Source organism: Ciconia boyciana, chromosome 5 (genome assembly GCF_034638445.1).
Source record: "Ciconia boyciana chromosome 5, ASM3463844v1, whole genome shotgun sequence".
Classification (NCBI taxonomy): Eukaryota; Metazoa; Chordata; class Aves; order Ciconiiformes; family Ciconiidae; genus Ciconia; species Ciconia boyciana.
The window spans coordinates 15,214,298-15,358,476 of NC_132938.1; the positions used below are offsets into that span (position 1 = coordinate 15,214,298).

General features: G+C 39.7%; 1 protein-coding gene across 1 annotated transcript; it reads right to left on the minus strand.

Moving 5' to 3' along the window:
- Positions 1-3,993: 3,993 nt before the first annotated feature.
- On the minus strand, positions 3,994-112,240 carry SLC2A9 (solute carrier family 2 member 9). Its single transcript, XM_072861840.1, has 12 exons — positions 112,106-112,240; positions 108,142-108,240; positions 100,616-100,776; positions 93,647-93,771; positions 92,138-92,283; positions 73,573-73,705; positions 64,292-64,479; positions 58,391-58,501; positions 47,010-47,111; positions 45,097-45,172; positions 25,249-25,376; positions 3,994-4,498 (listed from the first exon to the last, which is right to left on the minus strand). The coding sequence occupies exons 1-12, from the start codon at positions 112,199-112,201 to the stop codon at positions 4,241-4,243; spliced, it is 1,623 nt and encodes a 540-aa protein (XP_072717941.1). The 5' UTR covers positions 112,202-112,240; the 3' UTR covers positions 3,994-4,240.
- Positions 112,241-144,179: the final 31,939 nt, after the last annotated feature.

A 144,179-nucleotide genomic window follows, 5' to 3' on the forward strand; every position in this document is an offset into this window, starting at 1 on the left:
GAAATTCACCTTTTCACAGGGCTCGCTCCCAAATAATATCACTTGCTGAGAGAATTAAGTATGGACTCAACCCTGAGTTTTTTAACAGCTTGAATATTTGCATTAACAAACCTGCTTCATAGTTTGGGCCTATACAGTTCAGGTTTTTAGATTGTATCTGAACTTTATATTCTGGAGTCAGGCTGAAAGAAAAAGACCGCAGGCATCTCCTAAGAATGCTTTACTCAGATTTGTTCTTCCTGCTGTGTGAGGTGATGGGAGCTCTAATACTTTATATGGTAACTTCTGTATGAAAAAGCACATAAAAATAGTCAAAGGGAAGAAAGCAAATTTCAAAGAGTTGGTTTTGGTGTTTCTTTTTTCATTTTACTCTGAAGATGAAAATTGTCCCATATGGCTGAACTACTCACATCTTCCCCCACTAGAAAGCAGATCCTTGTGGAGTGAAAATTGGCTTCAGAACCTGAAGTATGAAATTTAATTTTTTAAACATATTTCAGATCTCAGGTTTTGCATATCTTTGTAGCAGAAATAGTCATTTGACTGAATTTCTCGTCAGAAAGTAGAGCTTTAGCAACTCAGTCATCCATTGCAAATTACAACTTTCTGAAAAAAGGCCTCACCAGATTCAACAATTCGTATACACAGTTATTTCTACTACTAGCCAGTTTTAATCATTTACCCCTCACTGATGTCTCTATTTTTATTTCTAAAGCCCAATATAAACATATGAAAGAATGAAGTGTGGAATCTGATTTGAGAATCAAAATGTAAATAATGCTCAAAAAAATATACAGTTTCAGAGATTATTTTCTTCCCCATAACTCCCAACTGCCCAACTGCAGAGTCCAAAATGACTTGAATCATCCAAATGTAGGACTGTACAGTCTTGTACTGGGACATACAAAAACCCAGGGAATCCTACAATGAAACTTGTACAGCTGTAGATATTCAGATTTACCCAGAACAAAACCTACATCACTTTAGTTTAATTCCAAAGGTTTATTTTGCTATCATTGTGCACAGACATAGTTGATCACATACATGTAACCCACCTGCGGTACTTGTACAAACACCATCTCACAGTACCTCATCCCAATGTCACAGACGGGAAAAGAGAACATGACACCACACAACACTCACTGACAAGCACATGGGCTGTAGACAATTTGATACATTCAACAAGCAAACCAAATGACAAATTGCTGACATTTTCCACTTTGTCCTCTCATTGCTGGAGAAGCTATAGCAGCGTAACAACGGAAAAAAACCACTATGGAACAACTTGAAGAACAACACAAAACTCTCGTTAGGGTCAGAGATGAGAAAGTTAATGCAGTACCAGTACATCTGAAGTTTCCTCAGAAACTTCCACAACCCAAGGCAGAGGACACTGCAGCTACCTTCCCTGGCCAGTGAGCAAAGCACCTGCACACATACACATCTGGAGACTGGAATTGCTTTTAACCCATACCATAGGCTGGAGCAAACTGCTGGTAAGACGTGCTACCACGGTGTACTCAGCATGTAGCAGCTCTCTTTACAGTTGCACAGAAAGTGTGTATCTGGAGTGTGCCTATCTCAGGTAGCGCAAGAGATGGGCAAATGGGGCTGCAGAAGAGAAAACATAACCCCCTGCTGTTAAATCTGTACAAGCCCCTGAGCTGTGATAGGAAATTCTATTGAACCATCTCTTTACCAACACATTCAGAGCTGGGCTCCAAATGCAACTGTAAGCAACTGTAAGACAATTTTATCTTGTTGCAGAAGTCCAATACAACTGCCGTATCAGGCCAACAGGATATTTTATTGAAGATATCCAATGGCAACATTATCAACACGTAATGCCTGTAAGGTACAGTAATGAAAAGCATTAAGTGCTAAATTCTCTTAATTCTAATAATAATAATGGTTTCCAATCCTGCCACCTTGACTCAAATCAGATCACATCATACCATGTTAGTAGCCCTAACTGCAATGTAAGGTAATTCTCAATCTGAATAAGAGGGTCTGAGCTTGCCAGTCTCGCACTGCAGGCAGAAGAGGAAGAATTTCTTCCTGAAATTGTCTGGAGGGGTGGCATTCAAGCTAATTTTTTACATAGCCATTCACTTAGCAAGCCTCATGTAACACATGGAATAGGCAACGAAAGCCACTGAAAGATGATATGTTCATTTGCTACATATTTAATTTTACAAGTGGTTATTAGAAAACATCTTTCTTCTCTTTTCTCCATAGTATTTGATTAGCTTCTCTATATGGTTATCAGTTGGTATAATCCTGATTCACTCTGTTTCTTAACAGTAGCACCAATATCATAAATCTGATTTTTCATTCTTAATTCTCTTGCTCATATATATTTTCATTTTCTTACTTGTTGCTGTACCTCTATCCCAGTAAAATAGCATAAATCCTGGCATAAAGGCTCAGATCAATTTTTTTTCTATTACCCAGTACTGAAATTGCCCTATTAGGTCAGCTTACAACGTGTGCTGTAAATACGCCACATATAAATAAATCACAGTATAAAACCATATACATCATTTAGTAGTAATAGCTGAACATTAGGATCTCTGATTTTGATTTACAGTATAATTTACAGTGTAAAACAAAACAATAAACAGCTTACCACTGGGGGAAATCTGAAAAAAACAAGTATTGGAAAGCAATTCTCCATTCTATATACATATGAATATACATATTCATATATTTCTGTATTTGCAATATATTCATATATATATATGAATATATATATTTTTTTTTCAAAATACCCCCAAATGTATGAACTTCTGGATTAGTAAATATAACTTGTGGAAGCAGCTGGCTCTACCTAAATGCTTCACTTGCTTCTTGTGCCTTACTCATAACTGAGAGCAGCTCTAAGACTTACTGACTTTTCAGATAAAACAGCTAACTATTTAATTTAAAAGTGCTTATTACTCCCTCAGCATCCAGGTACCTAGAAGGATCAAAAAACCCTATTATTAAAATTACAAACTGGAAAGATGATGTTCACCAAAAAAAAAAAAAAATCCCACATGGAAGGGAATGGATAACCTAACCCTTGACAGCCTGCTGAGTCTTTCTATCATGAAATTAAGCAGATTCTGAGGACAATTTTAAATAGCATTAAATAGCTTAGAAACTTATTAATGTGAACTAGGTCTGGAGCTTCAGAATCTAATGCCCAAATGAAAATTAGTGTTTAAATATGAAATAGGCACCCAAATTCCTTTGGAGATCTGAGTGTTAAGAAAAGTCATTTGTTGGGTCTCAGGGAAATTTTGGCTCCTAAGACTTGTTTTAAAAGGAACCTGAAAAGCAAAAAAACAATCAAAAAACCCCCAACCCTTGGAAAACTTGTTTAATTTTTTTTTTAATGCTATACCCTACATGTACCATCAGAGTTCTCTCACTTCACCATGAGGTTTAGTTTTCATATTAAAGCTTCTATAGCTATTCTTAAAAAATAAAATTAAATATACATCGCTCTCTCTCTCTCCCCCCGCAGAAATGCAGTGCCAGCAAACCCAGAAACTAGAGGCAACTCTATTACTAGTTGATCAGGATTTACAAGAGAGACAAGGAAACCCATCAGGACCTGGAGCTCCCCATTTGTGAGAGGCTGGGAGATGTTGAGACTAAGCAACTGAAAGTCAAAATAGCTGGTAAAGGAATGGGAGGTCGGGGGAGTGTCACGAGCCTTCTTTCAAGTCCTCAATTCTCACCTGCAACTTTAGTGACATATTGGGAAACGTGGAGAAATGCGAGCCAGTACCATTTCAGGTTCGCTTGATTCTTAGCAGGCCCCTGCTGGGATCTCTTCCCTTTTCCCTGCCTTCTCCTCTTCCTCCCCCTCCTCCTCCTCCCTGGCAACTGCACACACACCTCCCCGTGAGCACACAGGGGTGCTCAGCCAGCTGCTGAGCACAGCCCCTGCTCCCCACCACCACTTCGCTTCGCCGAGTCTATATTCCCCACCCCACTCACCACAGCACCTATTTCACAGGTGTTCAAGAAAATTCTGGCTTTTATGGATTTAGTCAGCTGCCGCTACTGCTGCCTCTCGTTTCCTCAACCATCACCCTAGCTGCTAACGAATTCACTCGTACTCACTTAAAACATTCAAGGGGGAAGCATTTCATGCTGTCACATAAAAAAATACAAGTTGTGCATTGCTATAAACATACTGAATGAAAAGAGCATGTTTTCCCCCGTCCCCCAAAAGAGCATCCTGGGTTTACACAATCCCTTTTTTGGTTTCCCCATTGTCCACCGAAGACGTAAAGTTTGATTCTTGTTCTGCACTCGATTTCCTGTCCCCTGGGTAGTGGTTCATTTCTTTCATTTCTAAAGATACTTTATTCCTTTTGGCAAATGCCTGGCTGATCTCATTAAATGTCTTATTTTTTGTTTCAGGCAGGACAAAAAACAGGTAGGTAGCTCCTGCGAAGCAGATGGCAGCAAACACGAGGAAGCAGTAGGTCTGTAAACCACCCTGCAAATAGAAAACAAAGGAGAAGGTCATTATAAAAGGGACAAAAAAGTCAGAAGAAAAGCAACATCAGGAATGGTTTGAAAGAAAAAATGGGTGGTATGGAGCAATTTTTAACCAAGTACAGTAAGTGCTGGCATTCATTGCAAGTCAGAGCGCTTCGAAGTTCATAAAAATGCATGAATCTTTAGTTCTTCCAACACTGCCTGTGGCCCATCGATGGAAAAGCAGGTTCCTGGCAGAGGCACGCAGATCTGCAATCTAGGCGATGCTGGGAGACACCAGACTGAGTTCAGGCACTGCGGGTGTGAGGAGAGCAGGTGGCAGCAGGGCTTCTGCTATGTGCATGGCTTAACTGAGCCTTGCGCTGCCGTGGTATTTCTGGAAATGAGGCTGATGTTTCTCCGGGTTGCTCTGCATACTGCCTTGCAATTTCTAGGTACAAAAAATGAGGCACGCTTTTGCAACGCCATGCACCTGTACACAACACATGGGAAACCTGTTATAGCCAGGGGCATCTGCATCACAGTAGTTACAAACTTTGTGATTTGCAAAATAAACAAGGAAAAAACCCAAACAAGAGACATTTGTATTATTGCTAAAGTTACGTGAGCTTACAGCGGGAAAACAATCCCTAAAATGCACTTCCTTCATGCTAGAGACTAGTCTAAGAATTAACTGAAAATTAAGTACAGGCCATATTTGAATGTTTTGGATTTTACTTCACTACAAAAGAAGACACAAAAAAGACAGAAAGAAGTTAATTTATAAACTGATTATAAAGGCTCAAACCAACTACTAGGAGTTGCACTTCACTGAAACATAAGTATTTCTTGCCTGGTGATTATTAGATCATTTAGTAGCTTTCAGTTATGTTTCAATAGTCCAGTTTTGAAAAACGTTTGGTAATTACAACATCGCCAGTTGTGCTTTGTTGAACTAGGAAGAGGTTTGGTATTGTGGCTCCAGTGAAACCTGCCAGCCTTTGAGGAAACCTCCCTTCCTCCTCTATTGATTTACCTCACTGTGTCCTGAAAACAAATGTCCAATGAACACATATTTTTGACTTGTTTTTATTAACAAGGCTGATTTAAACCAAAAGGGGTATCTCCGGCTCCAAAAATAAGGTGACCTTTCTGTGGTGCCTTGCGTGAGGTCATGAAGAGCGAATAAGAGGAGAGCTGGACCCCTCATACATCACCCCAGGTGTTGCAAGGCAGAGGTTACCCCAGGGAAAATCACTCAGGACGGAAGAAGCAGACATGGCTTCCTATACATATTTACAATTGCCATTAAAGGTATGTATCTGAAACAATTAAGACAGAGCTAGACAATGATGTAACCCTGACTTTCCACGTTTTTCTAATACACTCTCATTGTCGTTAGAATCATAGAATCATAGAAAGGTTTGGGTTGGAAGGGACCTTAAAGATCATCTAGTTCCAACCCCCGTGCCATGGGCAGGGACAACTTACACTAGACCAGGTTGCTCAAAGCCCCATCCAAACTGGCCTTGAACACTTCCAGGGAAGGGGCATCCACAGCTTCTCTGGGCAACCTGCTCCAGTGCCTCACCACCCTTATAGGGAAGAATTTCTTCCTTACAGCTAATCTAAATCTACCCTCTCTCAGTTTAAAGCCATTAACCCTTGTCCTATCACTACATGCCCTTGTAAAAAGTCCCTCTCCAGCTTTCTTGTAGGCCCCCTTCAGGTACTGGAAGGCTGCTAGAAGGTCTCTCCGGAGCCTCTTCTTCTCCAGGCTGAACAACCCCAACTCTCTCAGCCTGTCTTCGTAGGAGAGGTGCTCCAGCCCTCTGATCATCTTCATGGCCCTCCTCTGGACTCGCTTCAACAGGTCCATGTCCTTCTGATGTTGGGGGCCCCAGAGCTGAAGGCAGTACTCCAGGTGGGGGCTCACGAGAGCGGAGTAGAGAGGGAGAATCACCTCCCTCAACCTGCTGGCCATAGTTCTTTTGATGCAGCCCAGGATACACTTGGCTTTCTGGGCTGCAACTGCACGTTGCTGGGTCACGTTGAGCTTCTCATCAATCAACACCCCCAAGTCCTTCTCCTCAGGGCTGCTCTCAATCCATTCTCAACCCAGCCTGTATTTGTACTTGGGATTGCCCCGACCCATGTGCAGGACCTTGCACTTGGCCTTGTTGAACTTCATGAGGTTCGCATGGGCCCACCTCTCAAGCCTGTCAAGGTCCCTCTGGATGGCATCCCTTCCCTCCAGCACGTTGGCCGCACCACAGAGCTTGGTGTTGTCAGCAAACTTGCTGAGGGTGCACTCGATCCCAGTGTAGTTATACCAGTCCTACACTGCAGGCTGGTTAAGCTCCCTGCTTTGGGGGCTCAGGGTATACACAATTCCTAGGATTATTTTTATGTTTCTCTTGCTCCGTATACATCATATATGGCATGGAAGAAGAACATGAATTCACGTGCGGAACAAGAAAGAAAAAAAGAAAAAACCCTTTTCTGCAGCTGCTTTTTAATACCATGGCTAATTGCCAGCCTGCCTAGTCACAATGTTTTCTGTGGATAATTCATGACCTAGTTCAGCCCTTCAACTCTTGTCTGTAACAGGGAAAGCTGGAAAGTGCATCCTCTGATATTGACTATGGACTCTTGAGATCATCAATGCTTTTTTTGTTAAATCCTAGAAGCACGAACTCCTGAGCAACCTGACAATCACAAGCCAAAGAGCACGGATGATGAGGGGGGAAAATATTCTGGCATGGGAACAGATATGACTTTCAAGCTTATACAGAGGCAGAAGCAAATGGATTTAGTAGACAGGAAAAAATAACTTCACAGATAAATCATCCTGTCATGTTAAGAATTCAAATTTTCCATCTGGATCTTCTGCATTTGAAATTGTTGTTCAGCAGAATGGTATAGCTCCAAACTGGAATCATGTTTTTCCCTTTTTAAAATCTTCATTAAACTAAATCTTCTCCATGATGAAAATGAACCAGTAATGCCTAGTATGAATAAGCCTGGCAATCAGATGCCACAAGTTACCAGCATCTCTTGGTGGTGCAGCCACAACTTTGTCCCACCTTTCTTATTCCTGTTTATTTCTTTGCTGTCCATGATCTAAATTAGCGTTATCTTCTTTGATTCATGTCTCTTTAAACCTTTTCTAATTGAACTGAACACTCTCATGAGTGTGTATTTTATTTGCAATTATTTTACATAATGTATTTACATTTATTGGTAATAAACTTGCTCTCCTTAATTTCTGCAGATCCCTTTAGAAGTAGCCCCCAAGGACCTCCAACTGAAGTTCCACAGAGAATAAGCTAAAAATTAAATTTTACTATAAATCTTACAAATGGGATTGTGGGAAGACACCAAGATTTTGCACTCCTTGTGTTCAGCAGGATTAGCACAACAGAGCCCTGATTCCTGGACAGGAACACTGCAGGGCAATCACAAAATGCCCTTTTCTCAGCAGCTAGTCTTCAGACATAATATTTCCTTAAAGCTGGTTATTATTTTACACACAGAGGAAAGACTAACACACATATTCATAAACCTTTCGTAACTCATTCAGAGTTCAACTCATCTCACCCAAACCTGCATTTGGCAGAGAAGAATGTCACGTGTGAATTAAATTACTCGTTATAAGCACGAAACCTTCTACCTGCTCCGCACACTGATAAAGGATGTAGGACAGATGTACAGGATAAAGTGGAAGGAAAATGTTAAATCCTGAATCCTAACTCAACAGAAACCCTTGGTGGGACATTGGGGGGATACAGCTCAGCCTAGATGTTTAATTCATTTTTATCCATTTCTGATGTATTCTGAATTGCCTGGTGCTGGAGGAAAGATCTGAGGGGTGGAAGTATTAATAGATTGGCCACAACATATTTGATGTGCCCATCAAGGGATCCAGAAGCTAGGATAATGTGCTGGGAAAAGGGTAAATGCTGAGTTATTGAATGATGGCTACTACAGAAAAGGTACTGATAGACAGATCTGACAGGAAAATGGATCTGTGTCTTTGTTCCATGAAATTAGTATAGTTTCTCTTATTTATATTATATTATATTATGTATTATATTATGCCCATGAAGCCTGTATCTCTCATTTACTCTTTGACATCTGTAATCTCCAAATCCATAGTCTCTCTTTGTTGTTTTACTCCTTCCAACTTGCTAGAGACAAGACATCTCTAGAGACTTTGCAGCTGCCACTCTAGAACTAAAACCCCAGAGTTTTGCTTATCTTGGTCTGGGGTGGGAGTAAAACACTGAGGAAGAACTTCAGTTAAAGTCTTGGGTGGCAAAGCACAGATACTCTGCAACTCTGTGTATTTGGCCCAGCGGACATGGTCTCAAGGTCCTTTACTGACATGTGCATTCTCAATGATATGAGAATAATGACAACATATATGATAAAATTTGAAAAGGTAAATGTTTTTCTATACTTTGTAACATTATTTCACTAACTGCATGGGATAGAAGCCTCAGTGTTCAAAAACTGAATACTTTTATCCACCTGAAGAGTAGTTTGACTCTTAATAAAAAATACCATATCCAAACAGCTGGAGGCGAGGGTTAAAAGAGGAAGGGAAGGGCGGGGGAAGAAGCAAAAGCAAGCCAATTCTGAATGGAAATTCTAACTAAATACAGAATAAATTCAAGGAAAGTATGCGGTTTCTGTTACTTCTCAGGTATCCCACATAAGGACGGGTCACTCCCTTACACTCAGCTCCTAGAAGCAGCAGCATCAATGCTGGCCAGGCAGGAGGCACTGAGCCAGCCCCATCCATGCCCCCGCCACATCCACTCAATTCTCTTCAGACTGCCTGCACGTACTGCTCAGGTTCAGAACAAGCTGCCACCTTCACCAAGGTGTTTCTCCTCCTCCAACACCAGATAGGCTTGCCAGAGCTAGGAACACAGTTCTTTAGCAATACCTGAAGCCAGGCTTTTATGTACAAGGTTAGAAACCAAAAGGAAGACAGAACAAAGCGCTACAATAGTCCGTGCTTTGTAGCTGTTTTCCCCTCACATTTCTTCAGTATGCCCTCCTGCATGAACATCCAAGGTTCAAAGTTGCCCAAAGTTTCAGGTGGTTTCCTAAATAACAACGGCTCTGTCTCTTGATAGGCTCATAGATATTCGTTCAGAGGCAAGGTCAGATACACAGGTGAAGGTCCTTGAAAGCCCAGGCTTTCTGTGGGTTACTGAAGGTCACCTGCCCTCCCAGGTGCACAGGGGAGGGCAAGAGAACAGCAGACACACACACTGATGCAATCTCCCGAGGAAAGCACCTTGGATACCTACAGCCTGTTCCTAGTTATTCAGCAGGCTAATAAAACCTTTCCAAAGCAGGATTTACATTAGATTTTTCAAGACTGGTGAGGGCTATTTCTATATGGGATATTTAAAAGTTAAGCATAAACTTTTAAACTCATCACCTTCTATTTTCACACCAGCTTTCTAAGGAGGCTATTTAAAACACTGCATTTCTGAAAATGTCCTGCCAGCTGAGTCTTGAATTACTCATTTTTCTCTTCTCTTTTCTGCAGCCGATCAAGGCTCTGTATTTGTCAAAAAAAGGAAAACCAGGAAACAATTCACCTAAGACACGCATGCAACTACCACAAAAAAGAATCAAAGTCGAAGGACTCAGGCAATTCCCCCAGATCAGATCCCAGGTGTGTCAAGCAATCAAACCTGACTTTGAGGATGAGATGTAGCTGCATAAGCGAGGTGTATAAATAAGTAGGTGCAGCCCAGCCACATTTTCTTAAGCAAAGAGGTTAACAAACATATTCTCAGCTTGTGTAGGGCTGCTATACACATTAGACAGAATGTACAGGCATTTCCTCCACATCCCTTTAAATAAAATGGTAAAGAATACTTAATTTTTACCACTATGAACAGACTTAAAGTGCCCAGAATGAATGAGCAAGAGCTCATTTTTTCAAGGTAAAAAGGAAAATGAAACAAATAAAAAACCTGGCATTGAAATGGCCAGATTTCCGGTTTTGATTAAAAAAAAAATTATCAATTTGCCACTTCTAAAGACTGCTAGCTGAGAACAGTCTTCCTGATAATAGCTTACATGCTGTGAACATTGTAGTCTGGAAAAATATAAAAGTAGTTCAGTAGAACATCATCACGTGCTATTGAATGATGGCTGCTTACTGACTTAACTCATTCAGTAGCAAAGGTTAAATTCTAAGCAGGACTGTGACACTGAAAACAGGAAAATAGATATTCTAGGGAAGATGCAGCAAAATAAATGAGCAAATGAACAAATTCTGAATCAGATTTAGCAAGCTTAAGAAATTAATATTTTTAAAACAGAATTTTTGGCTCTTCCCAGCAAATGCCAAAATGTGATTCTAAACTCTCAACTTGCAATGTCACAGCCGCTTGGCACTGGCAACGGGTGCGTGCATTTGGAACTTGCCATGAAGATGAGAGTCATGAGATGAGGGTCAAACTGGATTTTGAAGTGATGAAGTCAAATTATAATGGTTAGATGTCTTACTAAAATGATCAGCAGCAAAACAGTTATTCAGGTAAACATTTCACTTTACTTTGCCTCAAATTACTATAACCCACTGAAAAAAATGGATGAGAGAATTTGTCTCCTCTACCTCTTGTCCTTCTTCAGTTTCAGACATAATTTAAGCTTCTGCTGAAGGTGCAAGACACAGAAGAAGAACAGAGCACTAAAATACAATGTATGAAACATATTCCCTAAGTAAAAAATAGAGACGTTTTCAGACATGAACTGCAATTTCAACCCCAACCCTCACACATTCACTACCTCCTCATAAAAAAGTTAACAGATCCTTGTATTTTATACTTGAAGTGGGTTGCTTCTAATTAAGAGCATTTTTTCTCATATCTAACCTTCTGATAGCCTACATTTCATTTTTTCATATTTGAGGGGAACTTTAGCCATTTCCCTTAATACAGGTGCACTGTAGTAAACATCAGATGTATTTGCAAAAGCTTAAAATAGCTTGGCTGAGGGAATCTATGTATAGGCTTCTGTGTACACCTTTGTTACTGAAATTCTTGTGCTGCATAAGAGAAAAACTCAAGCGGTATTATTACACAGTAAGGAAATAATAAGGAACCCAAAAGATAATCTTCCTGGATAAATGGATCTTGATGCATGAGAAGGAAAATCTCAAGTGTGAAAATAAGGAAAAAGCAGAACAGAAGTGCAGGAGAGCCTCCCGTAACAAGTATAATGACTCAGAAGTATTACTTCACAGGCAGAAATAAATTAGTTTCTGAAAGAGGGAAAATAAACACACATATAGGTCTTTGCATTGTACTAGTAAGCAATCTGAACTAAGGCTACAAGCCTTGTAGCACCTGTATCCCATGTGATACTGAGCTCCATCTGGATCACAGATCCAAGCATGTTATTTTTCAAGACACTTTAGTCTAAAAAGAAAAGAAAATCAAAGTTTACCCCATTTCTAGCTAGTGACAATTTGTACTTTACTTCTTTCAGATGCCTTCTACCCTAATGTAAGTAAAAAGCTTATATCAAGACACATGAAAATTCAAAGAGTACCGTCTCTGAGTTCCTCACTTAAAAACCCAGCTAGGAAAAGCACTTGCTACTTGGCGGACATGATGTCTACCCAGCTATTTATTGTCTCCTTTCCTGTCATCTCAGCACCTGCCTCTGCCTCTCAGCATCAGCATCTGCCAACCAAAGCACCAACCCTGGCCTCCTACGCCAGGGCACAAGAATTACACCTCCACCCACCAGCTCAGAAACTGGGCACAACCTGACTACGACGGGCTGCAATGAGCTGCACATCTACAGCTATGTCCTCATTTTATTGTCCTTATGCAGAAAGGTTAGGCAAACATCAGCGCTCAACGCCAAGCACTTCTCCATTGAAAAGGTGTTTCCCAGCCACAACTGCAGAGGATATAGGCAGCTCTTCATAATAAAAATTTTAAATTTATTTTTTGTCACACAGTATTTACTATATAATTTCTTTCATATCCTTCTCTGCTCATGCTCTTACACTGTTCATTGTTTTAATGTTCTGAGAACAAAGATATTAATAGGATTTTTTAGTTATTTTAAAGGTGTTCCTAACGTTTGCTATGGCTCAGAACAGGCTATCACCTTGTTGGCTGAACCCTCCTGTGAAGACACACACCGTTATGGGCGGGACATTGACGGGGTGTGACAGGACAGCCCCAAAACTTTCCATCAATTTCTCAGATATTACTGAAGCCTGCCCCAAATCTAGTGACTTGTTCATCCATCATAAAAAGCACATAATTTTCCATTGCCAGTGACACTGACAGGAATTACAGAGGTCATTTCTGTCAGTCACTTGGTTCCCCAGCAGCCTGAAGAGCCAGGCACCTATGTATAACTTAAGCTTTTTACGCAAGTCTTCATTAAGGTCTGAGTGTTCATCTCTGGAACCTATAGCACAATATATATCTGCTTTATCAACATGCCCCAATTTCCAATTACAGGGAAACAATGCAAAAAAATAGATGATGGAGGATAGATACAACTATTACGACTTTGCAAAATCAAGCTGGTTTTTTATAAGTGGACAAAACATTTAAACTGCACAGTGACATTTATTAGTCCCTGCAAAAATGAGATATTCTACGCTATTGCTCTGCCAGAGAGCTGCAAAATGTCTTGCAGTTTATTACTATTATTGCCTCAGTTTTGCTGCAAAAATGCTGCAAGAGAATGATGCCTTTGTATCCCATTTTGGGATAACACAAGTTTCTTGTGGCAGAAGTAAAAGACGGGAAAAATCCCTGCAGTCCTCAGGGACTGTATGTAGGCCTGGAAAGATGAAAAAGAGGTTCCTCCCATTTCTAAATGAGCCTCGTTTAAGTCCTTTCTTTTTCCGAGGAAACCATAGCAGCAATTCAGTTCTTTGTCATTTTGATAGGGAGCCACATCATTTTCTAGTACAACCATGTGGAGAGATTTGAAGACCTCCATCGATCACTTCCCCAGCACTTCTGAGGATTTCAAAACTCTCTCCTTGCTGTAGGCATGTAGTCCCACAGTGCCAAAGGTAAAAGTCAAACCCCAGCCAGGACTAAAATCAGCTTTCCACTTAGTTGTCCTGTAATCATAACTAGGTATTCCTCTGCGATCCCTGGTTATTGGAAACATCTGTATTAGGAGGAAAGCCCAAAGATGAGTTGTTCTGGAAAATTCCTGAGGGGATAGGGAGGGAACCAGAGGAGCAGTAAAGATGCAGCTGGTCTCTGCAGGGCAGAAAGGTGGAAAAGGAGGGCTCTGGGCAGCCAGTTTTGGTTGCTGAGATGGAGCAGCCAGGCAGAGGCTAAAGCACACTCATCAGACTGAAGGCCAGTTGAATGAGGATTGCACAGAGGCTAGCAAAGAAGGGTACAAAACAGAGGCAAACATAAGCTCAACCAGCTGCCATCACCATAATCCAGGGAGAGGGGGGATGCGTGTGCAGCAATGGGGCAAGCAGCAGGCAAAGGTAACACAAGAGATGTTACAGAACCAAGTATGAAACCCCAAGAATATTCATGGCGGATAAAAATGACTAATTTCCTGATTTCCTCTCTGGCTTACATCTGCTTCCAGTGTGTTACTGGGAAAGGAAATTGCATTATTCTACAATGTAGTTTAGTATATCCATGCTAAGATTCCAATTTCAGTAAAATACATAGCAATTTAAGTATTTCTTGAATATGCACTGAATATACACCGTGACTTTGACACCAAAAAAGAACTCTGCACAGTCTTCTAGAAAGAGAAACTGTTATAACAGAAAACTTCTGGAGAAATCTGCTATGTTGTCCTGCAGTATAATACTAATTTACCATGTGGTCATTAAGTGCCTCATAACAATCTAATGGAACAAACTGAAATATGAAATAATAATGCATCAGCACGTAATGAAAATAACATGTTATGAAATTAATTGCTAATTATTAATGCTTAGTAATTCTTTGTATTTACACAATACATTACAAAAATTAAACAGCACCTTTTTCTAGATAACACGTAATTTAAGGTCCTACGACACCATTGGATTACGGAAGTCTGTCCCTGCAAACTTACTGTTACTGAAGAGTAACAGCTTAACGCACGCCTATTCTATTGCACCAGAGGTTTTCAAGCCTTTTAGATTGTGCTTTTCTGCTGCTGTAAGTTTGTCGCCCCCTCTGCCTGCTTCAGCGCATTGCACCTATTTCCACATACACACACACTCTAATTTCTGATTGACCAACTGTCCCTGTTCTCCACGCTCTAGCACCTCCTCAGCATACCAATTTCTACCAGCTGTCACTCACTCTTTAAAATAGATTTTTGAACTGCAAGCTCCAGCAAAGTCAGGCAAGGCCTCAGATTTTGTTTCCAGCAACATGAAATAAAACAGAAAATCTAGGGAGGTGATGCCAAACAATATCCACAAGTAATGATTTTGAGTCTGGCGAACTGTCTGTATCCATTTGTGCATGTACACTTTTACAAGATTTGGGGTTTGTTCATCTGAGTGCTTTGGAAAGAGTTTCTGTTTATACATGTGCCTGTGAGAAAGAGAAAGCAGGAGGCTTATGGACAAGCAATCATATTTGTTTTATATGTTATTTAGCCATTCATTATTCTGTTTAAAAAGTTCTTCATTAAATCAAGGACTGGAATAAATATCCTGTGGGATGATGAACTCCTTATGGTTTGTGAGTGACTTACAGAAACTCCACTGCTTGAAATGCATTCACATGAACTCTTCAGCCAACAGTTAAAAATACATCAAAATCCCCAGTCTGTTTTGTTCAACAGAGGATTAAATAAACAAAAATTTGCAAGAAATAAAGTATCTGATGGCTGAATGGTAAAGTCAGTTAAATTTAAAACAGAAATAGATGAGATTTAGAATTCATCACTGAATACCCTATTGAGAAGTATGAAATCCACTGGAAACCTTCAGTGGTAACTGAGTACTGTACATAGAAAATACTAATGCAAGTAAGTGATATTTGATGGCTTGTACCTTAAACCAGACAAGAATATATAAGTTCCTCTGGTCATACTTGTGGTTTGTTTTTTTTTTTAATGAGTCACTACTGCCAAAGGGAAAATGATCTGTTTCCTCTCGTTACCCATAAAAGAAGGAATATATGAAATAGTAATAAGCTTACAGAAGGATGACTAATATAACCTTGAAGGCCTTCAGGTTAGAGATTCCTCAAATTTCCATGGATGCTTGATTCTTGCCCAAGTTGTTCTGAAATTCACAAGGTTTTCTCTTATGTGTCAGTTTCTGATCCTTTTGAAATGAAGAAAATAAGTGACCTTTTCTCCCTCCTCAGTTGTTCACCATTAGCGTTTCCTTTCTCAAATCTTTTCTCCAGATGGAATATTTTTAGATTTGCTTTCTCATACTCCAAGTTCATTGCAATTTTTGCTGTTTCTTCCTCTTAATTTTTCTGCAGTTTTCAAGATTATTTGGCCCAAAGCATCATTACAGTATTCCTACTATGCCATCACCATTTCCAAGGAGAGGAGTAATTGCAGTTGTCTTTTTTTTGGAGTTTGAATTCTTCTGCCACCACAACCTGCAGCAGCCCCTCTTGCAGTGACACTGATGTATCACAGTAACAAACAAACAAACAAAGGAGCCTTAAATCTCAGTTTAAAGGAGGCTTAAAGGAGCCTTAAAGGAGCCACATGCTGTGTGTACACTTAATGAGAGACACTTCCTGCTCTGAAGGCTTAAAAATGTCAATAAACTCATAGAAAACCAGGAACACAGATGCCAGCCAGCCCGTTCCCATTGCTAAGGCAGCCTCAGTTCTTGACAAACATCTGTCTGCCTGTCTTTTATAGATCTCCAGTAATGGACAAGCTACAGTTTCTCCACACATCATTAAACAGTTCCACTATTCTCATGATTAAAAGGTTTCCTAATATCTTTCTAGATGCAGTTATCTGAAAATATAACATGCATTCTCTCTGCTTCATCACCCTTCTTGCTGGTGAAATCACTGAACAGAACAGGTCTGGACCCAAGACAAATAGAGAATGGGGAAGCAAGTGCAAGTGGGTCTGGCATGCCTGGAAACTTTCTAACTGAGTTGGGTATCAAAGCACCTCCCTGCTAGAGCTGTTAGCTGAACTAACTCCTTCGTAATGCTCAGTTACTGCAGAGGACCTTGTGCTGGATCTCATTAAATGTGAACTTCACATTCACTGTAGCAATCAATAAAAGAATCAATTCATTCCAATGAAATTTGATAAAAAAGTTTTATTATTCTTCATAAGGGTTGCAGAAGCCTGAAAAGCAAGGCTCTGCTCATATCTGACAGGCAGCAAAAGCCACCTGGGATGGGGACACATGCAGCTGAGGAGCTAGAGCCTCTGATTGCTATAACTATTCAGCCCTGACCAAATGGGCAGGCTGCTGGACATGGTGCAGAGAGCAATAAAATAGCATCCCCTTTTTAAAAATACATACTCTAGTCTCTTAAGTGCTTTATTCTTTCTGTATAACTACAACTAAAAGGAGTATCCCACCACCACTGCCATCACCGGACTTTTTGAACGTGTGGTCTCATCTACAATTGAGTACTTTGTGCTCACTCTTGCAGATTAAAGCATGGTATCAGCATCAGGCAGCTCTGCCCTTGATTACATTAATAAGATTCCTAAGGACATACTACTGGACCAGTAAACACTACTACCTGTGAAGCTGGGTCCAAGTGCCCTGTTGAAAGTGAAACACACTGTTTCCAGATGAGCAGGGATGCAAATCTAAGTTTCTCACACTTCAAGACCCTCTTCTGACAAGAGGTTTAGCTGCAAATGCAACCCCAGTCTGGTTTGCAGTGTGGATAAGTAGGGAGAGATGAAGCATTGTTGCTGGAGATTGCACAGTGCTAATATAAAAAGGGAACTACAGGCACTAATATTGTTCCTAATGTATCCATATTTAGTAATCAAGCAGCTCTGTGCAGGAAAATAGCTTTGCATATTTTCCAGACTAACACCCTTCCCACTGAGAGTGATGAAGATGCTCTTAACTGACTTTGACCTTAAAGAATACTTATTCTCATGTCTACTATACCAACATTCACGCTTTCGTAGTATGGAGTCACTTTCCAGGAAAGAAAGTTAAGATTTGGTATCTGACAGGCTCTACATGTTGGAACAACAGTCAGCAAACTTAAACCACATAATTTATTATCTTGGGAAAAACAGAAGCCACATAACCACTGCTGTAATTAGTCTAATTTTAAAAGGTCTGCAAGTGCAAGTCTAGATTAAAAACACACATTGCTAGGAAGAAAGCACACAGAACACAAAGAAGAGACCTTCAAAATTCTCCTTTATGCTGCCTACAAACAGGTACGCTTTTGCTTCCCGCATAAAAAGCTCGCTTCTTTTTAAAATATCTTTGTGAATTCTAGTCAAAGACTAATTGATGTCATGTATTAAGCTTCTTAGCAACCTGGAGGGTTTATAAAATACCTACAATGTAATTATTGAAAAGAATGCTTCAGTCTAACCACGCAGATGAACATGTTACACATATTAAAATAGATGGAATTACTCAGTAAAACTTACACTTTTACCAAAACAACAACAAAATTTTAAAAATATGTATGTTCTTCTTCCTCCTAGAATTTCCATTGGCTAAAATAAATTATGGAACTAAGTACTAATTATTCTGCCGGTGCTATCCATTCTAGTCAGTGGATTTAACCTGAAAATCTGACATATTTAGGTTTGTTATCCTGAGCTGTGATTTAGTAATATAGTAGTATATCACCGCTAATGAGATTAGAACAGAGACAGAACAGAGGCATTTAAGGAGAAACGCCCCCGTGACAAGGAAGATCTCCATGTAAAGTATGTCTTGGTGAAGGTGGGCTTCCTGCTCCCCTAGTTGGGGACGGTGCTGGTTTTGCCCCGAGCATGAAAAGATCTTCACAATGGCTTACTCCTATAGGAAATAACAGTAGCATCATCGACACTTGTGTTCTCATCAAAACAGCATTAGTATTTTTCTCAAGAAGAAACTAAAGAAACTGGTTGCCTCACATTGATTTCTGCAGACCAATAATATCACTGATCTGTAAAGCGTAAAGTGAGAAACATCCCACATACACCTGCAGATCTGTGTATCAGGAAGAACCACTTGGTTGCTGCTTGGTTATACTGAAACATGGGAGAGCTTGAAGGGAAATTTCTCTATTTCACTATTACAAATGTTTTGCACTCTTTCTCACATGTGCACGAAGTTCACAAAATTCACATGATACAGGAACTTAAAATGGTCCTATTTTGATTTTGTCTTTCTTCTAAAGATGAAATCTATCTCCAACTGTACAATCTCCCTTTTCTCTCAAGATGAACAGATACCCTCTGTCCCATAGACTCTTCCTGATTTTCTAAATAAAGTTTCACAGAGGGAGAGTAGAACAGATGCACCTGTTAACATCCAGAAAGCATCCATTTATTAAGACAGGCTGAAGCATTTGTCATAATTTACCCTATAAAATACATTGATGAGCAGCAGGAAGTCTCATGGTCTTTTCCAGAATTTTTAGTGAGTTTTATTTCAACTCAGGATTGATAGTGAATAATATTCAATTTTTAAAACTGAGATTAAAACTATTCTCAGAAATGGACAAACTCTGGCTGCATATTAGCTACCATCAGTTTTGATTCCTGAGTCCTCTGAATTTAAAAGCTAACTAACACAGAAGTACCAAATCTTGGTGTTTTTTAAGAAACAACTGGACAAGCTCCTAAGAAACTTGGCCTGATCTCACAGCTGACCCTCTCTGAGGAAGGGGCTGGACCAGAGACCCCCTGGAGTCCCTTCCAGCTGGAATGATTCTATAATTACATCCACAATTGCCCAACACTTTCACTCCAAAAACTTTGTTGGTTTATGTCTGCTCATTTGAGGCATAAAATATTATTCCCATTCCCAAGGGATGATATGAATAAATGATGGAATGATTTGTTCTGGATAACTACAGAAGCTCATTCTCAATATGCTTTCTGCACACAAAAAAAAATAAAGTTAAGTACTCACAGGTGTGCATACTGGGCATAAACTCTTTTCAAGTACCAGCAAATACTTGAGGTCTGTTTTATGACACTGAATTTGCTCCAGGTGTTACAGCTAGCTCCGAATTTACTCAGAAAGAAACCACAAAGAGAATCTGTGTCTTACATTCCCAGAAGCTAAACCATTAGGAAACAGAAGTTACACTAGCAACACACGGAGAAAATGACTAATCCTCTGAGCTTGCCATGCCACATTCATACATTGAGATACTCTGTCGATATTGTAAAGCAACCAGAAGCCCATTTCCATCAATGCATACTATTTTAAAATGAGTAAGTGAATTTTATCAGTAGTGACAACATCTAGCACTTTTTCTCAAGAAGAAAGACAACAAATTGTCTATGAGGGAATTTCAAACCACATTCATGTTCCCACTGCAAGCTCAACTGTGACACAGCTTATGTGCCACATGAGGATTGCGTGCTTGGGTGATCCGTACACAAGATGTCCATGATGGAAATGCTTATTTTAGACCTCAAGAAACTGCATTATCTGGAGGTCTCAGGAGAATTGCTAGCATTTGGAAGACATTTTCTAAAATAATTTCATATATTAAGGAGTCATATTTTCAAAGACTGATTTGTTATGAACACATCAAAAAGAACAGTTGCGCTTTTATATGCCTTCTGAGCAGGAAAGTGCTTTAAAATGTTTTTCAGAGGATATTAGTCACAAAAGGAATAATGGATGATTTGTAACACTGCACATCAAAACTGCAATATAGGGCTGAAGCAAGAATCAATATTATTTATCACGATTGTGAGACAAGCCCTGCTGCTGCCCTGAATTATCTACAGCAACTGAATCATGACAAAGAGCAAACAAGGGAGAAAGATTTGGCGTTTGAGGGAGTTTAGCTGAGTTGGGTCTTCACCCAGCTAGCTATTTGTGAGATCCTGACCCCAGAGCATTTCTGCTGAAATTTCAGCAACACAGCTGAAAATCAGATAAATTTTGTAATTTAGTTTAAGAACTTACAGGAATCTATCTTTAAAGATTTTGACCAGATAGTGTGGTATCTAGTGTAGCAATTTCATTTATGTGGAAGAACACACTGCACAACTGCACATCTTTTTTACTTTTTTTTTTTTTTTAAATTTGAGTCACTTAAGTAAATTTTTTTAAAGGAAAAATGTTCATAAATCTTTTAGGAAAGTGAACAAATTACAGATGCACAAGGAAAAACACTATTATTTTCACCTCTACATACTGAAACAATGAAAAATGTAACAAACAACAGATAACAGACATGAATTGAACAACCAATGTTTTAGGTTCAGATCTTTCAAAGGCATATGAATGCACATCGATAGCTTTATGAATGCAAGCTGCCTTTAAATCAAATGCTGGAATTAAGTGTTTGCATAAGTCTCTAAGAATAAGGACACAACGTACCTATTTAGGTATGACAATATATTCAATATGCTTTTCATCAGCTCACACAAATTTTGAACCTTTCTAAATAGCTATTTTGGTTAGCTCACAAAAATTTGAGACTCAAATCCCATTACAATGCATTAAAATATAAAGTATAGTATATAATGTAAAGGCAAAATAAAAAGTGTTGAAGTTGTAGTTATTTCAGATAAAGCATTTTAATTCCTTCAGCCTTACACAAGCATTATTATAACTTCAAGCATTCTTCCCCAAGTGGCGAAATTACTTTTTTACTGTTACATGGTTGATTCAGTGCACATTGTCACATCCTGTGGCTCCATTCTGAAGAGAAGCTCCCTACGCTACCGCTCACAAGGTGTGAAGCCAGAGGTTGTTTATGGACTGCTATGATCTCCTGACATGCAAATGCCATACAAAAACATGAGATACGCAAGTCAGAAGAGAGGGCAGAGAGCTGAAGTGCTTTCTTACTTACTCCAAATACTCACTGATGGATATTTTGCAGGAATGAAAATTTGGAGATTTGGCATCCAAGTAACAGAGCATTAGGACCCAGTTCTAGCACCTGTGGGAGCACTGAAATGCTTTGAAAGGAGGGGCCAGCCATGTCTTTATGAACCGTTTCAGGCATCTCTGGTCTACCGGTTTATCAAAGCTGTCTTTGTCCCTTCACAGCTTGTTGTTCAGAAAAGCCTCATGCCTTCATTCTCAAGTAACGGCAATGGGAAAGCGATACTGTTGAGTGTCACTCAAGGTGACATGTTTGACATTTCACAAGGTCAAGCTCTATGTTAAACACAAGTCTGAAATGCCTTCAGACCTAAAACCAGATCTTTTATAATTCCTCTGTATGTTCTAAGATCCCATGCAATAAGGCTTCTGCAATTACTGTATTTTGCACTAAAAAAAAGATTTTAAAAAAGGCACATTTTTGACACCTACAATATCAGACACCTCTGAGCAATCACATAGTATCAAATGTACTTGTGAATTCAATATACTATCAGTTGTCATTTTAACCTCAGTTCTGATCCTTCGCACAAACAAATTTCTCAAATAGGCAGTGGTGAGGGCTGGAACAGTAGCCACATTTTAAGTTTTTTGTAATTTGTCAAAAATTGATTTGTATACTAGCTTTTCAATCTCATCCATACGTTTTAATGTATGACTCAAGCCAGTGTTTTATTTTATTACATGTATCTACAGATGGTTGAGGGGAGAAAATCTAGGCATTCAAACTAGTTAATTGGTGACATTTGGAGCACTAACTACTGGTTGATTTTTTGAATAACTCTAAAGTTAACATATTTGTTTCCCAGACATTTGGGATAATTTTGTAGAAGCACACCAATGATCAAAAAAGTATCTGTTGTCTCTCAAGCAATCAGATTAGTATTTAAATACACAGAAGGGATTATGCATTCATTCTGTGAAGGCATTTTAAAGATTTTTTTTCTGTTTTAGAATTACAAAAATGAGCTAAGGAGAGGATATTGCCTTTCTGTAAAGAAACAGGTGACTCACAAGCTAAATTTTGAGAATAAGGCTGACTGAAATAGGAAAAAAGTGAAAGTTAGGGACTGAGGAGACATCATAGTTTGATCTTGTGAAAAAGCTTTAAAAATCAAAGTCTGAGTAACACTGCTTTCATCTTTAGGTGCAAACTCTAAGCTCTTTCTCTTTATTACTTTTTAAAGAAGAGAAAACCAAAAACCTTGCAAGGTGAAAATATAATTTACCTTCATTAAAACTAAACTGGTAATTTCATAATCACAAAATGGGAAATTTTTATGACACAAAATGATAAATTCCCCAAGGCTACAGCAAACTTCATATAGATGCATACTAAATCACTCAAAAAGCTTTAATGTGCATATGAAAAGTTAGAGAAAGTAGTTTGCCTTTTTATTTGAATTTACTGAGGGCCTTTTTAAACAGTTGCCCCCAGGTGATCTGTCAGATGGGATTAGCAGGACAAGAAGGGAGAGCCCTGAGTTGCGTGAATTCAGATATGACTGACGGCCAGAGCTCAGGTAACTCCTCGGTTTTGTGCACGAGCCAGAAACCACTATTTTAGAGAAACTTGGTTATTCCTTAAATGTCTCTGGATAATTTAAAAACATAACAAATAAAAGTATTCTGATTATTCACCCCTAGATTTGAGACCTCATTCCCTGCCACCTGCCCGGCCGCCAAGGAGGCAGGCGGTGGGACAGCTAGTGCCTGGCCAGCCAGGTTGGAAGGCAATCCCCAACGCTGCTTAAACAGTCAGTCCCCATCTTCTTGGAGAAACAGCTATTAATCCACACAAAAGCACCTGCGTGCTGGATGAGCTTGTTGCTGCCTCCCGGACCATACTGATGCTGATGACTAAGGTTAGGTTTTCAAAAACACAAGGGTATTGTCTAATTCTTTCTCTGCTGTATTTGGTAGATGTTCTAACGACCTCAGTGAGAAAAGAATTATGTCTCTACCTGCTTTTGAAAATCTCACCTTAAATGTCTAAGCTGGCAAGTCCTTACTCTGTGCCATGAAACTGGTGAGAAACATTAATTGATTTCAGTAAGCATTAAAACAAGCTCTTAAGGCTTATAGATCTGAGCAGTCTAATTGAAGTTAATGTTAGTAGGAGTGCAGAGTTTGGAAGGGTGACAGCCTTTATACTATGTTGACTTTTGAAGGTGGTCCAAGTAATCAAAATGACTACAGACTTTTTCCTTTTACAAGAAATTTTAAATTAACTCTCAAACTTAGATCAAGGGTCAGATGTTATAAGACTTTCAAGTTCTCCCATAAAATATCTCATACAGATAATTTTAAACAGTACTACTTAGTAAAAGCAGTTTTACTTGTCAAATGAAAATTAATATATAGTCTTACAGTATGATGTAATTTTACAGTATATGCAAATACTGTTATACAGTATTGCATATGATAAAGTATCATATAATTTTCAGTTGTAAGAAGGCACAAACAATATTAACACCTCCTTGCCTGTTATTCAAATCTCTTACTCAGAGATGATTTGAAGGGTAATCCAAAATCTCTCTCCTGGTTGTGAGGACCTGCAAGTAGCCTGGAGGGCTTGCTCCCTTCTGTGCCCTTCCCCTGCCCCTATTATTTTCCTCTGTGCATTAAAAAAAAACAGTTAGGACTTCTTCATTTTGTGCTGTAGTTGTGAGCTTCATTCTTAAACTGTTATCAGTGGAGGACGGCTCTTTAGAGTTTGGACATGGTTGGTCAGGGGACTGATCAGCTGTCCTTCAGCTCCTGAGATGGAGAATCAGCTCCTGTGTGAGCTCCAGAGACTGTGGATGGTCCCTGGGAGAGCTTCATGGTCAGGAAAAACCTCAGTGTGGTTTTGAGCAAGAAGCTGCTTGAAGCCTCCTTTGCCAGACAACGACACATCAACAATGATGAAGCGTTCTTTGGAATCAGAGGGGAAAAATGCTGTTCTATGTTGAACTTTGAATTTTATTTTTTCTTTTTCTTTTTTAAATTTAAATTTTATCTTTTTAGAAAATAGACTTACCCTATTAGAATACAAACATCAGTTGTCAGACAGCTCTTGATGAAACTGGCCTCTGTCCTCCATACAACTAGTTCAGCCAAGGAAATAAAGCAATCCACTAAAAGCAAAACTTATGGGAGCCTGGGGAAGCTGGGACAGGAACAAATTCATCCATGCAGCAACTAGGCTGCAGCAAGAAGGAACCAGCTAATGAAGATAAAAGCCCGACAGAAGAGACTGAAAAAAAGAGACATGAAGCCAAGCTTAGACGGGGAGGGGAGAGGAGAGGAGGGGAGGGGAGAGGAGGGGAGAGGAGGGGAGAGGATCTATTCCTCAATGAGACCAATAAGGATTCTCAAAGCCCAGGGTAAACCAGAAGATGGGTAGCCTAAAGGCTGAAGAAAAAGGCAGTGACAATCACCATCAGTGACTGTGAACTCTTGACACAGCCATTAGACTGCATTGCTAAAGCACTCCTCTGGGGAATTTGCCATACAGGGTTGTCCACGGTTACAATAATTTTTCTTTTGCAGGACAATTTTCTCCAAGACATTCAAACAAGGAGATATGTAGGTAGCACAATTGAACTGTATCAAAAACATGGTGGGAATTTAATCCACTTAAATAAAAAGACATTAATTATTACCTGAAAATTACTATTCAAACATTGTATGCTACACTATACCAGCTATATCATAGTATATCAAATATCAAGGCTGCTGAGTACCTGAATGAAAGGGAAGAGCAGTCCGACTGCAAAGTTGGAGAGCCAGTTGACTGTCCCTGCTATCATGAATGCGGCCGGCCTCTGTGACTGCTGGAAAAACTCTCCGGTGAGGACAAACGGAATCCCACCTGAAACAGGGTCCAAAAAGTCAGTGGTTTTAGTAAACTTCCTCTGCCAAAAGCTGTTTCACTTACAGAGGTGAACGTGCTCTGTGCTGCACACCTCAGTGACTAGCACTGCTCTACAGCTCTCTGCTTAGGTGTACGCAGGGCTTCTGAGCCAGTAAAATGTGACTTGTCAAAATCATACTTCAGAGAAGTGACACCTTCCTCTTTCATGCCACCACATCTCCTGTTTCACATCCTTTCACTGATGGCAAGCAGGTAACAGAGCAGTGAATCCACACAACAGCTTCTCGATTACCATGTGACGAGCCATTTATTAAAAATAACAATGATTGTTTCTACTAAAATGCTTGAAATTCTGAAAATTCAGAAATACTCCAAAATAGTTTCAGGCCTTAACAGTTGGAAAGATGGCTTCAAAGAGATTAAACAGTGGTTTTTTTTATAATTATTACCCACTTTATTTCAGCAATAAAAAAGGCAAAACGTTTGCTTCTCTATGAGCATACTTTTCATTGATGCTTATTTAATACATTCCCTTACTAGATATACTGCTGGCACTTCTGGCAAGGTCTATTTCTCCCATCAGCCAAGGACTCTGACCTCCATAATAACAAGCTCAGTTGAATACCACATTTGTCACTCGTGTTTCCTTCCACTTAGGCAGTGGACTACTTTGTACAGCACTGGCATATTGCTGGCCTGACAATAACCCCCAGGGAATAGCTGTCTGGTAGCTGAAAGTCTCAATCTATGATCTTTGGCTTTCTTCATTCCAATAGGATATTTCAATAGAAATATTTCAATTTTTACAGAATAAAACATGGATTACATTTGCTGATTGGCTACATATTTCAGTTAATGTTGCACATTAGACATGCATCTACTTGCAGAATTATTTCAGCACAGTTTGGAGAACTGTAAACCTAGTAACATCAGTCAGGTCTTCAGTTCTCTGGTGCTACTACTTTCTACCTCTAGGTTCTCATGTCTGCCGGTATTATCTGCCTCACCACTTAGCTTTGTAGGTGAGACCCATGTACACACATACTATGTAAGCCCTTTCTCTGTTTTAAGCATTTTAACAAGTTGGTGTGAACAGTCAAAAGCATATTAATGGACACACTTCCTCTCAAAAACTTCTGTAACAATCCTGACTTCCAATATATATATAAATTAAGATAAATACACCACCAAAAACTTATCCATCTACTGGATCTTATTGCACGTTTTTGCTTGATCTATGTGTTTATCTTTTGTACTGCCCTTACTCTTGGACAGTTGTGAATACATCTGTAAATGCTTTATGGTGACACATTGTCAGGTAGCCCCTTGTGCTCAATGGCACTACACTTAAACACATGCACCAGAAGCTGTCCTACAAGTAGTATGAGATAGGAATTTGTAAACACATAACAGGACATGCAGATGACACATGGTATCAGATATTCCTCCATTCCAGATCTTTTAGATGCAGAGACTATGAATACATGCATAAAAGAAAGGCAACATGATGCACCAAACAGCTATATATGTTAGTAGGCATCACTCTCCATCATCAGCTAATGTGACTTTTTCTGAGAACATATCTACAATGGTAGCAAAGGCTTCAACTGAACTTTCTGTCCCAAAGGCTGCCAGTATAAATTACACCAAAAAAAGTACAGAGCAAATAAATTTATTTACTCCTACTTTATGCACAGGAAACTAAGATATGGAGAGTTTAGGCCATCCAAGCCCTAGTTTAGTGTCTTTCTACAAGCCATATGTAGTATCTGTATTCTGTGACTAAAAAAAGTGACCTCTCCCAATAGCACTTTGAACATGTAGAATAAGCAGCTGAACAGACATAACTTAGCGAAATTCAAGCAACACGTGGTCTATCAATCCTTGGTGGCTTCCACTACCTATTTTATCATACACTTAAGATTTGAACCCAAATCCCAAGATATGGCAGGCAAAACAACAATCACATCTATTCTGTCAGCATCTGTTTTAGGTCTCAAATGCCATGCGAGGCAGCGGTTTACCAGGGCACTTGCCCCTTGGAGAGAGGAACTGAAGGACTGGAAACACAGAAATCATGTAAGATGATTTATTTATGATCATTTATTCTGTCATGCCTTTGCTGTAGGACAATCTACAGAGGTGTTGCTGTTCTTGTCAGTATAATAAAAAATGCTGTTCGAGACCCATTTGGGAAAATACACATTATACAAGAGAGGAAAAAAGCCAGAGGCAAAAAAAAGACCAAAAAAAGTACAAAAGGACAGAAACATATCAGAAAGCATAAATGTTATGGAAATAAAAATGCATGGGCACTATCTTGGAAAAAGGTTCCTTGAAATTCAAATGTAATTTCTAGGTACGTATTAATCATCACTAAAACTTATTATTAGTCACACTTGCCACAAAAGCTCTTCAATCTAATTTGAAAAATAATAAAATAATCTAGTGATGGTAAAAATAGTATTTTGCAAAGTCTAAAAAAAATAAATTAGCAGCTGCTCTGAGTTCTTTCAAATGTTCTGTAGAGGAATGGGAAAGGTGGCACAGACAGACCTCCAGACTTTCTCGTAGCATAGACAAGCATCTCCATAGCATCACAGAACAGAGAAAGTCAGTTTCTGTAAAGGGATGACTTAAGACAAATTATACTGAAGACCAAGGAGCCTGAAAAGAGAAACCAAATGAAGCTAGGTCATTGCTGTGTATTGTTATATGCCTCTAAGAGCAGAGACTCGATCTTACTAGGATGCAGAGCAGGGGATGCAAATATCTACCAAAAGCCACACCACTGTGAAGAACACACTCCACAACTGAGTGAAGTGAAAAAGAAATTAGGGCAGCCTGAAGGAAAAATGTAAAGCCTTAAGACACAAACAGCGAAGACACCTGAGATCAGCTGAACTGATAGCTCCCTGAGTCCATCCCCAGCCATTTCATGGTGTCAGAGGTGTGTTCAAGGACTCCTTTTCTCCTGAAACTTAATTTATTTGAGAAAGAAATCCGGGTGCATGGGATTGAGGGAAGCTGTAGTATGCTTTGACTAGGTCAGTTTGGATCCAGGCTGCAGTGTGCCACTACTCAGTCTGCAGATGCAGGCTTGGTCCTCTCTCACTCTCTCTACAAAATCCCAGGATTTTCCACCTTACTTTTTGAGTAGTTGAGTCATGACAACAATATAGCATCTCACCAAACATTCCTTACAGAGTCAGTCTCATTGCAAGGTTCTCTACATAATCACTAGGATAGATGAGTCCATACTGGCCTGTGTTCAAATATAGATACTTGGAAACCACAGCCAGAAGTAATCAACCAAACCACTGTATTTTTTGAAACAGTCTTCTTGTCATGGGTTTTGCAACTTTAATATGTGTTTGAACGTGGGTGAGATCGTTTCACAAAAAAGCTAACCAACGTTCTTTCTCATGGGGGATGAACCTGGCATTAGCATTTCCCCTGGAAGGCTTTCCACACAATTTTCAGTGGAACAGCTTTATTTTAGCTCTGATCATAAAACCAAAAATGTATATTAGGATTTCCTGTAGGAGTTTTTCAGCAAGGTAGCTTCTGAAAATGAATTTAAAGAGGTAATGCATTGACCACAATAATTATAGTGATTCATTTCTAATACGTTGTTCTTTTCAGCATTGCAGTGAACATAATGGAAGAAGCTCTTAACATACTGCAGTGCCATTAAAGAAAGATTGTTATACCTGTTAGCATGCTACATCTATTGGAAATTACAAATTTCCTATTGCAGGGCTTGTATATCAATGGGCTGTTTAATGAAACTAGATTAAGTCCACGTGACACTATAAGACATGCAACAATACTTCTAATACCTCCGTAATTAGTCCAGTTACACTTAGAATCAACGTCATTTGCTGGTAAACATCCAGAATCTCAACCCAATAGTCCTTTATGCATGAACAGAAATAATATTCTTGGTATACATGCTACAGATGTTCAAATATGTATTTAAATTTGCACAAGTATCAATATGTTTTCATATGAAAAATTAAGTACACATATTTATTGTTTTGTTCAGTGAGCACTTACAAATAAACACTGCTTAGCGGACATTACTCAATTCAGTGCAAAAATCTGAATACAGAAAACACGAAAAAGGAAAGAAAATACCGAGATCCTAATTCTGTTTTTATCCAGTACCTAACTGGGAGTTGAAGTAATGGCTATATATATGATTTATGAAATGAAACTGTTAAAAGAATAAATGCCTAATACAAATCAGGGAGATTTATTACATTGGTAAATCACCTCTAAAGGCGATGGAAACTTTGTGCCCTAAGAACCAGTAAAGAGAAAGGAAGTCACTCCCTGAGCCAGCAGCTCATCTTTCAATACACACGCAAGACAAAACTCTGTGTGTTTAGGCAGTGGCTCCACGGCCAACCATGGGGTTTCCAGCCCCACCAGGAGAACCACCCATGGCCACACAGCCTAGTGTCCTCCTGCGCGACTCAGCACTCCAAGTTCTGCCTGTACAGGAGGGCGTCTGGGGCAAGAGCTCCCAGACTTTCCAACTCCAGGCTTTGAGAGAAGGAGTCTTCAAAGTGAGATGTTTTGAGAAAACAGGCAGGTACTTTGCAACAATGTTCTGGTTTGGAAAAAAAATGTCTGTGCAGCTCTAAACAAGATCAAGCAAAACAGCTTTTGACTGCAAGGCAAGGCATGCAGAGAAGACTGATATATCCTAATAAGGCTGGGAGATAAAGTACTATCTCAATGAAAGGCTTCAGTATTTGCAATTCAAGGGGCAAAAGATAACTCTAGAGGGCAGCTGTGGAAGAGAAGCAATGGAAGTGAGACGAAGATCCTGGAAGAAAACTGCTGGAAAAACAACCCAATATTCTTGAGTGAGAGAGCAAAAGGCTGTTAGTTTCTACCCAGAACTTAGCTATACACAAACAAACAAACAACCCCAATCAACCAACCAAAACCCCAAAAAATCCCCACCAAACCCCATGGGAAAATATACTGCAGAGTACTGCCAGTGAGGGATGCAACGCAACTACTGAGTTTCTTCTGTGGGTCTACAGATAGAAAAAGAATTTTGCAAAATACATATCTCAAGCTTTAAAGAGGTGTTCTGTAACCTGTCAGATTATTTTAACATGTACATCCTATTTGATAGAATAATACCCCACCAAATAACAACATTACATAGTCAGATATGACGGCTGTATTGCCCAGCTAATCCTGTTGAGAGAACTGGGAGCAGAACAGGTGACAGGGGTGTACTGAGTCACAGCTTCATGATACAGACTTTGCTATCTGTCTCCAGCTCTTCTCCACGGGAGAACTGTTGGTCTCATCTACCACAGAATTAAGTAAAACAGGCCCTTTGCTTGTATAAAACAGTATAGTTCATTAACCACATTAATTTGTACCATTTGAAGAGCATGGTCTTTTCTGCCCTAGATTAAAGGCCACTTGAATGAAGAACATTTAAAGCTAAGTCAGTCTATGGCAAACCAAAAGGGCAAACCATAACATCAAATTAGAAAACATAAATAATACAAAACCTGGCTAAACAATAATACAATAAATAGTACCTATAGTTATTAACAGTCTAGTTTTTAATACAATATTTTGTGGAAAGGGTTTTTGCATTGATTAACTGGCCTTTGGTTTAGCATCTATAAAACCTGTTACTCTAACAGCATATAGAAAGCCAGTTCTGGAGGTATTCTGAACTTTGTTGGTGCAAGGTAACCCACATCATTCAGGGTAAATAAATAAACTAAGCAATGGTGCAGAATAAAAATACTGATATACTCTGTCGTAACTTCATTAGTTAAAATGTTAATTCTCGGTTCTCGGGTAATTTACACTAAAATGGTTGACATCCAACAACAAGTTTATTAGCTAATGAGGAAAATATATAATATTCTTTCTACGTCCATTTAGATTAACTATTTCTAAAGCATATATTCCATGTAATTTTGTAAAGCAAAAGACATAAGAATACCCTTATCTGAACCACCTGATAATTTCTTCTTCAGCAAATTCTCCCCCTCTTGAATAATAATTAGTGCATTTTCCTATAATTTTTAGTTCCATAAGGCAGTGCTCTCAAGCAGAATTTTATGAGCAGTCATTTACTGACTGAATCATTTTTCTCTGAAAATTTGTTTAATGAAGGCAAAATACTTACTACGTAACTGATGAACCCCAATAATTTCAGTACTTTTAAGATATCATTCTTTACATGAGTTGTAATAATTCCTTTTAAATACAGCTGTTTCCTGGAAGCCTGAGTAATATCTTCAGTTTTTAATAGCTTTTCCTTTTTTGCCTTTTTTATTGTAATAGAAACCAGCAGTCCAGACACAGGCCATTCTGCCAACTACTGTACAAATCCAATACATCTTTTTTTGGGTGTTTTGGTAACACTTTCAATCTGGTGGGGTATTTTGTGATTTTTTGTTGTTGTTATTTGATTCTTTTTTTATGTTGGCCTTTTTTTTTGCTAAAACTGAACATCAACATTAAATATCTACTGTGGTACTTAGCAGTATTTCTTTTTCCTTCATCATTATAATTCTGCATAACTACTGGAGAATAAAATACAATTTAAAAATACACTCAACTTTTAACTACATGTAAATAGTCTTTTAAACATTTCTGCTATATTTTCAGACTCACTTTATCATATCAGAACCTTAATTGTAGCCTGACTTTCTGTTCTTCTATTTGAACGTGAAGAAAAAATTTCTTTACTGAGCTATGACTAAGTCTTTATGATATAATTAATAAGTATTCTCAGTAACAATGGTGATCAGACACTGATTAGCATCACTTCTGTTAATATTACATTATTAAAAACAATGATCTCAATGACGAGACCAATGATAAGAGAGTTTTTACTTTAAAAAAAGCACAGAAGTGTCCTTTACATTTTCATCTACTATGCAGATGGCAGTATCGTGGAAATACCTGAATTAAACACTCACAAGTGTGATCAGTCCTAAGTAAGTGAAATATTCATACAGTCACATCACTATGACAGGACTGAAAACAGAAAATAACCCAACCCCTAACTAGTCTAGGCTTATTACTTCTACAATAATCTACTCAAAAAAATATATAGTCATCAGACATGATTTCCCTGTCAGGAATTCAGGTTGACAGCCCATTAGCACAAAATGCTGCTGGTTGTGAACCTATGCAAGCTAAAACAGTCTTGAAAACTCAGCGTGGCATGTCAGGCTTTCCTCATGAAATATTTTAACAAACAAATTAATCATAGTAGCAGTGCACAATTATGTCATGGTACAGCTGCATTCATCCTGAAGGACCCCAAGAGAAAAATAGTAGACCAAATTTTCAGAAGGACCCCAAGAGTAAAAATAGTAGACTAAATTTTCAGAGAAGCTGGGACAAGAGTCTCTCCCTGTCCTCCTCCTCCTGTTTAAGTTGGTGTCACCTTGAATCACGTATATATGAGTATGTATTTTAGAATATTTTAGAATATGAGTACGTATTTTAGAATCTTTTAGAATAAAATAGAAATAGTATAAGAGTTATTAGCAGTTAAGAAGGGATCACAGTTAGAAATAGAAACTAGCGTACGAGAGTGTGAGAATTGTAGAATCTTCAAGGCAACAGATAATGCCTAAGTTAGATAAGAGGGTACGGGCACTGCATATTTTACTAACAAGCATATGTTTGTCCTAAAAGAATGTGAAGCTGTAACACTTCAAAGACCAATAACGGGAACATCCTCTTACTGGGAGAGCCGTAAAGATAAAGGGACACCACAACAACCATGAAAATGACAGGAATCACAGTAACTAGGGGAAAGGTAAAGGCAGCAGGGGGAGATCGTGACCACTGACCCAACTGGGGGATGAAAGGACTACCCCCCCAACTCCTAGTGAGCATGCGCAGTGAATTAAAATCACATTGTGGCTTTAAATCGAAGCGGAGAAAATATGGACCAGTGGAAGAAGAGGATGATTAGTTAGTCTGATGATTATGTATTAGATAGGCGTGGTGTGTTAACTTTCATGTATAAATACTGAAAAGAATTGCAATAGGTGTGCTTGATTTGTGGAAATATTCCACCTTGCACCCTGCGCAGAATAAAGCAATGTCTCCTCTCTAAACATACTCTGTGTGTTTCGGGAGTTATTTTCCAGCGGGGCAACAATGGAACGGACCACATCTTCACTGTTTATGATTTCTGGAAACTATTGAAGTCTTTAGGACATGGGGCCTCAAATGCCAGTGATTAAAGAATACGGCTGCTGTTCCAGGATGGTAGACAGGGTACGGAGAGCAGAAGATGCAAAACTAATGAATGTAAGACAATAAAAATATTGTATTTTCCCTACTGTGGCTGATAACCAAAATAGATATAGCAAATAGCAATATCTTTTTCCTACCAAACAGAAAGGAAAATGAAGAGAGCGCCAGAAGGTGCCCTTTGACTAGACGTACCAGCTTGAAGAAAGACAGTCTTGCTGCAATGAAAGATATAAACCTTCTCTCTGATGAAATTCAAAAAGAAGTCGCCAAAGTCATAACTGAGCGCTCCCAAAAAAGTGAAGTTTCCGGAGCAGGACAGATAACATTGGGAGGTTCAAAGGAAACAACTGCTTACTTGGTCAAACTGACACCATCAGACTACCCGTGTTCATGCAGTTGTCCTTCTGACCTATTTTTCCCCCTGAAAGTCTCCTACTGCTGTTTATTTAGCTTTCTACATAGTAGGCTGGCTATCAAGAAACACTGTCCAGACCCTAGAGCAACTTTCATTGCAACATAAAACTAGTAAACATTTGCATTTAAATGCTAGCCATGGAGCTTAGCCAAAAATAGATGAGATGAACTTAGAACTTTTCTTTGCTGTGCATTGTGCCTGGGCACAACAAAAATAGAATATTTTTATTGTCTTACATTCATTAGTTCCACATCTACTGTTCTATTTATTTATTAGTTTGCACTTTTGTAAATATAAATATTTTATACTAATTCACATGAGAAACAGTATAGTTTTTTACTAGGCTTTCTATATCCAGTCCCCATTAATCTGAATAATCTTACATAGCTTTTGAATAAGTCAATTTTTCACAGTTACATGAAGCTCTAAAACACATGGGTGCATTTTTCCAGCAGTAAATTTCTTAAGTGTTGGAGTTGTGAGCCATCAGCAAGTAATTAACGATCATTCAGGAAAACATGCTAGTTCAGGTAAGAGGAGTGCTCTCAAGTGTCAAAGCATTCACATTTTGAAAGCTTCAATTAAGATAATTTGCAAAATCTGTTGTTAAAGGGATAAAGTTCATAAGTTTTCCTGCTGCTAAGAACTCCATGTGTCATCTCCAGCAACTCCTTTATCCAACAGATATGGTTACCTTTAAAGTACTAGGTGTTCATTTTTCTTTAGAACTTCCACTAATTATAAAGAATTGAAATCACTTCTGTAACAGAACTGTTAAAAGCTACACATTTACTCTATGCTGCTCTTTAAAGAGAAAAGTATTCAAACAGAACATAAATCAGGTATTAATCCCAAAATATATGTTGAATGATGCTGTATTCAATAAATTCAAGGGGAATGTTATATCTCCCCCCCCCCCCCAATTCAATGAAGATGCAGCCAGATTGAAAGCAATTCTAGTTTTATTTCTTAACAGCCCCAAAACTCAGTTTGTTCACTGAAAGGCAACCAAAGTATAAATCCTCATGTGAAGCCTTTAAACTTCCCATCCTTTCATCTCCTTGACTTAATAGAAGCAGCTGAAAATACTCCTGCCCCCAAGTGCAGGCAGGAGCTTTTTCCATTGCTAGAGAAAACCAGAGAAGGAGAGGTAAATCAGATCTCCTGTTGCTGTGCTTCACAACCCACATAAATTAAAGCAATGGCATTAATAGGACAGGCCATGATGGCTGGCAGCTGGGAGGCTAAAATGCCAACCCTAAGGCTACTTGTGTTGGATGGATGGTAGTCTGCAGCAATGGAGTGGCACAGCAGGGAAGGGGATGGGGCCAGAGATCCCTCAGCAAGTCTTCAACTGAGACTGGTACATATTGCATAATAATTACATATCTCCAGGTTATTATGAGTTCCTGAACTGAATTGTGACTCAAGTTTGGAATATTTAACTGCTTTTAGTGCAGCATGTTTTAAATTTACTGTTGTGCCCACAAAAGTCTTACAACTATCAGCAAACCAAACCTTTTCTTAAATAACCAGGAAAACTAAAGGTTATTTCTGCACAACCCCCTTCTTATCTGATGCAGGAACTATTTGACGTTATCAAAGGACGCTTACGTGCTGGAAAGACTGTAAAGGCTTCTAGCTTACAGAATAAAAGACATTTTGAAAATTAACCTAAACTTTCAAATCTACCACTTTTTAATTAAATATATAGCAACACGGGTTTATTTGTTTCTTTTTAACATGATACACTTTTTTAGTACAAAGAGAAGTTGTTTTCCACTCAAGCAATCTCCAAACTCTTTCTCAAAGTACTAAAAGAATGCTTCTGTGGGAGGCCACAAGCATTAGAAATTCTTACATCCCACTCTAAGTGGAGAAGCTAACACAACATCACACAAAGCTTCTGTAAATGCCTATTTCAGGCAATAGTACTGATGCTGCCTTTCATTTCAGTACTTTTATGTCTACGTGTGTGCTATCACACCTTTGTGTTTCACATCCAAGAGAAGATTTTTTTCTTCCCTGGTGGCATTTCAGATTGAACAAACCTCGTGACTTTCAAAGTGACCCTTTTAACACAACTGCTCCACTGTCAATACAGCTGCACGTTGGCATTCAGAGTAAGAGCACAGGCTAATTTAAACTTTAAATATCAAAATATCTTTGATAGACCTCAGGGCACAGCAATTATTTCCTCCGAGTTTTCTTTTGTTTACTTCATAATGTCAATTTAACACATGCTGAATATATCATTATCATGTTTCTATTGTGTCTGTATTCAGCTGTGCTAGGGAAGACTTCACTCACACTCCATAAACCATGACAAGTATTATAAAACTCAGTTATAAGACAAGAATCTCCAAAAAGATATAAAAGGTAAGTGAAACATTTTTCTGAAATGGGCTGGTTTGTTAATGTTTCTTAGCTGTGCCTGAAAATGCAATCGTTATGAAAAGCAACAGTCGAAAAATGAAGATCTCGCTACCATAAAATTACTATTTTTTCAAATTCCATCAGAGACTGAATTTTATTGATTTCCCTTTTCTGTGATGAGAATGTGACTGGAAACATACCACTGATCTGAGTTTGTCATCCTTATGCATACTGAATAGGAACTTATTTTAGAAGTAGGAATTGAAGCAAAATCACACTGATTCACGTTTGATCCTATTGACACTAAATTCAACCTTACACAAACTCCAGTGAAGTCAGCAGGACTTCTGAAGGGAAGCGACACTCATCCACAGAAATACCTACAGGATTCAGGACCAGAATAACTACTTCTAAGTCGTTAAACGGCATAGGACAGTAAAGTCAAATGCCCTGAATCTACTATATAAGAACTAACTAGAGACTCCTGCTTTCTTCTCACCATAGCACCACTGATTTAAAAATAGCAGCTATTGATGTAAATTAAGTCAGGGGCTGCATGCTCTGCGTAATGACCAGCTAGAAGATCCTCTCTCAGAACATGCTCGTCTTCACAGACACATGGGCTTTTTGACAAATGGAAACAAAGAAAGACTTTATACAGAGGATCAAGCATCTCACATAGAGATAAAGGAAGAACACAGGACTTGGAAATAAAGGAACACAGGAGATAAAGGAACCACATCATCTGGTTCAAATCCAATCCTCAGCTGCTTCAGGCAGCATTTCATACAGTCCTTTTAGAAATTTGTAAAACTCCTGTGTTTAGTTTCTCCTTTTGCTGCTTCCATTGAGAAGCTGATACAGAACTCAGCTTCTCTAGTGCCCAGGAGTTTTCCTCCAATTTCTCTTCTAAATTTATTCATGGCTAGCTAGCACCTAGGTTTGGGTTTTTGTTGTGATTTTCTGCAGCAACGTTTGCCTTCAGCTTATTCTCTCTTCTCAGTGTTATTCTCCCATTTGCCCATGTATTTAGAAACAGAAATAATATTCTCATTCTTTTTTGTTAGACACTATAAAGTTATTCTGTATCTTTTCATATATTTTCTTCACCTTCACAGCAGCCCTTCTTTGCAGCCTTCCTGGCAAATTGCTGCATGAGCAGTTTTGTGCTCCAACATTCAGCTCTAAGTCTTCATCTCAAAAATGATGACATGACACATGACAACACAATAAGCATTTTTCACATTACAATACAGAGAGACAATGCATGACAATATGATGCATTAGGTCTCTAAGAAAATATGTAAAAATGTGCATATAGAGTGTTAATATAAAACAATCTTTCAAATGACGTAGATAAACTATAAACAGCTATGGAGAAGTTTTCCATGTGACACTTAGAGATATCATTCTTATATTCTCCCTTAGCTAACTGGCATTTTCAGACATCCTTAAATCCTCACCCTGTTCCTGAGTTTCTAAGTCTCTTTTTCTCTCCAACTGCCTGCAGTTATATATGTCCTATTACTAGAAACGGGTAAACTGTGAAAGATGAAGTGAGATTTCAAACAAATCACTAATCTCAAACTTGGAAGTGCTACCAAAATAATGCACTTCCTGCACAAAGATGGCTTGAGCTATGATAATCAAGCAATGGATATAAAAGCAACTCCTCAGATTTCTGGAACTTCCCCTAGTATTACTGCTTGTTGTAACAAAAGTTGATTTTTTTTTCCTTCCAGAGGACTCCAAGGAACTCCTGGGGCATGTTCCCTGGAAGAGGGAAGGTTACTGCATGCCTGCCTGGGCACACGTGTGACTGACCTCCCTCTCAGCTCGAGTGGTTGAAGGAAGGGCAGCACACTTGTGCTACACAAACACCTTTTACAGGTCTTACTACAATAGGGTCTTGGGTTATTCCTACTTATTCCCAATGGTAAAATAAGTCCAGTGCTCCAGTTCACTGTGTTTCCAGAGCCACAAAATATGCAAAGGTTTGATTCAAAAATGACAATACTTTTTCAATTTCTGAAAGAAGGTGATGAAGGAAGGATTACTTCAAAGCCAGGTATATTATTAAAACAATCCACCTCCTCCCACCCTTTCATTTAGTTAAAGACAGGCATCATACCTAACCTCCCCCACCATGGTTTCCTTTCCCATCTCTGCAGCATTGCCTCCTCCATTTATCAAAACTGGATAGAAGGCTGTTACACTTAAACAGAATATTCTTCTAAGGAAGAAGTATTGATAAATCTCTTCATACAAAGATATTGCATGGAAATGCTTTATGCCAAGCTTCCAAAGTTCTCAGGGTCTCACTGTATCTTTGTCATGCTTATTTCTATTGGGAAGGTTATCTGGAAGTCCATGCCAACATTGCTGTAATCCTCAATTAATCAGTTGATTGGTTTTTTTCCCCTCACATGTTCCACCATCTGGGGTGAATCTCGTGACACATGGCAGAAGAGCCATCCTCTGGTTCAGAGAATGAACATTTAATTGTTTTATACAAATTGGAACAGCATCAAAATCAAAGACTGAAAGGCCCTCATCCCAGGATACATGACAGCCTCCCTGGCAGGTGGGGTCACATCCCTGCAGGCAAATAAGGAAACTGTCCCTGGATTGGACGCAACTGATTCTGGGTCAGTTGGGGTTTTTTTTGTTGTTGTTGGTTTTTGTTTTGTTTTTCTTTTTTAAACTATTTGGCTGGTAGAGAAAAGGGGTCAATCTCCAGCAACTTTATAAAACTATCTCCAATCACCCAATGCACACACACGCATATAGATATTTTTCAATTCACCCAGCAAAATCAAAAATCTCTTGTTTGCACAGCAACTCTTGCAAAAGCACAATGGATGAACTGGGAATTCAAGTAAACAGATAAAAATAAGCAGAACCTACACTTTTTCTGTTTAAGTCAGATTTTAGTGTGGTTTGCCTGAAAGAGACATAGATTCTGCAAGCACAGTTCAACATGCTTCAGTGTCTACGAAGAGGCAGCCACACAGGTTTAACTGAGAAAGTAGGGATAACTGCTTTTAGCTTTTCCTTGTTCCTTAAATACTATCTAAGACAAGGTTAAAGGAGGAAGACATTTTGCATGTACTGAAGCCCGTCTATCACTACTCAAATTTCCAAGGAGCTGCACATTATTTACCCACTCAGTAAAGGCATTCCAAATCGATGCATTGCTCATGATGCCTAACCCAAACAGCACAAATGCTTTGTGGAGATACTGAAAATGTTCTCTTACTATTTTCCGTTGGTTTGTTTTCTCTATTGATTTTTTTTTTTTTTTTGCTTGTTGTCTCCTTAGGAGCCAGAACCAATCCCCTCAGTCCTTTCTATTTACTCTTTGCTGGATGACAATTCTTCAGTTGAAATGTATCATACATTTATTTCAGGTCAAATGTGTGACCAAGAAAAAGATTTCCATGAAGCTTCTACCTTTTTCTTGAAGTGAAAACTGTAAAATTATTCACCAACATGTTCCCATAATCAAAAGTAATATTTGAAAACAGTATGTTTCTTTGCAACCAAATACCTTCACTCGTGTATAATGAACCAAATGGGCACAATGAAGCAACTGTCTGGAACAGCATGGCTCCTTAATCTATAAAACAATAAGCGATTTTTGAAGGGTATTTTTCTTTCAGATCATAGATTGACTATCTTGAACATAAGGGTCCCTTTAATTTTTAGTAAGTGCATGAAAGTTTTCTGCTGTTTGTCTTTCGATAAAAATGATTAAGTACCAAATCACACGCATGCCTGAAGGTACCTGTTGTTAGCATTACTGTTTCAGTCCCTAGCAATATGCCTGAAAAACATCTGCAAGCTGAAAAGCCGAGCTCAGAAAAATGAAACAAATAAAAACACCCCACAGTTTATAGTAACAGCTGATCCTAGCTGTAAAGGAGCAGATGGGACTCATCCATATGCTATCAGGAAGTGGGAGACCACACAACATCTAAGCTATCAAGAAAGTATCAGATGTTCTAACAAGAGGGAAAATATTGTATTTTTAAGGCACTTTTATGGTCTAGAAAGTTATAGCAGTATTTTTATAAGCTCAATTCCTCACGTTATTTACTATTTTCAGATGGGATAATTCTTCCAAGTACCAATAGCTCAATGAACGTAAATTGAATTCATCCTAGATGAAGATCTGTATCTGCAGAACCATTACAAACCATGTGAGATTTACTCTGAAGAATGCTGAAATGCTCTCAATAACTACAGAAGGAATTAAATAAGATATTAAGCGTTAGTAATACCATGACAATAGTACCTTTTTAACCAATACAAACAAATGACACTCAGCCTTCTACAAAAGGCTAAAAACATTAAAAATCTGCAACTTAATAAAGAGTATGCATTGATTTTCTTGGGGAAAAACCCTTTTACTGACCAGAAAGGTGGGAAAGTTATTCCTAAACTTCTGCCTTGTCTTGTTAAACTACCAGACTGCTGCAAAAGAATACTAGATATTGAAGTGTGAAATTTTCCTGCTAAAGGGCTGTCATAAAATATCACTGAGAAGAAAGCAGTAAGAAATAGCCATTCAGTCTAGAAAAATCTGAGATGATAAGGTAAAAGCCTACAAGACCACAAGAAACTTGAAGAGGGAGGAAGGGGATCAATTGTTCCACTTCTTCCAATGCAAGACCTAAAGGGCATCACACAAAGCAGAACAAAGGATGTCTTCATGCACAGGAGAGGTGGTAGACATATAGATTTATTTGCTAAAGGATGCTAAAATTTTGCACAGTTTCAGGCAGAGAATGAACAAATTCATGGAAGACTATGAAAATCTTGGAAACTACGTCTCAGGAAGACCCTAAGCTGAAAAAAATGTGTACTGGTTCTGGAAAAGTGTCTCACCTGCTTGCCCTGCTCATACTTTTCTCTAGACACTCTCTAACAGCCACTGCATTGGAGATGTGTTCAAAAATGTGTTCTTTCCTACTTACTTCCTCTTGCTAAAACTCTAACATTAGTAGGAAATGAAAGATCAGGTTAATTTTCAGCAGTGACTTTCCCATTAAAAGCAATTATGTTTTTGTGTACCGTGATTCTCCACTGGCATTGCACAGTTCCCTGAGAAAAAACTTAGTTCCTTAGTATATGTATGATATATACATGTATATGCCATATCTGTCACATACAGGGTATCTTAGTATAACTGTCACAATATAGTTTTGAACAAAACAAAGCCAATTTTAAATCAGTCAGTAATTGCTAGCGAGTAGCACTTGCCCTATCTAGGAAGATTCAGAAATACAGATTTCCCACTGGACTACAGTGTTCCAAAATAAAAAAGCAGAAGTACAAACTATTCAATTTTGATCTTTGTGTAGTAATCAAGGACTCAAAATCCTTGGTAGCCTGCTTGACTGTCTATAAGCAAAAAGCTTTTCCTTATAGTCACTCTGCATCTTTCTTGTTTCAACATATGCCTTTTGTCTCTGAGGCGTTCCCAGGAGCCTGGCTCTGCCATCGCAACACCCTCCTCATAGGTACTGGGGCTGCTCTTAGGTGCCCCCAAAGCTGTCTCTTCTCCAGGCTGAACAAGTCCAGCTCACCCAGCCCCTTCTCACAGGGCTCCTGTCCCTGACTTGGTGACTCCCCAGTGGACTTGCCCCAGCTTATTGATGTCTTTCCTGTACTGGGAGTTGGGGGGTGGAAGTAAAACTTGACATGGTAATTGCACTCAAATATTGAAGTTGTGCCTTGTGATACAAAAAGCGGTGGAAGTCTCATTTTTTGGTAATACTTTATCTGTTCAGAAAAAAATATATATGCTCTCTTCTCATTCATACACTTTAAAACATGGCTAACAATGGAAGTTGCTTTCATATTCTGAAAGAGAACTGCTCCCAGCTAAGAGGTACCCAAGTAGTTTAGATCTCCTAAGCTCCACTAAATAGAACAGAAAAGTTTCAATGAAGATAAATCTGGCCCCATTGAAGTCAGCTAAAATATTGCTATTGATTTACACAGGAATCAGAATATGATTCTTTGCAACTTCTTCTCAACAGAAGTGTCAATTAACAAAATTTTCATAAAAAGCAAAGCAATGTTCAATGCTACTGAGATATTCCCACTATCGTCAGGTATTACAAATGTGTGAACATCCGCAGGAAAGGTGGAGAGGCCAACTAGGTAGCTACTGGTACAGTATTAATGTTCTTTGGCTTTAAAAGCAGTGAGCACAATGAGAAGCACAAAAGATTTAATTTTAAAGAACTTCCGTATAAAGCAAGTCAGTAATATCAAACAAAAGCTGTTTGTCTTGCATGTATCTGCAGACACTGCTCCAAAGAGAATGCAAAGTACAATAAAAAATCCTGAACAGCATCGATAAAAGGAAAGAAGCTAAGTGAAGAAAACCAGAATCCATTCTGAAGAATGGTGAGGTGAAGGAGAAATGTAGAGGGTTAATCTTAATATGCTGAAAATACAACATGTAAGAACATATTGATCTGCAAGTTCTAACAATCAGTAGAACACGTCTGTAATATGGAAAAAAATTACAATTTGTTTCAATGGAGTTTTTTATAAAAAACAAAGGTAGATGTATGCAAGCAGCTGTGCTTACTTAAATTGTTTGAGCTACTTGAACACTGGAAGGGAAGTTTTCAAGAAGTTTCAAGTCAACATTTGACTTTCCTTAGGTATTCAAAATGCCAGGAGCAGCTCTATTCCACAGAATTCTTCTTTTAAAAAAATATCTCAGTCTAAGAAACACATGTCTGCAATACTAGGGACTTAGCTGAACCTGAGATTTGTCCTTACGAAGGACAAAGAGATTGCAAGATTGTTTGCACTATTTGCCTTGCAAGAAGAGCTGGAGGTGAGGAAGAACAGTGTTCATAGGCCACCTACAGTCCAACATTAGGTGCATTAGTGACCCTAGTCAAGCCTGTTTGACTCCTTTTTTCCAGTCAGCTACCATATGCAAAGGAACAAGCACAGAGATTAGTAACAAACTATATCCCCAGAAGCAAAGGGAAAAGGAATATTTTGATCTTTCTCCCCATTTTCCTCTAAAGCAGCATAATTTTTCCTCAGCTTTTCCAAAAGATGATCCACAGCATTACAGCCATGTTTCATTAGTCACACGAAACATCAGCAACTCTTTCTTTCACGAAATAAACCACAATCAATTAATTAGATCACTTCAGGGATGAAGATGTATAAACAGTCGATTAATGTTTAATGTCAAACTCTTTATAAAGAAAAAGAGGCAATAAATGGTGCATGAAAAAACCTGAGAACTCAGGGGAACAGAATTCTTGCTTTCAGGTTTGCAGCAGAATACCTGTGCAAAAACTCCTAAAAAGCAGCTGATTTTTTCCACTTTTGTGGAGAACAGTTTGTAAGAGAATCTTTGAAAATTTAAGCACTGTTTTGACATCTTATTCTGTACGTGTACTGAATTTGTATTAAATTCCTCTTTATCCATCTGCAAATAATTTTTGTTAATATTTCATTATTTGATAACTGCAGGATCCGATTCTAATCGAGTATCTGAAGGCTAGAGCAACACCGTTTAGAGAAATACTACACTCAGGTAAGCATTTGCATGTTATGCAAATCTATTAAAATGCATTTTCCAAGGACATGATGCAATCAGAATCACAGGATAAATTAGGTTGGAAGGGACTTCTGGAGTTCAGCTTCTGGTCAAATCAGGGCCAGTCGTTCATGAACTTGTCCAGTTTTGAATAGCTCCAAGGATGGAGATTTAAAGGCCTCTTTGAGCAATGTCTTCCAGTACTTAACCACTCTCAGTGTAAAATCTTTCCTCTTCTATCCATTCAGAATTGCCCTTGTTGAGACTTGACTGTTGCTCTTGTCCTTTCATTCTACACTTCTGAGAAAGGTCTGTCTTTATTACTTTATACCTTAAACATGTTCTTTGTTAAAGCAAATAAAATACAAAAATTACAACCAGGGAATACTGGATTTTCTATAAAGTTGTATCCACCTCTAAGTAATCAAAACTGGGCTGGGGAAATAGATCTGATAAACTCATTACAACCTACAAAAACAGTTACCTGAGGGCATCAGATTTGAAACGTATGCAGTCAGTAAAGAACTGCCAGACAAGAAGCAGCTCCACCATCAGGACATCTACCTTTTCCAACATCTTCCTAAGGAGAGTACGTGTAAACCGTCTTGCACAGCAGTTCTCTGTCTTTGGAAAGGAAGAAAAGAAAGGAACCACACACAACCGTCCCCTTCCTCCACTAGTGTCCAATTTGCATCCTACTGGCATTGAACTGCTAACTCAAGCATTGATAAATAAAACACTCAGCTTCCAGTCTGAGTGTTTTTTGCAGGTTTACAAAATCATAGCAATCCTACAATAATAGCCAACATTTTAATTTGGTACTGATTGCAATTTAGGCACTAGTTCTCAATTATGCTGGCAGCTAAGTGGGAATGCATGTGTACGTGGGTTTTTATTGAGAATACTGCTATCACTTTGTGTTGCTATCACCTTTTACTGTCTTAGATCCCTTGTGGTCATCAGATAAGGGTAAAGTGAAGCTCCTACAAGCAATTTGTTAACATAGTGCCAATGCAAACATACCTGGGCTTTGATGTACAAAGAAACATGAAAAAATATAGACATACCTGGTCCAATGCAGAACGATGCAATGATTGCAAGGATGCAAAATATACTGAGGTAAGGAAGCCAATGCACGGTTTTCTGGGTAGATAAAAGACATTCATGGTAAGTATATTGTACGTACCAATATTAAAAAAATCACAGATAATAGATAGTGGTTTTCACGATTCTTTTTCTATTTCAGAATTTAGTCTAGGATTACTTTAGAAAATCACAGTACTTCTGTAGAACTTTATTAGATGACTTGTATTAAAGGTCTTGGTCTCTGTGGACTCCCTGTAGAGAAACACTAGACAAGCTCTTGCACCACAGAAGTCACAACTCTGGAAGTTTACAACTTCTTGTGCTAAAGTTCAGGCCATCCCGGAAAAGAGTTTTTCTTTCCATTAAACAGCTTCAGCGCCTCCATCCTCCTCACGTATTTCAGCCATGTTTAAAAAGGGGCAACTATGATGGCCCATAGAGCTTCAAAGTTCCCCAGTTAAAGGCTGTGCTGAAGTCTAGACACGACAGGCTGCCTTTCGGTAGGACAACTGTATCTGAACCTTAGCAAAGCACGTGAAAGCCACAATCCAGGGATATTAGCCATAATCTGATTTTGCAGACAAAGAGGGCCACATGTGCAAACAACAGGTACAGGGAAAAGAGAACAAACTGTAAATGGTTCTTTAATGGAATTGTAAATGGAATAATTTTGGAGTTCTCATTGGAACTCAGATCCAAGGTTTCTAAAGGCACTGAGAGAAGGTGCAAAACCAGAACAGATACAAATTCCCCTAAGATCAAGCCTATTTGTACCCTTGGTCCTTTGTTCGAAGCAATACCTGATCTCTCATACTTAACAGATTGACACACTTCTGAAAGGAACTAAAACTGGAAGGCACTCAAACTTCAGAGATTTACAATAGCTGAAGGTCCTCATAGATCAGACTGGGTTTTAAAAGATTTGGAAGAGAATTTTTTACTGTTTACTTGCAATAACATCTCTCTTCTGGAGAACTGCCTTATCATTGTCATGACAGGTATGTGAAGTAAAGCTTTATTGTGCTGTACATGCAGGTAAGTCAAATAAAACTGTGCAATGGTGTGGCATATACCTGCTAGTCAAACCGACTTACTGACTCTCTTCAACCAAGGAACAAGATTTGAAAGTCAAATGAATGGCAAGACACAGGAATCAACAACAGCAGAAAAACAACTTGATGAAAGACCACCCAAAACCATGCCATTGCAGACTGTCAGTTTTACTTCTCAAAAGCCTTCAGGAACAGAAAGAAACTGCATCATTATGAAAATGGAAGCTAAACAAGGAAAAATGGCTCAGGGTCAGTATTTAGATTAGTTTAATAATCCTCCTCCGATCATTTGAAATAGCTGGAGAACTCACTGCTAATAACATCTGAGAACTTAAGTGCAGATGTTCTGCAAAGGCTAAGTCTTGATATTTTCGATAAAACATCAGAAATGTAACTTGAAAGAAAGAGCAAACGTGGGAATTTTTCACTACAGGAAAAAAAAATCCAAGCCTAAGAATAAGAATGACATACAAAGTACAAAAGAAATCTCAAAAAGACTGCATTACAAACAAAGATAAAACTACGGACTATGGGTAAACTCTTTACCCAACGATGGGTAAAATTGTCTTCATAATAGTTCATGATATGCAGGAATCTTTGAATTAAGGAGACTGAATGTGACAAAGCCCCTTTGGCTTTTTAATGCAAAAGCTGCTATGGCTAACCATAGTCCATTGAAACCAACAGATTCACAAAGAAACAGAAGAGACCTTCAAATCCTTATGTCAAACTGATTAAAAGGACTGGCTTATGTAGGAATTCCGAGGCAAACAGGTATTGAGCACCTGGTGTTTAAAATAGGCAAAAGAGAGAGTAAAAATATGTAGTGACTGTAGTGTTACCTGTAAAGTCAGAGAGACGGTAAGTACTGCGAAGAAGACAACCATCAACCCAAAACCCCCAATGAGAAGAGGCCTGCGTCCCAGCCGTTCAATAACTAAGCCCTGGAAAACAAAAAGTGGCATTTGACTTTCTTGATAAAGCACTGAAAAACTCAGACCATGTAATATGTTCTCCTAGTAAATGTGAGCACCAAAAATAAAAGCATGAGCGTTGATTTTGTACTATTCATCAGCTATGATGTGTTTGTAATTGTGTTCACAATTATGTTTATATAATTCAACCTCTTTGCAAAAACAAGTCAGCATAGCATCCTTATTTAAAACCACTGAAAAAAGTGGGAAACCATCAAAACCAGTACTTGTTAATAGTCTTATGCCTGGATTTCCTCCTATAGAACAAATATGATAATATTGATAAGAAAGATGCGCAACTGTTACTGTTTAATACTGTTAGCATGGTAGATTTCAAAGTTACTACTACATTAAACTTCTTCCATAACAATTTAATAGTAAAATAAGGATCTTTTAGGGGAGAAATAACTCTACATTGGTTGAACTGCTTACAAATTTGCACCAAATGCCTATAATAATGTTCTTAAAATATGTAATTTTTAAATGTCAAACAGTTCAAACATTCTGACTATTTCTTAATTTCAACATCTCTCTGAATTTAAGCTTAAAATTTAAGCTTAAAAACTTTTTAACATAGGTTAAATACTTTTTTATTAATCTAAAATTTATTTTTAATTTCTTTTTTGTCCAAACACAGAAAAAACATTTAGTCATGATCTAGGATAGTTAATGTAATTGGAATAGCCAGATAAAACAAATCCATCCATCAGAAAACTTTGCTCAGACAAGGGATTGTAACTGATACTTGTGCACTCACATACATTTTGAATTTATATTTAACACCTGAAGATAAATCAACTTCATTAAAAGCAATCACAAAATCTGAATACTTATCTCCTAGAACAGAACACAATGAAGAGATTCTTGAAAAGCTGTAAGATGGAACTGTATTTTCTTTGCTAGTCTGACTCATTAAAATAAGCTAATATATATATTTTAGGTCATAAGATCTAATCTACTATTCCTGTTGATAATTACTGTAATTGCTAATTACAATTGGCTTTCTTATGAGAAGGATAAAACAATTTCATGAAGCCTGAAATGTATCGCTTCAAATAACCTGAAGTCAGCATCACACAACTGTTTACCACATCGTTATTTACTGGAGACTGAAATCCCCCTTTCACACCTCCCTCAACCAAAAGATAAAACGAGCCACTAAAATGAGATCTGGAGCAATACCCTTAATTCTGGGAGACGATGCACACCGTTCCACTGTAAGCATCTAGAAGAAATGTGTTAAAGGAAAGTACAAAGTCACCCAGGGAAGAAACGCCTTGCATGTCAAGCACTTCTCCCACAGCATCAGGTTCACCAGCAGATTTTAGCACAGGCTTCAAAACACACTAACCCTGCACCCTGCTGAGCTGAACTTCCACACCGGAGATGTACGCCGTGATGCTGCAGAACATGGAAAGCAGCTCTGGGGCGAGCTTTAGCTGTTTTTATTTCTTTAAATGAGGAAATATATTCATTTTGACAATTTCCACAGCTTCCATAATAGAATTTATTTCAGAGCCACGTTTAAAATAGACCTGCACTGATGTTATTAACATTTCACATTGTGCTCATGGGGTCCAAATGTTCCAAAACTGCAACTGCTGCACTGTCAAAACCTCTATAAGAGGCCAAGTATTTTCCACTATGATTAATGAATCCATCTTGCAAACACATGTGGCCACACATACACTTAACCAAGAGACATTTTTTATGGCTATGAGGGAGGAAAAGTTATCTGATGGGTCCGTAAGAAGATGGAGACTTCTGCAATAGATGCTTCACGTGTAATTTGATATGAATTACATGTTCAGCAATAGATGCTCTTCATGTAATTTGACATGCCAGGGAATTTCCCTTATTTTTCAATTTTTTCCCTATTTTTTCAATTCTAGATTGGTGGTTGTGATTAAACAAACTTGGTGTTACATCAGCTGGTGGGTTTTGTATAAAAATAGGGTAAGGGATGAATGTTTCTCTTAGAGGGAAGAAAGTTCATAGATGGCTCTCATACAGAGCAAAACATGGGAAAAAAAGTGCTAGATGGTTTCTGGTCATAAAGCTCAAAGAAAAGCAAACCCTGGTAAGGGAGGACAGTTTGGACTAAGTTCTCCAAAAAGGTGTCTGTATGCACTTGTGCCTACTTGCATTGAGAATAAGTAGTCTGGACATATTTGGGCAAATCTAGGTGGGCTGGTGAGGAACTCCCAGTTTTAACTGAGAGCAGCCAAGCACAGATACAGTTACAGCAGATCTGCAGGCTCCATATCCTTTTTACAGAAAAGAATAATAGTTTCTAATACATTTAAATTCTTTTTTATTCAGAGACAATTCAGGAAGAAATAAAGCAAATCCATATGCAGTCATTCTTTTCCCTGAGCTGATGCCAGGTTTCCCAAGCATTCATCATTGCTATTTATTTAATACAGTAGCAATGAGGAACTTGAATGCTTCAGCTTCTGGGCGCTCCCTGCAGTTTCTGCCCCAAAGAATTTACAGTTACAATTCTTGGTGACATTTCTTGTGATTTATGGAATGGACCAACTTTGTCCACTGGAAAAAATAAGCAGCCATTTTGTCCTTATTCACAGGGACGCTATGATGTACCAGAATTGCTGGGAATTGTGCAATCATTTCCAAAGTTGATATGAAGTTATCATATCACTGACAACACTAATAAATCTAGGAAATACAGACTCAGAAGGCTTCTCAATTAGACATGATTAACTTGCATAGTTATGGTGAGATAAATGCTTACTTCCATTTTAAAGCTAAGGACACCTCTAATTTGTTCAAATGCATGACCTACCTCTTGTATCACCAGCTCCAACCCAACAAAACACATCTGCTTATGGCACAGATTCAAACGAGGCACACCAGTCTCTGCTGCAATAGGGTACTACACAGAATCAAGCTCATGAAAGGCCAAGCACAACAATCAAAACCATGCTCCCTACCTGGTTATAAATTATAAAGCTGTGGTCTTGGGAAAGGCAGCATGTGTGCTTGGAAACACATGGGTCTGTGGCTTTGCTGGTCAGGAGGCAATGCAGAAGCATCCCAGGGCCCATTGGCAGATCAAAGTTGTTCAACTGGGAGCCAATCCACAACAGAAAAGCCTCTCAGGAGGCACCATCTTTCATCAAGACCAAAAGCGTTTTTTGAATTGTTTAAGCGCTTCAATAGCCAGTCCATCAAGCTGTTTAGGTCTACAGTATTTCGAACTAAAATGTGATTTATTTTTGAGGATTTCTTAAGAAAACTTATGACAATACATCAGTACCTCAAATTTCTCTGCTGAACTGTTTGTTTCCCTTTTCTTGATGGGAAAAAAAAGCTCAGATAAACTCTGAAGTTTCAGCAAACACTTGAAAAGAAAGTTCTAACATGTCTTCTAATGTAATGGCAAGTTTCCCTGGTGAAAAAAATGCTGGTTTTGAGGTTATAAACAGACAATTTCATTTTTAGTTATGATTATACAAATCCAAAACTTGTTAACTTGCAAAACCCGCTAAGATGCTTATAACTCATAAGAAGTGGAAGATGATTCACCAGTTTTCAAGTATTTATAGATCTGAATGCTCCACTGCTATGCGCTGGTAACTGTTACCTATTGAAGACCTGTAACAAGTCAAAATATACTATATGGTAGAGTAAATGAAATAACAAGAAATTGAGTATATGCTCAAGTACCGTCAAAAAAAGAATCTTATAACTGTTTTCTGTGATAGCACACTGAGTTATTTGCCAAATTGTGTGGGCTGATACTTATTTATGTGTGATCATAAACATTCATTTGTAAAAGCCTATACCCAGTCATGGTAATTAACACAGCTGAAATTACTGAAAATGTGTAAAAAAAAAAATTGCAACCAAAATTCTCCCAAGACAATCGTTTGGTGATAATAAGGCAACTGATATGCAAACTAAGTTAACAATTCACACAACTTACTTTTGTCTGGCAGGAAACACTTGTGAATAAAGTTAAAAAAGCAAATGTCAATCTTTTCACTTGAGTCAGCCACAGATACCCGGGCTGACATAACGAAAGCACAGTGCATTAAAAAAGGTCAGACAAGCTTCTCTGGATAAAATGAATGTGTAAGCGAGTTCTACAGCCCAAATGGGAGGTCACGGAATACTACTCCCTACTTATTTCCTGGCCCTAAATTATACTAAGAAAATCCTATTAGATTTTCTTGATGTCTCAGCTCTTTAAAGAAGTTTGATCTATATGCTAACGTCAACAGTAGCCACACTTTTTTCTCATATATTTTGGATATAGGTCTGAATAAGACTGTACGTCTAGACTCAGACTTAATGTGACAAGCTAACTGTGTTATTTCCATTTTAAATAGGACGATTAAAATGGATAATCATATTTATATTGCTGTCAGGTCTATTTATGACACATTATGTGTAGTATCTTGCATCTGGGAAAAGGAGAGGAACAGAAGACTGGACTGAGGGTTACAAATTGTTTTTTTGATTCATATTTTTATGTATATCCATTTACCTACTGTATGATTTATACAGTTGTAAAAGAAACAGGTTTTATTTAAATACCTAAATTGGAATTTAGATGCCTAGCACCAAGTTTGACCACATAAGCACAAGCTTTAAATAAATCTGTGCCTACCCTGGCTCTCACATCAGTTTGCCTGTATCTGTGTTAATTCCATGACACGATAAGATCCTACACATCTTCTGTAGTTACCAGGCTAGGGATTACTATCAGCAAAGGGTGGAACTGATTGCTAAGTTTCTAAGCTCAGTCTGAGCTATTCTGCAGTAAAGCATCCTTAATCAACTTCACTTGGCAGTGAAATTTTCCATTCACAAAAGAGGGTCTCCTCTTGCTTCAGTGCCTGATGGACCAGCATGACCAAGACATAGCCCATGCAGGGATTCCCTCTAGTTGGCTACTTTCACTTCAGCAGTGCCTGGGAACAGCCCTTAGGGCAGCACCAAAAAACCCCACTATCTTATTCCTATTATGTCCCTGTAGTAAATTGTAGATATTTTTGAAGCAAAGCTCCTTCTGTTGATGATTTATTTGTTAAAAGCATTAAGTTTTGTCTTGCGTCAGGTTCATGTTATAAAAGCTAGACTAGATCTTGATCTTGATCTGTCCCAGATTACCATGGTTGGTGCTTTATTTTCTAATGATGGTATTTGAATGCCCTGATGCAGATCATCTTGAATAGATTGGGGAAAAAAAAGCTACTCAAACCCAATTTTTTTTTTAATACTCAAAAGCAAGAGATACGTCTTTAAAACTTTCAATTTCTGAATGTATCCTGCAGAAGGATTTGTACTACATAAATGCAGTCTCTAACCCACTGTATCTTGGGTCTTAGGAGTGGTGTTGTAAGGTAGACCTTCATAAGGAGACTTTTTCTCCTGGAAGGCACTACATGGTTACTTCAACACGGGTAATCTTTGTCTATCCAAGAGTCCAAGTGTAATAAAATTATTAAGAAGGAATAATGTTTTTATCTAAAAACAATCCCATTGACCACTTGTGGATTAAGTTAGCATGTGTTAACAGTCACACTCTGCGATTCACCCTGCAGTGAAAATGTGCCCACATACACTCTGACCGTCGACAAATACCACGGTCTGGGAAGCTGCTCGGTCAGTATCTCTTTTTTGTACTGCTGATTCTTTCTGATTTAATTTTGCCCAATATAGTGACATAAATCAGTATTTTTCCACTTACAAATTTGCTCCATAAAGATTGCACACATTTACATTTGAGATCTGAAATGAGGATGAATTTGTGACTAGGGAGTAATTAGTGACTCCCGGCATCTAAAAGAATTCAGTATCTTATATTCCAAATGAATCACCGAGTATTTTTTGGGATTTCACTTATTAGACATACTTAGCATTGCTTTTGTAGGACTGAGCAAAGCATATGTAAATCATCTAAAAATTCATGCAACTGAAATTTTATATCGGCCAAACAAATTAGTGTGGTAGGCAATTTTGGAAGCCAACTGTTTGCTCATGTAGGCAACTATTTATGGCTTCTTAAAATGATAGATGATGAGCTGCATAAATATTTCTCTTGGATAAAATTAATGGTCTTTGGTGCCAGGTAACTTTTTCCCCAAAAAATATGCAGTAGCATATTGACTAAAGACTATCTTTTCACCTCACAATTTATTAGCTAAAATGAGGCTTTCATAATGATGATTAATGAAAATCCCAGAAATCTTGTGAGTTGATGGCAATGTCTGAGAGCACTGGATCTGGGCAGATGGAGCACCTATCTTCTGCTACTCAAGGAGAAGGAAGACGAGGTCTGGCTTTCACCCTCCCCCAAAACATTAGGATGAATTATTAACCGATCAAACAGTCTGACAGCAGCTAGAGGAGAGTAAGGTGATATGAACAGTCAAAAGAGATTTGCTCAGTGCAGATCGGTGCGATTTCTTTCACTGTTGGAGAGGAAGCTGAGTTGATAGATAGAAAATGAAAAACATGATAGATTTTGACTTCAGTAAGCCTTTTGACACAGTTCCACATGACATATTGTATTTGTGCATACGACTTTTTCATTCCCAAAGTGCAGTACTGGGTACCTTTCCTTGCTGAATTTCATCTTACCAATTTCAGGCCACATGTCTGATTTCTTATAATCTTCCATCGTTCTTGCAAATACTTTTCAGTTTATCCCTTTGGAGAGTTTGGATGACATAGTCGATTATAAAAGGCTCTTTGTTACCTCTCCCATATTATTAATGGATATTTTTATGATTAATTGACCCAGGGAAAACCACCACAGAATCTCACTTGATATTTCTTTGTATGACAGTGAAGTGTTGATTGCTACTTGCTAAGAATAGTTTTGCAGTTAGCTGAGCATCCACACTGTTATCATTTCATCCAGCCCACACCTACTGTATCTTGTATTCTCTAATCTCAACATGAGGGACTTTTTCATACAATATGTAGTTAAACTGTGAAATTCACTGCTTTGGGATTCTGTGGGTTGTAAAAACATACGAAAGTTGAAAAGTAACTAGATAAATTCAAAGAAAAAAATCTATCAAGGCTATTGAAGACCAAGTACCTTCTAATTCTGGTACTCCTTGAGCAACAGCTTGTCAGGGTGAGGAGAGCAAAAGGGGAAAATGCCATGTTTGCCCCATTCTTGCACTCTTCTCTACTTACAGTCTAGTGGGGATTATGGGTAGGTGAAGGCTGTTTCTGACCTAGTGCAAACTATGTCACATGGGACTGAATTAAGTGTCTTACTAAAAATCAGATTATAGCAAAAATTCCTAAGAACCCTCGAGCTGAAAGTATTTGTCACCCCATTTTTTCCACTTGCTACAACTGGCTGTCACTGCAACGTATTTCATTCTGTTCTGACCCCAGTGGAGCCACAGAGTTTCAATGGAGATATTTTGCATTACCCTTTGGATATCACGGAGGAAATGTTTAGGCATGAGGACACTTACTGAAGTGTCTGGAGTACCCTTGTTTTAAGATGTGCCATGCCCTAAGCAGGGAATCCCTTCTTGTGTGTTAGGATCTATTAACATTAAAAGACACAGAACAAGTTTAAGAGCCCTTTCTCATGACATCCCAAAGCACAATAACATCATCTCATCTAAGAAAGCTGGCTTCCTTGAATTCTGTGTGATACTGCAAAGGATTTCCTATATTCTTTTGTGGTCTACTACCAAATTATGTTTTAAATCATTCCAGGCTTTGCAAGGCTTGCCTCTGTCACAGGCTTTGGAAGGCACATTAGTAACACCTTGATGCATCACCTTATGGGAAATGCTTAAGGCATAATCTTCTCAATATAGTCATAGCTAGTCTCTTTGTGTGAACATTATATAAAGAACAAATGTGTTGCCACAGATGGCAAAATTGGATGTGGGATGCTTAATTTGAATAACATTCCCTTTTGTTCTGTGCTGGTTTCATGGAGGGGGGAGGAATCTTTTCACATACTTACTTCTGTCTCCCTTTCCATTCAGCCTGTTGCCTTGTCAAAGAAAGGCACTGGCAAATCGTTCTTTCTGTCCACTAAGAGTAAGACTACAATTAAATTAAATTAACCTCAATTAATAAAAATTACAAAAATGCCACAGTAACCAGTCTTACTAAAGAATAACTAAGTTTGTGGGGTCCCCTTACTGTAGAATTTAAAGAACAGACTTCTAATAAACACATATTTGCCAGGAAATTATTGAGGTATATTCCATCCTGCTTCAAAGCACAGCATCAGGTTAGATAACTTACTGCTGAGACACGTCTATGAGGAAGAAATCTATTCAGTATTTCATTCCAGAGATACCAAAATTCTTCAGAAGCAAAGTGAAATTAATGGGCTCTCTCATTAAAAAGTAGTTTGTCTAGCCAGTCCTCTAAACTGAATCTGTGTTCAGTACAATGGGTGGAGAAGTCTACAATTAACTGAAAAACATACATAACATTTATATCATCTCCCCAGGGAGAAGCCAGGGCACCAAGTATGCAATGGTATGCAATGCCTACAAAGTATGCAATGCCTACAACACAGGCATTTCATGAAGTAAACTAGGAAGTGATGGTGTAAGCAGGAGTTGCAGCCAAATTATATAAATGACAGGAAAATTATGATGCGCGTGTTTCTTTTTTCAATGTCTTGTTTATGTGGCTTTTGCTCGAGAGGAAGAAGGATGGAGCTGTAGGCAAAGCATGCTACTAGCAGTCATATCAAGTGATCTGAGGCAAGAGAGAGCTATAAAAAGGATGGAACATTGTTAGCCTTTCCTCAAGGACCACATCAACATTATTACTATTATGCTGCTGCTCCCAGGATACACATTAAAGGGAAACTTTCAAAGTTTGAATGATATTTTATCTCCTAAATATTACTTTGCTTCTCTGTGAAATATATTTATTTCAATCTTTTCCTTTAGCATTCATATGGGGCTCATCAATGGATGAACCTCAAGTATTCTTACTGAGGCAGAGAGTCTCACGACCACCTAACACATGCACAATGATCGGAGATGGTACAGGATTTCATTGTGGTCCTCTTCAATAGCTATTTCATTTACAAGGACAAAAACTCTACTTCTATTACTGATAAGAGAATCTACTGAAATCCTGGAATTTATTGTTAGTAAAATCTGGTTTCTGCTAGCATGCACAACATATTAAAAAATACCAGGAAAATTAAGTTCTCCCCTTGCTTTCTCCTGCTTCTTCCCTCTGAGTAGTACATAAGACATATGCACCCGACTTAATATTTAATGCTGCCAAATATATTTAAAAAAAAAAAAAAAGGGGCAAAAAGAGCAGCTGAGACATTGGGAGTGGGAGGAAATTCCCCATCCTTAGTTCTAGGCATGAAAAAAATTTAGAGGAAGCTACTTGTAGAAATGAGAGGCTGCAAAATCTTCAATTGAAAAACCAAATTCATGTTGTTGCTCCTTTAAACAGCAACAATGAAACATTTATGAAGATTATGGAAATAAAACTAAGGCTACAAAGCAGCACTTCTCTTCAACTGAAAGAGCAAATTTGAAGGGAGCAGAGATATCAATACATCCAATACTTCCAGGGGCACAGCAAGTAGCTTAAACAGAAGAAGTATTAAAAACACTCCTCGGGCATAAAAAAAGTTACCACACATATCAGGAACCAAAGCAGACACAGCCACCTCATTATCTATGAACAGTGTGCTCTGAATAAGCCCCACAAACTCATAGCACAGAAGGAACTGAAAAGATGACAGACCCTATTTATAGAATGGCTTTAATATCATGGAATCATCTCCATGTAATTTTCATCTGTTTCCACAAAAAAGAGGTGTATTCTTCACTTACATCACTGGCAGAATTATCATTATTATTTTTACATGTATCTTAAACAAAGAAGCATTTCTGCAGTATCACAAAGAAGAAATTGTAAGAGGTAGGGATTTCCATACTTCACTATTTCCACCTATTAAAAAGAATGTCCCTTTAATTAAAGACAAAAAATAAGATGGTTTACCCAAAAATAGATTTGTGGAAATTTACAAAGATCAGAAGAAGATCTTTGTGACCTTTGAGAGTCCTTATGTCCTAGACTATAACAAAATATACTTGATAGCTGGATTTAGTTTAGCATTTTATAGGTCATAAGCAGTTGCTCTGCCACTGGAAAGGATTTTTTTTGCCAAAACCATTCTTCTGACATTTAAAAATGCTTGTCTGGTGTGTCCAGTATTGTGCAAATAGAGTTGGTATAGAATATAGGAAGATAAGGAAAAATTCTAACAAAGAAGGAAGAGTATTTACTTGTTTGCAACTTTCCATTCCAAAGACCTCTCCCATTGTTTCTTATTTATTGCAGTGCAAACAGAAATGTATTTCCTTTAGCAATTAGTGGTGTATTCACCTACTAAAACTTTCAGGTTTAGTTAGCTCATTTAGTGTATATTTTTCTTCCTAGTCAACTTTTCCATTTTGAAATTGGAAAGAAAAAAATGTGCATGGATAATTTTTTCTATTAACAACTTCCTTTATGTTCAATGCACAGCAAAGGTACATGACCTACTCAGGAGCTCACGTGTTATGAAAGGATGCCTGCTTGCCCTCGGTGAATGACATAGCAGGATTTAACACAACATGGGACAACCTTATTCTAGCATGCTGGCCTGCTTTTCCAACAAGCTGGGTTACAAATATTTACTCCCATATTTTTAAATGGCTGAAGAATTTTCCTCGCTGTTCGTAAGCTGCTATAGAAAATGTGTCATTAAAACGTGCCCACTAAGACATATGGCTATTTCTGTGAGCCACACTGAACACACGTAGCTGTACTATGCCTGAGCTTTCTCCAGCAATACTGCCTGCTTCCCAGCAGGCACACAAGAAGACTCTGCGATGTGAATAAACTGCTACCAGGTAAAGTCGTTCTACCAGGTGAAATAATTTATGAGTTATCACTTAATATACTTCGGGCCTTGCTGTTCCTGCCTTCTTCCTCTTCACTCATACAAAGCACCTCAGGATATATCAACTTTTTATGCTCCTTTTATGCAACTAAAACTAGAGAGCATCTTCTTAAAAAAAAGTCCCAAGCCACAAAAGTGGTTTTAGGATTAAACCTAGAAATAATATTTTCAATTGCTCTATCAATCATTACACTTAATCCTCAATATACTATTGTGTTTATATTTTAACCTGTATAAGGAAATAAAATCAGTCATTTAAATATCAAGCATGTTAATGGATTTTTATAACCATACTTACAGAAAAAACAGCAGCCACAGTCTCAACAGCACCAGTACTTAGAGTAACATAGGGGATTGTTTCATGATTGATCCCAGCTTCACTAAAGATGTTGTTTGTGTAGTACCAAATCTGTATCAGAGAGAAGAAAACGAGTTATTAATCATTATGGCTTGAACTACAATATATCAGTATTCAGTTCAAGCATGTGATCTGCCAGAGGCCAGACTTGTTAAAACACTGAGCACTCCCGAATGACCGAAGGCTGGGCAGGACAACAAATGAAGGGAAGGTGCAAATTTCAGGTGGATGAGTCACAACACTGCTGTACTTCTGCTTGCAGACCCAGGCAGAATTACAAGCAGCTTTAACTCAATTTAGCTTAATTCACTTTAGGAGTAAATCAAAGAAACTCACTTTAAGCTTGAACAAGAGGATACAAATAGGTTTTGTGTGGCTGAGCCACGCTGCTTAAAAAGCAGGTTTGGGTGGCTTTACGGAATGCTTCAATGGCACGTAACAACAGAGGAGAGAACAGGAAAGAGATGCTGAGAGGCACTGCAGAAACTGCTCCTTTTTGGACAGAAGGTGTGAGATTTATCTCGCTTTAACCTCACTACAGTGTGGACATCTGCAGTCAAGCCATCACCCTAATCTCTCTTTATAATCAACAGAAAGAAAAGATACTTTCAGAGTGAGAGTTGCTTGGTGAAAAGTAAAAAGCTGCTTTTAGGTTGAAATGAATCATAGGCTAGAAGGAGCTGTCACTAATGGACAGAAACACAGGGAGCACAGGGCTACCAGCTTAGAGGAAGTCATTCATGTTTGGTCAGTAAAACCACATCCAGTGGTGACAATATCCAGACAGAGAATATATAGTGGTAATATGCCAAAATAACAAGTCTGGTATCAGAGTTCACATCACATTCACATCACAAATGAAGTCTGAAAAACATATAATATTTACGTTGGACTCAAGGTGACAGCAAAGAACTAGCCAAAGATTTTGGCTTGCCAAAAGCATGCAACAAGGAGAGACTGCCTTGGAGAGAGAAAAGATAACTGATTTACTAGAGAAGATGAAAAACAATTGAAACAACAGATTATCAGAAGAAAATAAAGTTCTAAACTACAGCTGACTACCTGTGACAACAAAACTGAAAGCCAGAGATAATGGTGGCACTAAATATAAAAGTAGCAGTGATATTTTTTCCCATATGCTGTCCATGTGACAAGCCCTAACAGGGCAAGAACTGCTAAAGAAAAGGCCTATCTGATGAATGGAAGTGTTTTGATCGTATGAGGAAAACCCTGCTGCCTGCCAGCGTATTATGCATGTGCTACATCTGTTCATCAAGCTACTAACTCGGGATCTTTGTAAAAAAAAAAAGTAATTCCAAATGGCCCACTAGCCCTTCAGCAAAGCTGCTTGTCCCAGACCAAAGAAGAAAATCCAACTCATCTTACATAAAAGTAAAATAAAATACGGAGGACTAAAAAGTCACCTGTATCACCTTAAAGATAAAGGGAAGCTGACTGAAGACTTTTATGCCTACTGCTGGCACACCAGCTCTCACCAGAATAGATGCAGTGACAATAAGTGATAGCAGCAAACTTCTCTATATGAAGTAATCTGCCTTCACGTAGGTGTTAACTGTGCATTTCATTGGCCTGCTGATACAGAGCACAGACTGAAGCAAAACCAAGGATCAGCTCCCAATTCCCTCTAAAATGTTTATGCCCACTGATAAATTTTTTGGGACTCAGTACTCTGACAACCTATTCACTTCCCATACCCCTATGCAGTATATAATGAAAACAAGGTAACACAAAACCATGATAAAAGTAATTTTTTTCTCCATACTGCAAGTTACAAGATTGAAAAATTCATGCAATGAAAGTTAGAAACCATGTAATTTAGGCATTCCATTCTTGATAACAGTTTTGCATAGCAGGTAGAGCTTCTAAAAATGATGGCAATATTGCAGGTATGCAGACCTTGAAAGAGAAGGAAGAGGCCAAAGAGTCACTTAATCAGACAACTCCTGAATGCAATTTGTCAAAATGTAGCCTCTAGAACGTAAGATGTTTTGCAAGTGGTTTTACAGAAGAGCATGACTGACCATTGATGGTAAGAGTGGTAGTAAAACAGCTAGCTTAAAAAACTGGCAGAGCAAAGACAGGATGAGGTTCATTGATTTATTAGTCTTTGTAGCAGCACAAAAATAAATTAGGGTAAAAATTAACAAGATGTACCCATTTCAAAACAATGAAAGTGAATGTTTTTCAGCCTGTGTATCATTAAACAGGGGAATACATTGCTCTAGGATATTACTGAGACAAACTTACTAAGCTAATGATGACTACTCTACTTTCACTTAAGTTATTTTTCTAACATGGTTTTTGTTAGCTAATGATTTCACTAGCTAACAAAATTAGCTAATGATTGGGCTAAAAGTTTTGGAATGAAAGAGCTGTGGAATATGGGGCAGAAGGTCCAAAAACCCAGAAACAACTGCTGTCCAGTCCAAATCACCACAGGGACATCTGACCTCCTACATCCATGATGGGTTGCTGTTGCTTCACAGGCTGAAGTAAAATTTTGCCACTTAGGTCAGTTAAACAGCTGCCATGAAAAACAGCTGTATCTCTGCAGTCCGATTTCTGTGAGTTTGGAGGTAACAATTTAGCATTACAGTTAGCTGCATGAAAGTTGCTTTCTTTGCTTATTGTAAGGTTTTACTCCTATAAGCTCTTACCTTAAAGTGGCATGTGTTATACATTATCAGTGGTGTTCCCAAACTTTCTCACACCATTGGCCCCTCTAGCATTGACTCAATTTTCCAGTCCTTTTATTTCTCATCCAGCTCCCTACATACATTTCTTCCTAAGAAACTCAACTCTTCAAAAGGAAAAGAAAGCAACAAAAAAAAGATGGGCAACAACACAGACATATACTGTGTTGCACACTGCATACTCATCCCTTCCTATGCTACCTGATGCCAGGTCTTCTCCACAGCAAATGTGAAGAGCACACTATGGTAGATCTTTTGCATACTGAAAACATGCATTGCTGCATGGACTCCCATCCCCAGCACGATTTCTTTCCATTTAAAATACAGCCCTCTACCTTAAGGCCAGACCCCACAGAAGTCTGGGGATCCCACTTTCGGAATTACTCTGTTAAAGCAATATGCAGTACAATGTATTTCTTGATATGAAAAAGGATGAAGTTCACCAATGAGAACTTCACTTTAGTTTTGTGTCTTCTTTAGGACTGAGATACAATGGTGGAAGATAAATAAATTTATTATGGATGATATGTATAATGGATAAACTTTATCAGATTAAAAGAGACTAATACAGATTCATTTATTTATGTCAATTTAGGTCAGACTGTCTGGTATTTCGTTATAATTGAATACATTAATATGGTCAGGGTTTCACCATGATTTCTGTTCCATGTGGAAACCAACAAATGTACTCTTTTTAAGCAAAACAAATTTTTATTGTAAAGTAAAAGCCTTAAAAGGAAGCAAGTGTTCTCAGATACCAGCAGGATGATTACAGAAGTCTGCCAGTTGGTAATTTCCCCAGAGAGTGACCTGAGACTCTCGCCTAAAAGAAGTCCAACTTTCCCATATGCCCTGCCCAGATGGTAGTTGTGGAAAAGACCAGACTGACTAACAGGGCACTATAGACAAAGCAAATGATGGGAGCTATGAGTTAGAAGGAAGCATTTGCAGCCAATTAAACCTTGCTGACGCTGGCTCATACTCAGCAGGTTATCTCAGATGCAGCCAGGCAAACCAAGACCTGGGTTCAGCAGTATCTGTCACCCCTGTACCTGCCCTCTAATCTCTGAGCTTCAGGCAACTTGAGCAAAATCAGCCAGGAAAGCCATGCAGAAGAGACAAGGAATTGAAACCTGTCTCTTAATCAACTGGTCCAACGATTTCTCTTGACCTCTCTTATTTGCTTGTTTTTCCTGGATGAACTATTTAAAACATTAATTTCAGAATGCAAATTTTGCGTGAATAGTTCTTTTTCATGTTTAGTGGCATTATATGGGAGGAGAAACAAAGTAATAACAAAAAAAAAGGTAAGGCTTAAAACAGCCAACTTGATACACAGGTTTCCTGACAAAAATAGTTTTTCTGAGACATATTTTCACAAAGTGGCCACCTAATGACACTTTAAAACAACTCTGGTATTCATTGTGGACTGGGCATGTCTCACTATCCCCCATGCCCCCACTCAAGCTATGAGAGTGTGGCTCTGTACTACCACGGAACACTGGACAATTTCTGTCATCTATTAAATATCCTCAAAGCCACAAAACTCTTCTCTTTCCCCTGAAAATTTAGCTGTGGCATTCTTTTTTTTCTTTTAGGCAATGTGCTTCATTATTTTAACAGCCTGTTTCTTACTATAGGCATCATTTTATTTCATTTATGTCTTGATAAATCTTAGAAAGACTGGATGATAAGATAATTTCAATTCTTTTCTTAAAAAAGTATCCACAATGAGGAATAAAATAGCCTGTCATTAGCACCGAAATCCTACAATTAGAAGAAAACACCACCTATACTAAATATTTTTGTAGTTCACAGTATGAAAAATTCTTCTAGCTCCCTCTTAGTATTTTGTTAAAAACTTTTAGATACCAGACTTCTAATTGCATTAACCTTTCAAATAGTCTCGGACAAATTACTTTGTATTAGGAGTTTTAAAGCTATAGAGATACCTGAGATAAGCCTGAACTAGTTGTCTTAGAGATCAGAAGCATTTACACTTATCACTGATTAGCCCTGGAGGAAAAAAACTAGCTGAAGTATGCTGTAATGCACAAAGCCACAGTGAGAGCTCCTTTCAGCAGCGATAATACTGCCTTTCATATATATAAGCAATTAATGCCTTTGAACTATGACAAAAACCCCTTTTGCTTTGAGGCACTTCATGAGAACATTTGTGTTGTGCAACGTAAAGCATCTCAGCCAGATGTCACGAGCTGCAGCAAGGAAAGTGCTGGTTGGATATAAAGAAAATGCTTTTCACAGTGTAAGTGGTGAAAACACCTGGCGCAGGTTGCCCAGGGAGGTTGTGGACTCTTCAGCCTTGGAGATATTTAAAACTCAACTGCACAAAGCCCTCAGCAGCCTGAGTCAACCCTGAAGTCAGCCCTGCTTTGGGCAGGGGGTTGGACCAGATGAGCTCCAAAGATCCCTTCCAATCTAAATTGTCCTGTGACCCTCTCCTAGCTGATGCAATAGGCTCAGACAGATGGAAAAGGAGACTTTGATATCCGTTAGCCTCAGACACATTAATGGTCAACAGGACTTCTTGCTATTGACTGTTTTGCATCTTTTTTCCTCTTTTGCTCCACTTTCCAAGAAAGGCATATTGAAGTGCAGCTTACTCTTCAAATTTTATGAAACAACAAAAATCAAACGTCCAGTGCAACCTCTTAAAATCACCTACAGGAACTTTTGCTGGCTTCTATAAATACAGAACTGAATTAATCCAAGCAGAAATGTCTACTGAAAAGACCAAGTTTACCTAACATGAACAAACATGGGGCATATCAGACCAGATCTTAACTGACCAGAAACAGGGAATCTGAGTATCAGAAGCAGAAGCTGCACACTCTTTCTTTGCTGACCTGTGCTACCTTTTCATGTATTCCTTCGAAGTTAACACAACATGGCTTCTCCCCCTTTTTTTGTTTAAAAAAAACCCCAAACAATACAGCTCTCCATGGACCTTCCCACATGCTGGCGTAACAAAATCATTACTAATAAGAAACAGCCAAAAATAGAAACTCATAGAGGTTGCCGAATGGTATAGCACGAACCTTGTATTAAAAAGAAAGAAAGAAAGGAGCACCCCAGGAGATGCCATGGTCTGAAGAAGGACACTTACAGCGTTTAGCCCACAGAGCTGGTAGCAGCCCATGGTGACGACCACGGTAATGACCTGCCATCGCACAGCACGGGTTCTCAGGAGCTGAAGTATCGACACTAACTTGGTGTTTCTTTGGACTCGAGACTCTTCCAAAACTTCTTCTACTTCATGAGACACGTCATCTTTCCCAAGGAAGGTCTGAAATGCTACAAAAAGAGGGCATGTATTTAGGCCAGACACTTGGCACTATGCGCATTTATAACAGACTCGTCTCACAGAAATGGAAATGTGTGACACAAACAGGAGACATCCATGGGCTACAACTTATAAATTGGAATATATATATATAAAAGTTATATTATAACTTATAAATTATTTGGCACCCTACCAGATCTCTCCCTATATTATTTCGTATATAATATAGCCTAAGGTCCAGTGCGGAATCAAAACCCTGTGTAATCTGAAAAAAGGGTTTAATAGCAAAGCAGTTCTGAACATTATTTGACTTGGCTACTTCTGCAGCCTAACAATATAGCAGACTTCATTGCTGGAGCTAGACTGGATAGAGAAGTAATAACATGTAAGAAAGTACGTAAGTCTGGTAAACCAAGAAAAGGCAGACATTTGAAAGGAACAGCTATCACTCTTCATCTTACCTCTTGTTTTCACTAGCATATAGACAAGAATTCACTTTGTCAAGATGATTAATATTAGAATTACCCCAGAGCAGTTCAAGACTTTCTATTTGTCAATGCTGGAGACACAGGAGTGAATTTACCCAGCAAATGTAAGCAAACAAACAACCTCGTCTCCCCAGAAAAACATACCATTTAGTATTATATTATTGCACATTGATGACTTACTGAGATATCCTTCCACTGTGAATAAGAAAAGCTTTCCATCTCACACCTCCTCCAAGAAGATACCTTCCATACCTCCTAATACAAACAGATACCTCCTAATGGAGGTGGTGTATCTCCACCAACCTTGTTTTACAGATACCGTATATGCTGCTGATACTTTCATCACGATCTTATGACCATACCCCAGGGGTTGGCTTTTTAAGACATGCTTAAAATGCTTATCACCGTGGAATGACTGCAGAGCAACAATTACATTACACATACCCATGCAACTAGGCTTTGCGACCCAGTAGGATGCTAACTCTAAAAACAATCTTTACACAGCAGGTCACTTAAAATTGTTATTTTTATTAAGTGAACAAATTAATTCAGTTCTCCTAAGAGCCAAATCCATTCTTCTCTTATCAACAGCTTTGCACAGTACTGTCTATAAATAAATGACCTTCATATTTTTCAGTAAGTATGCATTCTTTGGGATCACGGAAAGGACTTGAATGGTTAAGAAAGCGAGAGACACTGACTAGTCATGATTAAAACTCCTGGACTCCATTCAGGTTTTGAAGTTATAAAATTTAATGTTACCCAGTAGGTGAAAAGGCCAAGTAGTGGCATTTCAACGTTGTGAAGGATAGGTCACACAAACGAACTGGTGGCCTCCCCAGAGCATCCTTCTCTGTCTCTTTGGTGAATGTGCAACGCTGTGCACTCTGCCTGGCTCCTACTCTGGCAACACAGGGAACTAACTTGAGCTCTGGGCCAAGATTTTCAGATGCAGTTAGCACTTCTATTGCATTTTAATGGGCTCTATGTGAGTCTGCTTAACAAGAAGGATGATTTTTTTAAGGGATGAACAGTGACCACCTCTGGGTTTTGAGTCAATTCATAACATTCATTTATTCTGATATCCAGTTTCTCTCTTGGGAGAGGAGAGGTCAGGATTTTTAAATCCTTCAGAAACAGCATGAGATTTACCTTTTCACGTAGGCCTTACAATCAGAAATAGGTTAATACATTCAGACCTGAAGACCCAGAATTTAAGTTGCTGAGTTTTGTCCTTGTGCCACTGCCCACTTACTAAATGACGTGCTAAATGCTTGTTAAAATGAGTGTGATGTATTTAAAGGCTACGATAAGAAATGTAAAATTAGAACAATGTGTGCCTATGGTATGTTACAGTCATGTCTCACACTTAAATTACACTTTCCTCGGTATTACTAGAGCACTGATAAAGAAAAATTCAGATAAAGATGAGAACAACCAGACAATATATCACCGTACTCTTCTTTGAAAATATTCTCTCAGATTTTTAAGCATCTGTTTTATCACTGTGAATTAGGTCAGCGCACAATTTGCTTTATTTTTCCTGTCCTTAGAATCGTCGGCATTCCTGTAGGGCACACAAGTCAAAAATATAGGTGCAGTCAAGTAAAAAGAAAGCAATCTGTCTTTTCTGCACAAGGGAGCTTGCTATATTTCTAGAGGGACTGGGAAGTAAAAAACTGCAATTACCAAAACTACCAAGTGCAAGGCAAGAAAAATATAGACACCTGCTTTCTTCTTCTTCCCTCCCTGGTATTAGGAACAGAGATGTAAGTGCCACTAGGAAACTTTGACGGATACTTAAAATTACCAAAAAGTCAAGAAATGCTAAGAAAATACTATGTTATATAGGCATAGTTTTGAGTAGAAAACACTCAGTCTTCTTGGAAAAACACATTTTCCTGCTAGTCAACACATCTTTAATTTTCTTCCATTAACAGTTTTTCAGTACAGTAAGAATCACAATTTTATACCTAATTCATGTGGAAATAAATTCTGCATTAGCAGGGAGATGGGAAAACTCAAAGGTCTTTCAGTGTGTGATGTTCAATTCTATTCATTTTACATTTTAAACCCCTGCATTATTGGCACTGAGAAGCACAGCAGTCATTCCCTGCTGCAATGACTTATTTCCCTCTGTGACTGGCTGCTTCTATCTGTAGGGAAGTCTTATTTTCATGTCACGCTTAAAACCATCTAAGGATTTACAGTTCTAGCAACTTTTAGACCTTTTCCAGATTTCTTTTTAATTCCCTTGGATCAGAAGGTCCTAGATGCTTGTCTTTCAAAAGCTGGTAAACTGCCTTTATAAATAGCAAAAGAAGTGGATGGTTCCAGTCAAGGGGAAAGGAGATAGGAAACCCTTCCATTTACACCACCAGCTTTTATTCATCTCAGCTAAGTGAAGATGAAACATTTGAAAGTGGTTCAAAAGTCTGAACGAAATCAGGTCGGTACTATCTTTAAAACCAATCAGGCCTTTAAATTAACTGAAGATGGGCACTCAAGAACTCAACTATATGGGGAATTACTAATTCTTTTTCCACTGTAGTACTTCCACAACTGTGCAAACAAATCAGCTGTTACTGTAAAGACTGAATTAGCATGTAAACTGTAAGAAGACATTTAAAAGGATCAAAATGCTATTGTGTGGTGTACAGAATAGAGCCAGCCCCAGGCAAGAGGAGGCAGAAAAAGAGAGAAGCGGTCACAGGTAGCCATTTGGGCAATAGGGCTTATGCCTTTAAAAACAAAAAAAAAATAAGAAGCTGCATGAGTATTATTGTCATCTGTTTCTCACAGAGACACTCACTTTCACTTCACTGATGATTAAGTATACTAAACCCAGTGTCTTTAACACAAAGCTTTGTGTAAGCTCTGCTTGAACACCATGTTCTTTGGCCACTGTGGGAGACAGAATACTGGGCTGCATGGATGCAGTCAGGCACCTCCGATTAATGCTGGCTGCTGTTCTGAGTGGCAGTAGACATATGAGGTGCCTCGCTGTTTGCCTCAGCACTAGCAAAAAGTTCACCCAACTTCAATGCTTTTGAATTGGATATGTAGTAATTTCCCTGTAGTAACTTCATGTCATCACAAAAATATTTGGCAAAATTAAAAAAGTTATTTTCATATACCACTAATTTCATTAGAGTACTGAATAGCCAGAAGAATAATTTAGATGCACCTTGCTAGAAGAGATTTAAACAGCTATTTAAATCTAGCAATAGCTATTTAAATCTAGCAAAATATTAATTACTAGCATGTAGCATAGCAAAGTTTAAGAATAAATCTCAAATTTGCTATTCCAATTCAGTAAACATAACTGGAAGCAAAAGGCTTTAGGCTTTTCCCATGTGTCACCTCCTTCTCCTTCTAAGTAAAGGAACACACAGATCCTCTGTGAGTTATCATCCACTTTGGGATTACATCTTTACCTGCTCTTACGTCTGGTTTCACAGACCATCAAGACAAAATAGCCCTGTTCAGGTTCACTTGAAACTAGCCAAGATGTACAGGTAAAACAAAATATCCACATGCCACCCTAAAATAACACAAGAATTGGTAAACCAAGTTGTATCAAAGGTCCAGCGAACCAAGTATCCTTTGTAAAAGACAGGAGGTTTAAGAAAAGCTTAAAAACAAAAACAGACACACCATGATCACTCCAGCTTTTGGCAGTCAGCAACCATCTGAGATGGAGCCTCTACCATAAGCCAGGAAGTTTAGTAGTCATGGCTGTCTCTTCCTTTCCAATAAGCATAGCTTATAATGCTTAGAGACATACAAAAAGCACAGATAAGCAAAAATAAATCATATATGTCCTTGTTGTCAGTCCTAACAACTTCATTTAAATCACTGGATTTGCAACAATTTGCTCCTGCCGTAACTTTGGTTTTAATAACTCTCTGTCCATGTGGGCCCCATGAGGGGCTTTGTAAAAAATTAGCTACCTGCTCTTTTAAATCAAGAATAGCCTCGCTCTTTCATCACATCAAAAGGTATCGACTCTAATCCATCTTTCTAAGAATTTAAACCTACACTTCTCATTATACCTGGTATAATGCTTCTTTCATAACCATGGGAGTTTTAATGTATGACCGAACATACTAGATGAACAGATTTTGTACATCACAAACAGATGTTACTGTGACATTATATCTAAGTTATTTGACCCTTAAGACATAACAATATTCTTGTTCTCTGGCAAGCTGGGATGACATCTGAATTCCAGTACCAATTTACATGACATGCTACTGTAGCTGCATTGAAAATTCAGGTTTCCTACTTGTAACAGTATTCAAGAGAAACGCATCAACTCTCCAACTGAGAGTGTTTATAACCAATGTAGTTAGTCATAAAACTGTTCTGTTTTATCACATTGCTACTACTGTTTTTATTTATATTGCATCATGGCTACAGTCACAGATCAGGGCTCCACTTGGCATGCAACTAATAGACAACTAATGTCAAATTCCTGTCTTACCGTCCTAGAACTTGGATGGTAAACAGCCTGATATAATTACAGCAGCAGGTTTTCTTTTTCTTCCGGTTTCTATCCCTGTTACTCTTCACTCCCACTGCTCTCTAGCAACTGAATAACAATCTCCTTCCAAAGTCCTTCTCCTCAATCACTTGAATACCCATCTCCCCTCTGCTGTCTGGTGAGCATTATGAAGAAGGATCACACCAGCTAAATGCCAGGCATTTTTGCCCTTCTTTTCTTACCAAGAGAGAAGAATGTTAGTTATGGGACCTGGGAGGGGAGCTGGGATGGTTCTTCCCTCTCCCCATTACCAGACTTCTAGCTTTTGAGCAAATCAGGTTTATGGATTGTGCTGTTGGTCCAGTCCATTGTTCTCCCCGCACAACACATAAATCAGTTCTCCCACATTCAGCAGCGAGACAGGAATAGTTAGCTCCTGTTGGTCTCAGGAAGTCAGATACAGGATGATGACCTCCAGGAGGACAAGCAGAGCTCAGATGCTAGCATTGCTTTTGTCAGCAGACAACTGCAAGTCAGCCACGGTGTCTGAACGGCTGATCAGCCAGACACGGGCTCAGCCACCCACAGCGTGCACCGTTTGCACTGCTAGAAAGGGGAAAGCAGGGAACCAGGTAGATCCCTGTTAGTGGAGTTCAGGAGACATCACTCATCTGAGGCCTCACTACTCCTGTACTCACGGAGTAGCTTCTCTTGTGGTGGTGTGGTTTACGTTCGCACATGATGCCTGCCTGCTCTGACCTCATCCCTTCTCTTTTTTCGTCACTTACACAACACATTTTGGTCCTTCTCTCTCTTTCAGTCTCTTATTTGCCACTTAAAGGCATCATGCTCTTTTACACCTCTGCCAAAAAGAGAATGAGGCTGCTTGTATTCGGTAGTTATAGTCTGGTTATCTCCTGAGGACAGAATAAAAGGAGAGGATGAAAGCAGGAGCAGAACTTTGTGGAAACTCAATGACCTACATTATTCCACCGTATTTTTATTGCTTTAAAACAATTAGGAAGATTAACTTTGTCATCTCCATTTTAGAAGCTTTGACATACACGTACATTTTAGAGTATTTTATAAAGACTAATGTAGTCATCTGCCTTAAATACAGCAGGCCTTTTACAATAACAGTTTTTTATTTCTCCAACAAGATATAATCCACTGTGAAATGTATATTTGCATGAATAGCCTTGATGCATTAGGGGAAAGAAAAAGGATTTAGTCAGAAGAAGGACTTGCACATTTCTAATATTAATATGCAGATTTAACCTAAGACGCAAATAATTCAAAAGCATTACTGTAGTCATCATTAAAATGGAGAATACCACATTGTCATTATATGGCTTACACGCAGTAGGTTTTTTTAATAACCCACAAACTCCTCTGGTCTCCCTAACACTCAGGCTTTTTCTCCTCCATTTCTGCAGATAATGCTAACATCCAGATGATTTTTCTTGACTGTAGATTCACAGTTATTCACCCTCCTATTTTGTGAATTCCCCCCACTCATTTCCATTATTACACTGCATTATTCCAGATACCGAAGACTTGGCTCGTGCCTAGTTTGCATTTCTCCAAGTGCCCTGGGGTGGGGAGGAGGGCTCCAAACCCCCCCGCTGGGCCAACATCACAGGTGTCCTCTGCCCGGTCCTTGCATGAATCAGCCCAACTCCCTCCCCACCTACCCCCATGGTGAACAGAGATCCGAAGACATTCTCACTTGCAAACCTACAGTAGGAGAGGGGGGATTACAAAGGATGTGCAATGGTAGGAAAATTACTTGTGTTCTAACATGCTTCATAATAAGGCATGTAGACACTTTATAGCACAGAAGTATAAGATGATATGATCTATGCTGCCTTACAGGTGGATTTTATGGATTATGAACTCCAAAATTATGTTTAAGAATCATCCTTACCTATTTTGCAGCTGATATCCTACAGGCGGCCTTGCCTGTAAAACAAGGTGGCCAGTTCTGGAAGCATGGCTGCTTGATAGGCAAGGAATGGGAGGGAAATTCAGGGGGATGTATACACCTCACTGCCCTATGGTCCTTTGCAAATCTCTGTCTAGAATCATCAGTCCCTAGCTGTTTTGAAAGCTCTGTAGACTACACTCCAAATGAGTTTCACTCTGTACTACAACGTATCTCAGTATTAAATTTTTATTTTAGAATTAATCAGGTCCAAAAGCTTCTACGGATAAGCAGTTACTTTGACAAGTTTTTTATATCAGCGTCCTCTTTTTTTCCTCAGAGTGTCTAAATTTATAGTCTTTAAGGTGGCTCATGAAAGCCACTTTCTCGTAATCAGCAAGCCAGTTGCTAAAGATCATTTCCCTTCAACTACCAAATAAGGTGTGGGTAACTTTGCTCTCCTCATGTCTTCTACTCCAAAATCCACCTCCAATGCTTCTAAATTAGCTTTCAAATCATTTTCAGAACACATATGCTGAAAACATCCCAGACTGCAGTTGGTTTATTACCAGCAACAGTAAATGGTGTGAATTTCAAGGCAGGTGGTGTTATTTTACTGCCAATTTTTTACAATTTTTAAACTCTACCTACAAGAGGCCCAGCTTCACTGTCAGTGCTGAGGTTTCCAGGTATGGTGGCAGTATTTCCAATAGGTCCCTATAACAAGTGTGACATTATGGAGTAGCATTGCAGATGCAGACTCTTTGCCAGCCATAGCTCTGGAAATTTACAATTTACAATCCACATTTACAATTTTATCAGGTAGACATGAGCCAGTTTAAGCTTGGCACCCAAAGGTGTTTCTTCCCAGCCCAGCTGTGGTGCTGCAGAAGTTACTACCCAACAGCAAGCCCCAAGCTGCTCACCACTGAGTCCCTGCTGGGTGCTCTGACCAGGGCTGGCAGGCAAGCCCCTTCCTTTGTGGTCCCTGGAAAAGCTGTTCTCTGCCTCATCAAATCTCTCCTGACTCTGTAAAGCTACAGAACTCTCCCCAAAGCCTTGTTGCTTTTGCTCTCTCCTTCATTCTTTTTTTTCTTTCTTTTTTTTAAACGCTCTACTGTATCTTTAAATGTTTGAGGCTCCAACATTTACAAAATTCTTCGTTCAACACCAAACTGAGACAACATGGGAGTCCCTTCATTAGTGTGCCATTTCTATTTCAGAGTGCTCATCAGAACAAAAAAGGCCAGTTTTTCATTTGATAATAGAAGAAACAGAATAGAGTGAGTTGCATTAATTTCATGCTAAAAGATTATTAAATTTAAGTTTCAGGGGCTGATTTACACTCTGCAGGTAATTTTGCAAGCAACTGAAAATGTTAAGAGTTATATTCAAATCAAGTTTTTAGGAATAATTTTCAAAGCTCAGTTATGTTCTGCAAACATCTTGGTATTATAATCAGGCTCCTTCCTTCTTTGTACACTCCTATTTTTAATGCATCCCTATAATAAGGAAAAACCAATTTTCAATATTCTCTCAATCATAACGGGATGATATATTGGAACGTACAACTGACCATAGTAATTTTAGTGGGGCAGAGTATACAGCAGCTGTGATCACACAAGCAATTTTTTTAACATATAGAACCTAAAGAAAGAACAAAATATTCTGGTCTGTGTCTGTGAAACTGAAGCAAGCTATATGGAAGCACTGAAAATTTTCACTTAAATAGGTGTACGAGGTTTTTATTAGATCTACATAGGTTATTGAGTTACAGAAACACATGGTCAGACACAGCGACTACTGAACAAGACCCAGCCACAGAACTGGTGTTTCTGTAAGCCAAACTGCAAACACTGTAGATAAGAGAGAGTCATGAAGACTGAAATCATCTTTCATTCCTGAATGAACCCTACATATAGTGGCTGATGCACAACAGCAGGATGATTTGGTTAGGTTTGTATCACCATGCATAATGCTATGTAGGCTAGTTTGTCGGAGCATTTCATTTATTTAAAAAAAAAAAATCAAAGCAACAGTTATTTTTACACATACACACAGACAAACAAAAAAGGTGAGGGAAAAGAATTGCCATGAGAATCTCTCCTATTGGAATATTCTGCTTTTACTGTGATATGAGAAATACTGTCCAGCCTGCATCCCTACAAATAAACATCCTTTGTTGCAACCAAGTAACACGTCATACCTTTTTCTGCCTTGCTTGTGTTATGTTTTTCAAGTAGGAGGTAACGAGGACTTTCAGGAAGAAAAGGCAGAATCACGACTTGTATCAATGAAGGAACAATGATCGCTCCAAATAAGTAAGGCCACCGAGATTCCTGCAAATGGATGCAAACGTAAGTCAGTAATACTCTCCCATAGTGATACTAAGAAGAAAAATAGCTTTGATAGGAAATGTAACTTTTCATCATTCAGCATATTGTGTCAGTGAGCAGAGTGATTGATGTCTTCTGCCTGAGCTTAGTAAGCAGTTTAAACACTTCCCCCTCAGATCACCTTACTCAGGGGCCAAGGAAGACAGAATTCAAGCTATCAACTGCCTGAGCATGGAAAGAGAGAGGCAGGGAAGCTGGAAAACAGCAATACATAACATGTTTTTCCTTTCCATCAGCATCAACAACTATACATGTAAAAATATGATATATACTCAAATATATATTCTACAAGTCATCCCCACTCACAGTAGTATCACTCATTAGCTTTAAGAAACAATACAACCCTATTTTCACAGTTACATATACCTGCATGTTGTCTCTTCGTCTAATCTAATTGATCTAAAAAAAAAAAAAAAAAATATATATATGTGTATCTATTTGGCTCAGTCCTCTAATTGTCATAGTATGGGTAAAATCCTGACAACACTTCATCTAATCTGCAGTTTAGCAGAGTTTTGTGGTTCTCGGTGTAATGCAGGCAGTGACCGTTCAGCATTTCACAGCTGCTGGGAATGAACCAAGTTGGGCTGAGGTCTCACCACAAGCCTCTTCTACTTGGAAAAACACAACATTTGCCTTACAGGTACAACTAACACACAGTTGGGCAGTTTTAATTTCCATTCAGAAAAGAAGACATACACAGTTCAACACAAGTAGAGTGAAAGACAGCTATATAATTTAACAACAAACAAGATGCCTGGCTAACCTGAGGAAGGTTATCTTTATGAATGTTTTCTCTTGCAACCATTGATTCCACCTCTTAAGCTGCTTTCCGTGCTAATTTAAGTATAAAAAATGGGTTTCACCTATCCCCCTGCTCAAAATCATAGAATATCTCAAGTTGGAAGGGACCCATAAGGATCATGAAGTCCAACTCCCTGCTCCTTGCAGAACTACCTAAAACTAAACCATATGACTAAGAGCGTTGTCCAGATGCTCCTTGAACTCTGACAGGCTTGGTGCCATGACCACTTCCCTGGGGAGCCTGTTCCAGTGATTGACCAGTCAGAGAATCACAGGACCTTAAAGACAACCTTTGGTTCTATGGTAGTGTAACTAAGAACAATACATTATACTGTTTCCCACTCTGAATTAGCTAACCTAGTTCAGATGTTCAAATGAAACACTGACAGCCCTGTTCCCAAGTCCATGAAACAGTACTTTTTCTATTGCCTTGCAAGTAATCTGCTGGAAGTCTCCAGCAAGGACCTGAAACAGAGAGCCATCTGCAGCATCCCCACCAATGCAAAGCACTGCTGACCCCTCTCTGGCAAGTCCCCCCTACAGAAGGCAGGCAGTTTTAACCTGCCAGTGCCCCACCGCGGTGTAGGCAAAGAGCACAAGGTGCTGCACTATCCAACACTATTTATACGAATCTACTCAACTGCTAGCAGACTTCAGATACAACTTGACTTGGATAATTTTCTTTGAAATCAACTGAGACAAAGTTGTTAACATCCTCAAACACATTCATTATTTAAAACCAGCTACAGAGGGCGACCTGAGCAAAGCCCTTTCAGGAAAAGGCTGGGAAAGGCAGCAGAGAGCTCATCTAGCTCTCTGGGCTTACTCTCAAGACAGGATACTTTCAAGTAGCTGAAGGAGAAAGGTGCCAGCAGTATTATTTTTCTCCTGCAAAATGGCCCTTGATCTGTCCATGTTCTTAAGATGCCTTCTGTTCCAATTGACTGTTAAGATGAAATTTTTTAGTTGTTTTCTCCAAGTTCCGCGTTCATCTATTTAAATCAATGCTCTCTAATTTGAGACTTGGTTCTTAATTGAAAAGCCTGCCGAGACTGCAGTGGGCCTACTGTTCAGGCATCATGTCTAGCACATTTTCAAAAGCTTGGCTAGATCAAAAGCAGATTGCGCTGCACCCTGGCTGACTGAGCTCCAAGAGGCACCGGCGGTTTGGATCCCGTCCCTCCATCAGAATGAATCCATCCATTCAGAGCCCACATTTCTCCAAACAGAGCTGGATAAATTTTATTCCAATATCATTTTCCACAGTTAAATCAAAGGTCAAAAGCTCCCAAAATACTTCCTGTTGATAGTTTTTATTTTACATCCTCCCACTTCAGCAATGCAACTGCTAAAACACAACTTACTGCACAGTACGGGATGTAATCCAGGCCTCGAACCTGATTTGGGGCCTGAGATAACTTAATAACATAGAACATAGAATATGCAGAGTATCTCCTAATGAAACTTTTCACCTGCCCTTTAAGTGAGGTTTGGTTTTTTTAAATCTCCTGGGATAGGAAAACAACTTGAGAAAGGGGTTTTTTTTCAAAAAATTTAAAGCTCAAGGTTATCAGTCTTCCTTAGAGCCTCCATTACCATGAGGACTTAAAGATCCTATTTCTTCATTCTGAATTTTATTTTTGTTTAAATGCAGCTGAGTGGAGAACTTTACCTAACATAGGAGAACCATGAGTGGTTAACAATCTGTTTATATACAAATGAGCCTCAGTCTTATTTTGAAAATTAGAAAATTAAATTTAAGTTAAGACTTTAAGATCAGTTAATAAATCATATTTTTAAAGTTACCTGTTTGTAAAGACTAACTTAAGAAAACAGGCAGTACAACTGATCTGTTTTAGTCTACGTCTGCCTGGAATCAGACATTTCTTTCATACAAAGTTGTTTAAAAAATTTTTATTTAATCTCTATCATTATTTCCTATAATATAAATACACTTGCTATGTACCATGTAAAAAAGTTTATAGGGAGTTAGAACTTTTTACAATACTTCTAGATAAAGATCTTACTCTTGATCAGCACATCATATTTCCTGTAGGTTTCTTCCACAATGCCAAGGACACTTTTTAAAGGGAAAAAAAAAAAAAAACATCTCTCCTGCATATTGTTGTTGTTAACATTCTGCCAACCTATGGAGACTTACTCAGAACAAGCTTTCATCCCTTTTAAAGTCTCCCATAGTGTATGGTTTTTCAGTTGGTCACATTTCTCTCAAATAACTCTTCTGAAAGTGTTATTTTGAAAAAGCTGTGAACAAGACTGAACTTCTGAACTTACCCTTCGCAATAAATAACAGATCCTGACAGTATAATAAAAAGCCCTCTATTTTCACAACATAAGACACTGAGCTTCTTTTATTTCCTCTATGAAAGATTTCTGGTTTACTTTTTCTTATGCTAACTTTTAAAACCTTAAAGTAAAACAATCATAAATATGCTCTGACTTGCCATTGCTGGCATGAGTTGATCAGTAAGTCACTGAAGTCAATGGAAATGTCTCCATCCATTTCAAAAGTTTTTGGATGACACCTATTCAATGCTACAGAACACGCATTCTACTTGCTTTTATCTTAATTTACATTATTCACATTCAAATTCTTCATCCCACTACAGAAAAGAAATAGGAGGACTAAAATGAGTTTAAAAGGTCCATACCTTTGTTGGTCTGAAAGTATAAAATTGCAGAAAAAACAAGCTGAATAAGACCCTATAAAGAAAATTAAAAGAAGCAGGGAAAAGAGGGGTTCCCTAACCTTTTTAAGAAGGAATATGACAAGATACAAACTGGGACAATGCTCAGAAGCAATAATAAGGTAAAGGCAGAAGCCAGCATAGGCATGCCTTGGAAGACACATTAACATTTCACCTCAGTTGTCATCAGTAAGGAAAAGCACACAGGCACTACAGAGAGAAATGAAAACAACCACATCCCATTTTATCTCAGGAACAACTTTAAAGAGCATTAAAGATTTTAATTACAGGGGACCTGACTCATCACCTGCTCAGAATCGGTACAAATAGTATGTCAAGATGGTAAGACTTTAATTTTAAACTGTCATATTCTGGATATTTGCTTAGGCTGGAGCATGAAAACCGCAGCTTTGATCTGTTTACAAAAGACAGTTAAATAGTAGAGCGAGTTTAACAACCACACACTCATTCAACGGTTGATATAATAAAGTGCAAAGCTGCAGAAATACAAGGGGGGGCGGGGGGGGGAATGGATAAAGCACGACATGGATTTATCAACTGCAAGTTAGACAAGATTAAATTATACCAGAATACAGTAAAGCAAATGTTACCATGCCAGAGATTCATCAGCTAAAGTGCAGAAAATGAAACTTACTGTAACAATTAAAAGGTGGAAAAGAAACTGGCATGGGGAAAATGTCAACAGGCACTGCTGACAGCTGAACTATTGGTCCATATGAAGTTCAATGACCTATTTAAGCACTGGTTACGTTTAATATTTTCCCTAATTAGGAAGATTTTGGTAAAATTTGAAGACACTTTCAACACTGAAAAGGCTAAGAATATGCACATATATATAAAAAATTTAAAAGAGAGAACTGAATCATTGACAAGGTCATACAACAGAGGTGGGAAGAACTGCTGTACTGCCCTGTACGTGGGCACTCACTTTTTGAAAGATCTAGTAAGGCCAATTAAGTATTCCAGTACAAGATGTATGACATGATAAAAAAGACTGAGTAAGGAAATACACGACTGCCACAGGCTCTACTGTCTCTCTCTCTCAATAATTTTATTTATTTATTTAAAAAGCATAATCTGGACATGCATCCCACTCCCCATTCCCAACTGAGTATCAAGCACTACACCGCAGTCAGGCTCCTTGTTTGCTCTCTGCCCCGAGTTTGGTTTCCTCTGCTGTGGAGACCTCCATGTCCAGCTGAGCATCCCTGACCCTAACTGCCCCAGGGCCCGCTTCCCACATCCCTGTCTCCTGTCCGTTCTAGAGCCACGGGGAAATTACTGCACCCCAAACGCCCAGAGGACTCCAGCCCTGCTTTGCATCCCAGCCTAACAGCCACGCCGCCTCACAGAGCTATCGAGGGCTCATTTAGCTTTACTGCTTGAAACTGGCAGGAGATCGTATCAGAATAAATACTCACTCTTTCTCATTCAGTGCACAGGATGAACTGTGATCTCTCAGTGAGCAGATCTGTTTACCAGTCACTATTCCAAAGTCCTTCAAGTATTAATTCTGGAATTAATTCCTTGGGGAGGTGGGGTTATGATGGGTTTACTACAGCACTGAACACTTTACAAACAGCAATGATTTTTTTGTATAATATCTTTCCCATGTAAAATGATATATTTTTTTTATTTTACATGTGGGGAGCAAAGAGACAAAAGCCTCTTGCATCCAATGCAAGATACTCAACATGTCCAGGAACTAGTGATTTGGCAGTCTCTTCTTTTTCATGCTCCTGTAAGAAGCAGGAACACATTTAAAACTTTAGTTTAGCAAAATATAATCACACACAGAAAGACAAAAAGAATTACATCTAGCAGAATTTGTAGATGCCCTGAAGCATCTTGCCTTGCCTCCCGCTGCAGCCCCAGGAGTTTTCTGTGTCACATCTGCCAGTCCCACAGGGACATCTAAGGTACCCTAAGGCATCAAAATGATACTATATGCTTATGTTCAAGTAATTGAATCTTATCCTCTTTAATAGAAAGTTGGCGTGAAAACTTCATATCATATCAGAAATATTCTGTTTGCCACACCAAAAAAATCTCATTCCTGCTCCGAACAGACTGAATAGACTTACTCGCATGTGCAAAGCTGAGAAGCCTGCACAAGTCCAGTATTTCTCTGTTAATCTATTGCTGTGCCACATAAAACACTCCTAAAGGTAAAGGACAACCTCCCTGGCCTGGGGCCAAGGACCGGAAAGGCATAGAGATAGAACTAATTTCTTAGCATTAGAATTGTCTTTTCTTCCTTGAGTCAAGGGTATGGCACAGAGGTGATGAGCATGAGGCAGCTGAGAAATGAGTACATCTTCTGTACCTCCGGCTTCAGACCAGCTACTCACATAACGTGCAGGACAACTACCTTCCTCTTACCTTCCTCGTGCCACTCCAACCACCGCTCTACAACCTCCTCTGGCTGCAGAGGAGGGCACTAACCTCCCCGTCTAACAGTTGCATCCCTGCTGGATACAGTTTTCTCTTTGCATGACCATTCCTGTAACCCACTTCTGTCAAAATATGTTTTAATAACAGCGTTATGAATTGCTTACCTTCTCGTTTAAAACAGAGCCAACCCAGATAGTATGTGTATTTCAACTCTGTTCTGCACCCACATGGATATTTATTTTTATATGTCACTACTACAGATATAGCTCTGACAACACAATTACTGAAGTCTCAGTGTCCTCCCAGGTATTAAACAGTACAGAAAGTTACCAGATTTAAGGCTGTATGATCCTAAGCTAAAATTCACAGAAGTCAGCAGGAGGTTTTTGTTACTGAGTAAACCACCTTTGGATCAGGACTTAAAACAGCCTTGAAAGTGGTTGGTGTCCAAACCGCATGACCTTCTGTTCATTAAATTGCATGTTAGATCATGTTGTACATATTGAGAGGGAGAATTAAAGTGTCTGTTACAAGTTCCCAACATGCTTTTTGGTCCAACTTTTTACTGAAGTAACAGCTAGCTTTTTACTGAACACTCAAATGGCACAATTTGTCTTCACTGCTTATTAATTTCTGAGAAAAGCAAAAATTTGTGAGAAAAGCAATGGGAAATGGTGAGCTTTCAAAGGCGATTATTATATACTTGAGCTTCTTTAGAAAGAAATATTAGAGGCACGTTGGAGCTACGCAAAATTTCAGACAAACTTCCTTTCAGCAATGCATGTAGACTCAGGTTAACTTCTATAAATAATATAATATGAAATAGTAAATTAAAATAATAGTAAATTAATATAATTGAAGAGGATAAGATTCGGTTGCTGGAACATAAGCATATAGTATCATTTTGATGCCCTAGGGCACCTTAGATGTCCCTGTGGGACTGGCAGATGCGACACACACAACTCCAGAGACCTGCACGCCCCTGGGGCTGAGGCAGGAGGCGAAGCAAAATGCTTCAGGGCATCTAGAAATTATATTAGATGCAACTATTTTTTTGTGTGATTATATTTTGCCAAACTAAAGTTATAAAGGTTAGACTAAGGTATATCAAAGTTAAGGAAAAAAAAACCATAAAAAAACCCCAAAGCACATTTGTTGTTTTTAAAATAATTGAAACAGCTGAATATTTAATCTTGACACTTTTTTAATGGAGATATCTGTTTTAGATTTTAAAAAAATCACATTTTAATTTGACATTTACTTTAAATTAAAAAAATCCTTTAAAATACTAATCATGAGTATACCTCCTGATTTTTCTTTTTGCCAATGGTTTCAAAAGCAAAATAAGAAACACAAGTCTAGAAAATACACCCTACTACTCAATACAATGACTGCCTGCTACCCTATGATGCTTGACCAATTTACCACAGCATTAATATCCAATTTGTAAAGGACAAATTTACATATTAGGAAATGAATTTGCAGTAATGGGTGATTTTACAAAGGACAATGGAAATTAAAACTGAAATGTTAATCATCCAGAACTTTCTAAAAGGTTTGAACGGTGGTTATCTCCCCAGTGTGCAAAGCACACTGGGAAGGAAGTCACAGGTCAAATAATTTTAGATTTATTGCTTAATAACAGATTAGTAAATATTATCAGATACTCAAGCACTAAGGAGACAGGCAAATCTTCATCTAAAAGGTTTACTTGCTCATAAACTTCTGAAGCAGAGTCCAACTAACACAGAGTAAGATGAGGTTTGTAGACAGGATACTGTCTGTTACTAGGTCAACTACAATAAGTGAAAAAGTCAACCTTTTTTAAGTCTGACAAAGAAGCAAGAAGTCAAACCTTATATATATATATAACTAATATAAACAATTGCTCTAAGTTTAGTTACATGTGTTAACTGTGTTTCAGTGGCTCAAGAGAAAGCAGTATGACAAATTATAAGCAACTGCTCTCAACTTCCATGGTATTTTGAAGTCTTTACTTCAGACCTGTTGAAGGACTTCTTTCCATGAAAGCTTGTCTACTGCTTTTCCAACTGACCTAGTTAAACAGAGTATCGCTACATAGAAACCTTATCTTCTCAAGGTGGGCACTGTTTCAACTGTCTATGAGACACTAGTCCTCACTGATGATAAACTGTCATCCAAACATTAGATCCTCTGCCATTAAATCTGTTGTTCAGCAGTTAAGTCTAAAAATAAATAAGTATATATATATCCCCATAGTTCTCTTTCTTCTATAACCACGCTTCCACTTCTATATTCAGACAAATTCTCTCCTGCAGGATGCTCCCCTTCACAGATGCAAAACTGCAACATTTGAATATTACATATGGCCAATCAGCCATGTGTTGTTCCTAAAACTTCGGGAATAGAAGTCTCACAGCACAACTTTAATGGACTGAAACTCATTTGCAAATACGAAGACTCACAGCTGTTTTCCCATGCATTACTTAATGAGTTCTGTACAGAAGAGGGATGAATAAATATCTTCGTGTCTGTCTGGGGGAACCGATAAAACATTGATTTATTATCTCCAGTAAATACATAATCTCAGCTGGTCCACAGTAGATATAAACAAAATACCTCATTTAATGTCTCCATTACAAATATATCAACACCCACCACATCCCACCAACGGTGCTGGTGTAACAGAGCAGACCTTCTCTTCCCATGGGTACTACTGAACTATGAATACGCAACAACCCAGAGGATCCTGGCAGCGTTTCTGTACTCTTGTCAGCACCACCAAGGCTGTGCATCTCTAGCCTGGTGGGTGCAGAGCAGCTTCTCTTGGCCTCATCAACTATTAGGTGAGGTGACCACCAAGCCCCTGATCAGCAACTCACAGCTTGTAATTAAGTGCAAGTGCCTTGATAAATGACACAGAAATTGCTTCAGCAATAAGAAACTCCCTGCCCTATGTGTTACTGTGAAGAGATGAAGGAAAATTCCCATTGCTAGATAAAAAAGGAACCCAGTGCATACTTTAAAAAGTATTGACATCTTCAAAATCACTACCTAAAGCAATTCTTAATTGGCATGTCTGGTACCAGTTTGGAGGAAGTGCAGGCAGATTTCCATCCAGATACATGTAATCAATCCAGGCTCAGAAAGGCATACAAACACCTGCTGAAATCGGTGATTATCTGAATAAATGCTGAAAGGTTTTCTTGTTCTGGGTTTCTGTGTTTTTTCTTTTTTTGTTGTTGTTGGTGGTGGTGGTAGATTTTTTTAAAAGATTGTATTCAGAAGTTCCTTTCTTTGTAAGGGTGTTTTTCTGAGCTATTCTAAGCAGATACCATGCCACTATGGATTTGAGCAGCCATTTACAAGCACCAATGTATCTCCTGTGTCCTTAGCAGAAGTTTTAAAATACTCTTCTGGGAAGGCTCTAGCCTTTAAGTCAGAGTTTTGCATTTTACTACAAGAATATAAAGAAGCTTTGCTTCTGTGCTTTTAAGAAACACTGTACAAGCTCAGCAGTCCAGAGGAATGTCCAGGGTAACTTGGAGTCACCTTTTGCAAGTCTGTCTCAATGGCAGAGCGTTTACAGGAGTACTTGAAACCACCTCCTCAAACTCTTGCAGCAACTTGAGGTGACTCCTGGTCAAAAAAAAAAAAAAAAAAAATTGGGGACCAGAACTGATAAGCCGAATTCCTAGTTTATTTTTCCCATGTCCTACACTAATTTTTGCTCTTAAGTTCTTACTAAGAACTAGCAATTTATATACTACAATTGGCTCCACAAAGCAGCACGTTTCTAAGGATATAAACTGTCCACTGAAATTAACAGGACTACTCACATATTTGGGCATACAGTTTAGTTAAAGTCATTGAGCTCAGGTTTAAGAGCCTTAGGAAATCACTCTTCAAAAGTTCAACATGAATACACTGAGATCTTTGCACTGCAAATTGTTATATATAATTCTGTGTACAGTTAGTACTTCACAGAATCACAGAATAGTTGAGGTTGGAAAGGACCTCTGGAGGTCATCTGGTTCAACCTCCCTGCTGAAGCAGGGTCACCTAGAGCCGATTGCCCAGGACCGTGTCCAAATGGCTTTTGAGTATCTCCAAGGATGGAGACGTCACCACCTCTCTGGGCAACCTGTGCCAGTGCTTGGTCACCCTCACAGTAAAAAAAAAGTGTTTCCTGATGTTCAGAGGGAACCTCCTGTGTTTCAGTTTGTGTCCATTGCCTCTGGTCCTGAGCCTGGCTCTGTCTTCTTTGCACCCTGCCTTCAGGTCAATATACATTGTTAAGATCCCCCTGATAAGATTGTATATATCAATATACATTGATAAGATCCCCCTGAGCCGAGCCTTCTCCAGGCTGAACAGCCCCATCTCTCACTCTTTCCTCAGTGCTCCAGTCCCTTCACCATCTTAGCAGCCCCTCTCTGGACTCTCTCCAGTCTGTCCATGTCTCTCTAGTACTGGGGAGCCCAGAACTGGACACAGCACTGCAGGTGTGGCCTCACCAGTGCTGAGCAGAGGGGAAGGATCACCTCCCTGCTGGCAACACTCCTCCTAATGCAGCCCAGGATCCAAAAGGATCCTTTGCCACAAGGGCACGTTGCTGGCTCGTGTTCAACTTGGTGTCCACCAAGACCCTAGGTCCTTTTCTGTCAAGCTGCTTTCCAGCTGGGTGGCCCCCAGCATATATTGGTGCATAGGGTTGTTCCTCCCTAGATGCAGGACTTTGCACTTTTCCTTGTTGAACTTCATGAAGTTCCTGTCTGCGCATTTTTCCAGCCTGTCGAGGTCCTTCTGGGTGGCAGTATGACTCTCTGGCCTATCAGCTACATCTCCTAGTTTGGTGTCCTCTGAAAACTTGCTGAGGGTGCACTCTGCACCATCATCCGGGTCATTAAGGAAGATACTGAGCAGGATTGGACCCAGTATTGACTCCTGGGGTACCCCACTAGTTACTTGCCTCCAACTAGACTTTGTTTTACCTTGTTATATTTCTAGAATATAACTAGACAGAATGAAGGTGTTAGTTTTTCTATTCTACACAGCCAGATGTTTGAAATCATCACAAACAGGACACTTTGGGAATTAGAGTGATTCTGGAAAATGCTAAACTAGTGGACGCTTTAGTCCTACTCCAATGGAAGCTACAAACACCTTTTTATATTCTGTAAACAGCATGCATCCATGAGGCATAAACTGCTTTCATTTCCAAGATGCTTCACACAGTGGCAAGAGTTCACCTGCATAAGTTCTCCTCTGTCTCTTATTGCCACAAGAGCTCTCAGTTCTATAGTCTGAAATAAATTCTCACGCATATCTTTAAAGATAAATATCTTTAACTATAGTCACTATCATGGCTCAAGGGGAAGATAAACAAGGGGAAGAACAAAAGAGCTCACAGAAAAATATTAGGAAATTGGTTGATTCATACTTTGTGTTATCATGCTAATGTCTAAGATTCATTTCAAGACCATCTCCAACAGACCCTTTTGTCATTGGTGTCCACCTGCAGGCTGCAGGTCCCCAGAGCAATTCTGAATTGCTTTCTTTTCTCATCTCTAATTCACCGACAGTTTTTAAGGAATCCTTGAATATGAGTCAAGAGTCTTAGGAAGAAAGATCAGTTAAAAAAAAAGAAAAACAAGGAAAAAAACACACTAAAAATGAAATTTTGACAAGTAAAATCAAAGCTTAGTTTTCAGAACAGCCTTCAGCTATGCAGGCTGTACAACCACCTATTCTATCACTGTCTATTTTAGTGCAAGTGAAAAGAACTTGGTAAAGCAAAATGAAAATTTCCTATACAAACTTTCCTAAATACACAACTATCTATCACTTCAAATATGTCATTTTTAAGAGGTCTTGTAAAGAAATTTAGATTTTGACACAGCATCTACAGAAGTTCTTAGTTTGATTTTTAAAAAAAGAAAACAAAACCCAAACCCACAACTATTCCTTGGCAAGGCCCACTTGGATAAAGAAGAACTAACTTGAAAGGGACTCATCACAGAGATCTTTCCTTACTAGACATATAGTACAGTGTCTATGAAGTTCATTAGTCCTTTCACAAATTTAGCTCATTTTGCTGTAGAAATTGATATTTATATCAACGACAGAATTTCTTTGCTAAAATAATCAGTTGTGGGGGGAGGACAATTTGGCCAATATCACTATGTGTCACAGACTTACTTCCAGCTAACTCCTTTTTTAAAAAACAGATAATTTCTAGCCAGATATGCATTAAAGCTGCTCAAATTCTTCAAAAAAGTGGAATGTAAAACTGTAATTCAAGTTGTTTCAATGACAAAGACAACATCCAATTAATAAAGTTTGTAACCGTAACCGCTAACATGGCAGTTTTGTAACATGGCAAATTCCAACTATGTTTAAAAAAAGATCGAGGAAAATCCAGACAAAGACAGCATGTCATTTAAAGACAAATTCACACTCTTCCCTGGTGTACTTTGTTTTGCATTGCTTTAAGTGTTTACCCAGCATGGGGTTACCCCTAGGAGCTGTCAAGCCTTAACCCAGCCTTTTCTCCTCAAGAAGCCACTTCCCATCTCTGATCATTGCTGCTCCTTCCTGTACCTTATATTGCTCGATTACACTCTTTTTAAAGCAGGATGACCAAAACTACCTGCAACATTCAAGAGATGGACACATCAGGAATTTTACAGTTTTTCTGTCTGCTCTACATTTTTTTTTCTGGAAACGCCTACCGTAGGAATAGGGATTATTCAGAAAGTGTTACCCTAATAAGTCTTAGGATGCAAGCAAAGCAAGGTTTTTAGGACAACATACTATCCACTGTGAAACAGTGCAATATAGTTAGACAAGCTTGTGGGTGCATGACCTAGAAACACTTGAAGTGTATGAAATAGGGTTCCCGAACTAAAAAAAAAAAATTAAAAAAATCTATTTTTCCATTGGCCTACCTATGGCAAACAGCTGTTCTGGTCAGAGAAGCAGCCGGAGCCAGCCAGCCACTCGGGGCAACTCCAGGGGAAACAACTACAGCTCGGCAAAGCCTTACACATCACAGGAAAGGGGGCTCAAAGCAGAAGTCTGAGGAAAAGATGGCAACAGGCAACAATTCCAGTTTTATCTGTCCTGAATACATACACACGCTGTGAAACATTTTTTCCCCCCTTTCTCATATCCGTACACAGATGAAAGAGATACTGACGCTCAAAAAAAGGGTCATGAGGCTCATAAAAATACTCAAAAATGAGGCTCATAAAAAAAATTATGAACCTAGTAACTACAGCAAATGTATTAATAAACTAAATCCTCTATCATTTAAGGAAAGATTAAAGCCCACCTGCATTAAACAAGCTGAAGCAACAGAAGAGAAAGCCTGGTGGTCTACAACATTTAAAAGATGTTACCATCCTAAGGGAAACCTTTGGAGCAGGACATTACATGCAGGAGGAACAAGAGATATCTGAGGATACGTGGAATACGCCAGAATCAGGCCAGACAATATTCCCCCAAGACGGTAAGTGTAAATTTGAACTTTCAAAACTGAAGTTGACAGTGCACTGGCCTTTGCTTTGCAGGGAGCGATCTGTCAGAAAAATGGGCTGGCTGATTAAATTGCAGAATTACAGAAACAGAGAGAATGGAAATACCTGAAGGGCAGTGTTTGAAGAATTGACATGTCTGAAACAGTTACGCCTTATCTTAATATCTGTTTTTTCCTACAGTCAGATATATGGAAAGCTGCACAAGCTGCACATACAACCAAAAATGCCCCAAATTAAATAACCTTGTAGCCAGTAGCAATAATTCAGTGCCCACATTACAGCAGATAACATGATTGCACTCCTGTGGGCCAGCACTGAGTTGTCATCTACAGTTGCCATGGCTTCCTGAAGAATTAAGGGCTCTGGCTTATAGAACACTGAAACAAGATGCTAGCGCATGAAAACAAGCACACTTCTCTCAGCAGTCAGGGTGGTGGAGAGAAGCAAGTCACCGGCACGTAAAGTGGTTGTGCTCTGTAGTCTGACCACCAGCCAGCTCTACCATCGCGTAATTTCCCAGACCTCAGCGGAGACACAGTATATGTGGTTTCCCACAGGTTATGACTGACAAGAATCAGAACCTTGAATAAAAAGCATTGCTGGGATTTGTTGGATGGGAGAGAATTAAGACAGGGGAAAGAAAATAAGAATATCAAACCACAGCAGCAGAGGACCAGTGTCATGACTGCAGCTTTTCTCCTTTGGAATAATCACTCTTGGTGAGCATTGCTCACTAAAGGAACACCTTCAGACTTAAATACTCTAAAATTAGTACCTCTGGAGACAAATAAAATAAAAGAATATATATATTATATTCAGAATCTATACAGAATATAGATATATAAGAATATATATATAAGATATATATAAGATATATATAAGAATATATATCTATATATTCAGAATCCAAAAGAATGCCTGTATTTAAGTATTACAATCATTAGATTTTTTGCTCTTTTTTACTATAATTTAAAAATCGGATGTAGTAGTATTTGGCAAGTTCATGTCAATATGGTATGTCAGGAAAAAAAAAAGTAAATGCACTTCTAGAATATTCCAGCCAAAATATTTCCAGGAGAACCAGGAAATAAGTGAGTACTTCATATAATTCTATTTTTAAAAGTACTATTTCATCTGGGTTATCTGTATAATCTTGTTCTCTTGGGTTCAAATTTAAAACCAGAATTGGTACAGAGAAAGGCACCTAGGATGAGAAGGAGATTAAAGAGCTTGTTTTACTAGAGGAGATGAAGTCTAACCTGAAATGCAAAGATCACAAGTGATGGGGGGAAGAGAAAGGAAACACACTTCAGGGGGTGGTGGGGGAGGACGGGACAGAAAGAGAAAGGTATTAAGGGATAAATAACAGTTGAAGAAAAGAATAATGAGAATAAGCTGACAGAACTGGCATGAAAAGGTATCAGAAGGGAATGAGAAGATCCTCAACCATCAGCCCTTCCAGTAGAAAGCCTGGGAAGGCTGAAGGAATAGGAAATAGCCAACCAGCCTTAAGACAGTAACACAGCCAAAGCTGATCATTGCCCCCCAGCACCAAACTTGGGGCTGCCCACATGCCTCCTGCTTCACTTGGGCTGGTCTTTGTAAATAAAAGATTGCAAAAAAATCCCTTTGCGGCTGCTTAACCTACTTGACACAAAAAGCAGTAAGGACTTTCTGAATTGCCTCAAGTAATAAGTGCTTCAGAGCTATTTTTATCACACTTCCACATTTAAAGGAACACTGTTGCATTCGATAACAGAGGAAGTTATCAATTAGGTTGTTAATAAAAGCTTGTAAGGCTATGTCCCACAGCCTACATAAACACTTTTCTTTTCTGTGGAAAGACTTCTACAGAACCACTGAAGGCAACAACCTCATATAATCCAGATAAATGCATCAAGCTCCAATTTAGAAGTTAAATTTTCTGCTCAAGCTACTTCAGCTGGGAGTCTGTTCCAAACACCACTCTGCTGAATTTCAGCATGGAATTACTCACAGAACATTTATAAAAAGTTATTCTTGTAGCAATACTGTCATTGAGATTAAACCACTCTATTCCCTCTGTCGTTCTTGCATTAACATGGTGCAGTCAGTTCCTCTCCCTTCCCTCTATTTACTTGGGCACACAAGCAATGTTGCTGTCATCTCCTCTTACAAGACAAGACCTCAGCCAGGCTTGCAGCCCTCCCCATGTCCATTCCTGTTCCAAATAGTCTCTTCCAGCAAGATGCCCAACTAGGTCTTTGTACCTCCTTTCTTCAAAACTGTCACGGCTTAGATACTAAGGTTAATAACTTCTTAGATGCTTGCTCAAGTTACAGGTAATAGATACATGAAAGAGCTCAGGAGAAAATTGTTTTGAAACCATGACAGAAGACAAGCATTTGTAACTAGTATTATTTACAACTGATTCTGAAAGAAACAAGCAACCAACCAGAGAGCAACAAAAAACACTCTTGTGAGGTTTTACGCCATGATCATTAAAAAGCTGGACTTAAAAAAGGTGATTTTCCACATGCTGGTGCAAACAGGTGCGCAGAACAGTGATCATTGGTGACAAGCTCCTACTGATCACAGCTGTCCTGTCTATTTTCTTTAAACAATTTATGAATTTTACAAAGGTAGAATTACACCACAGAATGGTGTATTACAGCCTTGGCCTAAGTATAACACAATGACCTCAGGCTTCAGAGGAAAGCAAGAGTTTGCTTTACAGTTACAGCTAAAATCATTAGTAAGACACCATGAATGCATAGCTGTCTCCGCAATACAGTGGCTGTGGATCTGGAAACTGGCCTCACTTCAATGCAACAAAGATTTCTCCAACAGAAGAAAAGGGAGAAAAAAACCTAAATAATATGGGAAGGATTTGATAAGAAGCTTTTACATCATTAGTGAACAGAAGTCATGATGTGAATTCATGAGATGCTGACAACTAGAAAATACCCTGCAAATGTCTTCAACCTACTTTTTGAACTTGATTGAACAAAGTGACAGAAATTTGAGCAAGGTGTTTGCCAGGGAGGGGAGAGGGGAAAGCGTTGCAAGGACTAAAGAACTCAGAAGGAGGGGAAACCATGTTTGCTGCCTCCCAGCTTCAGCAGAAGTGAGCTGATCACATGTACCCTCTGCAGCCATGTCCTCTGGCAATGACTGCTGTTCCTGGTGCAGACCTCCCACTGACTTCAATGGGAACCACACGAAGCTAGGGAAGAAAATCCTGGCTTGACTGAAACCAACAGAAATTTTGATAAAGCCTTCAAAGAAGGATAAGACTGCACTAGGGAATCATATTTCAAACAGCCTGAGGTTCCCCCTCAGTGCTAAATTTTACTAATATATTAAAAGGAAAATACACCTACATAGCCAACTGGAAAATTCAAGCTGGCTCCAATAATTTTGCTGGAAATATACTAATTCACACCAGCCAAAACTTTTCTCTTTTTGCATGCTGATGTTGCCCATCTTGAAAAGAACTAATTCTACAGATAAAGCATATTTATTTCTTCTTACATAAATTAATGGCAAACTTTAATGGTTTAATATTAATTAAGTGCATACTAAAGCAGGTTGTAGAAGCAGAAACACAACCTCCATAATTTGGTAGTGACAACAATTGGGAGGGAGGGAAGGGGAGAAGAGAAATAAAAAGAGTAAGAGTGAGCTGAAACCAAGGAATAAGTATTTCCTACTCAAAATATCTCAAAGACGTCACAGGGAAATACGAATTTGCATGACACCTCACCTTTAAAAGTGTATGCATGTTTCAAGAAAAAAATCCCCAAACCAAAAAAACCCTACTACATAAGGGCTGACATATATTCTAAGCAGTCGAATGAGCCTCTTGACATTTAATACACTAATTTGTAACAGACTAGCTTTCAAAGCAAGAGAAGGGACATCTGTAGAAGCCACACAACAAAGGTCAGTGAAAGCCATTTTAAGCTTTTTCCTAAATTCTGTTGCTTTGGTGAGGGGGAGTAATCTGTCCTTCAATAAAGGGTAAATTGAATCAAACCATTTGCCTTCAGGAGAGCTGAACAGGACAAGTGAGCCCCAGGATAAAGGGACTGAATAAGAGAGCCAGTCAGACAAAAATAAAAGTGTCAGGGAGGATGGTATCGTGTATTTACAAAGGAGTTGAATTTGGATGGACACAGGAGGACAAGCTCTCCTCACTTTTCAACTGTTTACTACTTTTGCTGGCTGTCAGAAGGGATTCTTAATTCAGGTTTCATTGCGAGAAGATTGCTGCAGACGTTTCCTCCACACTGCCTTGAAGATTCATCTCTGGATGAAAAGTATTTCCAAGTGCCAGCCTGAATAAACCTTGACTTCATTTATTCAGAGTAATGACGACATCCAGTGGCCACCAAGTTAATCTCAGCCTACGACAGCAAGATAACCTCTTATATCAGAATGGAGAATCTCTTTCCATAAAGGTATATATTAACTCTGCTCTTCCACCTTCTAGTGTAAAAGCAGGAGTGCGTTACAAGGAACACTATAGCCATTGAGCAAGAGTCTTCCTATCCAGGTCCTCATACAAACTCTAACCAAGCCTTTTTCAGTTCTATCTCACATTGAAAAATTATAAATGAAAACCACAAAAACTCTTAAGCACTTCCATGGTACCCAAAGAAACTGGAAACCAGCAAAAATAAAGGTGCATCAAGAAGGGCGGTGGGGTGGGAAAACCTGCATATGCACACACACAAGCCGCTCTAGATGCTTGCCACGTCTACCAAACTCAGTCACATGTACACGCTTTTAAAAGACATGGAAGAAACCACTTTTCAAAGTGCTTCAAAACAAAAAACAATGTTTCTGTTTTCCACTTTTGTAAGGAACTTAGTCAAAATATGAAAATAAACACTTTAAGCATGCTTGTGTTCTTTCGCAGAAAACATCTGTTAAATACTTACTTGCCCAAATATTTCTGGCAGCCCCAAAACTTGACCAGTGAAAACACCAATACAGATGAAAATCGCTGTGACCTGACCCAATGAACCACGGATTTCCTTAGGAGATATTTCACTCAAATACATGGGAAGGGCACTCAGAGAAATGCCTACAAAGGAAGGAAAAAAGCATATATTAAGTCAAATCACCTTTTCATTATGCCAGGTACAAAACAAACATCTATTGAAAGGAGTCTGAGTGCTAATCTGCTCACAACAGTTGCATAAAAACGTGCAAAGAACACAATTATATCTATCCACAGATAATATGAGTTATCTTCTCTGCATGTCTAATTACTCTTGCAGCATTTAACAACTATGGCATTGATTATCTGTTACAGATCTACAGTGATATGTGTAGGCTGCTATTTGATGAGAAGTACCAATGGTTACTCAGACATGAGAATCACCAGGAGAATAGATTTTATGTTTTAAATTTGTTCATTCCAAAGCAAGCAAAATCACATTAGCACTGGTGCAGGTAACGCAAAAAAACCCCCAATGAATCAGACAGAGCAGACACTTTCAGGTGAAATATTTTTACTGCAAAGGGTATTAGCAGAAGCTCCTCTCAATACAGGCTTACAGCTGCAATGAACTCTTAATAGCAGGCATAAAATAAGGGCAAGAATGCTGCTCAAAGCCAGGAGAAAACAGATGCATGACCCTGGTTAGTACAGTGACAATTTTTACAAGGCTCCAGAAGTTCGGTTGTGTGGTGGTAATGTGAGACAAAAATTAGCAGTCAGCACCAAAACTATCCATGAACTTCACATTGCAAGCAATGGACACATCCACTTTCAAACTGTAGTCTGTGCTTACTAACAACATAGACAAAGCTTGCCAGGAAGGGGGCTTAGCAATGCAAAGGTCAAAGCATGTTCCATTGTTTAGAGTAAGGTAATTACACTGAGAGTGTAAAACCATCTTAATTCATCAAGTCTGTCTCCACGTTATTTCTCACCATCTACTGATCTGTGAAGTGGCTGAGAACCTCACTGCTAGCTGCAAGCCTATTCTGGTGCAGCAGTGCCGCCATGATTTACTTTTAAAGCAGGAAGACCATGTTGCTAGGAGCAAATGATGACATACCAAACCTTCCACTTAATCCTACTGGTATTAGCATGGGATCAAACAACTTCTAAACACAAAGCAGCAAGCAGCTTTAATAAATAGACTACACCCTCTTAGCCAAAGGATTTTTATGGCATGAAGACAGATACACTCCACCAGGACTGGAGGAGGAAACAGGGAGGAACAACCAGGGTGGACAGCAGTGGCTAGCACCCATTCCAGTGTCTTCTCGAAACATCAGATCCTCCAACCCTTATTCTGCTGGTTTGCCCCAGTGAAATCAGTGTGGCTAGTCCTCAAAATGCCTCTTTAATGTAAAGAAAGATCTAACTGGGGGAGAGGAGAAAGATTATGCATGGCGCCAGCACTTTGGATATGTCCAGCATGATTAAAGCTTACCTGCATCAACACCCATTATAATGCGGCCCAGTATGAGCATTTCAAATGACCCTGCCAACAAGGAGAGGGACATCAACAACGCAGCTGTCACTGCAAACACATTATTGAGGAGCAACGTACATTTCCTAAAAGGAAAAGATATTTTATGTAAATACCAGCATCACAACAGTTAAATCTAGTCATATTCAAAGCACACTAGGTTATCATTCTTAAATATCCATAAATAAAAACAAAAAGTGCCTAACAAACACTGTCTCATATGTTGTGTAGAGTTCCAAAACACAACACTATACCCAAAAGGATGCAGTTCCAAACCTATGCCACAGCTTTAAAATCAAACATAACATAGTTAACTAAAGAGCAGTACTTCAAAGGCATAGCAATTAGCCATCCTACACATCCTAAGAACCCAAGTGCCGTGCCTGAAACTCTGTATATTAATATAAATAAGCATACTCTGGATACATGTACGCATGTCGGAACCAGAGAATATACTTCAAATAGCAATAAGATTATATAACTATAGGCATTTTTATGCTACATAATAGTTTTTGCCATTTTGAGAACTTCCCAACACTGACATATTTATGTCATTATAATTAATCCTTAAACCCATGATATTAAAAACATACACTGAAGAAAATTACTTACTACTTGTAGAGTTAGAAAAAACACTTGGGCTCACAGGAGGGATAAAAATTAACCTCTTTCCAAAAATTGTTGAAATTAACCAAAATATTGATTCACATCTTTTTTTCCCCCCAATTTTTAAGTTATTTCATTCTATAGCAGTAAAATAAAATGTGAAAAAAAATATTTATTTCAAAGAAAAGAAATGTACTTTATGGAAAATTATTACTTTGTTGAAAAAAATACAAATAAAATAACGAAAATATGTTTTAAAAATTTCAAAACATCTCAATTTCTCCTTCACACTATACCAACAGCTGTATTTCTTACAGTTTTCATCTTACAGTCCTTTCTGCTCAAGTTTGAGGGACTCATTAATTCAACAGTGACTCGTAAGTCTCATAACTTCTGCAGAAGGAAATACTTTACAAAAGAAATGATATGTAGGATTTCATGGGCTTTTGACAGTCAGATTCAAACACTGACATCCAAGGTCTCGTTTCCTGAACACATGCAAGAAGAGTGGTTAAAGATATAAGATCAATAGCTCTGCTGCAATGATTCTCTATTGAAAGATGAAGTAGAAAACCCACCCAGAACTGAGACAATCACTGCTACCTTATACACACCTCTCCACAAATATGGATTTAAGTGGCTTTTTGCTAAATTACACCCTGTAGGTGAATGGCTGGAGAAGCCATTATCATCAGGTTTAGCCTTGTGAGAGACTGAAAAGTTTCTTACAGTTCCCAGGCAGACTCACAGCCAGGGCTGGGATATCTGCTGGAGATGTGGTGGCCTCTCCACAGCACATCACGAGACAGCTGCTTTGCATTGCTTATGATCTAACACAAGATAAAACACCACAATTTTCACAATTACATGGCAAGAGAATGATTGCACACTATGTTTTCCATCTGTGAGTCACCTCACTTAGTTATATGTGGTAAAGCAACGGACCTTTGTCTTTACCAGTCACATAATTAAGCACAGTCTTGTTCTGGCTCTAGAGGTGCAACTCAACACTGGAGCCTCCAATCCCACTCGGAACAACATATGAAGGAAACAACCAATTTGAAAACAAATTTACCTGGAGATAAATGTCACTGATGATGTAAATTATGAGGATTCTATTAACTTTGACAGTAAATGGCGCAGGCTGAAAATATACTGATTTTATTTGAAAACAGAAGTGGTATTAAATTTGTAAGTATTCTCAACAGATTTTCAATCTCTATATACTGTAATTTCCATGCAAAAGAAGAGCAATGACCAGAAAGGCTGTCTACCTTTTTCTTTTCCAAAGCAGGTAACAAACTGACCCAGAGGTCCTCATTCTTCTTGAGTTCAACACATAGGTACCAACTGGAAACCAGCTGAACCAGTTGTCCAACTTGTTACAACAGTCAACACATTTTTGATAGGAAATATTTTTAATACTTGTATTTCTAATTAGTTTTCCTGCTTTCTAGTGTTTTTTTGAGCATTGTTTGAATGAATAACATTGTCTGAAGATCAAACAATGAGATACAGCTCATTTAAAGTATACGTTTATACAACATAGCTGTCAAGCGTGATGACTTTACCATTTGAAACAAATTTTTCAAATGGATGTAATTTGAGAGGGCTAAAGTGATATAAATAATACCAGCAATGGAAACAAAATGTTCATTCAGGTCAAACAAGTGCTATACATTCACCTGAAGTAATTACTTTTTTCTTCTTTATTTTAACCTACAAAATATTTATCTTTTTAGAAGTTGGCCAGCCACCCCTTATTCTATGCAGCAAAGAACAGAAAAGCGCAGCCTAACTAACAAAGATAAAAACAAAGGATTTTGTCTTTGCTAGATTGGAAAAAAAAATGAAAACAAGAAAGTAATGCGCTGTTTAGAGTGTTACTATATAAAGCATGTACATTTTTGGTAACAACAACACTGTGCTGGGTGTCTGTGGCAGGGTTTTGGAAGTGAAGGGGCTGCAGTGGTGGCTTCTGTGAGGAGATGGAATGAGGGAATAACAAGGTCAGTGGAGGAGAAGGTGCTCCAGGACTGAGCAGGTACATCCCCAGAGGGACTGCGGCCCATGGAGGACCCACGCTGGAGCATAGGAGATGAGTGAGAAGGAAGGAGCAGCAGAGGAAAGTTGCTGTGCACTGACCCCGACACCCTGCACTGCCTGTTCCCTCACTGAAGGGACTGAGTGTGACCTGCCATGGTACCAAGGGGGAGGAGAGGAGCCTGGAGTGATGTTCAGCCTGGGAAAGTGGGAGGAAAGGTGTTTTAATGTTTGTCTTGTTTCCCAATACCTGATCAGTAATTAAATATTCATGCTAACTGGCAAGAAATTAAGTTAAATTCCCCAAGTGGAGCCTGTTTTGCCCGTGACAGTAATTGGTAAGTGTTTTCCCCTTCTTTAGTTTGACCCATGAGTCTTCTTGCTCCTGTTCCTATTTCTCCCCAGTCCCGCCGTCCCACTTCGGGGGTGAGGAGTGACGAGCAGCTGGGTGGGTGCTTGGCTGCCAGCTCGGGCCAGGCTACCACAAACATAAACAGTGGGAACAACTTCTCATCATAGCTCCTAAGAAAAAAATACAGCAAAACCCTCCAAAGTCCCCATGCTGTCTGAGTTTACTTCCAGTCAGGTCATACATTCAAAATTGCTACAATCATTAAAAAAAACTATGCTTTCCTGGTCACGCAGGCCAAAACTGTATTACCTTAGAAACAAGCATAGAAAAAAGAAACAAATCAAAAAATCCCAACAAATCACTGCTTGTACAGCTCTAATGTAAGTGATATAAAGATACTGCACTTAATAAACCACCACAGCAGACACCTTCCCTTGGGAAACTCCAACCAGTCTTGTCAGATAACTGTGCTCACCACACTTACAAAGTGTAAGTGTGCAAACTTCAACAGTAAGCCACCATAAGAAGAGACACACGCTGATGTGTTGGTCAGCCGAATAATTTCTCTCACATTCCAAATCACAAACTGATCAAGCAATTGTCCAAATGGTACATGAAAACTATTGAAGTATAAATATCATACCTAGTCCTTACATAGCACATTTCATTTTTCAGTCTTGCTGAAGGTTATAGAGCACATCAATATCCCTATTTCTGTAACTGGGTAAACAGAGGAATAGATAGCGAAGTGGACTCAACCTAAAGCTAACGTGCAAAACAGTGCCAGACCTGGGACAGGGAACCTGGACTCAAGTTCCAGTCCAGAGCCCCACAAGGTTCTGCTGCAGCTATTGCACTAAAAATACGAGACTAGCATTCATTTAGATATGAAGACTTTTGTTCCTTCCATTCAAGTAATTCAGAATTTTCTCCAGCCAAAAGAAATAAAGCATTGATGCATTCCAAAAGGAAGATGCTTTCAAAAACTTCCAATTGAGCACAAAGCATTTGTCACAAGCAGCTATATCCTAAGCCAAACAGTAAGTTTTGCAACTTAGTGCCAAAACTGGTTCTAAGACTGACTATCCATACTGTTGCAGGAATGTAACTTCCAATCCTGTACTCAATCTGAAGCAGTCCTAAGAGAAGAGCCATTTGCTCAGTAGAAATCGGTTTCTATAAGCATTCCAGCTGAGACAGACAGTTCACCCATCAGCGAGACACAAATAGAGCTAAGCCTTAAGGATTTTTTTCTGCCTTTTTCTTTTTTAGGTATTTTGGATATTGAAAACACTTGAGAATCTCTTCCTCAGAACTGTCCATGCCTTTTTGCAAAATCACATATGATTAATCTCTTGTGATTTCAAGGTTGTCATTTGCTCTCATTATATTGGATAGTTCCAGAGACCAGAACACAATCCTAGCGACTACATGCCCTCCATGGCTGCAATAACTTTAATTAAGGATATGAATTAATAGTTCTTTTGTCTAAAACTCGCAACTAGGAAAAAGATAGAATTAAAGTTGCATCAAAAATGTATTGTTGTCTCAAAATTCAGTAATAAGAAAGACTCTAGAAGCTCCACCCAGGAGCAAATATAATACCTTATACAAAAAGTACAGTAAGGAAACCAGGTGTTTAAATAACAAGCTGTGTGTTCTTAATCTAGGTGTTTAAATAAAAGCCAGTAACAGATTGAACACTGGATGACCATTTCAACTACAGTAGACGACTTCAGAATAAAGAAGTGGTAGAATTACTAAAATAATCCAGATAAATTCCCTTAATCACTTCATACTCAAAACGGTTCACTGTGCTAGAGGGAAGGCCTTGTCCCTCTCCTGCAAATGCCTCCCTAGCAGTGGCCTAAGCAATCCACTGACCATATCACTCTGGGTGTCCGGGATACACAACAGCAGCTGCTCTTTGGTAGAAGAAGAGAATTTAAATTATGAAGTGTCAAAGCCACATTTGAACATGGGACTTATGCTTATGTGGATGAAGGCTCTTTGAAAAAATTGCTCTACATCTCTCAAAGTAAGTAGGGCCTAGAAATCTGGTAATTTGGAAATTATGTTATGAACCTTACAGCAATATGATTCAAGAGTGCTCTTTTTAAAGTCATACATTATTTCTGACTAATGCTTTTGATCCCACTTAGTTCATTATTCGGTGTCAGTGTAAATGGAGCTCTGCTTCATCATACATACAACCCTCCAACCTACACTTGAACAATTTAAGAGCAAAGTATTTTATTGTTCTGTCAACATTTCATAATGTGCTCCTCAATTACCGTACCAATAAGTCAGTCTCATTTCCTAGACCAGACAAACACACTGCAGTGTGAACAGCAAACTCAAGAACCACACTGTGACAAGCAGCCTTTATCCAGTGTCCCTGAGAGACGCAATCCCTTCCCATCTCTAATCAAATACTCGTACACCGTATCTATGAGAGAGCTTTTTCACGGTTTAACAGGGATGAACAATAAACAGGGGCAGAGTCTGCAAGCTTTGAAGCTCTGCCCTGGAAATATGATCTGCTCCCATCAAAGTGGTATTCATATGACTGAGATCAGCCACCACTTTAACAAACCTGCATACAAAGCTGTTCTACTCTTCACCAAAAATTCAAGCCTTCTACAAACCCATTTTTTACTTCACTTTTTAATAAAGTAGAGTCAGTGGCAATTCTGGGAATTAATCAGTCCGAGTCAGGCATAGTTTCCTATATTTAAGACATGTGTAAAAGCCAAATTGATGATTTGGCAGAAGAAATTGCAAACCTAAAAAAAATAATGTGATTATGAAAAATATATAAGAATTGAAAATCAAATGATGAAGTGAAGGGACAGACTAAATTAATGAAGAATGGATAACAGATTTACTGTAAGCATGAAATGGAAGAACCTGAAAACATACTCTTTGAGGTGAAAAATGGGATGTCGAAGAGTTGGGAAAATGACAAACAGGCCTAGGAGAGTACAACTTAAAGTGATGGAAATAGTCAAAATGTAGAACAGAAAAGTAAGAACAGTGGAGGTGGATGATTATATTTAAGCCTCCATGATGACCTTCTCCAGTGATTTAATTGAGCAAAAATTATCAAATTATATAGAATTGACAACTAAGGAAAAGCCAAATGAGCAGTTAAGATGAAGGCTATAATGGCTTTTTTTTTCATGCCCTTCTAAATATAGGTAAATTACAAATTACTTTTAAAATTCTCTTTGGGAGACTGTATGAAACAAGAATTTGACAGAAATATCTAGTTAGTACCTTCAGCAAAAATGCAAACATACACCAGCACAAACATTCCTAAAATACTCATGTTCCCTATGGCCAAGACTTGGTCAAATACTGCATTGCATAGAGCAGGGAAGGCGTCCCCAAGCTTGGGGAAAGCCCAACACAAGCTTCACCCTAGTTTAGTTCTTTGAACTGTATTTTAAGTTGACACAAGGAAGAAATAAAAAAAGAGCAAATTTTTATTACTGTATGGCAACAAATGTCGAGTAGCAAATGAGACATGTTGATAGCTTTATGTACAGTACATAAAGTACAGTGTGTACAGTAAGATACTCAGCAGACTCTTGAAACAAGAATCTGCCAATCCTTTGTGAAATCTTTCCTATTTTATGGTATTTTCCTTTTGCACTCTTGACAATTCAACCTCCTTGACATTTCAACCCACTGCCCATTCAGAGGAAATGTCTTCTGTGACTCAAATGATGCACAGTAAGGCCAGGGAGAAAGGTACAATTTTACTCTTGGAAATTAGGAACTCTTAGAAATGAGCTTTCATAATTTGAAGATGTTTAAATTTGCATTCTGGTGAAGAGGGTTTTTAAAAACAATAAAAGTAAAGCCTCCTAGAGAGGCCAAGTGAGAAACTGCTTTAGAAACTAGAAGTTTTCCAATACACTTACCGTCCGAAGAACTTCACAATTGGGGTAACAATAATGGCACCCACAAGGCCACCAATGGCAAAAATAGAAACAGTTATAGACCAGAGGAGAGTCAGTGTGCTTTCATCCACTGAGAAGCCATATCTTCTTTCCCAAGTTTCATTGTAAAACTTCTTGATATACTGAAAGAAAATACATAATAATAATACATGTAAAAATCACACTTTAAGAACACAGCTGACAGAAACAGAACTAAAAAACAGTAGCTTGCTTGCAGGAATCACCCTTGCTCTTCTATGTCCCTCCTCCAAAAAATGGGGCCTCACTTTTAGATGCAACTGCAATACAGACTAACTGAAGCAGTCAAAGCATACATACATTTAACTACATGCCAGTCATAAACAAGGTGGGGAAAAAAACACAGGTAGACATGAATGTACAAGAGTCTTATAAAACAGAAACTCCTATTCAGCAAGGATGTTACCATTTAGGTTGTCAGCAGATTAACAACAGTTTGTTTTAGCCTTACTGTGTACGCATATATAAACATTTCAGCCCAAACTGGGGCTAAGGGCTCAGACACAGAATCACAGAATGGTTGAGGCTGGAAGGACATCTGCAGGCCATCTTGTCCAACCCCCCTGCTCAAGCAGGGCCACCCAGAGCCAGTTGCCCAGGACCGTGCCTGGAGGTTTTTGAATACCTCTAAGGAGGGAGACTCCACAAAGTCACACCACCCATTCTTGGCAAGGTCCTGCACAAGGTACTGCACGTCAGCTGAGCTCCACTCACGGCTCACGTACATACTCTTAACCTCAGGCAGGTGATGTACCACATCCTAGCCTAACAGGATGTCCTTTTGGACAAGCCAAGCAAAACTGCACTGCCTAGCATTTGCAACGACTTTTAAAAAAAGAACATGCATAAATGCTAACTACTGTTAGTCAATCAATTAGTTGAGACACTGATCATTAAGCAGACTCTTACATGAGGAGCAAGTAGTTTTACTGCTTTTTCATGGATCTATAGTACGAATAACTTGGAAATACAAAAGAGGGAGGGAGGGAGGCAGGCTCCAGTAGCTTGCAGAAGGGAAAATGTCTTAAAGAAGTTGGTGAGTTGGCAGAAATGCAAAGGTAATGAAGAGGAAGGGAGATGCAACCAATTCCTGCCAGACAGCAACATGACTGACATCAAGAGAAGAGTTTGGCTTGCCTTACAGGACAGAGCACCAAGTGCCATTTGTTGATAGGTTTGGGTGTGTGTGGGGGAGTTCACATGTAACTTAGGAAATTCCCTGGAAAAAGTTTAAAGATGCTTTAAAATTTATGTAAGTAGGAATTCTTTTGGTAAAAGCCTACACTGTGCTTACCATTAAATGACATTTATCATCTCTATTTTGTATTTCAGTACTAAAACATAGATCTCAGATTTGCTTAAAATTAAGTGCCTTTCACTAGACTATTTTTTCCAAAGGGCCAGTATTGTAACTCTATAGCCATTCTTTAGCATAACATTAGAAAAAAAAATAGAGTGAATTGAAAACAATTAGCATTCATGGATTGAGGGAAGAAGGGAGGCTGCGTCCACTTTTAAACTGTATTTATGACACTGCCGCATCTGGCAGCCATACAAAATCAAGGACCTACTAAGCCAAGCAACGAAAGATAACATTTTTCTCCCAAAGAATTTACAGCTAAGACAAATAACTGTTAGAGGAGGGAGGCAAGAGCTGACAGCTGTTGGTTTGATACTGATGGGGGAAAAGAAAAGCCCACAGTATCAGTCAAAAAGAGCTAGTTGTCTGACACTGTTAAAATTAATAATCTCAAATCACTTTCATAAGTATGTTATAGCTTCTCCCCTTCAAATTTACATATGCTGTTTTTCTGAATGAAGTTCAGGCTGCTAAACAAGGTAAGCAATTTCTTTTCAGTAATGAAAGATGTATCAAACATGAAATCAGACACTTAAGACCCTGATACGAATCTATCTGCCAGACAAGCTGGTTCTTTTAAGAAATGAGAATCTGAGACCTATCTTCTAACTCTTCAGCTATCCTCAGACCTACATTTTTTTCCCATGGCAGCTTAATTTCCTTAAGAGCCTTCCATAAGGGCCCTTCCAGGGTATGATTTGAAAGTCCAAGTGCCTCTTGAATCCCTGGAGAACTCAGAGGCCCGAGTCACGGTTCTCCTTTGCAAAAGCCATGCCAGCTCTTCCCCAAATTCTCACTTTTCTACTACAGTTTCTGCTAGCTTGTCAGGTACAAATAACTAATTCTTAGCATGTACATTCCAATTTTTCCCCCTAAAAACTACTTTTTTCTTAAAGTCACATTAACCCTCTCAGTCTCTCTGTTACTGAGGCTATTCAAAAAGAAGCTGAACTGTGATACGAAGCCTATATTTTGGGTTATTTTTTCAGTCTTGAACAAATGCTAAGGTATTTTGGCAACCTGACACAAAATTGTCACTAATTTTATTCCATATCTCTACTGACATTTCAGCTTCTCCAATACATCCCCTCTAAAGAAGGTTCCAGTGTGGGACATCCCCAGACTTTTCCAATCCAAAACATTAATTCAGGTTTCTCGTTATGTCCTTGTATCTTCTGAACACCCTTTTCAGCTTCATCTATCAGCCTTATATCCCCAAGCCCTCTGTCTGGACATTTTTTACACCTGCTAAAAGTACGCAAACCCCAGGACCAGCTCACTTTTTAGCCTTCTATGTGCCAGAGTTTATATTCTTTTTCTGCTTTCCTCACATGAGCACAACTGCAGGTTTCTGAAGGATGCCTTCTAACAACTTCCCTTCCCTGCTGTTCAATTACATCAAAGTTTATTCATCTTTCTAAAAGGTAAAGATGTCATAGCTCCAGTATGATGTTTTTACATAGTCTCTGTATTGCTTGCAGAGACATTGTCTATTTACTTCCTTTTTAGTCAAGCGTCCTTATTTTCATGCTGTTCCCATTTTGAAATCAAGCAAAGCTCTGATGCCACTGTGGTGTCTAATGCACTGGCGACGATTCAGTACCAGGCGGTCACTACTGCAGAAGGGCACAGCACGCTTGTGTAACGCTATCACCCATTCTGTGTCACTGCTCCCCAACAAGCTTTACAGTATCACAGAGTTTAATCTTGGCACTTTTCCCCAGTTTCTTCTCAGATTTCCTCCAGCACGTCATAGGTACTAAATTACCCTGGGGCAGGACTCAGCGGTATAAGCCTAACACCACGTTTGCCTTGCTCAAACTAGGAATTTCAAACTTTAGGTATTTCAGCCTTGGGCACATAGACTGTTTGATTTGAGGACTTTATTTAGTTTGAAACACTACCTCTCCACCTGCAAAGTACCTAAGAATGGTGGAGGCAGAACATACCACTTACTGTCTTCCTTCTAACAAGCTTCTCATAGGCCTCTTGTGCCCTGAATTAAAAGGAGGACAGGGATATTTCTCCCATCCTATATGTTTCTATACAAACAGACAGAAAAAACACACACACACAAAAAAGTCAATTTGGTGCTTGGACCATTTAGAAGAATCTCACAGTAAACTTTCAAATGAATCTGCCATTAAATCAAGTAATACATCTTATCTCTTTAACACCAATATTCAGATTATATTTAGATTCAGTTATCTTCTTGTTTAGTTGAAGTTCATTCCTCATAGTAATTAATAATAAGAGAAGACATTTTTAGAACACTATTAGCATTTCTTGCTAATGATAATGGCTAAAAATAGTATGCAAATTATTCTCCCCTTGTGTTATGACTAATTTTCTCAGCATAGCTTTTTTATTTACAAGGAGACATCAAATAACTGCAAATGTTCAAGAAAAGAAAGTACAAACTACAACACTCAATAGTAACAGATAAATGTGCTGGCATGTACATCACCTGTGTCTGGATTCCCACCGCCAATAAATGGGAAGCTAATAACACGTACAGGTTTTGAGGAGTTGCACATGAAAATGAAAATCCAAAGAACAAAACAAATCTGATCCAACAAATCCACTGGATGTGAATCCACTGAATTCTGTGGAAAGGCTCCTTTGGGATTTTAATCAGTTGTCTGAACATCACTAACGGCATAAACGTGTATACAAAAATTTTAGCCCCTAATCAAAGTCTACAAGGAATGGTAGCTGACTGATATCAGTATCTCGTATTCTGCTGCCTCAGTTCATTAAGGTAGTAGTGCTAGGGTGGGAAATACAAGGAATACATATATTTTATATCTTTATATGTATATATAAATATAAGGGATATATTTTAAATATAAAGGAAATATTTTCCTTGTCTCTTTAACTGTAAATAACTTACATAAAGGGAAGAGATGAGCTGGTCTTTAGAGAAGAAAAATGACCTTACCCATAGTTACAAGGGTCACTCCCACATAGTGACAACTATCCAACTGGTTGACACAGCAGGCTATACATTTTTGCAATACTCTCACTTTCCCCATATCAGCTCTAAAAGGAATGTAGAGCTGCAGCCGCCCGCAAGAAGGGGGCAAGGGCTGCACGGCAGTAAGTAGCAAAGACTTCACTTCCCGCACAGAGCACAAAGCGCATCATTGTTCTACAGACCTTGCCCACAACCAGTCCATGGAATGAATTGTAGAAATTCAGCTCAGAAAAAGACAGCTTCATCTTGTATTCAATTAAAGCATTTGTCTCCTTACTGCCGAATGCTTCCATGAGTTTTTAATAAATTCTGGTAACTCTTTGAACAAGCCCATGGAGACTTCTAATTCTGGGTTTCTTGTGTGGTCAAGCACTGTGTGCAGGGGGAAGCACACCTGCAATGGGCCACTGCTCTTTCCCACAGAAAAGTAGGGGACTGAGTGGGAAGTGATCTCTGCTCTGAGCAGAGCTGGTGCAGTTTATTCCCCCCTTGCAACAAAAAGGAAGTTGGACTGAATACCTTACGAGATGACCAGCAGTAAAGTTCACCGGTGAGAACTGTAGGGGTATTCCCCTGCAGTTTGACGAGCTGGCACAACTTTCAGCACCGAAAGTGAACATACACAAGAATTTACAAACAGTTCTTCAATGCTTCAGTCTTAAATGAACTTCCCTGCCCCCCAGCTCAGTCATCGTGCTGATGTGTTCAGTTCCAGGATCCTGGAAACATCCTGTGTTTTAGTCAACAGTCATTATCAAGCATTTTTTCAATACCTCTCAAAGCATCATATAGTCCTTCTCTAAAGCTGGAGGACTTCAGGCATCAAAAGGAACTGTACTGAACTAAACAGAGGCAGAAGACATCCAACATCCCGGAGAGATGCTCATACAATGCAGGCTGTAAGCTGCACGTCACCAGAACAAGTTATTTGTCCTAACAAGTTTATAAATGAAACTCAGCTTATGGCTTTTAGGAATTACTGCACTCCCCGTATAACCTCTTATAGGAGTGCTCTTTATCTACAGCTAGAAGCAGCTCCCCTTTGATTTTCCTCAGTCACCTTACATCAGTATTCCCAAAGGGTCACCTCGCAGCAAACTGATTTGGTGACATACAGGGGGAAAACAGATGAGGCAAAGGTTCCTTTTCTTGTGCTGCAAGAAGCACAGCTTTGGTATGGCTCACTCCTCTCCACCACGGCTACGGGAAGAGCCCAGATTCTTCCCTTAAACCTGGTCACTGCAGCTCTGGGAACAGGGACAGGAAGGTGGGCTGTCCTAGGCAAATGGATGACACAGATTAATCCTGGGGCTAGAGAGAGGACCAGAGGTCACACTGGTATTTTGCTCTTGAACTACACAGCTATGTATTCCTTGTCAGTAGGGTGTATAACAAAGACTGGTCCTTAGCCCAAGCTAATGTATGGCTTAACATGAATAAGAAGGACACGAAGTTCTCTAACACTGCAACACCACGCTGGAAAAGGGCAGACTTCATGCATACCTGTCAAGAGTATGACCAAAGCCATCAACATGGTGTCCAGCTTCAGTCCAAATGCAACAGTAAAGATTTCAAGCAAAAATGGACAGCCCTGGAAGCGCTACTAACCACAAGGCCTGGAATTTTGTCATGGTACAGTTGTACCTTCAACCTCCCCACCCGCACTCTGGTCACCACTATAAACTATCACATGGTTCAAACATAACCGTCTGAGTGTTGCCAAAGAGCACGCCCTATCATCCTTTCTTTCCTTTGCTCCTGCAGAAAGTTGCAGGTGGGCTCTGATTACCAGGATGGCTCATTTTTTAAATGGCGCTTAAAAGTTTAGAAATCTGATCATTCTCACTGCTCTGTTGACAGTATCGAGGCAGTGCAGGAAGTACGTCTACCATCAGGACAATTAATACCATTGCTCACAGAATTTCAGCTTCCTGCTGATTTCTTCCAAGCCATGTTTATCTTCTGATGACTGCAAGGTGAAGTGATGCTCCGACATGTCATGCTAGAATAAACATCCAATCTGTCTAACCCTGTCTTATTGGCACAAAAAGTACTTCAGGAACGTCAAGAAAATTCCCAGAAGTTACGAAGGGGGTAATTAAAACTTCCTACACAGTGAGTCTCTTCCTGGTCCTTTGGGTTGTCAGTTTACAAAATAAAACACACATATGAAACATAAATTTAAAAAAAATTCTTCTTTCATTATTTGCATAAATATTGCATCCATCTTTAATGTGACCAACCTGTTTAGGAGGAAACCTAGCCACACATTTTATAACAGATTTCCATAAAAGAAGGAGCTTAGCTTTGGAAAGGACCTATTTTGAAATGGAATTTCCACAGTTAGTTGCCAAAATTTACTAGCTATGTTTTTGAAATAGTGTTGCTTGTAACTCCACTGAATTGCTTACTGCTGTGCTTAACTGAATTAAGAGGATCTCTAGACAGCCAGAGTTAAAGCAAAATGTTCAGATTTCCATTTGATAACTGATATTTTAATGAAATCCCCCCAAATATTGTACACTGATTTCACAGTATTCTATTCATCAAATCTATTCCATATGTTGCAGCCAACAGATGGTCAACACAGCAGTTTTGAATTCAGAACCAAACAAGGCATCGCCACGAAACACAGAAGAAGAGGCCCATTATTTAAGAGGAAGCCAGAGGCACTTTTTATAATATCGGTGCTGTGGGAATGAAATGTGCAATCCTCCAGAACTGAACGATGTGAACAGAAGTTGCTGAACATGTGCACAGAGCTACCAAATACTCACTAGTCAGAAAGACAGACTATTAGAAACACCTTATCACGCAAAAGCATGCAAGAAGATTTAGTATTATTCTGGGCTTGGGGAAAATGAGAAACAAACCACGTGCACCCACTCACCTCAACAGCAGTGTTTTGTTTCCTGACAGGTACTGAATGAAACAGTATGGTTTCACCCATGAGGGTGAATTCCTCATGGGCAGCAGAAAGAAGCTTTCAGGCAAAGGAAAGTTACCATATGAGATTTAACCTCTTCTACTACATCAGGAGGATTATGAAACCAGGACGTTGAGGAGCGCACACTAGCTGGACAAGGCTGCCCTCTGCTGCTATACTCAATTCCAGTTTTGTCAGTCACTTACCACTGCAGGAGCGTTCACCACGGAGAGATTGTAACCATAAAGAAAAGATGACCCAAAAGCACCAATTAGAGAGGCTACAATAAGACTCCCAGACCAATTCTGAAAAACAAAGAAAAGATGCAGCTATTGTTAGCATACTTTAAATTAACGTACCTCAGATTTTAAACACTCCTTACGCTACCTTGCATAGCTCCTGCAGCCAGATCTCCTTGCTGCAGAACGGCCTGAAACACTTCCCCTTGCTGCAATCCGAGGAACAGTAAATTTGAAGTGACAGCATCTCAGTTAACATTTACCAAGGCACAAGTGAACATTTTAATTTCTTTCAACCTCACAGATTTTTGCTGCAAGCATCCCATCAGCGCCCATACCAAAAAGTAAAATGCTGGAGAAGCATATTCTCAGCAAAGGAAACTATTGGCAACATCCCACTAACACAACGAAGCAAGGAGTAGCGTGTATTTGATGCAACAGGTCTTTGGGTAGACCTGACTTAGGTGAAAGCCTGGGAGATGGTGTGTCCCCCACTCCCATGCATATAAAGATTAGGGAAACTGTGACCAAACAAATGAAAATGATGCCTACTAACTAGGTTTTGTAATCCACATGCAAGTCTCCAACAGTAATTTGCTGCCACACCCACACACACAATCCAGTGGAGATGCCATTTGCCCTTTATTCCCAGCGACACACCTGTACCTCTCCCTTTTCAGCTCTCCTTCCTCCATCCCCCTCATCCTGTTTTTAGCCCACCTCTGCTAACAGTTTCTTCTTCCACATCAGCTGTTGAATAAAAGGTAGGACTGCTTAGATACTGGAGTTTCAGTCAGTTGATTTGAGAGATTTTGCATTTCAGAGTCCTTTCCACCTTCCCCAGTATTCTTTTCTGCCACTCAGTTCTCCTGCTGCATTACAGAGAGTAGCAGAAGTGACCATTGCCATTCCCAAGACACGTTAACATTAGTGTTTTGCTGGTTGGTTGTGAACGTTGTTTTGTAGATCATGGAAGACAACTCACCCTTCTTGACCTCCAAGTATGTTAAAGTGGATGGCTTTCTAACATGTTTTGAATTTTAAAAAAAACAAACTCTGCTAAGAATCGAGAATTTCAGGCACAGCTCACTGTCATTTTATGTCCAGCCTCATCACTCATTGAAGCCTTGATCCTTTCAAAGGGAGAAAGACCTGCTCAAAGGAGGCTTAGTAAACTCAGCTTCAGTTATATCACTTATAGCAGACACAACAGGTTAATGAGTCAATACATTCTGTCAGCTGCACAAAGCTGTATGTTCGCTTTGGCAGATGAAGATTTGGAGCATGAACTAGCTTTGTGTAGCTAGCACATGGCATAGCAGCAGTGACAATGGACTGGAACGGGCTCCACCAGCCTCACAGGCACAGCAGGGCAAGTGAACGCACCATAGTTGTCCGCATGTGCCAGAGCTCACGTTCCACACTGTCGCTGTAGACTCTCTATGGTCTGTGAAGAAGGGATGAGATACTCGGGTACCAGGGCAGGGACCGCAGCATACAGCCCAGCACGCGTGGCATGTGCCACGTTCCATAGCTGCCACTCCTGAGGGCTCAAAACGTGCCCTGTGGGACAGCTGAGTGTTTTAACTTCTTCTGCATGGTGTGGGAACTTTTTAAGAGATTACACAGTTCATTAACCAGTCTGGTTTTGGTCAGGTGAGGAGGAAGTGTACAGGGGGGAAAAAGCTCCATGTAAGTAATATATCCCGTTGAGTTCATTACATAAGCCAAATACAATTTCTTATTATTAGACAGCTTCTTAAAATGAACCTGCCACACACACAAAGCTTTGCACCATTACTTTGGTAGCAAAAAGTAGAAATTTTGACACAAGGCTTTATTTAGCCGCTGGTGGTAACACCGCATATTAGGTGTCCATTATTCCTCTACTATGCACAAGCATTCCTACACTTAGGAGGAATGGCTGCTACTCTGAACTAATGAGGAGACTAATGAATGACACTGAGGAGAATTTTCCTGGAGGTCTACCAGGCTGCTCCCAAAGGGTTCACAAATGATAAGCGCGATTTCACAAATGCTATGCGGTAATCTTGATGCAATATTGCTAAAGGGCTCTGCTCCAACAATGCTAGACCATCAGAAAAATCCTGCAAAGGAAATGATTCAGATCATATAGCCTAGTGTATATTAAAAACTCCAGTGAATGCTTAAACCTTTCAGCACAGGCAAATTATATGCACATGAAGATAAGTGGAAGATAATGCAGGACAAATCACAGAAGCACTGCCAAATTAGAAAACCCCACATCCACTTTATTTTCAAGTGTTGCAAATAGCTAGGTTTAGAGCCTACTTCAATACCAAGAATTTTACAAGTATACAGCCTGCTGCAGAAAACCTCAGACTTACTCGATTCAGAGTTTTATGGTTTTTAGAACACGAACTTCAACTTCTCCATGACCTATCTCCTCACACACTATTTTAAATATTTGCTCAGGCTTCAGCAATGCCAGATAAAAGATGAAAGCACAATGAAGCAAGAACGCAAAAAAAAAAAAATCATGAAACTGTTGCTCAGAAAAATATTAACCCTGTGGCAACACTAACAAAAGGAAAGGAAAGAAAAAAAACCACCAAACCAATGTGTTTTACAGTGACCGGAAAACAAGGCGACCACGCCTCCCTCATAGGTGTTCCTTCACCGCCATCCGTGTGCTCATGCGTGGCTGCCGTCAGCGCAAGGGCAGGTAGGTGTGACTGTCACCACTGCAAGAAGTGTGCAGCCAGGAAAGCTGCACGTCGGTTCACAGCAAAGACCTCCAGGCACCTGAGAACTGCTTCCTTATGAGAGTCCCCTTTTTTGGTCTTATCACAGATCCCAGGGCACCGTGCTCTGGAAGATGCTTTTTCTCAACTCCTGTCCTTGTTCAGCATAGCATTTGTGTCGGCTACTATGAGCCTTAAATTGTCTTTTTTAAAATGCATGCCAGTTTGCACTTCAGTTTTCAAAACACAGTTTAGAATACCGTATTTTGGTTAGTTAGTTATAATCCCCTTCTCAGATTAAAACACACTCGTAAGCGTACACGAGGAAGTTTTAATACTCTTAAAGAGATACTGCTAAGACCTTCTACTGACACTGGGAACCTGGATTTTGGAGCACCTTACCCGATGCCCTTAACGAGATCCGGTTTTAGGAAAGCATCAAGTACCCAGGCAATCCTGACCGCGGGGAACGGCCGCGCCCCGCCAAGCACCGCCGCGGGCCGGGAGGCTCCCGCCAGGTGCGCCGGTGGCACGGCGGGCCTTCAGCTTGCTCTGCCCCTCGGGGCTGCGGGAGAAGAAGGGAAAGCTCCAGCCCCCGCTCCCCGGGCTCGCCCCTGCCCTGAGCACTGGCCGGTGCGGGTGGTCTCGGGAAGAAGCGGCGCAGCCGCACGCGCCCTCGCCTCGCTCTGTCCCGCCGCCCCCGCCGCGGGGTGGCTGCTGGCCCCGTGCGGGCGCACGCCGGCTGCCGGCGCTGCCCTCCGCCCGTCCTCTGGGTCCCGGCTCGGCGGCCGCGGTATTTTTAGCTCTGCCCCCGCGCCTGCCCGCCGCCGGCCTCTCCTGCACCGGCACCAACAACTTTCCGAGCGGGGAAGGGTTCGGCGCCGCCGCCGTGCAACCTGAGCTCTGCCTCGCTCTCGGGGGAGCAGCGGGCAGTTACTCCGGCGCCCACAGCCACCGTGCAGCAGCCGGGCTTCTCCTGCCTCGCCACCACGCTGGGAAAGGACTGAAGTCACCCCCTCTCCGGTTAATCGTCCCCGCGGCGCGGGCAGCGCAGGCCGGGCTCCCCGCCCGCCTTGCCTGCCTACGCCGCCGGGCTCGCTCCCGCCCCGCTGCCCGCTCCGCCGAGGACCCACCGCTAAACGGCGACGGTCATTTCCAAAACAAAAAACCCTCGGGGAGACGCCGCGCTGCTCCGCGCTACTTACGCTCCTGCCTGCGCGGCGGCGGCCGCCCCCCCGTCCCCACGCCACCAGCGTGGCCGCCTCGGGCCCCGCCGCACGGTCCATGCTGCTGCCGCACATCTCCGGCGGGCAGCGCGCGGGGCGCAGCGGGGGCGCGGCCGCGGGAGGCGGCGGCGGGGGCCGCGCCTGGCGCTCGGGGGTGCCCGGGCGGGCGGCGGCGGTGCCGGCGGCCCTGGCCCCCTGCTGCAGCGCCGGCCGCGGGAGGACATGGCTCCCGGGACGGGAGAGCGGCAGTGGCGGGCGCACGCCGCCCGGGGGCTGCAGGCAGCGCTCGGGGGATGGCACACCCCGCGCTCATTTATCTGCGTGCTTCTGCACAGCTCCAGCAAGTGTGCGTGCCCGGCGCCGTGCGTGTGGTTTCCCGGCAGGCCTCTTCCCTCAGCAGGGATTTACCCAGCAGCGCAGGCAGGGCAGAGAAGTGTCACGACCCCCACCTGTAAATAGTTCATCGCGGCCCCCCGCCGAGTGGTACAGGGGCTGGGGACCACGGCTTGCAGGGGGTGCCCGTGCCGCGGGTGCCGTCTGGAAACCTAGAGTCTGGACGCTAGAGTAAGGAGGGGAAGAGTTTTCCCGTGTTGCCGAGCCTGGGAAGTGAAGATACCACAAGCCTTGTAGCCAATTAAGATGTTAACCACACGGTGTATGGATGTTTCCACAGCTGTAGGAGGTTTAGATCTGACACGCCACAGTACTGCTGTGTAACAGATGGTGATTAGACGTGCTTTCAGCTACTACTTTTGAAGGTACCTATTTGCAAGCATGGGGATTTTGAACTGCTGAGAGTTAAATTACACCTTCTAGTTGGCAATGGATGAGTATTAAGTGCATCTGGGAGCTATTCCTAGATGACTGCAGTTAATATTGGTGTAAATCTGTGCTGTTTCCACTTCTGACATGCTACATACCTCACGGCTAGCTTAGAGCTCTCAAAGACACAATAAGTTATGCCATAAAGCACTGCAAGTTTGAAAGCAGCTTATGATGCAGCAACTTTGCACCTTGCTTTGAAGTGTCTTTGGCTCAGATCAAGTTGAGCAGCATTTGAATAGAAAGCCAGATGCTACTCATTAACATGTAAAATTATTGTACATATTGAGAAACGTCAGCATAGCTAGATGATCTGAACATCATTTATAATCTTTTTGAAAGCAGTAAAAAAGTCAAGTTAGGAGAATCAAGCTTCTAAAATACATGGAGTCTATTTGAGATGAATCAGACACCTGTGTTTGATTTAGTTTCATTTTAAATAGCACAGTGCAAGTAGTTCAGTTCATATTCAAATACGAATAATATGGCTGCATGTGATGTACATAATTTCTCACCTTAACACACTCACATTTTTTTGACCTTTTACAATTGCCGTTAGTAAGTTACAGAAACTAAACACATGCTACTCTCTACACCCCTCATATTTTCATCCTGGCAGCTTCCCCTTGCTCAAATCTCCATGTTCCCATGGAAAGAAGCATCAGTTTGCTCTTCTCTTACATGTCAGAGTGGAAGGGGAAAAAGGGGAAGAATACACATCTTTGCGGATTCTTGTAGAAGGTGTCAAGAGACAAAAATCAAAGCTTTTTTCCACAGAATACATCCTCCCAAAATCTCCTTTTGAAGGCACAGAAACTCTCCTCCAAAATGTTACCACTGTCCTCAGTTACAGAGTCCCTCCCATAAAAGTGAGGCTTTAACCTATCCTAAAGTCATGTAATTCCAGAATGGTTTGCCTAAACAGTTTTTTGGCTAGTTCAAAACCAGACATACATATAAAGAGAAACACAGAAAAAATTAGTGGCCTGTGATGCAGATGCCCAGTAAACCCATTAGCAGTCCAGGTACGAAAGGCAGAAAGGAAACAGCAGCATTCCTTTGTTTAGGACAGTAAGCCCATGCCTGCAAGTATTCATATAGGTTCCAAATAGTTATTTTCTGCCTCCTGTCCCCAAATAGCAAACAAATGTGTTAACAGAAGATCTGGGGAATTCACTTACCATTTTTTTCTTCACCGCCTTATTTTCTTTCATCTCACCGTTGCTTTGCTGTTTGTTCTCCATTCTGTTACCTTGTTAGGTAAAAGGTGAGGAAGAAAAGAGGGAAAGTTGTGGTACTGTTCAGCTGAGGCATTGTTTTGTTTAATAAAATCATACATCTGACCCAGGAAGTACTTGAAAAAGTGTATAAGAAGCCTAGCTACTCCCTTCAAAAGTCAGACCCTCGTTCAGGAAGGCACAGTAGCACCAAACTGCATGCAGTTAAAAGCAACCAAAAATCCATGTTAACTATGTTTAAGAAGTTTACTAATGCTCTTTGGAGCAGCAATAGTAGTTCTTATAACAACTAAAGCATGAAGAGGAAAAAAGCTATGGTATCAGGCCCTTCAGTGAACGTGCTGTCTCTGTTAGAATAGGAACATCAGACCACTGCAACTACACAAGGAGTTTAGTTAGTCAGGTGGAACTACATTACTATGGCTGGGTTTCAGCCAGGACATTTGGATTAATTGGTGGTGTGATTCTAATGATTGTTAGACCTTATATTAGCTGGGGCATTGCCTGAACGTGTTTGCAAAGGAGGGGTCCATTTATTTACTGCTCTGTCAAGAAAATACTTGCCTGAACAGAACCATATATGCTTTAATAGTGTTAAAGGACATTTTAATCATCATTTGTTAGGAAACTAAACTGATTTCTGGGGTTTCGGAGGCGGTGGGTTATCTGTTATTTACACTGTGCTTTATTGTATGATCTGGGGCAGTCTATCAGTCTGTTCAGTTCATTTGGAATATGGATTACTGGGTTCTTCTATCTCAACATCTTGAGATGACAGCACATTTCAAGATCTTTGCTTGCTTGGACATTATGGTAATGATAGATTCAGTCTTGAATACAAGTTGTCTTGTAGACAAGACAAAAGGCTGGGACAAGGTGCTTCAAGATTGTCCAACTTGAGAACTTTGGTTCCCTATGCATTGTACTGGAAATAGGTAGGTGCTTCAGAAGACCTTTTTTTTTTGATTCAACACTAAAACTCTAGTAAAACTCTAGATGGAAGAGAAAAGTTTTGAATCTTACTCCTATCCTGTAGCTTGTGTGCTTTAGAGCTACTGCTGCTACCTTTTTGCACTGAACTCAGAGCCGAAATTCTCTGTGGCTGACCACTTGTGCCTCTCAGTAAAGGAGCCATCCTTGCAAAACTTAAGCTGAGGACTTCCCTGTGCTTCCAGCTGGATGCTTCAGTTACTAGTCTATGGCATGTACTTCAATGAACATGCTCCTCTCCCTGTACTGTAAATCACACATACACACTTACACAAAAGAAATCCACCATTGATTAATGAAAGATTGATTAATTAGAACATCCAATGTGAAGAACACATTTCAAGTTTCTATGTCCCCCCGACCAGGAACAATTTTTCTATTAGATCCTGATAAGTGACATAACTGTCTGGTGACATAACTGTCTGTCTAGGTGTTCTGGAACTCTATTAAGAACTGAAGGGATTATTTTCTTCTCAAGTATTTTTGTTAAGCTAGATCTATTCTGGTGCAAGTGAGACTGTACAAGTCAATGCTTCTTATACTGTTTGTGGAAAATGTCAAACAGTCCCAATATTAAAATAGCATTGCTGGAGTCAGGTGTGGCATGACTTTAATTTGGCACAAAGCATTCCTATGGTACTGAACCATTTAGTAAGAGTTAATCTCAAATACTGTAGACACCCCAGCTTCCAGAAATACCTGTTCTCTTAAGTAATCACTTGACAGTGTTATGTCTCTTTTTATCCATATGTGTATTTTTATCTATTTTTATCTATCTATTTTTATGTGTATGTCTCTTTTTATCTGTATCTGTAGAATCAGTCCTAAAGAGTCTTTACAAGATGATGAATTATTGTATCTGGATTTCAGTATTTCATACAAGTCACAATCTGATCTCTTCTACTGAGAAGGGGAAAGATTGAATTTCTATTTCAAAATGAATGTGGGTTTTTTATATAAATTGGGGGAAAAATTAAAGCTATTTTCCATAGAAATCTATTAACCAGGAGAGGAAGACAGAGATTTCAGAGTTAATGACGGCTTATATAGAAACTGAGTACTTGACTAGCACAGGAAATAATTTGTTTACAAATTTCACAAAATTGGTTTATACCAAGATAAATCTATTCCTCCCTCCCCAAGTCAAACACTTGAGAGCATTGCCAAATTTGAGAAGTTGCTCCAAAGTATCAAGTCCAGCTTCTAGGCGCTACTCACCACTTATCCAAAGTGTTCTTCACTTCCAGTGATTTCTGAAGTTCAGTGCAGTTCAGAAGCAGCCCTCTTCAGGATTGCTACAGCAGCCGTCTTCTCTGAAGTAGGGACAGTTAAAACACTGAATTACATTCAGAGACAGCTTTAACTCTTTTATACCTTTTCAGAAGTAATAAATAATTAACAGTAAAAACAAAGGATAGTATGACGCTTCAGCTGGAATTCATGCAATAAATCTTTACTAACCAACAGAAAACAAACTGCCTTGTGTGGCTGCAATACCATACAAGAGGTCTTTGTTTCAGTTGCCATACAACATGAAAAAGCTTTGCTTCCCACATTTGAACCAATAGACATTTGAAATGCAAGTGCCTAAGGCTAGGACTCGCATTCATATACTCTTACCCGATTATAAGTGAGTGACCAGGTGGAGGAACACCCACAGCATTCCATGTGCTGCAAATGGCTTTTAACAGTGATGTGTTGGGCCAGTACTTGTGCACGTGAGACAGCGTGTGGTACTTGTCAGGAGTCACCCCTTTGCAAGGTTTTGAAAGGCTGGGACAAGACATACTGTACAGCAACAACACCCACAGTAGTTCATAAAAAGATTTACCTTGTCTGCTGTTATGGCTTTGTGCCATAGAGAGGAACTCCATATCAGTGTTAGTTTAAATACTAAATAAAACATGGGTCAGGATAAGTGTGTAGCAGTTCTGACTTTGCTTTTGCTATCAGTTCCTTACATCCCAAAGCTAAGCAGAGATAAGAATGCTCTTTGGTGTGAAAAGGTGCTCTCTGTTTTGACTTTTCCCTGCTGGTACGTGTATTGCTTTCTCTGAAAATCCAATGTTAAATTAGGCTCATCAGCATTTCCTCAAGGACCTTAACAGATAATTTAATTGGATTGTCTGTAAGCTTGCAGATGCTAAGCTATCCAAAATGCATTAGGTAGAGAGGCAGCTGTACAGACATGAGTTGGCTGAAACTGTAAATTCTGGCTGGGATTTGAAGTAATCTTGTTCTTTTAGGGAAGGTGGCATTCTTGAGCATGTGGTGCTTGATTTGTATTTCAGGTTATGATTGTTCTGGCAGCTCCTACGGATCACTTTTGACCTTGTTATATAAAGCTTAGTGAAGTTCTCAAAAGATATTACCATCAAATTTGCTTCAGCTAAATGTAAGCATCTTTCTACGGTTACAAGATGCTAATCAATGAAAACACCACTTTGGGGGGACAGAAAAGAAGTTCTGCATAAGATCCCCTAGCGTATTTTATCTAAAGGTGTCTTAAACTTGGCACCCAATATCTTACAATTAACAGGAAAAAAGTGAAGTCTTGTACCTTAGCCCTTTGTAACACAGGTGTTAGAGTGGTTTGAAGGAAACAGGAGATTGTCTCCTCACTCTCTGGAGTGAGAGTGAGGGATTGGACAGGTGAGGTTCAAACATATCTTGTATCTTAGATGCAAGTGACAGATGATACCTTCTAGAACTATATACATTTAATTTACATTTTACATAATCTACATTTTAACTGAAATCTTCACAACTTTTAAATTAAGCCAAAGTGATTAGGTTTGTGACATCTAAAAGCAAGATGCACTACTTCTTAGTAGCATCCGTCATTTGTGGAAAGGACTTGTTGCTCAGCATGTCCCATGATTAGCATAAGAACAGGAAAATAAGCAAGACAAGGCTATAAAGCTGGCACTGCTACATTATAAAACCAGTTATATGTGGTTATGTAAGCTTTGGGAAGACATGCCTGTTAAAAAAGCATGAATTCAATGATTATTGAAGAGAAGGCCACTCCATGCTAGAACTAATCCTTTCAGACTAAACAAAGCTACCTCTTTGATCCAAGTTTTCCCAAGTTTTAGATACAAGTTTATAAATTTGGCCTGTATCAACTTGAGCAAGAATACAAAGAAACCATCTCAAGGGAAGCTTACACAGTTATGACCAAGAAAGAGGACAAACAAGAATTGCTTTGTTAGATACCATGCAAGAAAGAAGCAAAGATTTTTTTAATTGAAATTTAAACACAACAGAAAAAAATAGAGAGAATCTTTACAAGCAAGCCTAAGTGGAAAGCTCACCAACTGAATATTCAGACAGAAGTCTGTGAAATTTTAATTTCAAGATTAATTTTTTCATTGTTAGGAAGTTAGAAACAGAAATGCTGGTGTACATGTGATAACCAGAGAGTATACAGTGTCTGTAACTATATGTGTGAATGCTCATTCACACACGAAGATGTAGCTGGTTTCTATGCAGGTAGGTCCCTTTGGAAATTCAGTCTCAAATTGGTAAGCCAAACCGATGCTTTTAGTTCTATAAAAACGCCCTGATATGGCAACGCAGTAGTATACAGTTCAGTTTTAAACCTAATTCCATAGGAAAATTAAGCATGTACATAAATACTTTGCTAGTGAAAGTGAGAACATCTAGCTTCTTTCTTAGTCAAACCCCCAAAACTGGAATTTGGACTCTTTCATGGCTGCATGTCCTTGATGGAAATGTATCGTGTTCCTGCACTGCTAAAATCATAGTTTTGAGAGAAAAGCCAGAACACTGACCATTTTTATTTACGAGTCTTTTCAGCTTAAAAATGTCAAAGCTCCCAATACATAGGTGTCAGTACAAGCAGATGTAACAGATCGGAGGGAAAAAGTGGAACAAGAATATTGAATATTTGAAAATAGTTTTTACTGATTATTACATAGCAGTGCCTTGGATCAGCTACAGCAGAGTATTTCCCAGTTCTTTGGAAGAAAAAGTGGTTAATAATTACCCTTTGTTGTGTTGGCTGTTAGTGTTGTTTTAACCATTTTCTCTCATTTACACATGCAAGTCTGGTATGTCATCATTTAGGAAAAATCTTACAAGCCATGAGTTTAATGTTATCATTACGTTACGGTTATTTCCAACATTACCTTCCATGTAGATTAAAGCTAGTTAAATCTTTGCCAAGTTATTTCCAGTGAAGTCAGCCTAGCATCCACCTGCCATTTAGTAAATGTTGAATTAAATATTGACAAGTAAAAGCTTTTATGTTGTAAGGTCATGCCCTGAGTTAAGACCAGAGCTGCTCCTGGGTACAGATTCTTTCCAGGTGGAAAGGAAACACACTCAGAGTAACTCTTGTTATAAAGAAGGATTATGCCCCCAAATGGAGCCCTTCTAGGGTGGTAATTTTGGGCTCAGTCCCAAAGAAGGCAAAGTACCCAGCATCTAAGGGGTTTTTTGGTTGAACATTGGAGAATACTTTCAAAATTCCCAAGACCAGTATGTTTGAGCAGCTTCTGTTGCCTTTATTAATGCTGTAAGCAAGGAAACAACTTCTCACCAGGGTACTAGGGGCTTGAGCCTTCCTCCTCTTTTAGTGTAGTAGCAAAACCTGCTTCCAGCAGGCAGATATACCCTGACAGATGAATTATTTACACATCTTTTCCTAAAGTCTCATTATAGACATCAAGAACAGGCAGGAAAATTCTACAGAAATTGTTTTTCCAGTCAGCGGTCCTATTACACTTAGGAATTGTTTCCTACTACTCTTAAAATCTTCAGAGGAGAACCAATGATCTTTTTGAAAGACCACTTAAAGTGCTAACACATCAGGCTCTAACACAAGGCCCCTTCAGGTGAAGCTCCATGCTCTGACTCACAGTATCATCCTTGACAATATAATGACTCCTTCTAGCCTTAGACATCACTCTTGACCTCTGTGGAGGGGGAAATGAAACAAAATGCCTTTGCATGCATTACACTCTCAGCCAGTCGCTAGCTTGCTCAAAACTTGAGTTGCAGAGCTTGAGCTCCAGCCCCTTGGGAGCAGCGAGTACTGCTCGAGCCCAGAGTCCACGCATTCCTTACAATGCTGAATGTGCCTAAAAAGGAGGCAGAGCAAGCCCAGAGTAGAAATATATACTCATGTTGCTTTCTTGTGAAAGTTGGTCCTGGAAATCAAGCTAGGAAAATAAACTTTGCCAAAATTTGCCCTATCCAACCTGCCCAGTTATTTTAAATAGCCCCAATCCCAGTTTCGCTTCAAGCTGCCAGACCCTTTTAGGTTGTCTAGCTGTAGTTTTAGGTCTGATATCTCATTTTTCTTCATCTAGGGACTAAAAATAATGCAGAGATATTTGTGTAACAAATTATTCTCTCCATTATATTCTCTCCGCAGATTCATGAAACCTGGCAAGCAGCAGGCCACAATTTATTCTCTTGAAGGCTAAGAGATATTACCAAAGTATTCCCCTCTAAAAGTAGGGAAAGATAATGTAATATAAGAATTGGCTTTAAAGTGTCACTACCTTAATTTGTGTAATTAAAGCTTCATATGTAAATATGGTAAAATGCTGCATGTTGTGAACATAGGTGTTTTTCTCCCACTTTGAGGAACTGGAGAATGAAAGAAAAAACTGTGAGATAGATAGAGCCTCCCGCCTCTCCCAAGCTTTAGCTGTGATTTCCAGGTGCATTTAAATGTCTTTTGTTGTAGTTTTAAAAACATTACAAAAAATGTTTCGTCACACTCAGTAAGTTTCAATTACAGGAGCATAAAGATGTGAAACTCCCTTACATTTCCAGGGCTTATGAAATACTGGAAAGGCTGATGGCTGAAGTGCCTGCTTTGCATTTCAAAAGCTATTGGGGTCAAAGTCGGTTAGTTATTACCATTTTCAGCAGTTCTTGGTGTCAGGGGCCCGAGCACATCCAGGGCTCAAGGCCAGCCTTAGAGGATGGGTGCAGGCACCCAGCCATGAGGAGAGCCTCTTTGAACAGCAGGGACTCCCCTCCACCTTCACTCTGGAGAGCATGGTAAGGGGACGTTCTTGGCTGTTGTCCTCAGTCCAGGTTAAGCTGATCTGGACCTGTACCCTGACCAGCAGTCCTGACTTTGCAGCTCAAACTCAGACCTGCCGCATCACTGTGGACCTGCCTGTTGATCACAGGGCTGTGCCTGACCCTGGGTGCTGGGGTCACAGGTCTGACCCTGACTTGCTGACTTTGGTTCTCATCTGAGCCTCAGACCTGCCTCATCACCAGGGGTTTGTCTGCAGATCAGAGCTCTTGGCTAAACCTGGCCACTGCCACCAGGTGACTGGCAGTCAAACAAAGAAATAGTCAACAAAAATAGTATCTAACATACACAGAAGGCACCATTATATAGTAAATTCAGATGTCATGTTGTCCTGGTTTCGGCTGGGATAGAGTTGATTTCCTTCCTAGTGGCTGGTGTAGTGCTGTGTTTTGGGTTTTAGTATGAGAATAATATTGATAACACGCTGATGTTTTGGCTGTTGCTAAGCGGTATTTACACTGGTCAAGGACTTTTTTCAGCTCCCCATGCTCTGCCAGGTGCCCAAGAAGCTGGGAGGGGGCACAGCCAGGATTGTTGATCCAAACTGACCAAAGAGCTATTCCATACCATATGGCGTCATGCTCAGTATATAAAGCTGGGGAAGCAGAAGGAAGGGGGGGACATTTGGAGTGATGGCGTTTGTCTTCCCAAGTAACCGTTACGCGTGATGGAGCCCTGCTTTCCTGGAGATGGCTGAACACCTGCCTGCCCATGGGAAGGAGTGAATGAATTCCTTGCTTCGCTTTGCTTGCGCGCGCGGCTTTTGCTTTCCCTATTAAACTGTCTTTATCTCAACCCACGAGTGTTCTCACTTTTACTCTTCTGATTCTCTTCCCCATCCCACCGCGGGGGGGGGCGCGGAGTGAGCGAGCGGCTGCGTGGTGCTTAGTTGCCGTCTGGGGCTAAACCACGACACATGTGGAGCTACAGACCAATAAAAAAGAACAAAGGACTGGAGGTACAGATGCCTTGTAATAACCCGCCCCCCACCAGGGCAAAACCATCAACCTTAGGACCTGGAGGAGCAGGGGATGGGTAAGCATGATGCTAGGGAGAGGAGCAGCAGCTGAGGAGTGTGTGTATAACGCTTCTGACTCCACTGTTATTCTCTCTTCCTCTGTAATAAATAGATCTGGATTAATAACGAGACTCTTAAAATTCCAATTATAACAACAATAAACTCACAGTTAATAATAAATTCTTAGTAGATCTAAGGTGTCCTTCCTCTTTGCCCATAAACAATATCTTGAGTGTAACAGTGTTTCTGTTCCATGTTTTTCTGCTCTGGAAACCAGAGTCATTTGAACTGTGATCTCTAGAAAGGGAGGTGGATGACACTACAAGAGTTTAGTATAGTACCTTTATTTGTCATAAGCAGGACCCTTTCAGCTGGTTTAACACTAGTAACAGCAAAAGGAATTCTCCGTAAAAAAAGAAGGATTGTGTTCGTTTCAGTTGCAGTCAAATTGTAAAACAATTTTTCTGCAATATGCTTGATTTTCAGTCTTTGCTCAAGATTATAAGTAATACTTATTTAGGTGGTCTAGTCATTTATAGAAATGATTATTTAAGCAGAAGAGTGTATTCCAAGAAGACATTAGAAATGAAATTAATTTCACTGTGATTTCAAGTGAATAAGGTATCTTTGTATGCAGTTTATGGAATAAACGGGCATTGACAGAAATGCATTATTTTGGATCCAAACTTTTCCTATGGAGAGGAAGAATAACTTGTGACAGGTGAACTTACATTGCTCCTCTTCACACAAGGTTTGCTACATTTAAAGCCCATTTCCACAGGGAGCTAAGCATGTCTCCTGCAGTGGGACTGAAGGTTAAGGATGACTTTTTCAGGAATAACCACTCACCAGTTCAAATCTTCTACACCATATTATGAAATAGCTCCATAAAACTTATTTCCTGTGCTCTCCCTGTGGTGTTGATTGTCATGTAGTGGACGGAACACAACTTTGTAATTAAGGGCAGGGAGGAAGAGTGACCTACCCAGGGACTCTTGAAGTGTTTCACACTGCAGTGTTGCAGGCACTGATTACTGATTACTGATGAAGAACGCACCCTGAGCCTTCAGAGAAGATGCCTAAACTCTACAGGAAGGTATCATGCAATTGGTGAATGGCTCTTAGCAAGAGAGCTCTTCCAGTGAGAAGATAGCCTACCCTGTAACTGCATAAACTTCCAGACAGATGCATGCATAGCTTCTCAGGTTACACAAAAGCACCAAGTTATAAATCTGCATAACACCCTATGTGTGCTGGTTTTGGCTGGAGTAGAGTTAATTTTCTTCACAGTAGCTAGTATGGGGCTGTGTTTTGGATTTGTGCTGGAAACAGTGTTGATAATACAGGGATGTTTTCGTTACTGCTGAGCAGTGCTTACACAGAGTCAAGGCCTTTTCTGCTCCTCACCCCACCCCACCAGCGAGGAGGCCGGGGGAGCACAAGAAGCTGGGAGGGGACACGGCTGGGACAGCTGACCCCAACTGCCCAAAGGGCTATTCCATACTGTATGGCGTCATGCTCAGCCTATAAAGCTGGGGGAAGAAGAAGGAAAGGGGGGACGTTCGGAGTGATGGCGTTTGTCTTCCCAAGTAACCGTTACGTGTGATGGAGCCCTGCTTTCCTGGAGATGGCTGAACACCTGCCTGCCCATGGGAAGCAGTGAATGAATTCCTTGTTTTGCTTTGCTTGCATGTGCAGCTTTTGCTTTCCCTATTAAACTGCCTTTATCTCAACCCAGGAGTTTTCTCACTTTTACCCTTCTGATTCTCTCCCCCATCCCACCAGGGGGGAGTGAGCGAGCGGCTGGGTGGGGCTTAGTTGCCAGCTGGGGTTAAACCACAACAGTCCTTTTTGGTGCCCAGTGTGGGGCTCGAAGGGTTGAGATAATGACAGATCTGACCACAGCACGTTTAAACAAATTTGTTATAAGCATTCATTATTAGGTGAATAGTCGCTGGTCGCAATGTTGACTTATTTGCTCTCAGAGCTGTGTTATGTAGCACTTTACTTGCTGTATATGTTCCCTGTTGTGCTGTTTATCATCTCTGGGGGCTGGATTAAGGTTATCCTTTTGCTGTGCTGGGTAACACTGGCTTATGATATAATAAAATTACTGGTCGTGAGACTAATCTGGTATTTGTACTCAGCATTGCCATCAATTCTGTACTACAGGAACCATCTCTCAGAAACTATTAATAATTACAGTCTTTACCTTTTCTCCTCAGAGAGCCAATTTATGGGGGAGCTGGCGGGGGTGGGACACGGCCGCTGCTCAGGAACTGGCTGGGCATCAGTCAGTGGGTGCTGAGCAATTGCATTGTGCATCACTTGTTTTGTGTGTTCTTTTATCATTATTATTTTTTCCCTTCCTTTTCCTTAAATTCTCTTTATCTCAACCCACGAGTTTTACCTTTTTTCCCAATTCTCTCCCCCATCCCATTGGGGGGAGTGAGCGAACGGCTGTGTGGTGTTTAGCTGCCTGCTGGGTTAAACCACGACACTATGATAGCCCAATATCCTCTGTTTGGGTTCCTATGACAGCTACCATATAAGGTTTCTTTCCACCTTTTCCGCTTTACTCATGCTCAAGCATTTCCCGTTGTGGCAAACTTTTGGTCTGTTGAGTCTTAAGTACTGGCTTTTAAGCTCAGTTGGAGTTGACCTCTTCCCGCTCTTGCTGGTGAAGGTCTGCAAGTTGAGCAAGCTACTGTAATTTTATGGTGTAAGCTAGTATATGAAAGGAAGAACACTGATACGATATCAGGCAAGTCATTAACAGTAAGTTTGTCACTAGATTATCAGAAGAACCTAGGACATTTCATGAGACTCAAATTTTATTGCTCATTATGCCAAGAGGATGTAATAGTGACTGAATTATATCCAAGTGCATGACTCATGCCATGTATTTCAGAAAAATCCTGGAACAACACTATGTTACTGCATTCCACTTTGCCGTTGGTTCAAGGGGCATTACTTTCATGTTAAGACCTATGTTGTTAATTAGTAAAACATTAACGTGAGAACAGAAACAGGAATCTATAGGTAGTACACACTAAGCCATCAGGAAGAACGTACAAAGTCATGAGCTTATTCCCCAAGTGAGTATTGAAATAATTGGTAATTGCATAGCAGAGTTTTGGGTATAGATCCCCTTACTTTCCCATTATGGTTGTAGTGAAAAATCAAGGTTTTAAGTACTTTGCGTGACACGATCTGCAAAAGGTAATTGACTGTTTCAGACCAGTACAGGATGCAAGAACATGCTATCTAAGCACACAAGCAAGTTATGCAAGCACTAAAACACCATACTAAATTGGGTATTGGTCATACTGCTGACTTTAGCTACTTCTGCATAAAATTAATTCCATCAAACGTTAGAGTAATGCACAATACCACCATTATCTGGGAATTGTATTGCTCAACCTATCATTGAGTTATTTTGAAAAGGAGGGCAGATGTGAGGAGAGTGTTTGTGTAACAGTGTACTGAGGACAGTCAAATCTAAAGCTGATTGCAGAGCTGTAGAAAGTCACTTTGTGTTTTAAGTGACAGATAAAATTAATTGCTCATACACACATATTAATCAATGTAGAAAAAAACCTTAATACATATACAGTAATGGACTCACAGGTAGCTATTTTAATTTGGGAAGATGTAGAAAGAATCGTGGATAGTCCTAGGAAGCTGTCAGTTCAGTTCTCTGAGGCAGACAAAACAGGCAAAGCATGAAAATAAATCTTAATAAAAGAGTCCTTCTGTTGCTACTGATCCAGACTGCAGCCAGCAGTACATTCTGTTATGGACCTCCCTTCTCACAAAAGATGCAGAGAAGGACAGAAATGATGAATGCTACTGTGTGAGACTGAGACTAAGGACTCCTTAGCTTAGGAAGGAGATATGCCCTTTCCCTCAAGTTGTCCTTTCCTTGCAGAACCTTTGCAAGGTACAGATAACTACACTAACAGTCTCACTTTAATAAAACTAGCCAGCGCTCTATTTGGTCCAGCCCTGTAGTCATGTCTTATAATGGCTAGTAGTGGATATTCAAGGATGTAATAAGAGACAAAGCAAGTATAGGAAAAGCCTTCCCCAGTTCACCTGCCCAGCTTCTGGTTATTGGTTTCTTAGGAACTTCCTAACTAGAGTATGTATTTGGATCCACTTTCCATGCTCCTGTTTCACTTCTCCACTTTATTTATATTTTTTGTTCCAAGATCCTAACAGCAATGAGTTCCACAGGACCGATACATGAGATATTGTCAATTTTAGCTTCTTTTCTGATGACTTCTCTGGAAGCTCCCTAATTCTTGTGTTGTGAGACTTATTGGCCATACCCTACCTAAGCTAAGTTGTGCTGGTTTATATGCACATTTGTGCATCAACTGTTTGGTTCCCTGGGCACACTCCTGTTGTGCCACATTAAGCAATTACACCTTACAGGCTGTATCTAAATTAGTCATTAAAACAGTTCTCATTTTCCTAAACTTTACAAGACATCCAGTTCACATGCTCCAAGGCTTCTCTGCCTCACAAGCCAGAACACGTCTTTGTTTACCGCAATTCAAACAAAAACACTACTGTGGTTGCACCATAATATTCCCAATGTGCCCAAGGAATCTCTCCTCATCTAAAGCTATAACAGGCAGCCTCAGCCTTAGGTTTCTCCCCTACCAACAGTGGTTTAGTATGTTTATTTTAAAGAGGAAGTGCTCTGCACAGGAAATGTCTGTTTTGGTACAATTCTACACTTTTCCCGAGGAGCTGCAGTACTGCCAGGAACTGGTGCAAGAGATTGCACTGGTGCTCAGAGCAGAGGCAAAACAGAGGTGAAGCCAGACCCTCCAGTTCAGAGAGAAGCAGGGTGCCACAGCCAGCACTGCTTGCTGGGGAAGCCAGCAAAGGGGAGTTATCACCAAAATGGAGCACTGCAGCCTATGAAGCAGCCTGTTGCTAGTATAGTCCTACAATTTAAACACCTTCTCTTAGAGCAAGAGGCTGAGAGTGGGAAGGAAAGAGCAGAGAAGTCAATCACATCCTGAGGAAGACTGGACTACTATCAGACTATTCTCAGTTATTAGTTTGCCTTTGGGGCAATATTTAATTCATTTCTTTTTTCCTCACTTTTTCTCCATCCTCTCAAGCTTCCTGCAATAAAGTTCTTTGTTCAGTTGTTTCCTTCCATTTCAGAATGGGTTTAATTAAAGTTCTCTCCCCTTCACTCCCATTATGCTGTTTCTACTTCAGTTTTGATACAGCAGATCTTTAGTGTCTCTCGGGGAGAGGGGTCTGACAGCTCCTGGCTACCTGTTCCTAAAGACCTGGAAAATGAAATATTGTAATTATATAAAACTGTATAGCTTCTTGCCTGTTTTTTGTGGCTGAGGAATACAACCCATCAGAGTGTTAAATATCACAAGTGTCTGTCATGTCTTCTCCCTTTTCCTCCCCAGCCCAACCCCTCTCTGAGAGGACTGCATGCACATTAAGCTTTGAGTGGTTTTTGTTCACTGACATTGCACAACAAAGGTTTGTGCACATCAGATGTGTAGGGTGTGCTCCTGACCCCCACAAGCTGCTGCGATCCCATTACTCTCAAGTCTCACTGTAGAGGTGCACAGGGCAAACAGGCCTATTGACAAACTCATTAACTGTTTTCCTTTTATTTATTTTATAAAATAGAGTGGATTCTCAATTAGCGAGCCAGGCAGGTAACTGTAGCAGCAGAAACAGACATGTCTTAGAGGAACTTCTGAGAGCTTTTAGCACTATATATATAGTAAAATACTTCTCTGGTCTTATGCACATTTTCTGTTTTTCTCCTCCCCACCCCCCTGACAATTAAATTCTGAACATGAAACTTGCAAGTCTGATATACAACAATAAGAGCTCTGCTCAATAGATGGTTAAGTCTAAAACTGCTCATTGATCTTCCATAACACATCACGTATCAACTGGTGAGATGAAGACAACATATGAATCCTTTCCCTGAAAGAATCTTCTGCATGGCATTTAAGCTTCAGACTAAGCAGTGTAAAAAGCATAACATGATGTTTTGAAGAAACACTGAGAGCAAATATCCACCCTGTAGTTTAATAACCGATTATCAACAAATGGTATGACATTTAAATAGAACCAAATACTCTTATCAGCTGCACCAGAACAAGCTGATAATCTGGAAGCAAACATGATAATAATGCCACTGCAGTCAGTTTTTCCAACTTTGTACTCAAGATCTTAACAGATGTAGAGAGAAGAGCCAGGATGGAAGAGGGAAACACCATGAATTTGTCTAAACTGAAACTCATTATGATGTTTCACTGGTTAGTACAGACTCTGTTTGCTATTCCCTCTTCTTTCCTAACAGAGAACAGATCAATTCTCAAGCAGTTAATAACAGCTGGAAACTTGCCTGATTGTTTCATTTGGCTGCAAGAGCATAACCCAGGGAAGCAGGAACAGCTAAAAACTAACTTGTGTAATTACTGTTGCAAGAGAGGCATGCAGCTTCTAGCCAGCCTGTAAGAAACAGCTATCTAATGTACCAGAATATGCTACACAAACTTTTAATGTAGCCACTGTTACTCCTGTATGAATTCTTACAGTCTCAAAGGAAGCAAAATGATGACATAGCGTATGGACATAACCTCTCTCACTACAGTACCTGCCATCATAACTGCATTAGGTGGGCACATAAGCCATACAATATAGACATAAATGCTATTTCCATGGAATACCCTGCCTATATGTAACTCCTTGAAATAGTTCAGTGCTGGTGTCCACTCTAGTTTGATGCGCTCTCAACAATCCTCAAGGCAGGAAGGAAGTGTAAATGCTATATTCTGCAGATCTGAGAGACTTTGCACTTCTCTTGAAACAGACATTTGGACAATTTTGGTGATTTCTTCCATTCAGTCTCCTGTGGCTGTTTTTTCTTACTATAGTTTCCCATTCCACTCCCCACAGCATTCGACCAAGGCACAAAATTCATTCCTGAAGCTCCTGAACCTGCTGTCCCCATCTTGCTTTTCCTCATATTTCTGCAAGACCAGAACATGATGTTATCCAAGGCTGAGTTCTGCCCCATGGCTCCCACATCCTTGTGCCTTGGTTTGTCACTTAATCGTTTTGATTAATATTTGTTTCCCTCTAGGTGCAAAGCACTACCGCAGCATCCTGCTGTCTGCAATTATCCCGGCCTCAATTTTGCTTGAAACCCTAGCTTTAACTCTTCAACTCCTTTCTCTGTGCATAAGTAATTTAGACCTAATTCTAGTTGGAATGAATACATAATGTGCTGTTCCTCATCTCTTTCTGGGAGATTACCCTATGCTCACACTTCACCCCAAAATCCACAAGAACAGATACTAATGCCAAAGACTGTTTACCACACCAGACCCTATGGCATTCAGACCTCATTAAGTGACCTTTGTCCTGACCTACATTGGTTGATTAAAGCCTTGTATCCTTTGTGGGATACGATATACCAAGGACAAGATAATCTCTCAAATCAGGGGTTAGATTGCAGCACATTTACATGCACATCTTTGCTGTGACTCATGCCTGTACATACAGTTCCACAGAAGCCACAGCCCTCTCTGGCCAAATCAAGACTTGTTTGTGTTACACAAGTCTGACTGACCATAGATTTTCGAGGCAGCAGATTATATATGATGTTATTCCTTAGATCAATGCTTCTCTGTTGTGGTGGGCTGTATATGAAAGGGAGTATGGAGAAGACTCCGACTGCATTTGGACACTGACCATCCAAACCTATCCCAATTCACCATCACCTCTAAGCTGAAGTGATCTTAGCTACTGATACAAATTGTTGTTCTATCCAGGTTGCCAAGGAAATGCTTGGAGATCAAAGCAAGGGAGCTTGCAGATATGCGTAGTGAAAGAGATAATGTGATGGCTTCAAATAACTACAGAGATTGAGAACAAGGCCTCACAACTTTTGTTCACATGCTGCTTAACTTCTTTTTTCCAAAACCCAAGGAGGGAGGAATCTGGCTGTGACTTTCTTTTAACCTGCCCTCTTCCCTACATGTTCTTTCATGTTTGCAGGGATTGCCTTGAAATACTGACAGCTTGGCAAACAAAACATTTTTTTAACTATAGTTGCTCCTCCTCAAGGTTACTGTTAGGTGCTTCTGCATGAAATGGGTCCACTCGGTTTCTGTAGCAGCGTAGGGTGACTCCAAACCCTTTGTAAGACTGTGAGAGTTGATACCACTCTCTTCAAAGTGATCTGGCAATACACACTCTGTGTTATGATCTCATTCTATCTGCTTCACTTGCTCAAGAGCTCCAATAAGTTATTTTTTAATCCTATTGAAAAACAGCTTGCAAGCCAAAAAATTTGTAGTGGAATAACTTCCTATTATAGAACCTTTTCATCTGGAAATCCAGGTATCATCCAATATTACCTATTTGTTCTTCCTTTTAAACTTAAATTAAAAATTAAAATCAGAGTTGTTGTATGGCCACAAAAAACTTTGCCACTTTGTAAACTAAGTGGTGTACTTTATTACTACACTTGCAGTAATAAAGTAATGGAACAGTAATAAACATTATAGCAAGCTGATTTGACAACTCCCTAGTTAAACAAATCTCTACTATTTTTCCTTCTACCCATTGTCTGTGATGTCTGTTCATAACATTTCTTCCTAGTAAAAGTCTAGGATCAGTCAAAAGCTTCATTGCCCCGTCCACTACAACACCAGGGTTAGGAATGAGGAACAACTTCTGGCTGCTAAGACAAAGCCATGAGAGCACCATGTCCCTCGGTAGGGTTCCTCTGTTTCAGTGCAGTGGGGAAGAGAAAGAAAACCCCTTGCTCCATTACTTGTCCATTTTCTTTTTTCTCATTCATGGACCAGTTTTGTCCAATTCAAAAGACAGAAATAGATATAAACTCTTTTTAAGCAGTTTGGATTATAGCCTAGCACCAGAAATAAGGAGTTCATTTCTATTTCTTACCTGCCCCTGTTTTTACTATGAAGGAGGACTGAAGAATAATCTTCAGTGATTTGCTGTACATTTTTAGAACCTATAATTTGATGTTTTGTTACTATAACATGAGACTCACTGGGAAACATACACCCCTGAGGTACAGAGAGATAACCAGGTGGTTAGGGTCTGGCATTGGATGAGGGAGACCACCTCATGCTTCAGCACAGTTCTATTCGGGAGGTTTTGTTTTGGGGAAAAAAAAAACCAACAAAAACAAACCACACAGATTACCAGAACTGAGAAGCATATTATTCTGTCTGCCACCTTCTTCCTCCTCTTCTGCCCTTGCCCTCTCACCACTGTGGCTGAGCAACACAGAGAAAATCTCATCCTCAGAGTGAGGACCAAAACTCTTTCTCAGTGTGAGGAGGAAAGGAAGGGATGAATGGGGTATACGAGGATGACAAGACTAGAACAGGGGCTTATAGGGAGGGATCTAATACTGTCTGGAGTAGGAGCCTGGGAGGTGTGAGGTCTTCTTGCTTAAGGAGCAAGCAGGGCTGCGTGCAGAAGCTAGCATCAGCTGGCTCTCTGCCAGTGGTACTGAGCGAGTCAAGGCCAACCATTGCAGATATCTGAGACTATTGGAAATATTTGGATTTTATACACATTTTGACTCATCCTCTTGTATTACAGTTAAATACATTCACTAGAATAGTCTACCAATACAAGAGGGAAGTGCTTACTCCCAAACTATGGTTGTCGGCCAGCCTAACTTCCAGCTTTGCAGCCTTAGAGCTTTGCAATTTATGACTTAGTGCAAGTGGATTTTTTTAGCTATTCCAAATAAAGTATTTTGGGGATCGAGCCATTATGTGGCACTCCAAAACACTGGGGACAACAGATGAGACCATTTCTGAAAAAATAGACAGAAACAAAGTTAATAGTAAACCAGTAAACAAGCCTACACCCTCCACCTCTGGTTTTGTCAGTTATTGCCTCCTGCCTCCGAGGACAGATGCCCCAAAAAAGAACTTGCAGAAAGAAGGTATTTTATAGGTCTTGGGGTATTGTTCCTCTTAAAAATCTTGAAGCAAAAATTTACTCCAAATCAATTAACACCAAAGGTTATTAAAAAGAGATGTTTTTTCTGATCTACTTGACAGACTTCAGGCAGTCTGTGATCTTTGCTTGCCTTTTACACTGTGTGCCTAAGCAAAGGGTGCTTTCTGTGATTTGCTTTCTTCTGTCTTAGGACTCAATGAATGAATAAAAATGAATAAATAGTAAATGGATAATGAATTAAAAAAGATACAAGATCAGAACCTCAACTTAAGCCTTCAGTACTTTTCAGTGTTTTTCAGGAGAACAGCTTAATATACAATAACATCTTTCCTCCATGAATTGCCTCACCATAAGTAACACATGTAATACAGAATTAGGCCCCTTGACTAAGGAATGTATTTATTTCATTAAGAGGGATATGGTGCAAAGATTTCCCAACCCCACTTTCCTGCCTTCCAGTTAAGAAAGTGTCCTTCACAGTTTTAGAAATGTATTTAGACCTAAACTAGACCCCATAAGAACAAGTGGAGAAATTCCCATTAACTCACACAAATATTTGATCAGCCCTTTTATGAACATACATAAGTCTATGGGAACCTGATGAGATGCATCCCAGAGTCCTGAGGGAATTGGCTGATGTAGCTGCCAAGCCACTCTGCATGATATTTGAAAAGTCATGGCAGTCAGGTGAAGTCCCTGGTGACTGGAAAAAGGGAAACATTGCAGCCATTTTTAAAAAGGGTAGAAAGGAGGACCCTGGGAACTACCAACCTGTCAGCCTCACCTCTGTGCCTGGGAAGATCATGGAACAGATCCTCCTAGAAGCTATGCTAAAGCACATGGAGGACAGGGAGGTGATTCGATACAGCCAGCATGGCTTCACCAAAGGCAAGTCCTGCCTGACCAGCCTAATGGCCTTCTATGATGGAGTGACTACATCAGTGGACAGGGGGAGAGCTACGGATGTTGTCTACCTGGACTTCTGTAAGGCCTTTGACATGGTCCCCCACAGCATCCTTCTCTCTAAATTGGACGGATATGGATTTGCTGGGTGGACTGTTCGGTGGATGAGAAATTGGTTGGATGGTCACATTCAGAAGGTAGTGGTCAATGGCTCAATGTCCAGATGGAGTTCGGTGACAAGTGGCGTCCCTCAGGGGTCCATATTGGGACCAGTACTGTTTAATATCTTCATCAGTGACATAGACAGTGGGATTGAGTGCACACTCAGCAAGTTTGCAAATGACACCAAGCTGAGTGGTGTGGTTGACACGTCTGAGCGACAGGATGCCATCCAGAGGGACCTGGACAAGCTCAAGAAGTGGGCCTGTGTGACCCTCATGAGGGTCAACAAGGCCAAGTGCAGGGTCCTGCACCTGGGTTGGGGCAACCCCCAGTATCAATACAGGTGAGGGGATGAAGGGATTGAGAGCAGCCCTGCAGAGGAGGACTTGGGGGTACTGGTGGATGAAAAGCTGGACACGAGCTGACAATGTGTGCTCGCAGCCCAGAAGGCCAACCGTATTCTGGGCTGCAACAAAAAAAGCGTGGCCAGCAGGTCAAGGGAGGTGATTCTGCCCCTCTACTCTGCTCTGGTGAGATCCCACCTGGAGTACTGCGTCCAGCTCTGGAGCCCTCAGCACAGGAAAGACATGGACCTGTTGGAGCAGGTCCAGAGGGCCACAAAAATGATCAGAGGGGTGGAACACCTCTCCTATGAAGACAGGCTGAGAGAGGTGGGGTTGTTCAGCCTGGAGAAGAGAAGGCTCCAGAGAGACCTTATTGTGACCTTTCAGTACTTAAAGGGGGCTTTTAAGAAAGATGGGGACAAACTTTTTAGCAGGGCCTGTTGTGGTAGGACAAGGGGTAATAGTTTTAAACCAAAAGAGGGTAAATTCAGACTAGACATAAGGAAGAAATTTTTTACAATGAGTGTGGTGAAACACAGGAACAGGTTGCCCAGAGAGGTGGTAGATGCCCCATCCCTGGAAACATTCAAGCTCAGGTTGGACAGGCTCTGAGCAACCTGATCTAGTTGAAGGTGTCCCTGCTTATTGCAGGGGGGGCTGGACTAGATGACCTGAAAAGGTCCCTTCCAACCCAAACTATTCTATCATTCTAAATACAAACAAGCAAGGATACAAGCAAGAGTCTCCATCCATCTGTTGCAAGTTTTCACATACATTACTACATACTCTAAGAAACCACCATAGCTATCCCGCTTTTTTCTTTAGATCTTACTATTGTACTATTGTAAGATTATTTCCTTGTGTATTGGTTAGAATACTTATGCCAGACCCCAAGTTTACAACTCAGAATTTGTGCCAAGGAGCTGAAACTTCCCATGATTTTTTTTTTTTATAATGAGCATTTTACTGTGCTTGAAGACAGAAGCAATTTGCAATAAAGCCACTTGCCAAGTTAGCATATGATTAATCTATACTTACATCAATGAAAGAAAGCATTAGAGAATTTGTTGCCTCCGAGGAACGCCATGGTTACAGAACAGTGCCTTCAGAAGATAAAAGCTGTGGCATTACATGCACAGACTCCTCTCAGAATCAGAAGATTTCCCTTAAAAACAAACCTTTTGTGAATCAGTAAACAGATGAGTGATTGCTGGGCACCCTCTGCTGTGCTGGCACTCAAGTGAAACGATGAGAAAGTCAGGAGCGTCTTTCTTCCCTCCCAGTCAACAGAAAGGACTCCGGACAGTATTAGGAAAGACAGCCAACCCCTATGTTTGCAAGTCAGATTCAGTCAGTGCATGGCTGACGGAGGTGGAGGAAGGCGTGCCTGCTGTCCCAATTGGCTAGAAACTGCTAAGGTCTCACTCTGTCCCTCCTGAGTACAGTAACTAAATACATCATAAAACATACCTCTCTGTTCACCAAGAAAACTCTTCCTATGTCCAGTACATTTGCTCCCAGCACTGGGGTGATAAGTACTTAGCTTTAAGTTTTTCAGCAAGAGGAAGAAGCTGAATGGTACCTAAGGAACAAAGTCAGCTAGCAGGCAAAGAAATGTACAGCAACTAAACTAATCTCTTGGCTTAATGTTAAGCCATTAAGTGTACTAGAATAAAGATGAAAGAACAGAGATCAGCATAGTGAGTCTTTATTTGCTTTGTTTCATTAGTTTTCCTGTCAGTCAATCTGTTTTACTGCAACAAAAGCCTTAAAAACACAATAGCACCTATCATAGAAGGTCTTTGGGCTAAGAAAAAAAAGAACAGTTTCCTATATTAAACATTAAAACACTAATACAGAATTAGTATTCATTGAAATATCCAGCTCTGTACTTGCTATTTTTTGTTTGATCTTACCTTACAGAGAGTTCTGAGGAACACACAAGCTGAATATTTAAAGGATAGGCACATCTAAGAAATCCTGCATTTTATAGCTTCAGTCACATGGTTGCTAATAAATTAATTAAATTTGAAGTTGACTCCAGAATCTAGTTAGTTCTTTCAGAATTCTTTTGAAATCAGTATCTTTGCTTGGGTGAACTTTACTGGAACTCAGCCTTGGGCTCACGACTATCACGGAGATTAGCAAGTTCCACAGACTGAGCGCTATCCAGCCAAAGTGACCACACACTGCTTGAATAGGCACTGAGAAAGAACACGCTGTTGTATTTATGTTAGTGGCTCACTTAAGGGTCTAAGTGTGCTTCCTCTAATATCTGCCAGATCTTCTGGCTTGGATCCAGGAGACTGTAATAGCAGTGCCCGTAACACTTATGGGTGATGCACCCTTTTTCCCAAAGAGCCATTATCGTTATCACTGATATTAAAGATTTACACAGTAGTGACTACAAGCCCCAGGATTAGCATTCTACTTCACTATCCAATGGATAAATAGTGTCTTGGTAGGGAGTTCACGGCACCTTTGGTGAAGAAAACAAGATGAGAACAACAAACAAAAGAAGAAAGGACAAATCCCAATTAGTCATGCGATACGCGTGCATCTTATCCTGCTGGAACCTCCTGGCCACCACAGTACAGGATTATTCTAAAACTTTGATGAGATTTTTCAGGAAATACTGAAGAATTATCTTAGTTTTCAAGACTATGGCTGAGCCATGAAGAGTTTGCTGAGGAATTTGTGTCTCAGAACTATGCAAATGCTTTAAAGTGAAGCATATACCATGGACAGTGAGTCACAGAGTGTGCTGCCAAGTTTGTCTCTTATAGTCACATCATTGTTACTGCTTTGGAGATTTACAGCTCAAAAACCTGCTGTGAGGACAATGCCAGCAGCCATTCTTTGTGGGAACAGACTAACAACCACCACCTGTTTGCTTTTCCCCTAAAAACCCAGGACACTTATGATTCTAGCAGTGCCACTGCTATCACCTGTAACAGCCTAGGAAGTGGGAAACTTGGCGTCAGTCTCTTCCTCAGCATAAGGAAATTCAGTCCCATTCCTCTAGTACCTGCATAGATCAGGCTCAGACTATGGGAGACTTGGAAAGGCACTGCCGCAACCTGTCCTGATAAAGTGGTACCCATTGTGCAGCAATGAAGATGAGGCTCACTAGGGAAAAATAGTTTAGCTAAAGGAAAGCTTGAGGCTGTGGCATAAGTGGGTATGACACTCCAGTATAGAGGCAGGTTCACAGCCTAGGAGACACGCTTGCCAAACAGGCACAAGAAAGACTGTTGTTGGTGTGATATTTGCAGAGTGACACAGTCCTAATCCCTTCACCCATCCAAGAGCAGCCGACAGCCTGTGACTTGGGGTGAGCAAGCCTTTGAAAGTCACTGAAGTGAAGAGGGCATTGAAGCTGCTCCTCCAGCTACATGTCCATGGCTGCCTCTTTTTTGTCAGGTCTGATCCTAGCTGCTGCATTAGGGCATGCAATAAGTACACCTGCTCAGAGAGCTTCTCAGCATGCTCAGAGAAGATTCCTGGTTGAGACCATTTCTCTCACTTTAGCCCAAATTGAGCACTAGGGCTACTGCAGAAGCAGCAGATGCCTAGAGAGAGTTACCTACTGTGCTTAGAGCTATCAGCTTCACACAACTGAGTTTAAAATCAAAGTTGGCTGGGCTTTTAAAAGGTCAGTTTTGAATGTTCCAATTCCATCTAAATCATGTGTTGTACTAAATCTAATATGCCAAATAAACCCCCATATAATCCTGTTAATCTGCAGTCACTAACTAATCATCATTCCAGCCCGGAGTCAGATTTACAGAAGATTAAAGTGGAGAGCTCTCCAAGCCGGCTCAGAGACAAGAGGTAGTGTTAGGCACATCAGTCCACATCAGCCCAGTGGCCACAGAGCTGCACATGGGGAAGGGCACAGCACAGAACCAGACCCCAAGACCTCACCTTTCACCCTGGGCTGGGGGGGTTGTACCAGCTCAGTGTGCTAGTGGAAGTCCCCGCACTATGCTCCTATAGTCACTGTAGAAGTAGCTGCAGGTGGGAAAAATAGACTGTGCACAGACCGCACTAAAATAAGTCTTGAGGAGTTTTCCTATGAGCTCTGATGATACATTAACAAGACAAGATGCTGAAAATGTTGAGCTAGCAGGGTAAGTATGAAAGGCTGTTAACCCCCCATTGGTCAACTTAAACTGAGCTTAGATACATCCTGGAAGGACACAGGCCATAGCTGAAAACAATATACAAGTATTCAACCCAACCCAATCTCAAGAGACAGCGTGCTGGTGTTCATGATGTCTCCTGTACCAGAATGGCTTCTCTGTGGAGCTGCATGAGAACTTAATCCAGAGACTAAAACTGACAAAATAATGGAAGAAACCTGTTGAAATAATAGAAGAAATTTCATGCACTTCAATAATCACTCAAGTATACATGCAGTCCAGCCATACATCCTTATTTTCCACAGGGAATCTTTTTCTATATGTACGTAACCTTATGCTGAACCAGAACAAGCCATGCTTAATCTTGGAGCACAGAACAAGGAGTACAATTTACAGAACTACATGGATTAATTTATTTAAGGCTTTATGTGAGCACAGTACCAGGAAAAAAACCCCAAACCTGTATATATGTATAAAGTAATTCTACATTCATACACAGAAATAGAAACCTTAGAAGATAAGTAAAAACCCAAAGTTGGTTTCAGTGTATAATAATTATGTTTTGAACAACTGAAGACCTGGCCTTTAAAATTAACTTGGTTTCTTTTTTTAAAAACTGTTAGCTATGCACAAATGCTTACTTGAATTTGTAAAAAGCACAAGCTATATTTATTCTTTCATAACACAACATTTATGTAACAGATATTTCTGCTCCTTTCTATTAGTATTTGCATTGATTGTTACTTTATTCTACTTCTTAGGAAGATTATCTGCACCTAAACCAGAGTTTAGTCTTGCATGAGAACTTCCTGTTCTAACACCCCTTTCTGATCCTACTAAATACATGCTAATGTGAGAGGTAGCATTACTAGACTAGATTATGCTAATAAATATGCTCCAGTATGCATAATGTGAAGATTTTGTGGAATAAAAATATGCCTTTGGGATTTTATGGTAAATGCTAAGTTTTATTGAAGAATAAATTGTGGTTAATTATGTGTCTCAAAGGATGGAACTTCTGGGGTTCTTATTGCTAATGCAAACAACCACAGTGTCAGTTATTTAGTGGTAGTAGCAACTAGAAAGTTATCCAAAGGAAAAGACCCTTCCTGGAATTTGTGCAAATGCTGTAGGCAGGTCAAGGAACATAAACATTTCATAGTTTTAAGGTCTGTTATAAATAAATTTTTTTTGAAAAGTTGCTTAGCAGTGCTTCTTTTTTGACCTAGAAGCCATATCCTGAGTAATTTGAACAGAATAACAGATATGAAGGTGGATGTACAAATGGAAGAAAAACCTGGAATCTGATGTGAGCCAAGACAACTGTAGTAGATATGTTAAAAAAACCCATGCACACCCCATAAATTAAACACTTGCCTGACATACAAGAAAAAAAATATATATGGAGACATAAGTGATTATAAGGAGACAGTATCAGTCAGCATGTAAGGAGTCTGGTCATATGAGCTTTAAACAGATCACAACCTATGCCAGCATGCCATATTTATATACAGTTGAAAAGGGAACAAAATAGCCAGCCATCTCCCCCTGCACACATACACTCTTCTGTTAACATGCTAGCTCAGTATGCCTCAATTCAACATCCCAGCATGTAAGCAACTACATAAATATATGGGGACAAAAAGTACCTATTTTATTAGATACAGTCTTCTACTTACTATATCCTTAATTCAGGCTGAAATTTATTCTCCTACACATTCTTCCAGCAAGTCTTCAGTTCTTCCTCTTCAGCACGGCCAACCCTCTTTTATACTACTTGTCCTAGGCGTGTTTGTACATCCTTAATTCAGATAAACTGACTAAGCAAAGCAGTTCAGCTGCTTTCCCTCTGCTCAAGTGTTCCTGGAAGGGGAGGAACTCTTAACCCCACTCTGAGAGGAATTTTCACACCTAGTGACTGTTGAGAAAAATAGACCCATTTCCTTGAGCATTTTTCTATGGAGATTGCTCTTGAAAAAAAATAAAATAGAACATGAATTATATTCAATATAAAGCAAAACCAACAGAAAAATTTGCTGTTTATTCAGTATTTTCAAAAGTTCTCTGATTTCAAACAAAGCAAAATTAGGCAAAAATAAACATTTTAAAAATGGTTGGTGATTTCTGTAGAAACATGATAAGCTAATCCTGAATTTTTTCATAATACTTACCTCTTATATTTAAGCATTAGTCTGTGGTAGGGATTTAGCTACTCTGGGATATCAATACAGACCTCTAAACTCACACAACCTAGAGAAATTCCCAAATTAGATTCTAGAAGAAAAATTATAGCTCTGAGATCTTTTCAATAATTCGTTAGCTTAATTCTTTAGTATTCTAAGAGATTTCTCTATGAGTAAGCACTGGTCTTAAAATTTGATTACAGGAGGAAGGCTAATGGCACCCTGGGCTGTAAGTCAAGGGACATGATAATGGACGATGACTTGGCATTTGCGATGCTGCCTCTGCAATACCCTGTCATGCTCTGGGTCCTCTGGGACAAGAGAGAGATGTGCAGATGGGTGGGAGCTCAGTTGAGGACTACGAAGCTGCTCACAGGGTTGGAGCATCCAACATAGAAGCAGAAGCTGAGGGAACTCCAGACTTGTTCAGTCTGGAGAAGAGGAGGCTTAGGGGTGAATTTAATTGCTGTCTTCCCCTTCCTGAGGAAGGGGGAGGCAAGAGAGGGCATAGCCAAACTCTTCTCAGAGGCAATGATCAGGTGCAAAAAGGGAAATTCTGGTTGTACCTGGAGAAGCGCTGGCTTCTGAGCAACCTGATTTAGCGTTGAAGGTAGCCCCACACCGCTAGTCCAGGAAGCTGGCCTAGGTGAAGTCCAGAGGTCCCTTCCAACCTAAATTATTTCATGATTATCTGACAAAAAAATTTTAATAGACATACCTTTTGACAACATAAATTATACAAATTCCCTTAAGGAAATAAATTATACTACCAAAAGCACTTTCTAATTGGCATACTTAAATTTATTTTAGGGCTTTCCCTGTATATAAAGACCACGAAAGCAGTCAAACTGATAAATCCATTGAAGACATTGTCATACTGACAACTGTCTACTGTAGTTCCAGTCTAAATCTCTAGTCAGTGGTTAGCATGAGGAATATACATATACAAATCATAAATCTTTCTGGTTAAGTCTAGAAATTAAATCAAGTCTTGAGGAAAACACATTAATGGCCACAGAATATTTCAGGCTATTCATCATTCTCCACTGGACTTTGAACTGCTGGACTTTTAGCTAATACAAATGAAAAGCTCATTGTAATAGGCACTTCCCACATTTACAAGAAATGGTTAATTTGTTGTCTATCCCCAGATTTCATTCTTCCCAAAAATATTCCCCCATCATACTTTGTTTTTTTTATTTCTGTCATACATGATATGCCTAAAACAAGTGGTCTGCCAGTCATATTTTCTTTACATCTTGATGTTTGCCAAGGGCAAGTGAAAATTTGAGAACTCTTTTTTAGCAGCTCCATAACCATTGGCAAGTTAGTGGTTTGAGGAGGTAGTTCCAGGCAACTCAAAAAATCATCCTAGAAGTAATTGATTCATTGATATGTTTAAACTAGAAACCCCTTTAAAATGTAGGAGTTGATGGATCAGGATGTATATCCCAAGTTGGTACTTAAATTACTTATACATCATTTACTGATCGAAAAGACAGAAGTATCTGTTCATCAGTCAAACCTCAAAAATATAATTCCCTGTCGACAGACTTCAGCTCGATTAGGTTTAGGCAGAAGGGGACTGAAGATTAAAGTTAACAGCTCATATAGATTTTACTGTGTTTGAGATCTCTGTGACAAATTATAAATGTAACATGGATTCCATGACCTTAAGTAATGTTTTGTTTCTGCTTCATTTTGTAGCCTGGCTGCACTGCAGATAAAGCCAGTTATTGGTACAGTCTGTAAACATGGCCAGTGATAAGGGTTTTGAAATGGTCTGAATGTTGGAGTTGGATAATAATTATGAATTGTTTTCATATTAGAGATCATTTTGACTACATAGCTGATGAGCTGGAGCATTTCAAGGAAAGAAAGTCAAGATCTGTTCCCATCCTAATATTAACCTATTTCTGGTTTACGCTCTCGTGATTACATAGCTTACTCAATTAGACAGTTATTTGTCATTATCTCTTCTTTCCTGCTATTTGTGTTTTTAGTCTTCTCTCCTTCTAGTCCAGCTACATTTAACATTACTTTCATATCTTCTTCTCCTTCCTTCCCTGGAGTTGGGCACCAACGTATCACACATGCTCAGGAAGAGCCCTAATCCATTGAAGTCCTGGCCGTTGTTACACAGTATCACCCAGCTGTCCCTGACCCTGAGAGTCTTCTCCAATTTAAATGATTCTATGATTCTATGACAGGCAAGAAGCTGGGGTGATGGCCCTCTTTGCCACCCAACGCCCTCTGCTCATGATGAGACTCCTGGCTCTCTAATCTTTCCTGTTTGGTTCTTAATTACCTGTCTCCCCTTTCCTTTTCTCTTTGGCCCTCTGGGAGTCTTGTTCTGCCCATAGGCAACTTGCTCTCCTTCAGGGGTTCAGTCCCTTCTATTGCCATCCCCTATCTGTGATGGGATGCAAATGCTCATTTCTACTCTGTACCACACAGTAGTTGAGGTCTCTGGTGTCTCACATACATCCCAGCACTATGCTTTTCAGCCAGCAGGTAAAGATATGGAATGTTTTGATTTTGTGTATAACAAAGTAGAGCTGAGGGGAGAATTCCCTCTGATAGAAATGAACCTATGGTGGATCTTCAAGTACCTTTTAAATTCAAGAAATCTCCAGGTTGAGAGTTTATACATATATTAGACACTTGATTTACACATCATTTAAATACATGAAAAATTTTACCTTTATCATCAACCCTTGTTTAGAGATGAGGAAACTGAGGCATAGAAACTGTAGAGTCCACAATTCTGATATTCACTATCATGCCACCTGACTAGAAAGAGGTTTTAAGGCTATGAGCACTTGTTCAATCCTGAACTCTCCTGCCTGACTAGCTTAAAGTGTCTCTTTGGGGAACATACAGAAGACATATTTAGGTCCAAAGTCAAAATCAGAGTGTCTCAAAGAAATAAACGTAAAATGCAATATGTGAAAAAAACAAAGTGAAAACCAAAGGTGGAAATATGACCCTCAGATGAAGAAATAACTTATTGCTCAAACTGGAAGTACAGGCCAGAATAAACCCCTACTATTAATTAAAGACCACCCTGATATCTGTCTCTTGGGAAGAGTCACCTGGCGCTGTAACAGCACAGCATGAGCTCTTAAAATGTCACTGAATAAACAACAGAGATTCTGAGTCCACATCTGGGATCCTTTCAAATCCTGCTCCTCTGGTTTGCGTATATTGGATTTCTCCCGGTTCATCTGAAAATGAGAGCTTGGGAGGTTCACTTGAAGGCTTGAAGCCTTGGTGTCTGCACAAACCAGGGCTTCTAGAGAAATCCTTGGCATTCTTCCTTAGGCTCTTGTGAACCTACTTTATTTTCCTTTAGTGCTGTCAATGCCCATATGCCAATTTCTTCCTTTGTTTTCCTCTCAGAAAAGGTTGTCCCTAATTCATGAAGGACTGTTTTCTGCTCCAGGGAGAGATTTCCCAGGGTACAGTCCCTTCTCACAGAGCATGCAGAGTAACACAACATGTCTGATTTTTCCCTTAAGGATAGAGGGGGAATAGGAAAACTGAGGAAGATGGTGCTAGAACACATCTGCTAGACTCCAACAACACCTCCATTTCTGTTTTCAGGTTATGCAGGCTGCTTCCATCTCTGAGTAAATCATGGTCGTCCTTCCATTTATTTCAGCTTCCTGTTTATATATGGAGTTTGTTCATTTTTTAAATGCAATTCTCATCCATACAGTCCAGGTGGCCTATTTTTTGTACCTAACAGCCACAATTGAGAGGTGATGATTTCCTTTGCTTTATCTGTAAATGTGACTCACTGGAAATTAGGGCACTTTGTAAGCACATCGGTCATGGTATTCACTTCCTACTGGAACTTGGATGAGTTAGTCAGACTTGGCATTTGTAAAGACATACGGAAACTTGTTTACTAGAAATATAACTGTTCTTAATTGTTGGTAATTGTATTGTGGATAATTGCACATCATCCTCAGATTTGGCTGAGAAAATATAAGCACAAGTCAATGTGGTTAGCAGGCTGGGAATACCTATGATTCCCTAAAACCCATATGCTATTGCTATGGGCTGGCTGGGCTACTTGCTTGGCTGAACTCAGAGCTGGCAGTATTAGTGGTGTACTCACTTGCTTTAGTGTCCAAA

What these genes read in the sequence shown, in the direction of transcription:
- SLC2A9 (XM_072861840.1), bottom strand. Translation starts at nt 112,201, where the DNA reads ATGTGCGGCAGCAGCATGGACCGTGCGGCGGGGCCCGAGGCGGCCACG. An exon ending in CCGTCTCTCTGACTTTACAG is followed by an intron (nt 45,173 to 47,009) that starts GTAACACTACAG and finishes TTATCTACCCAG; the next exon opens with AAAACCGTGCATTGGCTTCC. An exon ending in TGCTCTTCCCTTTCATTCAG is followed by an intron (nt 4,499 to 25,248) that starts GTACTCAGCAGC and finishes TTCTATTTGCAG; the next exon opens with GGTGGTTTACAGACCTACTG.